The 130,110-nt window shown below is 38.2% G+C and overlaps 3 protein-coding genes and 3 long non-coding RNA genes across 8 annotated transcripts; 5 read left to right on the top strand and 1 right to left on the bottom strand.

The window, feature by feature from the left end:
- Positions 1 to 14,413: 14,413 nt before the first annotated feature.
- LOC138750825 (uncharacterized) lies at positions 14,414 to 16,249 on the bottom strand. The gene is made up of 2 exons (XR_011349534.1): positions 16,073 to 16,249; positions 14,414 to 15,720 (listed from the first exon to the last, which is right to left on the bottom strand). It is a non-coding gene; the product is annotated as an uncharacterized lncRNA (long non-coding RNA).
- Positions 15,079 to 39,486, top strand: LOC138750827 (uncharacterized). Of its 2 annotated transcripts, none has more exons than XR_011349535.1 (3): positions 15,079 to 15,924; positions 34,694 to 34,805; positions 39,147 to 39,486. It is a non-coding gene; the product is annotated as an uncharacterized lncRNA (long non-coding RNA). The 2 variants fall into 2 exon arrangements; XR_011349536.1 differs by lacking the exon at positions 15,079 to 15,924 and adding an exon at positions 26,152 to 26,327.
- Positions 16,188 to 20,963, top strand: LOC138750824 (uncharacterized). The gene is made up of 2 exons (XR_011349533.1): positions 16,188 to 16,345; positions 19,819 to 20,963. It is a non-coding gene; the product is annotated as an uncharacterized lncRNA (long non-coding RNA).
- Positions 39,487 to 52,962: 13,476 nt separating the features above from the next.
- On the top strand, positions 52,963 to 54,176 carry LOC138750833 (probable G-protein coupled receptor 139). Its single transcript, XM_069912954.1, has 2 exons — positions 52,963 to 52,966; positions 53,177 to 54,176. Exons 1-2 carry the CDS (start codon positions 52,963 to 52,965, stop codon positions 54,073 to 54,075), a joined length of 903 nt encoding a protein of 300 aa, XP_069769055.1. The 3' UTR covers positions 54,076 to 54,176.
- A 2,443-nt stretch (positions 54,177 to 56,619) lies between these two features.
- On the top strand, positions 56,620 to 76,422 carry LOC138750831 (probable G-protein coupled receptor 139). Its single transcript, XM_069912953.1, has 4 exons — positions 56,620 to 56,774; positions 58,053 to 58,164; positions 62,431 to 62,488; positions 75,423 to 76,422. Exons 1-4 carry the CDS (start codon positions 56,620 to 56,622, stop codon positions 76,319 to 76,321), a joined length of 1,224 nt encoding a protein of 407 aa, XP_069769054.1. The 3' UTR covers positions 76,322 to 76,422.
- On the top strand, positions 75,519 to 123,698 carry LOC138750823 (probable G-protein coupled receptor 139). 2 transcript variants are annotated; one of them, XM_069912942.1, is made up of 4 exons: positions 75,519 to 75,567; positions 80,313 to 80,424; positions 118,887 to 119,143; positions 122,809 to 123,698. In XM_069912942.1, the coding sequence occupies exons 3-4, from the start codon at positions 119,077 to 119,079 to the stop codon at positions 123,696 to 123,698; spliced, it is 957 nt and encodes a 318-aa protein (XP_069769043.1). In that variant the 5' UTR covers positions 75,519 to 75,567; positions 80,313 to 80,424; positions 118,887 to 119,076. The 2 variants fall into 2 exon arrangements, with proteins under 2 accessions (XP_069769043.1, XP_069769042.1); XM_069912941.1 differs by lacking the exon at positions 75,519 to 75,567 and having other exon boundaries at positions 80,217 to 80,424.
- Positions 123,699 to 130,110: the final 6,412 nt, after the last annotated feature.

The following is a 130,110-nucleotide window of genomic DNA, read 5'->3' as shown; positions in this document are numbered from 1 at the left end:
TATACTATATAAGGATGTATAAAAATTTTGGAAAGATTGATTTATCTCTTCCTGGTTAACAGTCAGTTCTCCATTCTGTTTGCGAATCTCCACAATTTGGCGTCTAGCTGAAATATTCTTCAGATGATTAGCTAACAGTTTACCCGATTTCTCACTATGCACATAAAAATCAGATTTAGATCTAATTAGCTGGTTTTCAATCGAAGATATAAGTAACAAATTATATTCCATCTGCAGTTCAATTCTTTCTAAAGTTCTTCAGTAGGATCAGTCACATATTTCTTATCAATGTCTTTAATCTTCTCAACCAATAGATGAATCTTGTTTTTGATGCATTTCTTCAAAGCTACTGAGTAAGAAATAATTTGACCACGAATATAAGCCTTGAATGTATCCCACAATATTCCATAAGAAATTTCCGTAGTGTAATTTGTTGAAAAGAAAAAGTTAATTTGTTCTTTCATAAATTTTACAAAGTCTAAATCTTGCAATAATGTAACATCAAAACACCAGTGCTTAATAGTAGAAACAGAGTCTTTGAATTTAAGAGAGAGTTGTAATGGAGAGTGATCCGAAATGGCTATAATGTCATACTTACAAGCAGTTACAAGTGGAATAAAACGTGAATCAATAAAAAAGTGATCAATTCTCGAGTATGAATGGTATACATGAGAAAAAAAGGAAAACTCTTTATCTGTCGGGTGAAGAAATCTCCAAATATCAACAGCTCCAGAGTTAGTAAGGAAAGAGTTAATATATGTAGCCGATTTATTCGGTAGGAGCTGTGAAGGTTTCGACCTATCTAGCAGGGGATTCAGACAACAGTTAGAATCCCCACCCATTATTAAATGATATTTATTTAAATTGGGTAAAATAGTAAACAAAGATCTAAAAAACTCAGGGTGATCTACATTCGGGGCATAAACATTAACCATGACAACCTTAATATTGAATAATAACCCAGTAACCAATAAAAATCTGCCATAGGGTCTACAGTGATGTCATGTTGAACAAATGTAATAGAGGGATCAATAAAAATAGATGCACCTCGAGTCTTAGAGCATGAGTTGGCATGAAATTGTGGGCCTTTCCAAGATTTAAAAAAACGCAGATTATCCTCCTTCCTCACATGAGTCTCCTGTAAAAAAATAATCTGTGCTTTCAGTCTCTGGAATACTTTAAAGACCTTCCTCCTTTTAAACATGTTGTTTAGACCATTAGCATTCCAAGAGACAAAATTAATGTTTTGATCCATTACTTAGGTCAACCCTCCAGTATATAAAGGGTTAATCAAAGCAGGGACCCATGCGCCCGGAAGAAGAATTAAGATATAAGGAAGGACCGGAAATGACGACGTGTCAGCCATATCTGTAGTTCTAAAAGAAAAATCAAGAAAAAACAAAAGAAAATGAAACATAAAAACCCCTGAAGGAAAAACAAAACCCACCCCCCATCTGACCAGAGAGTGATCAGAGAGAAAAGAAGAGATAATACTAAACCTACCCCCATGTCTTCAGACGGCAGCTCCTAATATTAAGTTAAGATCCACCACCTAAACTTATAAAAAGGAGAACTCAAGCTAAAATCAAATACTAAATATTGAAAGAAAAATATTTAAAAAGAAATAAAAGAAAAATCGTAATTGTGTAGTACCTACTGATAAAACAAAGTCATAAAGAGTTAAATCATTTTAAAATTAGTTTATGAAGAAAGACAAAGAGAAAATGGCGAATGTAAAAAAAACCATGAAAAGTTTTAATAAACAAAAAATAAAAAATCGCCATTTTCAGTAATTCAGAAATAAAATAGATTAATATAAAATTAAACATACACTTATATATTTAAAAAAAAATTCTCACAGAGGAGAAAGAAAATATATAAAAATGTGTTAAAGATGAACAGGATAATTAGAGCTATAATGATCTATTACTTTTCGAATGGTCAGAAATCAGAATCTGACTATTAACCTGAAAAAGACCGATATCTACCGCATTTTTTATCGGTCACTCGGGCTGAGAGGTCACGCTAGACGGGAAATTAGCCGACAGCTAGTTCCGTGCTGCAGACACGGAGTCGAATATTTGACGAGCTTGGTTCTCCAGAGAAATCCTGAGCCTCGCAGGATACAGCAGCGCAGGTTTCAGTTTCTTCTCAAAACATTCGGACATCAGATCTTTAAACAGTCTTCGAGCGCGTACTACCTCCGGACTAAAATCTTCATAGGCTCTTAGACTAAAGCCACGAACAGTCACATTTCCAAGTCTTCTGGCTGTACGAATCAATCTATCCTTTGTACTCACGTAATGCATACGGACCATCACCACTCTGGGTTTGGAAGCTTCAGCATTTCGGTTCCAGATACGATGTACTCTATCAAGTAACGGTGGATCAGCAGGGAATTCGGATGGGTATGCTTCTTTTAAAAGCTCGACAAAAAACGTCAGGAGATCTCCTTTCTCAATGCCTTCAGGAATTCCAACCAAACGAATATTTTGTCTTCTGGAACGGTTCTCTGAATGAATGCTTTTCAGCTGGAGCACTTCTAGTTGTTTAATTGCTTTGGAAAGTTTCTGTTCGACCTCAGTCAGTCTAATCTCTTTTTGTTGAACTTCAGTTTGAAGAGCTGCAATTAAGGTATGTTGTTTTTTGGTTTCAGCTTCTGAGGCAATTAAAGCTGTACGAAGTTCAGCTAGGTCTTTTTTGCGACAAACATCTTTGAATTCATCATGAAAGAATTTTAAAAAGTCAGCGAAGGTCATCTCACTTAGTTTAATGTCTGGTTGTTTCTTCTCTCGGCCGTTACCTTCTTCTGCCCGGGTTTCAGCTCGTGTAGCTTTTCCTTCAGTCATTTCTTCAAAATTTTCAGACTCAAGTATAATTAGAGCAAAAATAAAGATCTTTCTGACTTCTGTGAAGTTAGTTCAAAGGTGGATACAGGTTAAAAATAGTATATTTTATGGAGCAAAAACCAAAACGTGTTCACTCCATGAGCGCCACCTGGAGACCTGGAAGGAAGTAAATTTTCGATGCAATCTCAAAGAGGTTAATCAGATTGCGAAGAAGTGGATTGGAGCTACTAACCATGTCAAAACACGAACAGAAATGAATTTCAACCTACCGGAGAAGATCTTTATTGAGTTTACTGGTCAACAACCCCCCAAAAAATGCCACCGTGCTCAATCTGTTCCCAACAATAAATTACCCAGATTCCTCCCAACATACATCTCCAGATTTTAAATGTCTTTCTCTCTGCACCGGTTAATTATATGGAATAAAGCTCAGCATTTGGATGAACCCTTCTCCAATAACAATGGCGTGAAGCAAGGCTGCGTTCTCGCATCAACCCTCTTTTCAATCTTCTTCAGCAAGATGCTGAACCAAGCCATGAAAGACCTCAACAATGAAGATGCTGTTTACATCCGGTACGGCACGGATGGCAGACTCTTCAATCTGAGGCGCCTGCAAGCTCACACCAAGACGCAAGAGCAACTTGTCCGTGAACTACTCTTTGCAGACGATGCCGCTTTAGTTGCCCATTCAGAGCCAGATCTTCAGCGCTTGACATGCTGTTTTGCGGAAACTGCCAAAATGTTTGGCCTGGAAGTCAGCCTGAAGAAAATTGAGGTCCTCCATCAGCCAGCTCCCCACCATGACTACCAGCCACCCCACATCTCCATCGGGCACACAAAATTCAAAACGGTCAACCAGTTTACCTATCTCGGCTGCACCATTTCATCAGATGCAATGATCAACAACGAGATAGACAACAGACTCGCCAAGGCAAATAGCGCCTTTGGAAGACTACACAAAAGAGTCTGGAAAAACAACCAACTGAAAAACCTCACAAAGATAAGCGTATACAGAGCCGTTGTCATACCCACACTCCTGTTTGGCTCCGAATCATGGGTCCTCTACCGGCATCACCTACGGCTCCTAGAATGCTTCCACCAACGTTGTCTCCGCTCCATCCTCAACATTCATTGGAGCGACTTCATCCCTAACATCAAAGTACTCGAGATGGCAGAGGCTGACAGCATCGAATCCACGCTGCTGAAGATACAACTGCGCTGGGTAGGTCACGTCTCCAGAATGGAGGATCATCACCTTCCCAAGATCATGTTATATGGCGAGCTCTCCACTGGCCACGTGACAGAGGTGCACCAAAGAAGAGGTACAAGGACTGCCTAAAGAAATCTCTTGGTGCCTGCCACATTGACCACCGCCAGTGGGCTGATATCGCCTCAAACCGTGCATCTTGGCGCCTCACAGTTTGGTGGGCAGCAACCTCCTTTGAAGAAGACCGCAGAGCCCACCTCACTGACAAAAGACAAAGGAGGAAAAACCCAACACCCAACCCCAACCAACCAATTTTCCCCTGCAACCGTGTCTGCCTGTCCCGCATCGGACTTGTCAGCCACAAAAGAGCCTGCAGTTGACGTGGACATTTACCCCCTCCATAAATCTTCGTCCGCGAAGCCAAGCCAAAGAGAATGGAACGTGTTCTAAAATTACGGTAAAATGGACACGGAAACACCCTTGTAGTGCCGGCAGTTATGGTAATCGAGCTGGTATCAATCACATGGATTTATTTTGGAAGTACCCCACAGTGCATAGTCCTGGCTATGAGTAAGATGCGTATGTAACCCGGCAGAGATGCCTGGCAAGGAATTGCTTTTACGCAGGATGCTCGTTTCTGGTCACCAACTCTCCCCACAGTTTCAATCCATAAACATGGCTCGACCTTCCTTTAGGTTTCGGGGGATTTGTAAAGTAACCAGTCGTTTACTGTTTATTTCTGAACTCTATTCAGCGTCAGAAATATAATTTATTTTCCTTTTTTTACAGTAATATCAGTGACTATTAAGATCCTGTCCCGAGGGAACTGCGGTCTGTCCAAAAATGTCACGCTTTACCTCCTTGCAATGGCGGCGGCGTATCTACTGATCGTTATCTTCGATCTGATAATGAGGCAGATACCAATTGCCTACAGGTACTACTTCCGTTTCCTCAAGTCCATCCCTTTGTGTAATATTCACGCCGTCCTTGTTTATACAGTGACAGATTGGTCTGTCTGGTACACCGTCGCATTCACCTTTGATCGGTTTGTAGCCATTTGTTACCAGAAGATGAAAAGGAATTATTGCACCGAGAAAACGGCGACGTTTGTACTTGGAACGGCGAGCGTGCTAAGTTTTTCGAAGAACATTTTCTGGTATTTTATGTTCACAGGTGAATATTTTATTGATAATTCCCCTTGGTTTTGTTTGACAAGAGAAGGTGCTCGGACATCAGAGAACTGGGCAACAGCCACATTTGTTCATCATATCTTCACACCGGCAATCCCATTTGTCCTCATTTTGCTGCTCAATGGGTTAACTGTAAGACATATTCTGGTGACTAGCAGGGTGCGCAGAAGACTTCGAGGTGCCAGCAGTCGGGAGAGTTTTCGAGACCCGGAGATGGAGAGCCGCAGGAAATCCGTCACTTTGCTGTATGCTATCTCGGCGAATTTCATCCTGTTATGGTCGCTGTTCACAGGGTATTTCATATGGGTCCAGTTGTATTATGTTCGCGTTGTGTTTACCGGTCCAGCTATTTTTGTGCAAGACCTAAGTTTCATGCTGCAGCTGTTGAGCTGCTGTACAAACACGGCCCTTTACACCATTACCCAGAAAAAGCTCAGGGAACAACTGAAGGAACTAGTGAAATCTTCCATCTCTCGAGTTGTGAAATGTGCTCAATGACGCGAGGAGCCACGAAATCTTGTTTGTTTTTATTTTATCGTCAGGCGCAATTTAAATAATTAATTTGACAACGAGGTGTGATCAAATAAAATATCACCCCTCAGAGGCAAAGAGAGATTGACGTAATCCCAAAGGAAACCTCGGAGTAAAGTCCCTCGAAGTAATGATCAAAATTAAACAGACTTCAAATGACACAAACTAGTTCATCTACGACGATGACCATGGGACCTGCAATTAAAATAATGCTTCGTACCTCACAAGGAATTCAATCTGTTCTTGCATTCCCGATACATTAAACAAACCGAACCTCATGCAGTAACTGAAAATAGTATAGAGCTCAGAAATACCGTGGCTGTGCCGAGGTAGAAAGGTAGCTAAATTGGTAGAGCTCATAATACATTTATTAGGTTACAAAGTTATGCATTGGTTCTTACCTAAACAAATAAGACGATAATACCGTTTGGTGTACCATTGGAACATCGACTGACGAAGTCGATGAATCTAATTGAACACGTCCAAAGCCAGTGCCAGGCAGAAGTTGTAAACATTATTTTATCATTAGTTCAAATACCCTAAGGCATGCACCCAATATAAAGCAGCAGGTACCAATTCAACGAATCATAATTACGATAAACTTTTAAGTGGAACGTCAAATCAGACCTACAAAATATCTTAAAATAAAAATAACATTAAAATCTTCACAATGAAATTAGACGTTAGAATGAGCGATTAACGTGTAAAAGTACAACTATTTAAATTCATAAAACAATTCCAATCTTTATGGAATACCGACGGGGCATGGAAAATGCAAACCAGCGGAGCAGATCAAGAATTAGCATCAAAATAACTCAGTAACTCCTGCGATTTAGAAACTCAATATAACGTTCCGCTGTAGAGCCACAGAGTAGCTCTTGATAACTCTCTCACACATGAACACACACACAAACACACACACAGACACACACACACACACACACACACACACACGCACACACACACACACACAAATACACACACACGGACGGACACACACACACACACGCGCACACACACAGAGACACTCAGACACACAGACACACACACACACACACAAGGCTGACCGGCCACATCCATGTCTATGTCTCTTGCTTCACAATGGAGTCTGCCAGTCGCTCGCATTGTCCACTGTTCACTCATGTCAACCGCTGTCTCATGTTCTGCCACTCGTGCATCGGGCCTGCTAGTCACACACAACGTTAGCAACAGAGGACGTTGGCTAAACTGTAGGTAGAACTAGGTGCTAGTTTAGTGTAGTCGTGCTCAGCAACATGATGCTCAGAAGATAGAAATTAGCTAAAAGCTGACACACAAAATATGTCAGAACAATGAAGGTCGCAGCAGCATCTGAGAGAACAATAGAGCATTTGTTGATATGCACCTGCACCGATTAGCACCCTGAGACTTCGCAGATGTGAGAAACTAGCTTTAGTATTGATAAGCTGTGGTCTTAGGATTGGTAAAATATAACACAGCAAGCGTACTAACTTAGAGATACTTTGTATATGAGAGGAACTAATTATTGGTTGTTAAAAGATGAGGTCGATTATGATTGGTGTTACATTATTCAGAATGCTACCGATCAGGAAAAAAAAGAATGTATTGGAGCTGCTCGGGGGGACTTTTGTCACTGATTCCTGAATGACAGTTCAGTAGTAGCGGTGAATGAAATTAACCCAATCTGCAGATTAAAGAATGATCCAACCAAGACTGTAGTTGAATTCAGTCATTTCGTGTGAGCACCCTGCGGAATCGGGATCCACACAACCATCTCTCACAAACCTCAGTACCTTTGGGTATTTCACTCAGAAGCTCACGCGTGACCTATAACCGCACCTGGTGCAACTCATGTTCCATTCCACTGGCCAAGTCAGCTGTTCGCATTTTCATCCAAGGACAGACCGAACCAGTCGATGGCACTTAACTTCAAGCAATGTCAGGAAGCTCAAAACAGCGTCCCTCCTCTAAGACTTCGGAAAACGTGTCTCTCTCAGTGAATGAGAAGATCCTGAGAGAATGTCATTTGTTGTACATGGACTCCGAGTGCGGTAAATGTGCTATTGAACATATAAATTCAGTATATTTATAGGCAACAGCTCAATCCTACTGCAGTGCATGTTTGTATGACACAAACATGTTTCAGATACCAACGACTATATTTTTGTATCTGTGAGGTGGATCTCGGGGTTCAAGTCGTCTGAAATGGCAGCAATTCATCTTTGTATATTTCCATCTATGAGTCTTTCCCTCCTTCTCCCTCCCTCTCTTCCTCTTACCATCACGCTCTCTCCTCCTCAATCTCTCTTCCCCATTCCAACACAAAGAGTAAACATGCTCCTTCCACATCTAGGCAAACCTAAATTTGACCGCTGTTGAATATTCGATAGTATGTTTAATCACAAATATGCAATAGATGTAGCCTTTATGATTCACTCTTGGACACCAGAGCATGTAAATTTTCAAACAGCGGGAATGAGGCAGAGATCGAGAATGGAGTCATCATTTTTAAGTTTAAGGAAATCGGAAGAAGATTCCCAAAATGACGAAATTGGAATGACATTCCCAGACTGCGGCAAAGGGAATGAGACTAAAAGTGTGAAAGAACCCATCAAAGCTTTATGCTTGGAGGAATATGAAAACTTCTGGTGAAAGTGGAACGCGAAAGTGGCAGGATATAGGAATGGATATTTCTGTTTCGTCTTATGTCAGTGGTAAAAGGATAAAATATGATCGTAAGCGAGTGAGAGAATTCGAACTAGGATGGAACATTCAACCAGAAGAACACGGTTGAGAGGATGAGAGCAAAAGGAATAGGAATGAGCTTTCAAATGACTGGACGAATGTGAAATTCGGACACTTGGGGAACAGAAATCCGGTTCAAGAAATAAGCGAATTGATGGAGATTCTCAGAATCAGGGAACAGAATCTGGGAATGAAGTGCGAAACATTGAGTGACAAAATGACAATAAGCCATGATTTTAGGAATTGAAATAACGTTTATAATTTGAAAATAGGCTTGATCTCCACAGTCATAAAAAATATGAATAGAGGTGTTAGTGGAGAGATTTTCTCCGAGAAAGGAAATAGATGGTCTTCTCGAAGAATGAACAAAGACGAAATTCCCTCAGGGAACCATATCTGTAAAACGAAGAGAGGGAGTGAAATTATAAGCATGTAAGAGTTGGTGTCAAATGTCGAGAGAGAGGGAATCAAGTTCCAATATGCAGTTCAAATACTGCACATGGGATGGAGATTCTATGAGATCAGTTCAGAAAGAGGAAAGTGTAATATCAGACTCAGAGCGACGTAGGAGGAATGAGATTAAAAAATGAAAACATGCCATTGAATTTAACTCTGTGATGGAACTGCAATTATATTCTCAGAGTGAAAGCAATTAATTTTAATATTGAGAGAATTCAATGGAAATTCCTTGAGTAAAAATGGAAGTGCGATTGAGTATGAGAAAATATGTATGGGATTTTGAATGTGAAAATAGAATGGGAGAGATGATAACAAAGCAACGTTACAAAATAAGTGTAACATTCAGGGTGCTAAAAAGTTTCAAAGAGATTTTCAGACGGAGTTTATCGGAATGAAACTGACGGTAAGATTCAAGTGGGGACGAGGAAGGTTGTTTTCAAGCCATTGCATCATCGAGAATGCTAGTTACAACTACAGAGTCAGACTGTGAGAGAAATGCACTTTAACAAGTGGAGAAGCAGGAAATAGCCAACGTTGCGGAAATATGAGAATAACTGACATTTTCACTTTCTCTCTTTGTTGTTGCTATTTGATGTTCTGAATATTGCCAGAGTTTTATTTATGTTTCAGATTTCTCGGCCTCTGCATCTTTTCTCGTCTGTCAATCACCGTTTGTTGAATTGATTTTAAATTACGTATCATGCATTATTCTTCTTTTACAGGGCTAGTGAGCATCGCCCGACAGCTGGGCCCCAGTCTCTTGGCTCCAAGACAAAAGATTATAGTGATGCTCATGGAAAACCATTAGGCCGGCAAGAGTTCCTTCATGAATTGGTGAGAACGAGCTTTAGTATAGAACAGCAAAACGGACACATCTATTTCCTCTCTTGGTTGGTGGGTAATTCATTTAGCTGTGAGGGTTAACTGTGAGACTCAACTCACTTAATCTAACAGCTACTGGGATTATATATCGTCCATTGGAAGGATTTTATCCATTTCTCACTATTTGTCTGCCTCCACTCTATCTGTTCCCTGGATAATGACTTCCAATCCGTGACATCCGAAATAACCCCTTTCTCTGACAAACTCGGATCGCTCCTTACTGGCGATGATAAAGCCCACGTTTGTATCTCCTCTTATTTTCCTAATTCAGTCTTTGACCACCTACCACAGGAAGAAAAAGGACCGAGTATCTCTGGTCCTCACTTTCTTCTTCTTCATCATCCACATCCGAGATATTATTTGACACTTCCGTCAACTTCGATGTGATACCACTAACAACCATATCGTCCCCTCTCAATTCTTCTTCATTTTCGCCGGGATCTTTCTGTCCTAAACCCTCTGGTTCACTCTTCCATTCTCACTCACATTTCCATCCCATCCACCACAGCTCGCTCTAATTGTAGAAAGTTCTAAACTTGTCGCTGCATTTTCTCGCTCATCAGGAACATAAACTGTCGTCCTAAGTGAGATAAAACTTTACATGGACACTTTCCAGCCTCATCCACTACATGATTTGAACTCGCTGTGGAATCATCTTGATTGGTGAGACCAATCTCAGATTAGCTGGCTGCTTTACTGAACACAATATCTGTGTTTGTAGTTCTTAACCTAAGCTTGCTGTAGACAATCATTTGAACTACCCCAACTCTTCCTACAATGACGCGTTAGTTCGTGTCCTCATCGTTTGTTGAGTGACGCTAAATGTAAATTTCTGGAACAATACATCATATTCTTCATGGACAGTTTAAACTTAATAGCATTAAACATCGATTTTCCTTATGTTAGATACCGCAAACACTTTCCAACATTTCTTTCCCCACTCCTGTACTTATTTACCCCTCTCTATATTTTCTTCCTTCCTAGTCGTGTCTCCCTCTGCCTACCTCTTCATCTTTAGAACCCTCTGCCCTATACACAACAACTATGAGCCCCAGAAATTTTATTCCTCCCTTAGATAATTAATTTTACCCCTTCCCTCTGGTCATGATAAAGGATTTAGACCCCAAAGGCTGACTGACTATTTGTACCCATGGATGCTATAAGACCTGTTGAGCTCCTCCGGCACTTCTTCATTTGCTTAATGTTCCAGCATCTGCAGCTTGCACGTTAATTTCACTTCACAGAAAGCCTTAGTTATGCGAATGGGCAGAGGTACAATGCTTTAAATTATTTAAACGAGAATACGATCATGCAGCAGTGGAATGAGCGTCAGAAAATTATCATGTCAGACATCTTATCTTGTATAGAAAAAGATATTCTTTCCATAACCAAACAAAACTGCATCTCTGAATACCACCTATCTAAAGACAATACATTTCTATTCTTCCAAGTAATCGCTATACATTTCTTGGCCACTGCCAGCGCTAAGTAAATAAAAGAGATCTGGTAATTATCTAATTCTAAATCAATGAAAATGTAAAAAAGATGTCTTTTTATGAGTTAAAGTCGACCCCATTTATGATTATATAAAATTTAAATAAGTTTGAATAAATCATTTTTTTTATTTAAAAATTTTTTTTTTATTATATATTTTTTCTATATATGTTTTCTTTTTTTCTTTTTTCCTTCTCTTTTTTTTCCTTTTTAAAGTTTTCTTTATTATTAGCTGTTTTTTTCGATTAAGTTCTTTTTGGTTTTTTTCATATATATTCTGATATAATAAAAAAATTTTGGATTAATAATTAATTATTTTTTTAAAAATATATATCGATCTTTTTTTAAGATATATATTTTTTATCTTTTTTTATTATACTAATAGTATTAATTCTTCACTCTTTATCGTGGGGGTGGGGAGGGGGTTTTAGGGGTTAAAATAGTTTTTTTTAGTCCTAGTTTTTAGTTGTTAGGGAGATGCCGAGATTGGTATTGTATTAACTATGTTACTTTGTACTTGTATTACTTTATTTTGTATTTTTTCTGTACGTGAATTACTTACTTTCTTCATATGTTAAAATTAATAAATAAAGTTTCGAAAAAAAAAGAAAATTTTCATGTCAGCATGCTTGATAGCAGAATAAAGCAACCCCCCCCCCCCCCTCCGACTCATTCCGCTATTTAATGAAGTCTCAGCTAATTATAGTCAGCAGGATTTGATTCTTTTCAAGTGAACTGGTAACCTATAAACAGTAACCAATCTCTCTTAAGAATGTCAAAACCCCTGTCGAAATTTAAACAGTTTTTCCAGATTTTCATTTTGTTTGTCTCACACATCCTGTGCAATTAAACTTTTCTGAAATTATATATGAAACCATCTAAAGGCATTCATCTCTAAGGTGCCAGTTCCCTTCTTCAAGCTCCAGTTTGTTCCTGTGTGGCTAATGGAGAGGATAAAATAGCTTTGAAACCCACTTGGATATCTATGGTCTGTTCGACATGACAGAAATAGGTATTGACATTTAATAATGGAAAGCTTAAAATATACCATAGGAATTCTCAATCAGGGCAAGTAACAAGGGTGTGTAATGTTATAATTTCATGGATAATGTTACTGAGTGGAGATTTTCTTTTAATAAATGTAAATATTAGAATTTTAAATCGTTAAATGCTTTTAGCAAAATTCAGATTTTATGTTCCCTTTGTTCTGGTCAGTATTGCAGTATCTCGAGTAGCATATTATTATTTTAACAATAACACTGGATGTACAGCAAGCCAGATAAGATCCAGCAGAGTTGTAGTGCCATACAACACTGAACTGGTCCTTGCAGCCTCCCTGTTTGTTTCGGGCAAGAAGAGCATTTACTACCCAAACACATTTCCAGTTTTCGATCTGTGGCATATTGTGCCGGGGTGCTTCAAGTCCTCATTTCAATGTTCGACGGAACACCAATCGATGAGGTAGCGCATTCAAATTTTAAACCACCCCTTCATATTCCAACGCGAGGCATACCTATTCATTTTCGCGACTGATGTCGCTCCATTCGCTGAGTTCCTCCAGCAAACAAATTTTCTTTTGTTTCTGATTCCAGCATACGGAGTACTTGGTGTCAATCTAATTCTCCCATCTCTCCGAAGGATTCTACACGCAAGGCGTAGAGTTCCTCACGAGCTTCTAAATGTATTCCCCAAAAAATTTTGTGCAATAATGTTAGGGCCCCCTACGACTTCTATACCACAAGCAAAACAGTCATATCTTTCCATTTACTTCTCATATACATTGGCAACATCTCAGTGAATCTTTTCCATGCGGTATACAGTCTCGCTGCATGGTCACCAGAACTGTACACTTTAGATCAATTATAGCCTCACTGTTATCTTACTCAATTGTACAATAACCTCCTTGCTCTGATATACTTTACTTGGCTAGTGGGCGCAAATATCTAATCTACTTTCCGAACACCAAATCGACTTGTGCTCATTTCCTTAGGAATAAAATGCTTTGGTTTCTCTCTGTTTGTCAGAGTTCAACTATGAAGATTCAGCGTCATTGTCAAAACGCATCATCTCTCAATTGCAATTGAATTCATTCTGTTATTGCTTTCTACATCCTGCTAACCCAGCAATGGCATTGTGTAAGAGAAAACTACTCGAGGAACAAAAACCCTAGACCATTGTCATTGCATTATAATCACTGTGAATTTTAGATCTAGCTTGCTAGGTTGTCTCATATCTTATGGATTCTGATATATTGGAACATTCTCCCAAGTGAGTCATTCTCAGCAGCCAATTGAAGTCAATTCTGATTTTTCAGATAGGATCCGCCCTCAATAAAGTCTCTTTAATTGCCTCTAAAAGTGCAGAATTTGCTCCGTCCTTCCGATATTTTCAAATCAAGTTTATTGTCATCTGATTGTACAAGTACAAACTTACGGAAGAGAGTTCACTGGTCCTTGGTGCAAAACATGCAGAAACACAGCCAGACATAACATACTTGCATAGAAACAATACATATGCATGACAAGTAATTCAACTGTACAAATACACAAAGAGATATTATTTTATGCATGTGAGAGTCTCGGATGGTTAGTGTGAGCAGTTCCTTTTGTGGTTCAGCCTTCTCACTGGCTGTGGGAGGAAGCTATTCCTCACCCTTGTGCTGCTGCTCTAATACTCCTGTACATCCTTCAAATGGGATCAACTGAAAGATGCTGCTTGCAGGGGAAAAGGGATCCTCAATGATTTTGCGTGTCCACTTCAGACAATAATCACATCGATTGCGGTAGGGGTGGGGATGGGGGGTTGGGTAGGGGGTAGGATGTAGACCCCATTGATCCTCTCTGCCGCTCTTATGGTCCTGTGAACTGTCTTCTGATCCATTTCTCTGCAGCAACCGTACCTCACCGTGATGCAGACTGCCAGGACGCTCTCTATAGAGCTCCTATGGAAGGTTGACATAATGCCTGTAGTTTATTTACTTTTCCTGATAACTTAAATCTATTGCAAAACCGGACCGAAAAGCCCCTTAATTTTTTTTAATAAGAAGAACAATCACAGGCCTTTAATTAATTTATTTTTCTCATGTTCAACAGCGTTTTGTTTAACATCTTCACATTATGAATATCCTCTAGCTCTTTCTGAAATCATGGAGTTTTAAATCTGTTGCCATAGGTTAGTGGTGACTTATCGCTTAGTTCATAACCTATCCATGTATGCCAAACGTCCACAAGGTTTGTTAACTCCCTTCTTACTTTGTATTGCCTGCTTCATACAACGACCTGCGATTTAATTTACCAGTATGTCATGGTGTTTTCCTCGTATCCTCCTGTCCATTTTGTCATAATAGCACAATTCAAACTTCTACCCATTAAATTCCTCATGTGTCTTGCCTGCCATTGGTCTTGCCAACTATATTACTTCTGTCGATAATTGCTGAGTTGTCACGTTGAAAGTGTGGCAATGTTTCAAATACAAGAAAGTCCGGAATTCTAGCAAAAATGCATACATCGAAATACTGGGACAGAAACACATATCTTCATTATACGAAAACATGTTCTGCAGATACTAGAATGTAGAAATAATAAATGTTGCCCTTTTTAACGATATGTCCGGCTTTATTCGTGCACAGCATGAATTTAACTCAGATCACGGACAGCTGCAAGATCTCCAGCGGTCACATCACAATGCTTTCCACTGGCATACTGCCAGCCACAAATGGTCCCAGTATAGCATCATGTTGCAGATCAGATACCTTGACGGTTTACTCTCAAGCGGGTACCTTGATGGTTTATTCCCATAGCAACATGTTGAATTGAACATGTCAGAAACTAAATTCGTACAGAGTCAAAATTGACCGTCGTGTATCACAAACATTTATATCGTTCCAGAAATAACTACTTTATAATCGTTATTATTGTACATCATTGATTAAATATTGCAATTTATTCAACAGTCCTTCTGCAGTTTGACATTGGGATGCGAAAACATTGCTATTTGTCTTCTGTCTTGCACCTTATTAAGGTTTTGAAAAGACGATCTACAACATTGACAGCCTCATTTCCCTCCCTATGTCTACTGGTTCTCACGCATCAACGGCGAAATCATGGATCACCGAAAAGATGACCATTTCTTACACACGTGCAGACTGATAACTGTTCTACGTTTTGTGATACAAACGTTGAGCGGAGAGGAGTTGAATCAACATGTTTGTTTTGGCGCACATAATTAACGACAGCCTCAGTGGATCTGAATATGTCACAAGGGATTCACTTCCTCTATTAATGTGGTATTTATTTTGCAGTTGCCGTTAGTTGAAAGTGAGGGTACCAGCTCCCGCTTTGCCAGTCTCTAGAAGGATTTACATCTGAAAACAGAAGTGCACAAATGTTCACTGATAGGGATATAGGAACCGTGGATCAGAATGATCCTACCACGAGCAAGAATATTTTCTGGGCGTTCGAACTGTTTTTGACATCGCATAAACGCCCATTGCATTGGCGAATATATTATCTGGTCCGAGGAATTCAAGTTATCTATTATCCCATCTTGGCTATGACTGCTCTTCCTGGTAAGCTTTTCTGCGCACGATATTGATCCGAAACAATTCTCATTTTATTCTTTCTAACTTTTGTTGATTCTGCTTTCTTGAATCCCTGTGTATTAACTTGCCAAATTACAGCTAACAGCAATATTGTTTCTAATTTACGATCACATACTAGCAGTGCTTTGTGTTCCTGGTACGTTGATACACCCATTCAGTAATCCATCCTTCCAAAAGTAGAACTTTTATTGTTGCGTCACAAACAACATTCAAGACAGAATGAATTGCATTTCCATTTGTCCCAATAATTTCACGTAGGCAATTAAATTGTCTTCAACAATAAAAAATATATTCGTCCCTACCCGAGAGGGCTTGATACTGGACGACATGTTGGGAAACGTAGCAGGGAAACTACCTGAAATGTCCATCGGAGATCACTTCGTGACCAGTTACGGTAACCCCTTCAGTGTTGAAATTACTGGAAAAGACAGGATTGGCCCAAAGTTGAAAGTTCTAAACTAGTTATCAGGGCATCTGACAAGTGGAAGGCTTTCAAAGGAAGATCGGGGGAGTTTGGTAGATGGAAATGGTCAGCGTGATCATGAAATAATTTAGTATGCAATAAATGTCTGCAAAATATCTTCAGGAAATTATGGAAAGCAAAGGGAACCCATTCAAAAACGAAGAATGGCTATTATTTCAGTTTAGTTTTCACAGGATTCATTTGGTTCCGGGAGCAAATTATTGAAGCAATTAAGAATGGTCTCACTAAACTAAAGCTTGATATTGTAACTATAGATTGTTGCAGCTGTGGTGCGGCACTCTTTATCGCGCTTCAATATAAGAATATACAGCTTATTTTCCCCTTCCGTTGGGAACGTGCAATTTTCACGTGGTGTTCATTCTTATTCTCACAATTATATGCAAAACAAAGAGGAATAATAACAATTAGTGCTGGAAATCTGAAAAACAGGCCGAATGCACTGCAGCAAAAAAAACCAGATCATGGAACAATAGTGGAAAGAGATGCTAAGTTAATGATTAAAGTCCTTTGTCATTTATGACGTTGAAGCATGCGATGCGTCGCAGTCAGCACTGCGTGTACAAGCGTGTATGCTTGCGTGCCGTGACCATGCATTAGGCTTTTGTAATGCAGCATCTTTTGCATTGGTATCTTGTCCCATTCAATGGAACGGTGCAGAGCCATTTCATTGACCGAAATGGTCACCCAAGAAAGGTCTTGCACATCTGGAACATATATGTTCACAGCAAACGGTGTGATAGAATATGATCTTATTTGAAATATTGAAGAATTCATATTCAGATACTTTGCTGAAACTATGGACAATGCTGTGGACATTTGACAATTTAGTGCTAATTGAAATGACGTCATTAAATCTAGAAGGAGGGGCAGCTCTAGTTGTGAAAAAGCTCTTTGCAAGGGTTTTGACCGAGTGCACAGAAAGAAAAGAGAGAGAGAGAGAGAGAGAGAGAGAGATAAATTGAGAGAGAGATAGAGCTGTACATTGTAAGCTAAGAAGCTTATTAGAACTGAAACAGAAGCTCCAAAGTGGTGGATGGCTGGAAGTACTAGCTGTCTGATATTTCTCTTTGAATAAATGAAACAGAAATGCACTCTGTGATAGCCTGAAAGAAAGATGGACATCCCTGATGGGGCAAGTTTCATCAGCAAGGCACTGATGTGCCTAATGGTGGTACCTCAGTTGTGGAAATCCTGGAACAGCAAATCACTCTCTGCAAAATGGCTTTCAGGTACAGACCACTCATTTCTTGAAAGAGAGCTCAATAATTCAAAATCCTCCCTCCTGCACCATCTCATTAACCATATATTATGCTGCATTATCCTCCTATTTCTTACCTAATCGGTACGTTGCACAGGTAACAATACTGGGATCATAATCCTGGAGGTCCTGGCCTTCAACTGCACAGGTAACTCTTTGAACTCACTTAGTAGGAGCTCATCACTCTTCCTATCCACGTCGTTGGACCCTACATGTTCCACGAATTCTGGCTTTCACCCTAACTCTTTAGAAGATCTCCGGGACTCTGGTACTAAGAGGAAAATATCATCCGGTTTCGTGATCTCATCCACATCATCTCATCTCATCATTGTTCCCCTCATGAGTGAACTCTTTGTCACTGCATATGGCCTCGACTCCCTCTCTTTCTTATCCACAGGGTCACACTCTGTTCCAGAGGCCTTAGCTTCGGTGTTTGTACTTGGTATGTGGTCATCTTCAAGCGTATCTAAAACGGTATACGTTTTATTGAGGGTTACGTCCACTGTCTGTTCCCTTACCCTTTCCCTTCTGTCTCCTGGGTGTGACTCCTTCCCTGTAATTTATATTTAGCACCTCATCAGCCGCCCGAACGTTCCGTAGTTCATCCTACTGTTAGAAATTAAAGTACCTTTAAAGAAATTGCTCGAGACAAAAATTGAGAACAAAGAACATTTATTACAACAACAATGCAAAGTTAGGTGCTTCCCCTTACCCTGGGAATACACACACATACTGGGGCTCACCCAACTTTTATACAGTCAATTTCAGTATCAGAGTGCCCTCCCCCTTACATTCTTCTGCCCCCTGGATGGGTTTGGCATAGGTAATCCTTCCTGCCTACGTGCAGTTTCAGTACACTTGGAGGACCAGGGGGTATCCTGTGGGTGTCCCATCATGTCATTGTCCTTATTCACACCTTCCTGATTCTCGGGGCTACAATCTCTTGGTATGCGGAGTTGACTCATTCTATCTAGGGTTGGCTAATTTCATATGTATAAATCTGTTTATGGTTAGCTAATTAGATATGTAGGACTTGGTACTTCTATCCAGGGCTAGGAGACCTTTATCTGATCCAGACTACCTCAACTTCCTACATTCTATTGTACCTTACCACTCCTTATCTTATGGTGTTGGCTCTTGTCACTAAGACTAGAAGATTCTTATGTTAATCGTGCTGACTCTGCTTTCCTGCATCCTAACCCCCAAGCTTATCCTGTTTGTACTGGTTACAGCCATTAACTGATGAATTTTAGTTTCTTCCATGTTCATAATTTTAGATCAATTTTCCCATCTCTCACACTACCCTACCTCTAATATCTTAATACAATTTTTTACGAGCTGCAATTGGAAGCATGTCTTACCTATGACGTGGTCAGGATAAATGCATGTTTGACCGGCTGAGCACCCGTAGTGTGGGCGCCCTGATCCAACACATGAGTAGCGACATTATAGGGAGACAATTATCAAAGGACAAGGAAGTAAATTTTCGATGCAATGTCAAAGAGGTTAATCAGATCGCGAAGAAGTGGATTGGAGCTACTAACCATGTCAAAACACGAACAGAAATGAATTTCAACCTACCGGAGAAGATCTTTATTGAGCTTACTTGTCAACAACCCTCCCAAAAAATGCCACCGTGCTCAATCTGTTCCCAACAATAAATTTGCCAGATTCCTCCCAACATACATCACCAGATTTTAAATGTCTTTCTCTCTGCACCGGTTAATTATATGGAATAAAGCTCAGAATTTGGATGAAGGTTAATGGAACGTGTTCTAAAATTACAGTAAAATAGACACGTAAACACCCTTGTAGTGCCGGCAGTTATGGTAATCGAGCTGGTATCAATCACATGGATTTATTTTGGAAGTACCCCACAGTGCATAGTCCTGGCTATGAGTAAGATGCGTATGTAACCCGGCAGAGATGCATGGCAAGGAATTGCTTTTACGCAGGATGCTCGTTTCTGGTCACCAACTCTCCCCACAGTTACACTCCATAAACATGGCTCGACATTCCTTTAGTTTTCGGGGGATTTGTAAAGCAACCAGTCGTTTACTGTTTATTTCTGAACTTTATTCAGCGTCAGAAATATAATTTATTTTCCTTTTTTTTACAGTAATATCAGTGACTATTAAGATCCTGTCCTGAGGGAACTGCGGTCTGTCCAAATATGTCACGCTTTACCTCCTTGCAATGGCGGCGGCGGATCTACTGATCGTTATCTTCGATCTGATAATGAGGCAGATACCAATTGCCTACACTTCCAAATTCCGTTTCCTCAAGTCCATCCCTTTGTGTAATATTCACGTCGTCCTTCTTTATACAGTGACAGATTGGTCTGTCTGGTACACCGTCGCATTCACCTTTGATCGGTTTGTAGCCATTTGTTACCAGAAGATGAAAAGGAATTATTGCACCGAGAAAACAGCGACGTTTGTGCTTGGAACGGCGAGCGTGCTAAGTTTTTCGAAGAACATTTTCTGGTATTTTATGTTCACAGGTGAATATTTCATTGATAATACCCCTTGGTTTTGTTTGACAAGAGACGGTGTTCTGGGATCAGAGAACTGGGCAACAGCCACATTTGTTCATCATATCTTCACACCGGCAATCCCCTTTGTCCTCATTTTGCTGCTCAATGGGTTAACTGTAAGACATATTCTGGTGACTAGCAGGGTGCGCAGAAGACTTCGAGGTGCCAGCAGTCGGGAGAGTTTTCGAGACCCAGAGATGGAGAGCCGCAGGAAATCCGTCACTTTGCTGTATGCTATCTCGGCGAATTTCATCCTGTTATGGTCGCTGTTCACAGGGTATTTCATATGGGTCCAGTTGTATTATGTGCTCGTTGTGCTTACCGGTCCACCTATTTTTGTGCAAGACCTAGGTTTCATGCTGCAGCTGTTGAGCTGCTGTACAAACACGGCCCTTTACACCATTACCCAGAAAAAGCTCAGGGAACAACTGAAGGAACTTGTGAAATCTTCCATCGCTCGAGTTGTGAAATGTGCTCAATGACGCGAGGAGCCAAGAAATCTTTATCGTCAGGCGCAATTTAAATAATTAATTTGACAACGAGGTGTGATCAAATAAAATATCACCCCTCAGAGGGAAAGAGAGATTGACGTAATCCCAAAGGAAACCTCGGAGTAAAGTCCCTCGAAATAATGACCAAAATTAAACAGACTTCAAATGACACAAACTAGTTCATCTACGACGATGACCATGGGACCTGCAATTAAAATAATGCTTCGTACCTCACAAGGAATTCAATCTGTTCTTGCATTCCCGATACATTAAACAAACCGAACCTCATGCAGTTACTGAAAATAGTATAGAGCTCAGAAATACCGTGGCTGTGCCGACGTAGAAAGGTAGCTAAATTGGTGGAGCTCATAATACATTTGTTAGGCCACAAAGTTATGCATCGGTTCTTACTTAAACAAATACGACGTTCATACCGTTTGGTGTACCATTGGAACATGCACTGACGAAGTCGAGGAATCTAATTGAACACGTCCAAAGCCAGACCCAGGCAGAAGTTGTAAACAATATTTTATCTGAGAGTGAGAAGTCACATTAGTTCAAATATCCTAAGGCATGTACCCAATATAAAGCAGAAGGTTACCAATTCAACGAGTCATAATTACGATACACTTTTAAGTGGAACGTCAAATCAGACCTACAAAATATCTTAAAATAAAAATAACATTAAAATCTTCACAATGAAATTAGATGTTAGAATTAGCAATTAACGTGTAAAAGTACAACTATTTAAATTCATAAAACAATTCCAATCTTTATGGAATACCGACGGGGCATGGAAAATGTAAACCAGCGGAGCAGATGAAGAATTAGCATCAAAATAACTCAGTAACTCCTGCGATTTAGAAACTCAATATAACGTTCCGCTGTAGAGCCACAGAGTAGCTCTTGATAACTCTCTCACACATAAACACACACACACACACACACACACATTCAGAAATGATGCATGACTCACCAACACTATCCTCAATACCTTACACACGAACTCTGTCACTCATAAACACACACACACACACACACACACACGCAGACACACACCCTCTCTCTCTCTCTCTCTCTCACCCTCCCTCTCTTTCTCCCTCCCTCCCTCTCTCTCTCTCTCTCTCTCTCTCATCCTGACACGAGCTATTGTTTTAATTTCACTAATCTCTCCGTCCTACAATGCATTCCTCTTGCATCTTGCCCATGTCTACGTTAAAGGGCCAATAATTTTGAAGCAAGTCCAATTGTTGGAAGGTGAGAAATGTTTAAGAACTGAGAAAGCTATATGTAAAGATATCAGTAAGAATTAGAAAAACAAAAGAAGCTGGTTAAGGATGGGCGGTGGTTAATTTTAACAAATGTACAGACTTAGTTTCTATAACAGATAAAAAATGAATTAAGTTCAACAATAATTTCACTTGCCTATTGAGTGAAATATAGTAAGTGCCCAGAAAACCAGCGTGGATGCAGGGAAAATAATTTAAGTGGAATCAGACCTACTGCAGTGAAGTTTATAAAGGATAAAAATGCAGAATAGCAAAAACAGTAGATGAAAAAGACAGAATTACTGGAGGAACTCAGCGGGTGTCTCAGTGTCCTTCTTACCTTAATGAAGGGCTCTGGCCCGTAAAGTCGGTTTGATATCCTACTGTTTCCCTCAAGCATTTGGAACCTTTCATGTTGTACTCCAAGTAGAAGTAGAAGAGCACCCATATTTTATAATAAATGTGGGAGACTTATATTCATCTGAAAGGAATAACAGTGCACAATCATATTCAAGAGTTTTCGGTCCAGAATTAAGTGGATATTCGGTCTGGGGGTAGTGAAAGTAATAGAAAATGGTTCAAGCAATTGAACGATTTTAACCATCTGAATATGTTAAAATGAATGAAATGAGAATTAAATACAACATAGATGAGTGTTGTATTGTTTTGAGAGACTGAGCAGGAGAGGAAGAGTTTGGATGATATGAACGTTATGCTGGACATAAACATCGTATGAAAAGAGGGCATGTCCAATTGTTTCAATCACAAATTGTCTTGTCACAATCAAACATGTGCTGTATTTGCGATGCAATGCCAATGCATCAGTCTAATATACTTACAATAGCAAATTGCAAATGTCTAACACTGACGGGTCGGGAAACATAACGGAGATAGATGTACAAGTGACTTGGTACAAGCAAAACAACCTCTAGTATGATGTCAATAAAATTAAATAGCTGATGAAAAGCCGTCCATAAGAAGGGGTTGAAGAGACTTCAGTCTGCATTCCAAGATCATCCACTGAATGATAGACATCGGTAAACCCATTGAAGTAAATAATTCCCGTGAACTTTACTGATCCATCAGCTCTACTACTTGAATAGCATGAGGAAATTTGGCATGTCACCTGCCCCATTTACTAATTTCTACAGTTGCACTATTGAAATTATAATGTCAGGGCACATAACTGCATGGAAAGGGAAATACTCTGCCCACGATTGAATGAAACTGCAGAAGGTTGTGAACTAAATTCAGATTGGATTACTAATATTCTACTATAAATTGTCCCAAGAGAGAAGGAGAATTTGGAAGGGTGAGGAAGTGATATTGTTGAGAAAGTGAGGAGAAGTAAATATAGGATTACTGTCAGATTATTGCACGTAATTCGTGGATGACTCTGCTTTGCTATGACTCTATATGAATATGAGTCTTTTGTATTTTGCTTCTAAATGCTTCTCATTATCTGTGCAGATTTTAGTACCTCCATGTTCTCTAAACTTTGATAAGAAAGCACAAAAGCACCGCCGCTTCGTCAGCGGCCTGAAAAAAATTTGGCATGTGCCTTTCATCCCCCAATAACGTCTACATATATACAGTTGTAAGTATCCATCAGGATGCATTACTGTGTGCTCTGGAACCATCACGTTCAACACTGCAAGAAACTCTGAAGTGCTGTGAATACAGCTCAGACTATTGCACAAGAACACTGATCTCCACTGATTTCATCTATATTTAGCTCTGTCTTGGATCAACTGCCAAAATATTAAAAGACAGACCATTGATTCCCTCATCCAGTCCTCCCTTAACAATGACCTCCTTTGCGGCCACGCTGTGATTGCAAGACATGCCACCCTTGCGCTTACACGTCCTCCCCCATGACTATCCCGGGCCACAAACAGCACTTACTGTAAAGTTGAAATTGTCATTTATTCTCTCCGGTATTCCCAATACAGCCTCCTCTTCATCAGGGAGATACGAAGCAGACTGAGAAATTGTTTAACTGAACTGCTTTAGTGCTTCGACAGAAAGGCCTTCCCAGTCGGCAACCATTTCAATTCCACACAAATTGTAACACCGACATGTCAGACCATAGCTTCGTATACTCCCAAATCAAGACCACCTGGACATTGGAGGAACAACACCTCAGAATCCATCTCGGCAATCACCAACCAGGTGGCATCAATAAATATTCTCCAATTTTCGTTAAGCCACCACACCCGTCTTTTTATTTCCGGAGCCCTCTTTTCCTCAAACTCCCCTTCCCCTCCCCTTCATTCTATCAGAGTGATACTCCTTCGGTACTCTGCTATCACTTCTTAGTTTCTTTGTATTCTACCTTCCACCCGAGTCCATTTAAATTTTAGCCTGTGGTCCTCCACATTTGCATGTCCTTCATCCCCGAAATTTTATTCAGGTATATCTACCAATTTTGCAAGGCCAAACTGATGTTTCTTTAAAAAACAATTATATTAGTTATATAAAGTACACTGTAGGCCTGCTGAGTTTCTCCAGAATTTTGTTTTTACTATTCCTGAAGAAGGGCTTAGAATCTAATGCTGATTACCCTTTACTTACAATGGCTGCTGCCTGACCTGTTGAGTTTGATCAGCACTTCTATGTACTGCCCTAGACCCCAGCATCTGTAGATGCTTTTGTTTCACTTCACAACAGACAAATTCACTTTGTCCTTATCCTGTCAGGAAGATTCAAGGGAGTGAGTTCCCACATCACCAGATAGAATAATCTTTATCAGAACGCACATATCTCCATGAATAAAATAAATTTGGATTTGACCTTCTCTAAGTGATGTAATGGAAGATTTAAACTGAGTGTTTTACTTCTGCAGCTGCAAGGCTGAGAACCTGCTTGTTTTTTTTAAAATCAGCAGGCGAAATCTAATTTACACCATGAGGCCCAGGATGCATATTTAGTAGACACACCTAAATTCCACCATGGGACCCAGGATGCAGTTCAATCAGAAGACATTATCTAATTTACACTATGGGGCCCAGGGATGCATATGAATCAGTAGACATTATCCAACTTCCACCATGAGGCGAAGAGATGCAGATTTCTTTTGTTGGTCGCAGACTGTCAGGAGATCTTGAAGATAATTAAATCATTGGTTCAAAGTGATAAGATCTGAAGGAAACAAGTTTTGGGTAATAAAAGCCATGGTCCCACTGCTGAAGTTAGAGACTCTCCAAGAGGTGACAACATCTCTCAGCAAGAAGAAGAATTTCAAGAGTCCAGCTAAAGTTCCGGTCAAGCAACTACAAGTGTGCAGTCATTGCCTTGCTTTGGCAGTTGGGACCAGTCCAGGCATTGATAAGTATAATTGGCAAGGGCTTGCATATTATAGTGTGAATTCAGCTTTAGATTTAGTAATAAAGACTTGTATAAACTGAACTGCTTTCGGTGTGTGAGTGTCTATTTTCTTTTGGTAGCTCGAACACTGTGACCAATCTAAAATGAACAAAGTGAGAGGTACATGTTTACCCAAGACAAGTGATCGCTCTGTAACTTTGTTTTGTATTTGCTGCTGAATGGGTTGACCTGCTCGACTGTTTGAAAAACAAACATTTTCACTCTCACATGGTTCATGTAACAATAAACTTGAACTCATTTTAAGGTAATTTACAGGCATGTTGTTGAACCTGAATTTGATATCTGCTCATCTTCATGCTAATATATCATTCTGTCCTCAGAGGAAGTAAAATCATTGCCACCTCCTGAACAGAAACAGTTGAAAATGGTTTTCAAGTTTATCAAGTTATTTTTGCTTTGTTTCAATATACATTTGTATCCTCGCAGCTAATGCAGATAATGCAATCTCAGTTTTGCGAAGATCAGAGAAATAAAATTCATTTGATATTTGTGCCACTTACTAATTGAATTTGCTCATGGTGTTATGAGCCAAGAGGCCCCCAAACAAAGAAGCAATAGATAGCCATCAAGACAAATGGTTACTTATACAAAAGTTGCTTTTTAATGATCTTGAAACATGAAATTAGAATCAAATTTTAACTAATCACTAACTTATTTAACCTAAATTAAACCCACTTTTAATTCAAAGTGCATGTGTGTGTAAGTTCAGAAAAGTTCTTATACAGTGCACAGAATTTAACATTTATAATGTTCACCAGGTGCTGGTGCTTGAAAGGTTAATGGTTGCTGCTCATGAAGTTTCTGAGAGAGAGCGAGAGACAGAGAGAGAGAGAGAGAGAGAGCGAGAGATAGAGAGAGAGATGTTCCAGGACATCCACAAGTGATGTACTTCCATCAGCCACTCCAGTGTCTTGCTGAAGAAATTTTCCCCTTCAGAGTTCTCCAGGTGAGAACCTCTTTCTTTCAGGTCACCACAGAGTTCCCTTTTGTTTCACTTATTCCAACTGAAACATTAGACAGCCAGTCCTCTCCTCTTGCATGAACCACAAGGACTTTGATCAGGCTGCTTTTTTTTAAACTTTATTTAAAACTTTTGAAAAGGATGTAAAACCATTAAAAAATTATCAATAAATTACCCCCCTTCCCCCTCCCCCTACTCATCCAGGCCCCGCAAGTGCAGCAAAAAAACCCATAAAATATACATAACATTGTAAGATATTTTTAAACCCATGTATTTCCAATAAGGCGACCACATTTTTTAAGAAAAAGAATAACTATCATGTAAATTATATGCTTTTTTTCCATATAAATACAAGATCTTAATTCATTATGCCAATGTGCTATATTAATCTCTCCATTATCTTTCCAAGTAATTGCTGTACATTTCAGTGCCATTGATAACGCTAAATGAACAAAACCTAACTGAAACTTATCCAATCCCAAACCAGTCAAAGATACCATATAACCCAACAAAAAAATCTCTGGGTCTAAAGGTAATTCAATTTTAAATAATTTATCCAAAATTACCCTAATTCTTTCCCAAAATGGCTGTACCCTATCACAAGTCCCAACTGCATGGAAAAAATTTCCAGTATTTAAGCCACAGCTAAAACACAAATCCAGATTACTACATCCATATTTTTTCCGTTTCTCAGGAGTCAAATATAGCTGATACAAAAATTATAATTAACCAAACCATACCTTACATTCGTCAATTTAGTTACCCCTTCATGACACATAACCTCCCAGTCCTCCTGAGGTATAAGTTAAATCACTTTCCAATTTATTCCTAGATTTCTCCAAATTTATTTTATCCACGGTCACTTGTAAAAAGAAAAAAACGATATATACCTGAAATAAAGCCCCTCCTTGGTATAGAGGAAATGAAAGTTTCAGACTTAGTTAACTCTGGTAATTTCATATCCTTTCCATAATTATCCCTTATCAAAGGTCTAAGTTGATAATACACAAATAAATAATTTACTAGTATTCCAAATTTCTCCTTCAATAGATTAAAAAAAAGGAACTGTCCCTCTTCAAAACAATCGTGGATCACTTTTATACCTGGGAATGTCATATTTGTAAATACCTGTTAAACATTGAAAAATAAATAAACAAATTTTGATATAACATAGTTTGAATTGACAATTTACCCTTCGTACCTATAACATCATTTCTATTAACCCATATCTTTATTAAATACCGGCATATCAAATCCCTGCAATAAATGCAAAGTCCAATTATACATAAATTGATGACCATCAAATTCAAAAATACAAGTTAATTTCACCTTAGCCCAACTAGGAAGCTGATTAATATCTATCATTCTACTAACAAACTTTAACTGAGCAGCCTAATAATAAATTTGAAAAGGAGGCAGCTGAAGTCCACCTAATGCATACATCCACATCAACTTTTGTAAAGCTACTCGAGCTAATGTTCCCTTCCATAAAAATTCCTCCCCAACCGATGCAAATCTTGAAAAAAGCCCTTTGGAAGTAAACATGGAATTGACTGAAATAAAGACTGAATACAGGGAAAATATTCATTTTAATACAATTTACTTAACCTATTAATGTTAATGGAAGATCCTTCCATTTAATCAAATCTGTTTTGATCTTTTTCAATAAAGGTACATAATTAAATTTATATAAAGACTGATAATTCACATTCACAATCACTCTTAAATATTTAATTTTATCAGAGCAACTTAATTTTTTAATATGTTTACAAGCTTCATAATTCCCCTCCAAAATTGGCAGTATTTCACTCATGTCCCAATTCACCTTGTACTCAGATTACTCCCCAAATTGAACTAAACATTCTTGTAAATATTTCAAAGATTGTTCTGGATATGTCAAATGAATCAATACATCATCAGCAAATAGATTAATCTTATATTCATCATTTGCAAATCTTATCCCTTTAATGTTATATTTCTGTCGAGTTGCCTGAACTAATGGTTCAATGACCAATGCATACAAGGCTGGTGACATTGGACAACCTTGATGTGTTGATCACATTAATTTAAATGGCAACGAAGTCTGGCCATTCGTCACCACCCTAGCGATTGGAGTTTTACACAATGCTTTAACCCAACCAGTAAAAAGAGGACCGAAATTAAACTTCTCCAGCACCTTAAATAAAAAATTCCATTCAACCCAATCAAATGCTTTTTCTGCATCAAGTGCAACCACCATTGGTTGGGATGCTGTCTTGATGCATTGATAAAGGTTATCAATCTAAGAATATTATCAGATGCACCTCAATTCTTAATAAAACCTGTTTGATCTGTATGCACTAACTGAGGCAAATCTATTTTCCAATACCGAAGCTATTATTTTATAGTTCACATTTAATAAAGAAATTGGTCGATACGAGGCTACATTGAATGAATCTCTATCTTTCATTGGAATGACAGTAATTATCGCACTTGAAAAAGATTCTGGTAATGACTGATCATCAATTATTTGTTGAAGCACATCCATAAATGTAGGAGACAAATCTTCATGAAACACCTTATAAAATTCTACTGAAAATCTATCATCACCTGGCGACTTTCCATTTGGCATCTCCTGTATAGCTTCTTTAATCTCAAAATCTGTAAACGGAGCTTCCAATTATTTTACTTCTTCCTCTCCCAAAACCAGTAAATGTAACTCAGATATAAAGGATTCAATATAATTTATATAATTTCTGGCAAAATGAATAACATTGATCATTGATTTTCTGAGGTTTATAAGTAACTATTGAATTATTTTTTCCATCATTAATAGTTCTCAATACCTGTTCCATTTTAATTGCCAAGCTAATACCTTACGAGCCCTCTCACCTAACACATAATAATGTTGTTTTGATCTTTGAATTAATCGCTCATACTGATTTGTTTGTAAAGTATTATAACATAATTTCAACTTAGCTAATGCATCTTTCTTATCATCTTTAACCTTCTTCCGAAATTCCTTTTCCAGCTCAGCAATTTGCTTCTCCAAAGTTAAACTTTCCACGAAATACAGCTTTTTTTTTTAACTTTCGTAGAATAACTAATAATTTGAACACGTAAATATGCTTTTAAAGCATCCCCATAACAAAATTACTACTTTCTGAATTAATATTTTCAGCCAAAAGTAAAGCAATCTGTTTTTTAACAAAAGTAATAAACTGCGGTTTCTTCAATTACATTACATTAAATCTCCACCAATAAGTTGATTGCATCACCTCCGAAACAACACAAGATATAAACAACATAGAATGATCAGATATAATCCTACTCTTATATTCAGCCTGAACAACTCTAGCCTGTAAATGTGGCAAAATCAAAAACAAATCTATTCTAGAAAATGAATCATGCCTGGATGAATTAAAAGAAAAGCCCTTTTCTGTCAGATTTAGTGTCCTCCAAATTTCAACTAAATTCAAATCTTTCATCAAAGATCCCATTTGTACCGTCATCTTTGATTTTCCTTATACTTTTCAGAGATTTATCCAATAATGGATCCAAAACACAATTAAAATCCCCTCCAATCAAGATATTTTCATTAGCCTGATTTAATGTTAGAAAAGCCTCAGATATAAATCGATCATCATCCACATTAGGTGCATAGACATTCAATAATGACCATATTTCTGCAAAAAATTTACAATTCACCATAAAACCCTACCAGCAATCTCCATAAACGATTCCAACTCAAATGGTATTTTCTTATGAATCAAAATGGCTACACCAGTTTTGTATATATATGGGGTTGGGGTTGTATTTTATTTAGAAGTGTGTTTTTTTTTTAGCAAGGGGAGCAATAGTTTGCAGTAGTGTCAAGTGTGTATATTTTTAAGGTAAAGAAATGTGTAATTTAAATTTTGCAACTCTTAATGTACAGGGATTGAATAATTTGATTAAGCATAAATATGTATTGGCTTAAATTTTAAAAAAAGAAAGTTGATATTGCTTATTTACAAGAAACACATTTTTCATAAAAAGAACATCTAAAATTGAAGAGAAATTGGTTTGGATACGTGGTTGCGTCTTCTTTTAATTCTAAGATCAGGCTGTCTTCCATATGGATTTGCCAGCTTGTCATGTTCTAGCCCAGCTATTTCTGCTGGCTGTAACACTGTCAAATAATCTCTGTCTCTCTGTCTCTCTATCTCTCTGTCTCTCTCTCTCTCTCTCTCTCTCTCTCTCTCTCTCTCTCCCTCTCTCTGAGAGAAAGCCTATTTGACCCTCTCTTCTTGCAAAACTACACAACTCTCTTACAACAATAAGCTCTCTTCCAGACAGCAGCGGCTCTAGCATACTCTTTCATCGGTTGCCTTTGGTAATCAACAATCCATTAATTAAAACTCTTGAACACTTCATATTTCTTGCAAATGGTGTGATTAGCTGATATATCTATCATGGAGCAGAGCTCCAGCATTTCAAACAAGATCTGTTTGGGGGGAATGGCAAGATGACATAGGGAACATTCTGCGGTACTGAAGATTTTTCAGGATGGAAATCAGCCAAAGTTTTTTGACAATCCTAAAGAGGTTATGGACTTTGCTTAGTCTCTACCAATCATGCAGTTTCAGGAACGATGTAGTCCTTTAAGGTCTCCAAAGATAGTAGAGATGTAAGGTGGGATCCAGATTTTTAAAAGAAATGGAAGCAATGGTGACCGAAGTGGTAACGTTGATTTAAAAAAATAAACCTTTTATCTTTTTTTATTGAGAAGAGTTTAAATAGTTTAAATAATGATGATAGTTTAATGAAATGGGAGTTTGGAGAGGGAAGTGGATGGGCACTAGTTTCCAGAAGTCATCAGCTACCTGTGAGTTATCTCACACCCAATATTTTGGGGGAGTTACCGCTCTGGGCGGTTTAAACAGGAGGAGGTAGTCGTGACCTCCGACCTGTTTTTTTTTTCTTTATAATTTTTGGGTTAAGAAGTTAAGGTTTTTTTAAATTATTTTTTAAAAATAAATAATTTTTTAAAATTCTTTTTGTGTTCTGAATGTAATTGAGAGGGAATTAGGAGGATTTTTTTCTCTCCTTTTTTCTCTTTTTTTGGGTTTTTTTTCTCTATTTTCTCTCTTTTTTGAGAGAATGATGTCACAGAAGATAATAAGTCAAAAATTGAGGATATTGAATTAGATGAAGAGGAAGATGAGGGGAAAGGTGACAAGAAGAAAAAGAAGAAAATCAAGTACAAATACATTGAGGGAGAAGAGTTTAATAAAATTAAGTTAATTTCGATAGAGAATTTTGAAGATGTTATAAATGAAGAATATGGAGAATTTGATATGAGTTTGAACTTTTTTGTTCTTTTTTTCTTTTTTTATATAAGGAGAGGGGAAGGGAATAAAAAGTTTATCTGATTGTTTTTCTAAGGGATGTTTTTGTTCTCTCGATGAATTATAAAGGAAACTTGGTATTAATGGAAATTCTGTAGTTATGTATTATTAATTATGATTTTTTTGTATAACAGATATGTGGTTGATATATGATTTAAATATTTGAACTTAGTTTTAAAGTCGATTTCATTTGTTAAATACATGTATTATGTTTGATTTAAATATATGTTTAAGGGTATTATTTTAGTATTGATTTTTTTTGTTGTTAGTAATTTTTGTTGTTGTTAAGTTTTATCCTTTTTTGTTAGTGGGGTTTTTTCTATTTTATTTACAACATTGTTAATTAATTCTTCACTCTTTATTTTGGGGGGGAGGGTTGGACTAATTTTAAATTAGACGATTAAGGTGTTATAATTATTGGGGGGTTAATTTGTGGAGTTTAATGATGTAGTATTCTAATTTTTATTATCTTATTTTTTATTATTTCTTTAAATGTAATTTTTATTTTATTCATGTCATAAAATTTTAAATAAAGTTAAAAAAAAGATCTGTTTTACAGTGTTTATGTGACCTACTCTAACAAACCTTTCCCAATTTAACTTTCAATAACATATCTATATATGTCTCCGCTCCATCCTCAACATCCATTGGAGCGCTTACATCCCTAACGTTGAAGTACTCGAGATGGCAGAAGTCGACAGCATCGAGTCCACGCTGCTGAAGATCCAGCTGCGCTGGATGGGTCACGTCTCCAGAATGGAGGACCATCGCCTTCCCAAGATCGTGTTATATGGCGAGCTCTCCACTGGCCACCGTGACAGAGGTGCACCAAAGAAAAGGTACAAGGACTGCCTAAAGAAATCTCTTGGTGCCTGCCACATTGACCACCGCCAGTGGGCTGATATCGCCTCAAACCGTGCATCTTGGCGCCTCACAGTTTGGCGGGCAGCAACCTCCTTTGAAGAAGACCGCAGAGCCCACCTCACTGACAAAAGGCAAAGGAGGAAAAACCCAACACCCAACCCCAACCAACCAATTTTCCCCTGCAACCGCTGCAATCGTGTCTGCCTGTCCCGCATCGGACTTGTCAGCCACAAACGAGCCTGCAGCTGACGTGGACTTTTTACCCCCTCCATAAATCTTCGTCCGCGAAGCCAAGCCAAAGAGATATTTATATACTCTGTCGCAAAGGAAATGCTGATTCTCTTTCAAAACAGAGCTGATTTATTTCACCTCTTCTTCAATTGCCTCTTCGAACCAGTCCCGCTAGAATTGTGTCAATTTGAAGAGATTATGATTTTTTATAAATTTGCCAAGAGTTCAGTGAACTGGGAGAGAGGAGTAGGGGAAGGAGGGTGGGACGCAGGGAGGGCAACGTGGAAGCTGACGAGGAGGGCAGGGGAGGCTGGAGGGTGAGGGAGAGGTAGGAGAGCAGGGGGATGGGGAGAGAGAGGGGAAGAGAAGGGAAGGGGAGATTACTTGTCACTTACAGGTAAGATCTACCACACAGACAGAAATGATGCATAGCTCACCAACACTATCCTCACTACCTTACACACGAACTCCTCACACATAAACACACACACACACACACACACACACACACAAACAGAAATGATGCATAGCTCACCAACACTATCCTCAATAACTTACACACGAACTCTCTCTCTCTCTCACACACACACATACACACATACATAAACACACACACACACAGACACACACACACAAACACACACACACAAACACACACACACAAACACGCACAAACACACACACACACACACACGCACACACACACATACACACATACACACACGCGCGCGCGCACACACACACAAACAGAAATGATGCATAGCTCACCAACACTATCCTCAATAACTTACACATGAACTCTCTCTCTCTCTCACACACACATACACACACACACATAAACACACACACACAGACACACACACACAAACACACACACGCAAACGCGCACAAACACACACACACACATACACACACGCACAGTAATGACAGTAAGCCATGATTTTAGGAATTGAAATAACGTTTATAATTTGAAAATAGGCTTGATCTCCACCGTCATAGACAATATGAATAGAGTTGTTAGTGGAGAGATTTTCTCGGAGAAAGGAAATAGATGGTCTTGTAGAAGATTGAACAAAGACGAAATTCCCTCAGGGAACCATATCTGTAAAATGAAGGGAGGGAGTGAAGTTATAAGCATGTAGGAGTTGGTGTCAAATGTCAAGAGAGAGGGAATCAAGTTCCAATATGCAGTTCAAATACTGCACATGGGATGGAGATTCTATGAGTTCAGTTCAGAAAGGGGAAAGAGTAATATCAGAGTCAGAGCGACGTAGCAGGAGTGAGATTCAAAAATGAAAACATGCCATTGAATTTAACTCTGTGATGGAACTGCAATTATATTCTCAGAGTGAAAGCAATTAATTTTAATATTGAGAGAATTCAATGGAAATTCCTTGAGTAAAAATGGAAGTGCGATTGAGTATGAGAAAATATGTATGGGATTTTGAATGTGAAAATAGAATGGGAGAGTTGATAACAAAGCAACGTTACAAAATAAGTGTAACATTCAGGGTGCTAAAAAGTTTCAAAGAGATTTTCAGACGGAGTTTATCGGAATGAAACTGACGGTAAGATTCAAGTGGGGACGAGGAAGGTTGTTTTCAAGCCATTGCATCATCGAGAATGCTAGTTACAACTACAGAGTCGGACTGTGAGAGAAATGCACCTTAACAAGTGGAGAAGCAGGAAATAGCCAACGTTGAGGAAATATGAGAATAACTGACATTTTCACTTTCTCTCTTTGTTGTTGCTATTTGATGTTCTGAATATTGCCAGAGTTTTATTTATGTTTCAGATTTCTCGGCCTCTGCATCTTTTCTCGTCTGTCAATCACCGTTTGTTGAATTGATTTTAAATTACGTATCATGCATTATTCTTCTTTTACAGGGCTAGTGAGCATCGCCCGACAGCTGGGCCCCAGTCTCTTGGCTCCAAGACAAAAGATTATAGTGATGCTCATGGAAAACCATTAGGCCGGCAAGAGTTCCTTCATGAATTGGTGAGAACGAGCTTTAGTATAGAACAGCAAAACGGACACATCTATTTCCTCTCTTGGTTGGTGGGTAATTCATTTAGCTGTGAGGGTTAACTGTGAGACTCAACTCACTTAATCTAACAGCTACTGGGATTATATATCGTCCCTTGGAAGGATTTTATCCATTTCTCACTATTTCTCTGCCTCCACTCTATCTGTTCCCTGGATAATGACTTCCAATCCGTGACATCTGAAATAACCCCTTTCTCTGATAAACTTGGATCGCTCCATCCTGGGGATGATAAAGCCCACGTTTGTATCTCCTCTTATTTTCCTAATTCAGTCTTTGACTACCTACCCCAGGAAGAAGAAGGACCGAGTATCTCTGGTCCTCACTTTCTTCTTCTCCATCATCCACATCCGACATATTATTTGACACTTCAGTCAAATTCGATGTGATACCACTAACAACCATATGGTCCCCTCTCAATTCTTCTTCATTTTCGCCGGGATCTTTCTGTCCTAAATCCTCTGGCTCACTCTTCCATTCTCACTCACATTTCCATCCCATCAGCCACAGCTTGCTCTAATTGTAGAAAGTTCAAAACTTGTCGCTGCATCTCCTCGCTCATCAGGAACACAAACGGTCGTCCTAAGTGAGATAAAACTTTACATGGACATCGTCCAGCCTCATCCACTACATGAGATGAACTCGCTGTGGAATCTTCTACATTGGTCAGACCAAAAGCAGATTAGCTGGCTGCTTTACTGAACACAAAATCTGTGTCTGTAGTTCTTAACCTAAGCTTGCTGTAGACAATCATTTGAACGACCCCAACTCTTCCTACAATGACGCGTTGCTTCGTGTCCTTATCGTTTGTTGAATGTAAATTTATGGAACAATACATCATATTCTTCATGGACAGTTTAAACTTAATAGCATTAAACATCGATTTTCCTTATGTTAGATACCGCAAACACTTTCCAACATTTCTTTCCCCACTCCTGTACTTATTTACCCCTCTCTATATTTTCTTCCTTCCTAGTCGTGTCTCCCTCTGCCTACCTCTTCATCTTTAAAACCCTCTGCCCTATGCACATCAACTATGAGCCCCTGAAATTTTATTCCTCCCTTAGATAATTAATTTTACCCCTTCCCTCTGGTCATGATAAAGGATTTAGACCCCAAAGGCTGACTGACTATTTTTACCCTACCCATGGATGCTATCTGACCTGTTGAGCTTCTCCGGCACTTCTTAACTTGCTCAATGTTCCAGCATCTGCAGCTTGTGCGTTAATTTCACTTCACAGAAAGCCTTAGTTGTGCGAATGGGCAGAACTACAACGCTTTAAATTACTTAAACGTGAATACGATCATGCAGCAGTGGAATGAGCGTCAGAAAAGTATCATGTAAGCATGCTTGATAGCAGAATAAATCAACCCCTCAACTCGATTCCACTTTTCAACGAAGTCTCAGCTAATTATAGTCACCAGGTTTTGATTCTTTTCCAGTCAACTTCTAACCTATAAAAAATTAACAATCTCTGTTAAGAATGTCGAAACGCCTGTCAAAATGTAAACCTTTTTTTTCTCCAGATTTTCACTTTGTTTTGCTCACATATCCTGTGCAAATTATAGTTTTCTGAAATGATAAATGAAACCATCTAAAAGCATTCATCTCTAAGGCGCCAGTTCTCTTCTTCAAACTCCAGTTTGTTCCTGTGTAGCTAATGGAGAGGAAAAAAAATAGCTTTGAAAACCATTTGGATATCTGTGGTCTGTTCTACATGATAGAAATAGGTATTGACATTTAATCGTGTAAAGCTTGAAAAAGACCATCGGAATTCTCAATCAGGGGAAGTAACAAGGGTGTGTAATGTTATAATTTCATGGATGTAAATATTAGAATTTTAAATCATTAAATGCTTTTAGAAAATTCAGGTTTTATTCTCCTTTTGTTCTGGTCAGTATTGCAGTATCTCGAGTAGCATATTATTATTTTAACAATAACACTGGACGTACTCAGCAAGCCAGATAGGATCCAGCAGAGTTGTAGTGCCATACAACACTGAACCAGTCCTTGCAGCCTCCCTGTTTGTTTCGGGCAGGAAGAGCATTTACTACCCAAACGCATTTCCAGTATTCGACCTGTGGCATATTGTGCCATCAAGTGCTCATTTCAATGTTCGACGGAACACCAATCGATGAGGTAGCGCATTCAAATTTTAAACTACCCCTTCATATTGAGGCATACCTATTAATTTTCGCGACTGATGTCGCTCCATTCGCTGAGTTCCTCCAGCAAACAAATTTTCTTTTGTTTCTGATTAGAGCATACGGAGTACTTGGTATCAATCTAATTCTCCCATCTCTCCGAAGAATTCTTCACGCAAGGCGTAGAGTTCCTCACGAGCTTCTAAATCTATCCCCCATGTAATTTTGTGCAATAACGTGAGGGCCCCCTCCGACTTCTATACCGCAAGCAAAACAGTCGTATCTTTCCATTTACTTCTCATATACATTGGTAACATCTCGGTGAATCTTTTCCATGCGGTATACAGTCTCGCTGCATGGTGACCAGAACTGTACACTATAGATCAATTATAGCCTGACTGTTATCTTACTCAATTGTACAACGACCTCCTTGCTCTGATATACTTTACTTGGCTAGTGAGCGCAAATATCTAATCTACTTTCCGAACACCAAATCGACTTGTGCTCATTTCCTTAGGAATAAAAATGCTTTGGTTTCTCTCTGTTTGTCAGAGTTCAACTATGAAGATTCAGCGTCATTGTCAAAACGCATCATCTCTCAATTCCGATTGAATTCATTCTGTTATTGCTTTGTACATCCTGCTAACCCGGCAATGGCATTGTGTAAGAGAAAACTACTCGAGGAACAAAAACCCTAGACCATTGTCTTTGCATTATAATCACTGTGAATTTTAGATCTAGCTTGCTAGGTTCTCTCATATCTTATGGATTCTGATATATTGGAACATTCTCCCAAGTGAGTCATTCTCAGCAGCCAATTGAAGTCAATTCTGATTTTTCAGATAGGATCTCCCCTCAATAAAGTCTCTTTAATTGCCTCTAAAAGTGCAGAATTTGCTCCGTCCTTCTGATATTTTCAAATCAAGTTTATTGTCATCTGATTGTACAAGTACAACCCGACGAAAGAGCGTTCACTGGTCCTTGGTGCAAAGCATGCAGAAACACAACCAGACATAACATACTTGCATAGAAACAATACATATTCATGACAAGTAATTCAACTGTACAAATACACAAATAGATATTATTTTATGCATGTGAGAGTCTCGGATGGTTAGTGTGAGCAGTTCCTTTTGTGGTTCAGCCTTCTCACTGGCTGTGGGAGGAAGCTATTCCTCACCCTTGTGCTGCTGCTCTAATACTCCTGTACATCCTTCAAATGGGAGCAACTGAAAGATGCTGCTTGCAGGGGAAAAGGGATCCTCAATGATTTTGCGTGTCCACTTCAGACAATAATCACATCGATTGCAGTAGGGGTGGGGATGGGGGGTTGGGTAGGGGGTAGGATGTAGACCCCATTGATCCTCTCTGCTGCTCTTATGGTCCTGTGAACTGTCTTCTGATCCATTTCTCTGCAGCAACCGTACCTCACCGTGCTGCAGACTGCCAGGACGCTCTCTATAGAGCTCCTATGGAAGGTTGACATAATGCCTGTAGTTTATTTACTTTTCCTGATAACTTAAATCTATTGCAAAACCGGACCGAAAAGCCCCTTAATTTTTTTTAATAAGAAGAACAATCACAGGCCTTTAATTAATTTATTTTTCTCATGTTCAACAGCGCTTTGTTTAACATCTTCACATTATGAATATCCTCTAGCTCTTTCTGAAATCATGGAGTTTTAAATCTGTTGCCACAGTTTAGTGGTGACTTATCGCTTAGTTCATAACCTATCCATGTATGCCAAACGTCCACAAGGTTTGTTAACTCCCTTCTTACTTTGTATTGCCTGCTTCATACAACGACCTGCGATTTAATTTACCAGTATGTCATGGTGTTTTCCTCGTATCCTCCTGTCCATTTTGTCATAATAGCACAATTCATACTTCTACCCATTAAATTCCTCATGTGTCTTGCTTGCCATTGGGCTTGCCAACTATATTACTTCTGTTGATAATTACTGAGTTGTTAATGTGTGGCAATGTTTCAAATACAAGAAAGCCCGGAATTCTAGAAAAAATGCATATTTGGAAATACTGGGACAGAAGCACATTTCTTCATTATACGAAAATATGTTCTGCAGATACTAGAATGTAGAAATAATAAATGTTCCCCTTTTTAACGATATGTCCTGCTTTATTTGTGCACAGCATGAATTTAACTCAGATCACGGACAGCTGCAAGATCTCCAGCGGTCAGACCACAATGCTTTCCACTGGCAGACTGCCAGCTACAAATGTTCTCAGTATAGCATAATGTAACAGATCAGATACCTTGATGGTTTACTCTCAAGCGGGTACCTTGATGGTTTATTCTCATAGCAGCATGTTGAATTGAACATGTCAGAAACTAAATTTGTACAGAGTCAAAATTGACCGTCGGGTATCACAAACATTGACATCGTTCCAGAAACAACTACTTTATAATCGTTGTTATTGTACATCATTGATTAAATATTGCAATTTATTAAACAGTCTTTCTGCAATTTGACATTGGGATGCGAAAACATTGCTATTTGTCTACTGTCTTGCACCTTATTAAGGTTTTGAAAAGACGATCTACAACATTGACAGCCTCATTTCCCTCCCTATGTCTACTGGTTCTCTCGCATCAACGGCGACATGATGGATCACCGAAAAGATGACCATTCCTTACACACGTGCAGACTGATAACTGTTCTACTTTTTGTGATACAAACGTTGAGCGGAAAGGAGTTGAATCAACATGTTTGTTTTGGCGCACATAATTAACGACAGCCTCAGTGGATCTGAATATGTCACAAGAGATTCGCTTCCTCTATTAATGTGGTATTTATTTTGCAGTTGCAGTTAGTTGAAAGTGAGGGTATCAGCTCCCGCTTTGCCAGTCTCTAGAAGGATTTACATCTGCACAAATGTTCACTGATAGGGATATAGGAACCGTGGATCAGAATTATCCTACCACAAGGAAGAATATTTTCTGGGCGTTCGAACTGTTTTTGACACTGGATAAACACCCATTTCAATGGCGAATATATTATCTGGTCCGAGGAATTCAAGTTATCTACTATCCCATCTTGGCTATGACTGCTCTTCCTGGTAAGCTTTTCTGCGCACGATATTGATCCAAAACGATTCTCATTTTATTCTTTCCAACTTTTGTTGATTCTGCTTTCTTGAATCCCTGTGTATTAACTTGCCAAATTACAGCTAACAGCAATATTGTTTCTAATTTACGATCACATACTAGCAGTGCTTTGTGTTCCTGGTACGTGATACAACCATTCATTAATCCATCCTTCCAAAAGTAGAACTTTTATTGTTGCGCCACAAACAACATTCAAGAAGGAATGAATTGCTTGGCAACCTCGCATTTCCATTTGCCTCAATAATTTCACGTCGAATTAGATAAAATAGGGGAAAAGACACCTGAACACATATTATATAACTGGGATGAAAAATTGGTACAACATAGAACTTCTCCAGTATTACATCATCTACTCAATATTTGGAAGAAGATTCATGTAGAAAGAAATAAAACAAATGATCAATTACCAAAACTAATATTGACGCAAAACAAGTTACTCCCTTTTACAATAGATAACCTTTCCTTTAGAGAATGGGAGAAAAAAGGGATTAAAAGAATAGAAAATTGTTTTTCAGGAAATAGATTATTATCCTTTGAACAAATGAAAGATAAATACAATATAACTCAAGATACAGCACTGGCATATTACCAATTGAGATCCTACTTGAAGGAAAAATTAGGCAGCAGTTTGAGTTTGCCAGAGGGAAGTAACTTTGAATATGTGATTACAGATACAATGATAATCAAAAGATTTATAACAAATATGTATATAAAACTGCAAGAAAAGGAGAATGAGGAAACAAATGGTAAAACTAAACAAAAATGGGAACAGGATTTAAATATAAAGATAAAAAAGGAAACATGGGAGAAGTTATGCTCTGGAACGATGAGAAATACAATAAATACGAGGTTACGTATGATACAATATAATTGGATACACAGGCTATACATTACACCTCAAAAGTTAAATAAATGGGACCCAACAGTATCTGATAGATGTTTTCGATGTAAAAAAGAAATGGAAACAACAATTCCTGCAATCTGGACATGTGAAAAAGTAGAAAAATTTTGGGAAGATCTCAATCAGATATTAAATAAAATAACAGAAAACAATATACCAAAGAATCCAGAGATCTTTCTCCTAAGTAACATAAAAAACAAAGAATTTGGAATTGATTTGGAGGATGCACAAAAAAAGATTTGTTAAGATAGCTCTAGCCGTAGCAAAAAAATGTATTATGTCAACCAGGAAATTGGAAGATAATTTGAAAATACAACAATGGTATATAGAAATGAATAAATGTATTCCATTAGAAAAAATAACATATAGTTTAAGAAATAATATTGAAATATTCGAACAAATATGGGAGCCTTATATTAAACACAATAGCGAAAACCTACCGGGGACAATCACTACCTAAGTTAACGGAAGGAAAAGGAAATGAAAAGACTGGACTCAGTGGAATTTTTGGTGTATTTTTATTGAATGACAACATTGTCTGACTGGTTTAATGTATCCTAGATTTTATACCTTAAATGGACGGGAGGGGGGAGGTGGGGAGGGTGGGAGGGGAGGAGGGAGGTGGGGGGGAGAAAATGACATTGTATATGTGTGAAAAGGAAAAAATGTGTATCATGGTTAATGTGATTTATGGGGTGAAAAATAAAAAATTATTAAAAAAATAATAATTTCACGTCGGCAATTAAATTATCTTCAACAATAAAAATATATTCGTCCCTACCCGAGAGGGCCTGATACTGGACGACATGTTGGGGAACGTAGCAGGGAAAGTATCTGAAATGTCCATCGGAGATCAGTTCGTGACCAGTTACGGTAACCCCTTCAGTGTTGAAATTACTGGAAAAGACAGGATTGGCCCAAAGTTGAAAGTTCTAAACTAGTTATCAGGGCATCTGACAAGTGGAAGGCTTTCAAAGGAAGATCGGGGGAGTTTGGTAGATGGAAATGGTCAGCGTGATCCAGTGAGGGGAAACGACATGGCTGATAGGATTGTGAAACAGCCGATAACAAGATCTATGGAGACTCTGGTGAAGGAAAATATATCGATATAGAAGGGATCATGCGATCCGTTAAGGAGAGTAGAAAAATTAAGAATGCACTTAAAATGAGATCAGGAAGGCAAAAAGGGCCACAAGGTGGCTCTGCGATATCGTTTGAATGGGTTGGGGGGGGGGGGGCTATAACATGCTACAAATATATTAACTTGGGAGAGAAATGGGGCGTTTAAACATCACCAATATTATTTAGCTATGGAACCTTAGGAGGTGCGGAAATGTATATAGTCTTTACCGGGTGAAAGCCATGACTATGAGGAAACTCGGGAAAGTAAATCCTGAAGAGAATCCACACAAGAGAAGAGATGCTGCAGATGCTCAATAGCATCAAGATATAGAAATCTCGAGGGCCTTATCAATTGCGTGCAAAGATATTTTGCAAAGCGAAGAAAGAAACAGCAAACATCTAGGCACATGTGTGAGCTGTCAAAGACTGGGAAGGTGTCAACGATATGCATTCAGGCGAACCTGAATACCCCTTATTGGGACAGCGTCAATTTATTGATGCCGAAGATTCCAACATCGGCAAATATGCGTTTCTCGAACATTGTGCTACTGTTCAATTGCACTAAAACTGGCAGATCAGACGCAGATGGACATATGGTGTTTAGATTTTTACGAGGATATTCAGAAGCTATTTGCGTGAAATGAAATAATTTAGTATGCAATAAACGTCTGCAAATATCTTCAGGAAATTATGGAAAACAAAGGGAACCCATTCAAAAGCGAACAATGGCGATTATTTCAGTTTAGTTTTCACAGCGATTCATTTGGCTCCGGGAGTCAAATTATTGAAGCAATTCAGGATAGTCTCACTAAACTAAAGCATGATACTATAACTGGATTGTTCCAGCGGTGGTGCGGCACTCTTTATCGCGCTTCAAGATAAGAATTTACAGCTTATTTTCCCCTTTCGTGGCGCACGGTACAATTTTCACGTGGTGTTCATTCTTATTCTCAGGGAATATGCAAAACAAAGTGGAATAATAACAATTAGTGCGGGAAATCTGAAAAAACAGGCCGAATGCACTGCAGCAAATAAAACCAGATCATAGAACAGTGGATGGAGATGCTAAGTTGATGATTAAAGTCCTTTGTCATTTATGACGTTGAAGCATGCGATGCGTCGCAGTCAGCACTGCGTGTACAAGTGTGTATGCTTGCGTGCCGTGACCATGCATTAGGCTTTTGTAATGCAGCATCTTTTGCATTGGTATCTTGTCCCATTCAATGGAACGGTGCAGAGCCACTTCATTGACCGAAATGGTCACCCAAGAAAGGTCTTGCACATCTGGAACAAAGATGTTCGCTGGCAAAGGGTTTTGACCGAGTGCACAGAAAGGCAAAAGCTTGATCAAGAAAAATAACTCCTATTTTTTGCTGGAGAAGGTCAGGATGATACAGAGAGAGAGAGAGAGGAAGAGAGAGAGAGAGAGAGAGAGAGAGAGAGAGAGAGCGAGCTGTACATTGTAAGCCAAGAAGCTTGTTAGAACTGAAACAGAAGCTCCAGAGTGGTGGATGGCTGGAAGGACTATCTGTCTGATATTTCTCCTTGAATAAATGAAACAGAAATGCACTCTGTGATAGCCTGAAAGAAAGATGGACATCCCTGATGGGACAAGTTTCATCAGCAAGGCACTGATGTGCCTAATGGTGGTATCTCAGTTGTGGAAATCCTGGAACTGCAAATCACTCTCTGCAAATTTTACAAGTACCTTCTGCGTGGTAAACATTTACTTTTCAAACACCAAAGCCTACGGAACTTGATACATGTTAAATTCTGTGCACAGTACAAGAATGGCCTGCAACCAGAGAACTTGGAAGAATGACATTTACATTTACACACACATCACATACACATGCGCATGGAATTAGAAGGGAGTTAAATTGGGTTTAGTTAAGTTAATAGAGTTAAGTAAAAGTTTGATTCTATTTTCATGTTTAAAGATAATTAAAAACAATATTTGGTTAGGTAACTATTTGTCTTGGTGATTTTATATTACTGCTGGGTTTTGGGGTCCTTTTAGGCTCATAACAAGGGACACTTGCATTCATTGCAATGTTCCACGAAAACGGTTCAACGCAATTTAGTTTAATTTACATGTTAAACGCTGAATCTATGATATTTGTACTTACCTAAATTATCCCGGTGTAATTGTCTCCATATATCATAGAAACAGAAAATATCAGCATAGAAATGGGCCCCCAATTTCTTCTAGTCTGTGCCGAACTATTATTTTGCCTGGTCCAACTGACCATATCCTTCCCATCAACCTATCTCTGCAAAAGTGACACATTCACTGCTTCAGCTGGTTGCTGGTTCCTTGCTCCACCACTCACTTCTATGGTTTATATCGTCCTCTACTCCACTATCTGCCCTGGTGCTTTGGTTCCCAACCTCCCTACAAATGTTGTTTGAATACCCAGGAGTTGGTACCACTAGCATGTATTCCCACAAGGATATTTGTCCCACTCCAGATTTGATGCAAAATGGCTTTCAGGTACAGACCACTCATTTCTTGAAAGAGAGCTCAATAATTCAAAATCCTCCCTCCTGCACCATCTCATTAACCATATATTATGCTGCATTATCCTCCTATTTCTTACCTAATCGGTACGTTGCACAGGTAACAATACAGGGATCATAATCCTGGAGGTCCTGGCCTTCAACTGCACAGGTAACTCTTTGAACTCACTTAGTAGGAGCTCATCACTCTTCCTATCCACGCCGTTGGACCCTACATGTTCCACGAATTCTGGCTTTCACCCTAACTCTTTAGAAGATCTCCGGGACTCTGGTACTAAGAGGAAAATATCATCCGGTTTCGTGATCTCATCCACATCATCTCATCTCATCATTGTTCCCCTCATGAGTGAACTCCTTGTCACTGCATATGGCCTCGACTCCCTCTCTTTCTTATCCACAGGGTCACACTCTGTTCCAGAGGCCTTACCTTCGGTGTTTGTACCTGGTATGTGGTCATCTTCAAGCGTATCTAAAACGGTATACGTTTTATTGAGGGTTACGTCCACTGTCTGTTCCCTTATCCTTTCCCTTCTGTCTCCTGGGTGTGACTCCTTCCCTGTAATTTATGTTTAGCAGCTCATCAGCCTCCCAAACGTTCCGTATTTCATCCTACCCAAGCTCTAATACCTTAATACAATTTTTTAACGAGCTACAATTGGAAGCATGTCTTACCTATGACGTGGTCAGGGTAAATGCATTTTTGACCGGCTGAGCACCCGTAGTGTGGGCGCCCTAATCCAACACATGTGTAGCGACATTATTGGGAGACAAGTATCAAAGGACAAGGAAGTAATTTTTTGTCTTTCAATCTTTTTATTATTATTATAATTTATAAACACATACAGTTCAAAGAGATATAAAATATACATAGTAAGTAATGAATTAATACAGAGATATTAAACAATAATATTACAAAATTTTTGATCAGTTTAGGGTGTGAACTATCTCTAAAAAAAAAGATATAATTAATAACAATATATGAAAAAAGAGGAAAAAAGAACCCCAAAAAAGAAGAAAAAACAAATCTGAATTTAAAAAAAACTTAAAAAAACACCTACAGATATAGCTAAACCACGCCGATCACTCCGATCTCATCTTACAGCCCAATTATCATACATAATCATAGAAAGAAAACAGAGCCAGATCAACTCACCACAAATGAAAATATTGAATAAATGGTCGCCAGGTTAACTCAAACTTAGAAGGGGATTCATAGACAGAGTTTCTAATTTTCTCTAAATTTATACATAATATAGTTTGGGTAAACCATTGGAAAACAGTGGGAGGATTTACCTCTTTCCAATTTAATAGTATAGATCTTCTAGCCATTAGTGTAAGAAAAGCAATCATACGATCCCCAGGAAGAGATAAATAAGTCAAATCTATCATAGATAATCCGAAAATTGCAGTAATGGGATGTGGTTGTAAATCAATATTCAAAACAGTAGATATAATGGAAAAAATTCCCTTCCAATAATTCTGTAAAGAGGGACAGGACCAAAACATATGTGTAAGGGAAGCTATTTCCAATTGACATTTATCACATATAGGATCGATAAGAGAATAAAAGCGATGGAGTTTATCTTTAGACATATGAGCTCTATGAACAACTTTAAACTGTATTAGTGAATGTTTTGCACATAGAGAAGAAGAGTTTACTAGTTGCAGAATTTTATTCCAATTTTCATTAGAAATATGAAGGTTGAGTTCTCTTTCCCAATCATTTTTAAACTTTTCAAAAGTCCCAGAATTTATTTTTGTAATTATATTATATAATTTAGATATCACACCTTTTGGAGGGAATTTTGAATATAGTATATCCTCTAAAACAGTCGTAGTCTCCCGATTGGGAAAAGAGGGTAAAGTCGAAACTAAGAAACTCCTAATCTGCAAATATCGAAAGAAATGAGATCGAGGTAAATCATATTTCATGGATAATTGTTCAAATGACATGAAAGAGTTATCCAAGAATAAATCCGAAAAGCATGTTATACCTTTAACTTTCCAGAGTAAATAAGCTTGATCAATTAGAGAGGGATGAAAAAGGAAATTTAGTACAATAGGAGTTTCCAAGATAAAATTACTTAGGCCAAAAAATCTCCGGAATTGAAACCATATACGTAGTGTATGTTTAGCCATTGGATTATCAATTTGTTTATATAATTTATTAAGAGTAAAAGGGAGAGCAGCTCCCAAAATAGAGCTAATTGAAAAATTTTGTATCGGTTTAATTTCTAAATTTACCCAATGGGGATTTAGAGATAATTCTGAATAATTCAACCAATACCTTAAGTAACTAATATTAATTGCCCAGTAATAAATTCTAAAGTTGGGTAATGCCAACCCTCCCTCTAGTTTAGATTTCTGTAAATACTTTTTCCCCAATCTAGGATTCTTGTTTTGCCAGATATACGAGGACAGTTTAGAATCGACCTTATCAAAAAAAGATTTAGGAACAAAAATAGGTATAGCTTGGAATATATATAAAAATTTAGGTAAGATCATCATCTTAATAGCATTAATTCAGCCTATCATGGATAGGGATAATGGTGACCAATTGGTAAGTAAACTGCCGATCAGGTCCAATAGAGGGAAAAAATTAGTCCTAAACAAATCTTTATGTTTTTTAGTAATCTTAATCCCTAAATATATAAAATGGTCTCTAGCTATTTTAAAAGGTAAACTATCATAAATAGGGACCCATCCATTAAAAGGGAATAATTCACTTTTATTTAAATTCAGTTTATATCCCGAAAAATTACTAAATTGGGCTAATAAAGGTAAAACAGCAGGAATAGAATTTTCAGGATTGGAAATATATAACAATAAATCATCTGCATATAGTGATAATTTATGAATATCCCTGCAATGAATAATACCAGTAATATTGGGTGCTTCTCTGATAGCAATTGCCAAAGGTTCTAAAGCTAAGTTAAATAATAAAGGGCTAAGGGGGCACCCTTGCCTGGTGCCCCGAAATAATCGAAAATATGGCGATCTTTGGGTATTAGTAAAAACCGAGGCAACTGGGGAATTATAAAGAAGTTTAATCCAAGATATAAATATCGGACTAAAATTAAATTTTTCAAGAACTGTAAATAAATAAGGCCATTCTACTCTATCAAAGGCCTTCTCAGCATCTAGTGAAATAACACATTCTGAAGACTTATGTGAAGGAGTGTAAATAATATTCATCAATCTTCTAATATTAAAGGAGGAATAACGATTTTTAATGAATCCAGTCTGGTCTTCAGAGATAATATATGGTAATATTTTCTCTAGCCTTGTCGCTAGAATTTTAGAGAAGATCTTAGAATCAACATTCAACAAAGAAATAGGTCTATAAGAAGAACATTCGGTCGGGTCTTTATTTTTTTTCAAGATTAGAGAAATCGTAGCTCTGTAAAATGATTGTGGTAGTTTACCCAATGTGATAGATTCATCAAACATCTTAATCAGCCAGGGAGAGAGAGTAGAAGAAAAAGCTTTATAAAATTCCACAGAATATCCATCGGGACCTGGTGCTTTCCCCGAGTTCAGTGAGAAAATAGTATTATTGATCTCCGAATCTGTAATGGGTTTACTTAATTCTAAGTTATCTTGAGGTAATACTTTTGGGAATTTCAAATGTTCTAAAAAATTAAACATATTACTAAGGTCTTGAGGGGATTCTATACTATATAAGGATGTATAAAAATTTTGGAAAGATTGATTTATCTCTTCCTGGTTAACAGTCAGTTCTCCATTCTGTTTGCGAATCTCCACAATTTGGCGTCTAGCTGAAATATTCTTCAGATGATTAGCTAACAGTTTACCCGATTTCTCACTATGCACATAAAAATCAGATTTAGATCTAATTAGCTGGTTTTCAATCGAAGATATAAGTAACAAATTATATTCCATCTGCAGTTCAATTCTTTCTAAAGTTCTTCAGTAGGATCAGTCACATATTTCTTATCAATGTCTTTAATCTTCTCAACCAATAGATGAATCTTGTTTTTGATGCATTTCTTCAAAGCTACTGAGTAAGAAATAATTTGACCACGAATATAAGCCTTGAATGTATCCCACAATATTCCATAAGAAATTTCCGTAGTGTAATTTGTTGAAAAGAAAAAGTTAATTTGTTCTTTCATAAATTTTACAAAGTCTAAATCTTGCAATAATGTAACATCAAAACACCAGTGCTTAATAGTAGAAACAGAGTCTTTGAATTTAAGAGAGAGTTGTAATGGAGAGTGATCCGAAATGGCTATAATGTCATACTTACAAGCAGTTACAAGTGGAATAAAACGTGAATCAATAAAAAAGTGATCAATTCTCGAGTATGAATGGTATACATGAGAAAAAAAGGAAAACTCTTTATCTGTCGGGTGAAGAAATCTCCAAATATCAACAGCTCCAGAGTTAGTAAGGAAAGAGTTAATATATGTAGCCGATTTATTTGGTAGGAGCTGTGAAGGTTTCGACCTATCTAGCAGGGGATTCAGACAACAGTTAGAATCCCCACCCATTATTAAATGATATTTATTTAAATTGGGTAAAATAGTAAACAAAGATCTAAAAAACTCAGGGTGATCTACATTCGGGGCATAAACATTAACCATGACAACCTTAATATTGAATAATAACCCAGTAACCAATAAAAATCTGCCATTAGGGTCTACAGTGATGTCATGTTGAACAAATGTAATAGAGGGATCAATAAAAATAGATGCACCTCGAGTCTTAGAGCATGAGTTGGCATGAAATTGTGGGCCTTTCCAAGATTTAAAAAAACGCAGATTATCCTCCTTCCTCACATGAGTCTCCTGTAAAAAAATAATCTGTGCTTTCAGTCTCTGGAATACTTTAAAGACCTTCCTCCTTTTAAACATGTTGTTTAGACCATTAGCATTCCAAGAGACAAAATTAATGTTTTGATCCATTACTTAGGTCAACCCTCCAGTATATAAAGGGTTAATCAAAGCAGGGACCCATGCGCCCGGAAGAAGAATTAAGATATAAGGAAGGACCGGAAATGATGACGTGTCAGCCATATCTGTAGTTCTATAAGAAAAATCAAGAAAAAACAAAAGAAAATGAAACATAAAAACCCCTGAAGGAAAAACAAAACCCACCCCCCATCTGACCAGAGAGTGATCAGAGAGAAAAGAAGAGATAATACTAAACCTACCCCCATGTCTTCAGACGGCAGCTCCTAATATTAAGTTAAGATCCACCACCTAAACTTATAAAAAGGAGAACTCAAGCTAAAATCAAATACTAAATATTGAAAGAAAAATATTTAAAAAGAAATAAAAGAAAAATCGTAATTGTGTAGTACCTACTGATAAAACAAAGTCATAAAGAGTTAAATCATTTTAAAATTAGTTTAGAAAATGGCGAATGTAAAAAAAACCATGAAAAGTTTTAATAAACAAAAAATAAAAAATCGCCATTTTCAGTAATTCAGAAATAAAATAGATTAATATAAAATTAAACATACACTTATATATTTAAAAAAAAATTCTCACAGAGGAGAAAGAAAATATATAAAAATGTGTTAAAGATGAACAGGATAATTAGAGCTATAATGATCTATTACTTTTCGAATGGTCAGAAATCAGAATCTGACTATTAACCTGAAAAAGACCGATATCTACCGCATTTTTTATCGGTCACTCGGGCTGAGAGGTCACGCTAGACGGGAAATTAGCCGACAGCTAGTTCCGTGCTGCAGACACGGAGTCGAATATTTGACGAGCTTGGTTCTCCAGAGAAATCCTGAGCCTCGCAGGATACAGCAGCGCAGGTTTCAGTTTCTTCTCAAAACATTCGGACATCAGATCTTTAAACAGTCTTCGAGCGCGTACTACCTCCGGACTAAAATCTTCATAGGCTCTTAGACTAAAGCCACGAACAGTCACATTTCCAAGTCTTCTGGCTGTACGAATCAATCTATCCATTGTACTCACGTAATGCATACGGACCATCACCACTCTGGGTTTGGAAGCTTCAGCATTTCGGTTCCAGATACGATGTACTCTATCAAGTAACGGTGGATCAGCAGGGAATTCGGATGGGTATGCTTCTTTTAAAAGCTCGACAAAAAACGTCAGGAGATCTCCTTTCTCAATGCCTTCAGGAATTCCAACCAAACGAATATTTTGTCTTCTGGAACGGTTCTCTGAATGAATGCTTTTCAGCTGGAGCACTTCTAGTTGTTTAATTGCTTTGGAAAGTTTCTGTTCGACCTCAGTCAGTCTAATCTCTTTTTGTTGAACTTCAGTTTGAAGAGCTGCAATTAAGGTATGTTGTTTTTTGGTTTCAGCTTCTGAGGCAATTAAAGCTGTACGAAGTTCAGCTAGGTCTTTTTTGCGACAAACATCTTTGAATTCATCATGAAAGAATTTTAAAAAGTCAGCGAAGGTCATCTCACTTAGTTTAATGTCTGGTTGTTTCTTCTCTCGGCCGTTACCTTCTTCTGCCCGGGTTTCAGCTCGTGTAGCTTTTCCTTCAGTCATTTCTTCAAAATTTTCAGACTCAAGTATAATTAGAGCAATAATAAAGATCTTTCTGACTTCTGTGAAGTTAGTTCAAAGGTGGATACAGGTTAAAAATAGTATATTTTATGGAGCAAAAACCAAAATGTGTTCACTCCATGAGCGCCACCTGGAGACCTGGAAGGAAGTAAATTTTCGATGCAATCTCAAAGAGGTTAATCAGATTGCGAAGAAGTGGATTGGAGCTACTAACCATGTCAAAACACGAACAGAAATGAATTTCAACCTACCGGAGAAGATCTTTATTGAGTTTACTGGTCAACAACCCCCCCAAAAATGCCACCGTGCTCAATCTGTTCCCAACAATAAATTACCCAGATTCCTCCCAACATACATCTCCAGATTTTAAATGTCTTTCTCTCTGCACCGGTTAATTATATGGAATAAAGCTCAGCATTTGGATGAACCCTTCTCCAATAACAATGGCGTGAAGCAAGGCTGCGTTCTCGCATCAACCCTCTTTTCAATCTTCTTCAGCAAGATGCTGAACCAAGCCATGAAAGACCTCAACAATGAAGATGCTGTTTACATCCGGTACGGCACGGATGGCAGACTCTTCAATCTGAGGCGCCTGCAAGCTCACACCAAGACGCAAGAGCAACTTGTCCGTGAACTACTCTTTGCAGACGATGCCGCTTTAGTTGCCCATTCAGAGCCAGATCTTCAGCGCTTGACATGCTGTTTTGCGGAAACTGCCAAAATGTTTGGCCTGGAAGTCAGCCTGAAGAAAATTGAGGTCCTCCATCAGCCAGCTCCCCACCATGACTACCAGCCCCCCCACATCTCCATCGGGCACACAAAATTCAAAACGGTCAACCAGTTTACCTATCTTGGCTGCACCATTTCATCAGATGCAATGATCGACAACGAGATAGACAACAGACTCGCCAAGGCAAATAGCGCCTTTGGAAGACTACACAAAAGAGTCTGGAAAAACAACCAACTGAAAAACCTCACAAAGATAAGCGTATACAGAGCCGTTGTCATACCCACACTCCTGTTTGGCTCCGAATCATGGGTCCTCTACCGGCATCACCTACGGCTCCTAGAATGCTTCCACCAACGTTGTCTCCACTCCATCCTCAACATTCATTGGAGCGACTTCATCCCTAACATCAAAGTACTCGAGATGGCAGAGGCTGACAGCATCGAATCCACGCTGCTGAAGATACAACTGCGCTGGGTAGGTCACGTCTCCAGAATGGAGGATCATCACCTTCCCAAGATCATGTTATATGGCGAGCTCTCCACTGGCCACGTGACAGAGGTGCACCAAAGAAGAGGTACAAGGACTGCCTAAAGAAATCTCTTGGTGCCTGCCACATTGACCACCGCCAGTGGGCTGATATCGCCTCAAACCGTGCATCTTGGCGCCTCACAGTTTGGCGGGCAGCAACCTCCTTTGAAGAAGACCGCAGAGCCCACCTCACTGACAAAAGACAAAGGAGGAAAAACCCAACACCCAACCCCAACCAACCAATTTTCCCCTGCAACCGCTGCAACCGTGTCTGCCTGTCCCGCATCGGACTTGTCAGCCACAAAAGAGCCTGCAGTTGACGTGGACATTTACCCCCTCCATAAATCTTCGTCCGCGAAGCCAAGCCAAAGAGAATGGAACGTGTTCTAAAATTACGGTAAAATGGACACGTAAACACCCTTGTAGTGCCGGCAGTTATGGTAATCGAGCTGGTATCAATCACATGGATTTATTTTGGAAGTACCCCACAGTGCATAGTCCTGGCTATGAGTAAGATGCGTATGTAACCCGGCAGAGATGCATGGCAAGGAATTGCTTTTACGCAGGATGCTCGTTTCTGGTCACCAACTCTCCCCACAGTTTCAATCCATAAACATGGCTCGACCTTCCTTTAGGTTTCGGGGGATTTGTAAAGTAACCAGTCGTTTACTGTTTATTTCTGAACTCTATTCAGCGTCAGAAATATAATTTATTTTCCTTTTTTTACAGTAATATCAGTGACTATTAAGATCCTGTCCCGAGGGAACTGCGGTCTGTCCAAAAATGTCACGCTTTACCTCCTTGCAATGGCGGCGGCGGATCTACTGATCGTTATTTTCGATCTGATAATGAGGCAGATACCAATTGCCTACAGGTACTACTTCCGTTTCCTCAAGTCCATCCCTTTGTGTAATATTCACGCCGTCCTTGTTTATACAGTGACAGATTGGTCTGTCTGGTACACCGTCGCATTCACCTTTGATCGGTTTGTAGCCATTTGTTACCAGAAGATGAAAAGGAATTATTGCACCGAGAAAACGGCGACGTTTGTACTTGGAACGGTGAGCGTGCTAAGTTTTTCGAAGAACATTTTCTGGTATTTTATGTTCACAGGTGAATATTTCGTTGATAATACCCCTTGGTTTTGTTTGACAAGAGAACGTGTTCTGACATCAGAGAACTGGGCAACAGCCACATTCGTTCATCATATCTTCACACCGGCAATCCCATTTGTCCTCATTTTGCTGCTCAATGGGTTAACTGTAAGACATATTCTGGTGACTAGCAGGGTGCGCAGAAGACTTCGAGGTGCCAGCAGTCGGGAGAGTTTTCGAGACCCAGAGATGGAGAGCCGCAGGAAATCCGTCACTTTGCTGTATGCTATCTCGGCGAATTTCATCCTGTTATGGTCGCTGTTCACAGGGTATTTCATATGGGTCCAGTTGTATTATGTTCGCGTTGTGTTTGTCAGTCCAGCTATTTTTGTGCAAGACCTAGGTTTCATGCTGCAGCTGTTGAGCTGCTGTACAAACACGGCCCTTTACACCATTACCCAGAAAAAGCTCAGGGAACAACTGAAGGAACTAGTGAAATCTTCCATCTCTCGAGTTGTGAAATGTGCTCAATGACGCGAGGAGCCAAGAAATCTTTATCGTCAGGCGCAATTTAAATAATTAATTTGACAACGAGGTGTGATCAAATAAAATATCACCCCTCAGAGGCAAAGAGAGATTGATGTAATCCTAAAGGAAACCTCGGAGTAAAGTCCCTCGAAGTAATGATCAAAATTAAACAGACTTCAAATGACACAAACTAGTTCATCTACGACGATGACCATGGGACCTGCAATTAAAATAATGCTTCGTACCTCACAAGGAATTCAATCTGTTCTTGCATTCCCGATACATTAAACAAACCGAACCTCATGCAGTAACTGAAAATAGTATAGAGCTCAGAAATACCGTGGCTGTGCCGAGGTAGAAAGGTAGCTAAATTGGTAGAGCTCATAATACATTTATTAGGTTACAAAGTTATGCATTGGTTCTTACCTAAACAAATACGACGATAATACCGTTTGGTGTACCATTGGAACATCGACTGACGAAGTCGAGGAATCTAATTGAACACGTCCAAAGCCAGTGCCAGGCAGAAGTTGTAAACAATATTTTATCATTAGTTCAAATACCCTAAGGCATGCACCCAATATAAAGCAGCAGGTACCAATTCAACGAATCATAATTACGATAAACTTTTAAGTGGAACGTCAAATCAGACCTACAAAATATCTTAAAATAAAAATAACATTAAAATCTTCACAATGAAATTAGACGTTAGAATGAGCGATTAACGTGTAAAAGTACAACTATTTAAATTCATAAAACAATTCCAATCTTTATGGAATACCGACGGGGCATGGAAAATGCAAACCAGCGGAGCAGATCAAGAATTAGCATCAAAATAACTCAGTAACTCCTGCGATTTAGAAACTCAATATAACGTTCCGCTGTAGAGCCACAGAGTAGCTCTTGATAACTCTCTCACACATGAACACACACACACACACACACACACACACACACACACACACACACACACTTAAACACACACATACACATCCACACACGGGCACACACACACACACACACAGACACACACAGACGCAGACACACACACACACACACACACACACACACACACACACACACACACACACACACACACACACACACACACACACAAGGCTGGCCGGCCAGATCGATGTCAATGTCTCTTGCTTTACAATGGAGTCTGCCGGTCGCTCACACTGTCCACTGTTCACTCACGTCAACCGCTGTGTCATGTTCTGCCACTCGTGCATCGGGCCTGCTAGTCACACACAACGTTAGCAACAGAGGACGTTGGCTAAACTGTTGGTAGAACTAGGTGCTAGTTTAGTGTAGTCGTGCTCAGCAACATGATGCTCAGAAGATAGAAATTAGCTAAAAGCTGACACACAAAATATGTCAGAACAATGAAGGTCGCAGCAGCATCTGAGAGAACAATAGAGCATTTGTTGATATGCACCTGCACCGATTAGCACCCTGAGACTTCGCAGATGTGAGAAACTAGCTTTAGTATTGATAAGCTGTGGTCTTAGGATTGGTAAAATATTATACAGCAAGCGTACTAACTTAGAGATACTTTGTATATGAGAGGAACTAATTATTGGTTGTTAAAAGATGAGGTCGATTATGATTGGTGTTACATTATTCAGAATGCTCCCGATCAGGAAAAAAAAGAATGTATTGGAGCTGCTCGGGGGGACTTTTGTCACTGATTCCTGAATGACAGTTCAGTAGTAGCGGTGAATGAAATTAACCCAATCTGCAGATTAAAGAATGATCCAACCAAGACTGTAGTTGAATTCAGTCATTTCGTGTGAGCACCCTGCGGAATCGGGATCCACACAACCATCTCCCACAAACCTCAATACCTTTGGGTATTTCACTCAGAAGCTCACGCGTGACCTATAACCGCACCTGGTGCAACTCATGTTCCATTCCACTGGCCAAGTCAGCTGTTCGCATTTTCATCCAAGGACAGACCGAACCAGTCGATGGCACTTAACTTCAAGCAATGTCAGGAAGCTCAAAACAGCGTCCCTCCTCTAAGACTTCGGAAAACGTGTCTCTCTCAGTGAATGAGAAGATCCTGAGAGAATGTCATTTGTTGTACATGGACTCCGAGTGCGGTAAATGTGCTATTGAACATATAAATTCAGTATATTTATAGGCAACAGCTCAATCCTACTGCAGTGCATGTTTGTATGACACAAACATGTTTCAGATACCAACGACTATATTTTTGTATCTGTGAGGTGGATCTCGGGGTTCAAGTCGTCTGAAATGGCAGCAATTCATCTTTGTATATTTCCATCTATGAGTCTTTCCCTCCTTCTCCCTCCCTCTCTTCCTCTTACCATCACGCTCTCTCCTCCTCAATCTCTCTTCCCCATTCCAACACAAAGAGTAAACATGCTCCTTCCACATCTAGGCAAACCTAAATTTGACCGCTGTTGAATATTCGATAGTATGTTTAATCACAAATATGCAATAGATGTAGCCTTTATGATTCACTCTTGGACACCAGAGCATGTAAATTTTCAAACAGCGGGAATGAGGCAGAGATCGAGAATGGAGTCATCATTTTTAAGTTTAAGGAAATCGGAAGAAGATTCCCAAAATGACGAAATTGGAATGACATTCCCAGACTGCGGCAAAGGGAATGAGACTAAAAGTGTGAAAGAACCCATCAAAGCTTTATGCTTGGAGGAATATGAAAACTTCTGGTGAAAGTGGAACGCGAAAGTGGCAGGATATAGGAATGGATATTTCTGTTTCGTCTTATGTCAGTGGTAAAAGGATAAAATATGATCGTAAGCGAGTGAGAGAATTCGAACGAGGATGGAACATTCAACCAGAAGAACACGGTTGAGAGGATGAGTGCAAAAGGAATAGGAATGAGCTTTCAAATGACTGGACGAATGTGAAATTCGGACACTTGGGGAACAGAAATCCGGTTCAAGAAATAAGCGAATTGATGGAGATTCTCAGAATCAGGGAACAGAATCTGGGAATGAAGTGCGAAACATTGAGTGACAAAATGACAATAAGCCATGATTTTAGGAATTGAAATAACGTTTATAATTTGAAAATAGGCTTGATCTCCACAGTCATAAAAAATATGAATAGAGGTGTTAGTGGAGAGATTTTCTCCGAGAAAGGAAATAGATGGTCTTCTCGAAGAATGAACAAAGACGAAATTCCCTCAGGGAACCATATCTGTAAAACGAAGAGAGGGAGTGAAATTATAAGCATGTAAGAGTTGGTGTCAAATGTCGAGAGAGAGGGAATCAAGTTCCAATATGCAGTTCAAATACTGCACATGGGATGGAGATTCTATGAGATCAGTTCAGAAAGAGGAAAGTGTAATATCAGACTCAGAGCGACGTAGCAGGAATGAGATTAAAAAATGAAAACATGCCATTGAATTTATCTCTGTGATGGAACTGCAATTATATTCTCAGAGTGAAAGCAATTAATTTTAATATTGAGAGAATTCAATGGAAATTCCTTGAGTAAAAATGGAAGTGCGATTGAGTATGAGAAAATATGTATGGGATTTTGAATGTGAAAATAGAATGGGAGAGATGATAACAAAGCAACGTTACAAAATAAGTGTAACATTCAGGGTGCTAAAAAGTTTCAAAGAGATTTTCAGACGGAGTTTATCGGAATGAAACTGACGGTAAGATTCAAGTGGGGACGAGGAAGGTTGTTTTCAAGCCATTGCATCATCGAGAATGCTAGTTACAACTACAGAGTCGGACTGTGAGAGAAATGCACTTTAACAAGTGGAGAAGCAGGAAATAGCCAACGTTGCGGAAATATGAGAATAACTGACATTTTCACTTTCTCTCTTTGTTGTTGCTATTTGATGTTCTGAATATTGCCAGAGTTTTATTTATGTTTCAGATTTCTCGGCCTCTGCATCTTTTCTCGTCTGTCAATCACCGTTTGTTGAATTGATTTTAAATTACGTATCATGCATTATTCTTCTTTTACAGGGCTAGTGAGCATCGCCCGACAGCTGGGCCCCAGTCTCTTGGCTCCAAGACAAAAGATTATAGTGATGCTCATGGAAAACCATTAGGCCGGCAAGAGTTCCTTCATGAATTGGTGAGAACGAGCTTTAGTATAGAACAGCAAAACGGACACATCTATTTCCTCTCTTGGTTGGTGGGTAATTCATTTAGCTGTGAGGGTTAACTGTGAGACTCAACTCACTTAATCTAACAGCTACTGGGATTATATATCGTCCATTGGAAGGATTTTTTCCATTTCTCACTATTTGTCTGTCTCCACTCTATCTGTTCCCTGGATAATGACTTCCAATCCGTGACATCCGAAATAACCCCTTTCTCTGATAAACTCGGATCGCTCCTTACTGGCGATGATAAAGCCCACGTTTGTATCTCCTCTTATTTTCCTAATTCAGTCTTTGACCACCTACCACAGGAAGAAAAAGGACCGAGTATCTCTGGTCCTCACTTTCTTCTTCTTCATCATCCACATCCGAGATATTATTTGACACTTCCGTCAACTTCGATGTGATACCACTAACAACCATATCGTCCCCTCTCAATTCTTCTTCATTTTCGCCGGGATCTTTCTGTCCTAAACCCTCTGGTTCACTCTTCCATTCTCACTCACATTTCCATCCCATCCACCACAGCTCGCTCTAATTGTAGAAAGTTCTAAACTTGTCGCTGCATTTTCTCGCTCATCAGGAACATAAACTGTCGTCCTAAGTGAGATAAAACTTTACATGGACATTTTCCAGCCTCATCCACTACATGATTTGAACTCGCTGTGGAATCATCTTGATTGGTGAGACCAATCTCAGATTAGCTGGCTGCTTTACTGAACACAATATCTGTGTTTGTAGTTCTTAACCTAAGCTTGCTGTAGACAATCATTTGAACTACCCCAACTCTTCCTACAATGACGCGTTAGTTCGTGTCCTCATCGTTTGTTGAGTGACGCTAAATGTAAATTTCTGGAACAATACATCATATTCTTCATGGACAGTTTAAACTTAATAGCATTAAACATCGATTTTCCTTATGTTAGATACCGCAAACACTTTCCAACATTTCTTTCCCCACTCCTGTACTTATTTACCCCTCTCTATATTTTCTTCCTTCCTAGTCGTGTCTCCCTCTGCCTACCTCTTCATCTTTAGAACCCTCTGCCCTATACACAACAACTATGAGCCCCAGAAATTTTATTCCTCCCTTAGATAATTAATTTTACCCCTTCCCTCTGGTCATGATAAAGGATTTAGACCCCAAAGGCTGACTGACTATTTGTACCCATGGATGCTATAAGACCTGTTGAGCTCCTCCGGCACTTCTTCATTTGCTTAATGTTCCAGCATCTGCAGCTTGCACGTTAATTTCACTTCACAGAAAGCCTTAGTTATGCGAATGGGCAGAGGTACAATGCTTTAAATTATTTAAACGAGAATACGATCATGCAGCAGTGGAATGAGCGTCAGAAAATTATCATGTCAGACATCTTATCTTGTATAGAAAAAGATATTCTTTCCATAACCAAACAAAACTGCATCTCTGAATACCACCTATCTAAAGACAATACATTTCTATTCTTCCAAGTAATCGCTATACATTTCTTGGCCACTGCCAGCGCTAAGTAAATAAAAGAGATCTGGTAATTATCTAATTCTAAATCAATGAAAATGTAAAAAAGATGTCTTTTTATGAGTTAAAGTCGACCCCATTTATGATTATATAAAATTTAAATAAGTATCTCTTTATTTGCATCTCAGCATCCCTGAATAGAAACATCTTGTATGAAAATAATGCCTAGTTAAATTAAAAACATGTCACCACATAGAGAAAAAAATGTGCCATAATAGCGGTGCGGTCTCCAATTTACTGTGCAATGCGACATTCGTGGAACAGCTGCATTTGGAACTACTGATTTCTTACAACATCACTTAATGTCTAGTTTCCATACTTTAGTTTCTGGTCCATTCGAAGGGACCTTATAAGTATACATTCATTAAATTATCTCTGGATTTGTCTGTTAGTCTCACTCCATTCTACCAATTAAGGATCTTCTTATCATCTCCCAGGCTGGTAATAAGAAAAGAATGCAGCCCCCCTTTTCTCTTCCAGTCACCAAGTTAAAACTTACATTTTTAACATATTCTTACAATCTACTTTCTCATTCACTTATTTTTATCATTTCGTGACAACTTATAACTGAATGATCAGATGAAAAACAACTTCACATAAGCAGCAGAGAAGTATTATTGAAAGAAGAATAATTGATAGAGTGATAAATTCCTTTCCAAGCCATTGTACTCAAAGTGTTCCAAATTATTATAGGATCAGTGTAATAATACTGGACAATGAAGATTTTATTCACTAAACACCTTTGGGTTTATGTTTTGAATTTTTGGCAGCTGGTCATGAAAATCACCTTATTACTGTCCTATCACATACACTTTTCTAGATATGGCATATTTTTGTGATTTCCTGTCATATTTTAAATCTACTTGTATATTGCCCATAAAACAAGCTGTTTTGGTCAGTCCAAGCATGACCGAGTATGCACTCAATGCAAGTGCGATGCAAATAATTTTGCATAGGTTTGGGCATGCTTAGTCAGGATAGATGCAGACAGGCTATAAACACAGCTCACATATACAGATGCTGTGCATTACATTGATTATAGATTGAACGCATGTTAATGCACTTGTTCTTCAGCCAATAGTATAGTGAGTACAGTTATGTCTTCTGGAAGATCGAATACACTATAAATATCTCATTAATGTCCTTAAAGATTTGGTTAGTTATTGTATAAGACATTGGTAGAGCCAAATTTAGAGTGCTGTGTGCAATTCTTATAACTACAGGAGAGATATCAATAAAATTGAAAGAGTGCAGGGAAGGTTTACTAGGATGTTGCCAGCACTTCAGGAAGGGAGTTACAGGGAATGTCTCTGGAGTGTTGAAGAATGAGGGGAGAGTTGATGGATATAATACAAAATTATGAGATAGAGTAAATATAAGTAAGATTTTTAGACACTAAACAGAGGGCATGGGTTAAGGGTGAAAAGGGAAATGTTCTGGAAGAAAAATAGTTTGGCATAAACCAGAAGGGCATAATTGGAGTCACGTGATGGAGTAGTGGCCAGTCATGAAAACCAGCCCTCTCCAGGAAAATAGAAAAAAAGTTAGGAAAAAGCAAAGCTTAATAGAAATAGAGTACAAGAAATAGAAGATAAAGATACAGAGAAGAGAAACAAGAAGAAAGTAAGAACAGCTGGAAAAAAAGAAGAAAAAAGTCACCAGAGAAGAAGGAAGAATGCCTTACCTGCAGGAAGGAACAGGACACTGTGGTGATGAGGAGCGCCCAACCCTTGAGGTCAGTCCCTGCCCTACAGAATTGCGAACCCCGATCGGTGGACTGGAAAAATGGCTCTCTGAGCCAAACAAAAGTGCGCAACTGCACAATCTAAGGTAAAGGAAACCACCGACAGGAGGGGGGCTCTGCCAAGGAGAGGGCAACCAAGGCATGACCAGCTGAGGGACACCCAACACCAGGAAGATGAGGAAAGCAGCAGGAGAGGGAGTGTAGTACCAGGTGAGGAAGAAAGTTGATGGGGTGAACGGCAAGAAGAGCAGCAGCAGAAGGCTCGACAGATGAGCAGCCCAGAAGGGGAGGACCAACAGCAAGAGGCCAAGCAAGAAGAGACCCTTATTAAGGTTTTGAAAAGACGATCTACAACATTGACAGCCTCATTTCCCTCCCTATGTCTACTGGTTCTCTCGCATCAACGGCGACATGATGGATCACCGAAAAGATGACCATTCCTTACACACGTGCAGACTGATAACTGTTCTACTTTTTGTGATACAAACGTTGAGCGGAAAGGAGTTGAATCAACATGTTTGTTTTGGCGCACATAATTAACGACAGCCTCAGTGGATCTGAATATGTCACAAGAGATTCGCTTCCTCTATTAATGTGGTATTTATTTTGCAGTTGCAGTTAGTTGAAAGTGAGGGTATCAGCTCCCGCTTTGCCAGTCTCTAGAAGGATTTACATCTGCACAAATGTTCACTGATAGGGATATAGGAACCGTGGATCAGAATTATCCTACCACAAGGAAGAATATTTTCTGGGCGTTCGAACTGTTTTTGACACTGGATAAACACCCATTTCAATGGCGAATATATTATCTGGTCCGAGGAATTCAAGTTATCTACTATCCCATCTTGGCTATGACTGCTCTTCCTGGTAAGCTTTTCTGCGCACGATATTGATCCAAAACGATTCTCATTTTATTCTTTCCAACTTTTGTTGATTCTGCTTTCTTGAATCCCTGTGTATTAACTTGCCAAATTACAGCTAACAGCAATATTGTTTCTAATTTACGATCACATACTAGCAGTGCTTTGTGTTCCTGGTACGTGATACAACCATTCATTAATCCATCCTTCCAAAAGTAGAACTTTTATTGTTGCGCCACAAACAACATTCAAGAAGGAATGAATTGCTTGGCAACCTCGCATTTCCATTTGCCTCAATAATTTCACGTCGAATTAGATAAAATAGGGGAAAAGACACCTGAACACATATTATATAACTGGGATGAAAAATTGGTACAACATAGAACTTCTCCAGTATTACATCATCTACTCAATATTTGGAAGAAGATTCATGTAGAAAGAAATAAAACAAATGATCAATTACCAAAACTAATATTGACGCAAAACAAGTTACTCCCTTTTACAATAGATAACCTTTCCTTTAGAGAATGGGAGAAAAAAGGGATTAAAAGAATAGAAAATTGTTTTTCAGGAAATAGATTATTATCCTTTGAACAAATGAAAGATAAATACAATATAACTCAAGATACAGCACTGGCATATTACCAATTGAGATCCTACTTGAAGGAAAAATTAGGCAGCAGTTTGAGTTTGCCAGAGGGAAGTAACTTTGAATATGTGATTACAGATACAATGATAATCAAAAGATTTATAACAAATATGTATATAAAACTGCAAGAAAAGGAGAATGAGGAAACAAATGGTAAAACTAAACAAAAATGGGAACAGGATTTAAATATAAAGATAAAAAAGGAAACATGGGAGAAGTTATGCTCTGGAACGATGAGAAATACAATAAATACGAGGTTACGTATGATACAATATAATTGGATACACAGGCTATACATTACACCTCAAAAGTTAAATAAATGGGACCCAACAGTATCTGATAGATGTTTTCGATGTAAAAAAGAAATGGAAACAACAATTCCTGCAATCTGGACATGTGAAAAAGTAGAAAAATTTTGGGAAGATCTCAATCAGATATTAAATAAAATAACAGAAAACAATATACCAAAGAATCCAGAGATCTTTCTCCTAAGTAACATAAAAAACAAAGAATTTGGAATTGATTTGGAGGATGCACAAAAAAAGATTTGTTAAGATAGCTCTAGCCGTAGCAAAAAAATGTATTATGTCAACCAGGAAATTGGAAGATAATTTGAAAATACAACAATGGTATATAGAAATGAATAAATGTATTCCATTAGAAAAAATAACATATAGTTTAAGAAATAATATTGAAATATTCGAACAAATATGGGAGCCTTATATTAAACACAATAGCGAAAACCTACCGGGGACAATCACTACCTAAGTTAACGGAAGGAAAAGGAAATGAAAAGACTGGACTCAGTGGAATTTTTGGTGTATTTTTATTGAATGACAACATTGTCTGACTGGTTTAATGTATCCTAGATTTTATACCTTAAATGGACGGGAGGGGGGAGGTGGGGAGGGTGGGAGGGGAGGAGGGAGGTGGGGGGGAGAAAATGACATTGTATATGTGTGAAAAGGAAAAAATGTGTATCATGGTTAATGTGATTTATGGGGTGAAAAATAAAAAATTATTAAAAAAATAATAATTTCACGTCGGCAATTAAATTATCTTCAACAATAAAAATATATTCGTCCCTACCCGAGAGGGCCTGATACTGGACGACATGTTGGGGAACGTAGCAGGGAAAGTATCTGAAATGTCCATCGGAGATCAGTTCGTGACCAGTTACGGTAACCCCTTCAGTGTTGAAATTACTGGAAAAGACAGGATTGGCCCAAAGTTGAAAGTTCTAAACTAGTTATCAGGGCATCTGACAAGTGGAAGGCTTTCAAAGGAAGATCGGGGGAGTTTGGTAGATGGAAATGGTCAGCGTGATCCAGTGAGGGGAAACGACATGGCTGATAGGATTGTGAAACAGCCGATAACAAGATCTATGGAGACTCTGGTGAAGGAAAATATATCGATATAGAAGGGATCATGCGATCCGTTAAGGAGAGTAGAAAAATTAAGAATGCACTTAAAATGAGATCAGGAAGGCAAAAAGGGCCACAAGGTGGCTCTGCGATATCGTTTGAATGGGTTGGGGGGGGGGGGGCTATAACATGCTACAAATATATTAACTTGGGAGAGAAATGGGGCGTTTAAACATCACCAATATTATTTAGCTATGGAACCTTAGGAGGTGCGGAAATGTATATAGTCTTTACCGGGTGAAAGCCATGACTATGAGGAAACTCGGGAAAGTAAATCCTGAAGAGAATCCACACAAGAGAAGAGATGCTGCAGATGCTCAATAGCATCAAGATATAGAAATCTCGAGGGCCTTATCAATTGCGTGCAAAGATATTTTGCAAAGCGAAGAAAGAAACAGCAAACATCTAGGCACATGTGTGAGCTGTCAAAGACTGGGAAGGTGTCAACGATATGCATTCAGGCGAACCTGAATACCCCTTATTGGGACAGCGTCAATTTATTGATGCCGAAGATTCCAACATCGGCAAATATGCGTTTCTCGAACATTGTGCTACTGTTCAATTGCACTAAAACTGGCAGATCAGACGCAGATGGACATATGGTGTTTAGATTTTTACGAGGATATTCAGAAGCTATTTGCGTGAAATGAAATAATTTAGTATGCAATAAACGTCTGCAAATATCTTCAGGAAATTATGGAAAACAAAGGGAACCCATTCAAAAGCGAACAATGGCGATTATTTCAGTTTAGTTTTCACAGCGATTCATTTGGCTCCGGGAGTCAAATTATTGAAGCAATTCAGGATAGTCTCACTAAACTAAAGCATGATACTATAACTGGATTGTTCCAGCGGTGGTGCGGCACTCTTTATCGCGCTTCAAGATAAGAATTTACAGCTTATTTTCCCCTTTCGTGGCGCACGGTACAATTTTCACGTGGTGTTCATTCTTATTCTCAGGGAATATGCAAAACAAAGTGGAATAATAACAATTAGTGCGGGAAATCTGAAAAAACAGGCCGAATGCACTGCAGCAAATAAAACCAGATCATAGAACAGTGGATGGAGATGCTAAGTTGATGATTAAAGTCCTTTGTCATTTATGACGTTGAAGCATGCGATGCGTCGCAGTCAGCACTGCGTGTACAAGTGTGTATGCTTGCGTGCCGTGACCATGCATTAGGCTTTTGTAATGCAGCATCTTTTGCATTGGTATCTTGTCCCATTCAATGGAACGGTGCAGAGCCACTTCATTGACCGAAATGGTCACCCAAGAAAGGTCTTGCACATCTGGAACAAAGATGTTCGCTGGCAAAGGGTTTTGACCGAGTGCACAGAAAGGCAAAAGCTTGATCAAGAAAAATAACTCCTATTTTTTGCTGGAGAAGGTCAGGATGATACAGAGAGAGAGAGAGAGGAAGAGAGAGAGAGAGAGAGAGAGAGAGAGAGAGAGAGCGAGCTGTACATTGTAAGCCAAGAAGCTTGTTAGAACTGAAACAGAAGCTCCAGAGTGGTGGATGGCTGGAAGGACTATCTGTCTGATATTTCTCCTTGAATAAATGAAACAGAAATGCACTCTGTGATAGCCTGAAAGAAAGATGGACATCCCTGATGGGACAAGTTTCATCAGCAAGGCACTGATGTGCCTAATGGTGGTATCTCAGTTGTGGAAATCCTGGAACTGCAAATCACTCTCTGCAAATTTTACAAGTACCTTCTGCGTGGTAAACATTTACTTTTCAAACACCAAAGCCTACGGAACTTGATACATGTTAAATTCTGTGCACAGTACAAGAATGGCCTGCAACCAGAGAACTTGGAAGAATGACATTTACATTTACACACACATCACATACACATGCGCATGGAATTAGAAGGGAGTTAAATTGGGTTTAGTTAAGTTAATAGAGTTAAGTAAAAGTTTGATTCTATTTTCATGTTTAAAGATAATTAAAAACAATATTTGGTTAGGTAACTATTTGTCTTGGTGATTGTATATTACTGCTGGGTTTTGGGGTCCTTTTAGGCTCATAACAAGGGACACTTGCATTCATTGCAATGTTCCACGAAAACGGTTCAACGCAATTTAGTTTAATTTACATGTTAAACGCTGAATCTATGATATTTGTACTTACCTAAATTATCCCGGTGTAATTGTCTCCATATATCATAGAAACAGAAAATATCAGCATAGAAATGGGCCCCCAATTTCTTCTAGTCTGTGCCGAACTATTATTTTGCCTGGTCCAACTGACCATATCCTTCCCATCAACCTATCTCTGCAAAAGTGACACATTCACTGCTTCAGCTGGTTGCTGGTTCCTTGCTCCACCACTCACTTCTATGGTTTATATCGTCCTCTACTCCACTATCTGCCCTGGTGCTTTGGTTCCCAACCTCCCTACAAATGTTGTTTGAATACCCAGGAGTTGGTACCACTAGCATGTATTCCCACAAGGATATTTGTCCCACTCCAGATTTGATGCAAAATGGCTTTCAGGTACAGACCACTCATTTCTTGAAAGAGAGCTCAATAATTCAAAATCCTCCCTCCTGCACCATCTCATTAACCATATATTATGCTGCATTATCCTCCTATTTCTTACCTAATCGGTACGTTGCACAGGTAACAATACAGGGATCATAATCCTGGAGGTCCTGGCCTTCAACTGCACAGGTAACTCTTTGAACTCACTTAGTAGGAGCTCATCACTCTTCCTATCCACGCCGTTGGACCCTACATGTTCCACGAATTCTGGCTTTCACCCTAACTCTTTAGAAGATCTCCGGGACTCTGGTACTAAGAGGAAAATATCATCCGGTTTCGTGATCTCATCCACATCATCTCATCTCATCATTGTTCCCCTCATGAGTGAACTCCTTGTCACTGCATATGGCCTCGACTCCCTCTCTTTCTTATCCACAGGGTCACACTCTGTTCCAGAGGCCTTACCTTCGGTGTTTGTACCTGGTATGTGGTCATCTTCAAGCGTATCTAAAACGGTATACGTTTTATTGAGGGTTACGTCCACTGTCTGTTCCCTTATCCTTTCCCTTCTGTCTCCTGGGTGTGACTCCTTCCCTGTAATTTATGTTTAGCAGCTCATCAGCCTCCCAAACGTTCCGTATTTCATCCTACCCAAGCTCTAATACCTTAATACAATTTTTTAACGAGCTACAATTGGAAGCATGTCTTACCTATGACGTGGTCAGGGTAAATGCATTTTTGACCGGCTGAGCACCCGTAGTGTGGGCGCCCTAATCCAACACATGTGTAGCGACATTATTGGGAGACAAGTATCAAAGGACAAGGAAGTAATTTTTTGTCTTTCAATCTTTTTATTATTATTATAATTTATAAACACATACAGTTCAAAGAGATATAAAATATACATAGTAAGTAATGAATTAATACAGAGATATTAAACAATAATATTACAAAATTTTTGATCAGTTTAGGGTGTGAACTATCTCTAAAAAAAAAGATATAATTAATAACAATATATGAAAAAAGAGGAAAAAAGAACCCCAAAAAAGAAGAAAAAACAAATCTGAATTTAAAAAAAACTTAAAAAAACACCTACAGATATAGCTAAACCACGCCGATCACTCCGATCTCATCTTACAGCCCAATTATCATACATAATCATAGAAAGAAAACAGAGCCAGATCAACTCACCACAAATGAAAATATTGAATAAATGGTCGCCAGGTTAACTCAAACTTAGAAGGGGATTCATAGACAGAGTTTCTAATTTTCTCTAAATTTATACATAATATAGTTTGGGTAAACCATTGGAAAACAGTGGGAGGATTTACCTCTTTCCAATTTAATAGTATAGATCTTCTAGCCATTAGTGTAAGAAAAGCAATCATACGATCCCCAGGAAGAGATAAATAAGTCAAATCTATCATAGATAATCCGAAAATTGCAGTAATGGGATGTGGTTGTAAATCAATATTCAAAACAGTAGATATAATGGAAAAAATTCCCTTCCAATAATTCTGTAAAGAGGGACAGGACCAAAACATATGTGTAAGGGAAGCTATTTCCAATTGACATTTATCACATATAGGATCGATAAGAGAATAAAAGCGATGGAGTTTATCTTTAGACATATGAGCTCTATGAACAACTTTAAACTGTATTAGTGAATGTTTTGCACATAGAGAAGAAGAGTTTACTAGTTGCAGAATTTTATTCCAATTTTCATTAGAAATATGAAGGTTGAGTTCTCTTTCCCAATCATTTTTAAACTTTTCAAAAGTCCCAGAATTTATTTTTGTAATTATATTATATAATTTAGATATCACACCTTTTGGAGGGAATTTTGAATATAGTATATCCTCTAAAACAGTCGTAGTCTCCCGATTGGGAAAAGAGGGTAAAGTCGAAACTAAGAAACTCCTAATCTGCAAATATCGAAAGAAATGAGATCGAGGTAAATCATATTTCATGGATAATTGTTCAAATGACATGAAAGAGTTATCCAAGAATAAATCCGAAAAGCATGTTATACCTTTAACTTTCCAGAGTAAATAAGCTTGATCAATTAGAGAGGGATGAAAAAGGAAATTTAGTACAATAGGAGTTTCCAAGATAAAATTACTTAGGCCAAAAAATCTCCGGAATTGAAACCATATACGTAGTGTATGTTTAGCCATTGGATTATCAATTTGTTTATATAATTTATTAAGAGTAAAAGGGAGAGCAGCTCCCAAAATAGAGCTAATTGAAAAATTTTGTATCGGTTTAATTTCTAAATTTACCCAATGGGGATTTAGAGATAATTCTGAATAATTCAACCAATACCTTAAGTAACTAATATTAATTGCCCAGTAATAAATTCTAAAGTTGGGTAATGCCAACCCTCCCTCTAGTTTAGATTTCTGTAAATACTTTTTCCCCAATCTAGGATTCTTGTTTTGCCAGATATACGAGGACAGTTTAGAATCGACCTTATCAAAAAAAGATTTAGGAACAAAAATAGGTATAGCTTGGAATATATATAAAAATTTAGGTAAGATCATCATCTTAATAGCATTAATTCAGCCTATCATGGATAGGGATAATGGTGACCAATTGGTAAGTAAACTGCCGATCAGGTCCAATAGAGGGAAAAAATTAGTCCTAAACAAATCTTTATGTTTTTTAGTAATCTTAATCCCTAAATATATAAAATGGTCTCTAGCTATTTTAAAAGGTAAACTATCATAAATAGGGACCCATCCATTAAAAGGGAATAATTCACTTTTATTTAAATTCAGTTTATATCCCGAAAAATTACTAAATTGGGCTAATAAAGGTAAAACAGCAGGAATAGAATTTTCAGGATTGGAAATATATAACAATAAATCATCTGCATATAGTGATAATTTATGAATATCCCTGCAATGAATAATACCAGTAATATTGGGTGCTTCTCTGATAGCAATTGCCAAAGGTTCTAAAGCTAAGTTAAATAATAAAGGGCTAAGGGGGCACCCTTGCCTGGTGCCCCGAAATAATCGAAAATATGGCGATCTTTGGGTATTAGTAAAAACCGAGGCAACTGGGGAATTATAAAGAAGTTTAATCCAAGATATAAATATCGGACTAAAATTAAATTTTTCAAGAACTGTAAATAAATAAGGCCATTCTACTCTATCAAAGGCCTTCTCAGCATCTAGTGAAATAACACATTCTGAAGACTTATGTGAAGGAGTGTAAATAATATTCATCAATCTTCTAATATTAAAGGAGGAATAACGATTTTTAATGAATCCAGTCTGGTCTTCAGAGATAATATATGGTAATATTTTCTCTAGCCTTGTCGCTAGAATTTTAGAGAAGATCTTAGAATCAACATTCAACAAAGAAATAGGTCTATAAGAAGAACATTCGGTCGGGTCTTTATTTTTTTTCAAGATTAGAGAAATCGTAGCTCTGTAAAATGATTGTGGTAGTTTACCCAATGTGATAGATTCATCAAACATCTTAATCAGCCAGGGAGAGAGAGTAGAAGAAAAAGCTTTATAAAATTCCACAGAATATCCATCGGGACCTGGTGCTTTCCCCGAGTTCAGTGAGAAAATAGTATTATTGATCTCCGAATCTGTAATGGGTTTACTTAATTCTAAGTTATCTTGAGGTAATACTTTTGGGAATTTCAAATGTTCTAAAAAATTAAACATATTACTAAGGTCTTGAGGGGATTCTATACTATATAAGGATGTATAAAAATTTTGGAAAGATTGATTTATCTCTTCCTGGTTAACAGTCAGTTCTCCATTCTGTTTGCGAATCTCCACAATTTGGCGTCTAGCTGAAATATTCTTCAGATGATTAGCTAACAGTTTACCCGATTTCTCACTATGCACATAAAAATCAGATTTAGATCTAATTAGCTGGTTTTCAATCGAAGATATAAGTAACAAATTATATTCCATCTGCAGTTCAATTCTTTCTAAAGTTCTTCAGTAGGATCAGTCACATATTTCTTATCAATGTCTTTAATCTTCTCAACCAATAGATGAATCTTGTTTTTGATGCATTTCTTCAAAGCTACTGAGTAAGAAATAATTTGACCACGAATATAAGCCTTGAATGTATCCCACAATATTCCATAAGAAATTTCCGTAGTGTAATTTGTTGAAAAGAAAAAGTTAATTTGTTCTTTCATAAATTTTACAAAGTCTAAATCTTGCAATAATGTAACATCAAAACACCAGTGCTTAATAGTAGAAACAGAGTCTTTGAATTTAAGAGAGAGTTGTAATGGAGAGTGATCCGAAATGGCTATAATGTCATACTTACAAGCAGTTACAAGTGGAATAAAACGTGAATCAATAAAAAAGTGATCAATTCTCGAGTATGAATGGTATACATGAGAAAAAAAGGAAAACTCTTTATCTGTCGGGTGAAGAAATCTCCAAATATCAACAGCTCCAGAGTTAGTAAGGAAAGAGTTAATATATGTAGCCGATTTATTTGGTAGGAGCTGTGAAGGTTTCGACCTATCTAGCAGGGGATTCAGACAACAGTTAGAATCCCCACCCATTATTAAATGATATTTATTTAAATTGGGTAAAATAGTAAACAAAGATCTAAAAAACTCAGGGTGATCTACATTCGGGGCATAAACATTAACCATGACAACCTTAATATTGAATAATAACCCAGTAACCAATAAAAATCTGCCATTAGGGTCTACAGTGATGTCATGTTGAACAAATGTAATAGAGGGATCAATAAAAATAGATGCACCTCGAGTCTTAGAGCATGAGTTGGCATGAAATTGTGGGCCTTTCCAAGATTTAAAAAAACGCAGATTATCCTCCTTCCTCACATGAGTCTCCTGTAAAAAAATAATCTGTGCTTTCAGTCTCTGGAATACTTTAAAGACCTTCCTCCTTTTAAACATGTTGTTTAGACCATTAGCATTCCAAGAGACAAAATTAATGTTTTGATCCATTACTTAGGTCAACCCTCCAGTATATAAAGGGTTAATCAAAGCAGGGACCCATGCGCCCGGAAGAAGAATTAAGATATAAGGAAGGACCGGAAATGATGACGTGTCAGCCATATCTGTAGTTCTATAAGAAAAATCAAGAAAAAACAAAAGAAAATGAAACATAAAAACCCCTGAAGGAAAAACAAAACCCACCCCCCATCTGACCAGAGAGTGATCAGAGAGAAAAGAAGAGATAATACTAAACCTACCCCCATGTCTTCAGACGGCAGCTCCTAATATTAAGTTAAGATCCACCACCTAAACTTATAAAAAGGAGAACTCAAGCTAAAATCAAATACTAAATATTGAAAGAAAAATATTTAAAAAGAAATAAAAGAAAAATCGTAATTGTGTAGTACCTACTGATAAAACAAAGTCATAAAGAGTTAAATCATTTTAAAATTAGTTTAGAAAATGGCGAATGTAAAAAAAACCATGAAAAGTTTTAATAAACAAAAAATAAAAAATCGCCATTTTCAGTAATTCAGAAATAAAATAGATTAATATAAAATTAAACATACACTTATATATTTAAAAAAAAATTCTCACAGAGGAGAAAGAAAATATATAAAAATGTGTTAAAGATGAACAGGATAATTAGAGCTATAATGATCTATTACTTTTCGAATGGTCAGAAATCAGAATCTGACTATTAACCTGAAAAAGACCGATATCTACCGCATTTTTTATCGGTCACTCGGGCTGAGAGGTCACGCTAGACGGGAAATTAGCCGACAGCTAGTTCCGTGCTGCAGACACGGAGTCGAATATTTGACGAGCTTGGTTCTCCAGAGAAATCCTGAGCCTCGCAGGATACAGCAGCGCAGGTTTCAGTTTCTTCTCAAAACATTCGGACATCAGATCTTTAAACAGTCTTCGAGCGCGTACTACCTCCGGACTAAAATCTTCATAGGCTCTTAGACTAAAGCCACGAACAGTCACATTTCCAAGTCTTCTGGCTGTACGAATCAATCTATCCATTGTACTCACGTAATGCATACGGACCATCACCACTCTGGGTTTGGAAGCTTCAGCATTTCGGTTCCAGATACGATGTACTCTATCAAGTAACGGTGGATCAGCAGGGAATTCGGATGGGTATGCTTCTTTTAAAAGCTCGACAAAAAACGTCAGGAGATCTCCTTTCTCAATGCCTTCAGGAATTCCAACCAAACGAATATTTTGTCTTCTGGAACGGTTCTCTGAATGAATGCTTTTCAGCTGGAGCACTTCTAGTTGTTTAATTGCTTTGGAAAGTTTCTGTTCGACCTCAGTCAGTCTAATCTCTTTTTGTTGAACTTCAGTTTGAAGAGCTGCAATTAAGGTATGTTGTTTTTTGGTTTCAGCTTCTGAGGCAATTAAAGCTGTACGAAGTTCAGCTAGGTCTTTTTTGCGACAAACATCTTTGAATTCATCATGAAAGAATTTTAAAAAGTCAGCGAAGGTCATCTCACTTAGTTTAATGTCTGGTTGTTTCTTCTCTCGGCCGTTACCTTCTTCTGCCCGGGTTTCAGCTCGTGTAGCTTTTCCTTCAGTCATTTCTTCAAAATTTTCAGACTCAAGTATAATTAGAGCAATAATAAAGATCTTTCTGACTTCTGTGAAGTTAGTTCAAAGGTGGATACAGGTTAAAAATAGTATATTTTATGGAGCAAAAACCAAAATGTGTTCACTCCATGAGCGCCACCTGGAGACCTGGAAGGAAGTAAATTTTCGATGCAATCTCAAAGAGGTTAATCAGATTGCGAAGAAGTGGATTGGAGCTACTAACCATGTCAAAACACGAACAGAAATGAATTTCAACCTACCGGAGAAGATCTTTATTGAGTTTACTGGTCAACAACCCCCCCAAAAATGCCACCGTGCTCAATCTGTTCCCAACAATAAATTACCCAGATTCCTCCCAACATACATCTCCAGATTTTAAATGTCTTTCTCTCTGCACCGGTTAATTATATGGAATAAAGCTCAGCATTTGGATGAACCCTTCTCCAATAACAATGGCGTGAAGCAAGGCTGCGTTCTCGCATCAACCCTCTTTTCAATCTTCTTCAGCAAGATGCTGAACCAAGCCATGAAAGACCTCAACAATGAAGATGCTGTTTACATCCGGTACGGCACGGATGGCAGACTCTTCAATCTGAGGCGCCTGCAAGCTCACACCAAGACGCAAGAGCAACTTGTCCGTGAACTACTCTTTGCAGACGATGCCGCTTTAGTTGCCCATTCAGAGCCAGATCTTCAGCGCTTGACATGCTGTTTTGCGGAAACTGCCAAAATGTTTGGCCTGGAAGTCAGCCTGAAGAAAATTGAGGTCCTCCATCAGCCAGCTCCCCACCATGACTACCAGCCCCCCCACATCTCCATCGGGCACACAAAATTCAAAACGGTCAACCAGTTTACCTATCTTGGCTGCACCATTTCATCAGATGCAATGATCGACAACGAGATAGACAACAGACTCGCCAAGGCAAATAGCGCCTTTGGAAGACTACACAAAAGAGTCTGGAAAAACAACCAACTGAAAAACCTCACAAAGATAAGCGTATACAGAGCCGTTGTCATACCCACACTCCTGTTTGGCTCCGAATCATGGGTCCTCTACCGGCATCACCTACGGCTCCTAGAATGCTTCCACCAACGTTGTCTCCGCTCCATCCTCAACATTCATTGGAGCGACTTCATCCCTAACATCAAAGTACTCGAGATGGCAGAGGCTGACAGCATCGAATCCACGCTGCTGAAGATACAACTGCGCTGGGTAGGTCACGTCTCCAGAATGGAGGATCATCACCTTCCCAAGATCATGTTATATGGCGAGCTCTCCACTGGCCACGTGACAGAGGTGCACCAAAGAAGAGGTACAAGGACTGCCTAAAGAAATCTCTTGGTGCCTGCCACATTGACCACCGCCAGTGGGCTGATATCGCCTCAAACCGTGCATCTTGGCGCCTCACAGTTTGGCGGGCAGCAACCTCCTTTGAAGAAGACCGCAGAGCCCACCTCACTGACAAAAGACAAAGGAGGAAAAACCCAACACCCAACCCCAACCAACCAATTTTCCCCTGCAACCGCTGCAACCGTGTCTGCCTGTCCCGCATCGGACTTGTCAGCCACAAAAGAGCCTGCAGTTGACGTGGACATTTACCCCCTCCATAAATCTTCGTCCGCGAAGCCAAGCCAAAGAGAATGGAACGTGTTCTAAAATTACGGTAAAATGGACACGTAAACACCCTTGTAGTGCCGGCAGTTATGGTAATCGAGCTGGTATCAATCACATGGATTTATTTTGGAAGTACCCCACAGTGCATAGTCCTGGCTATGAGTAAGATGCGTATGTAACCCGGCAGAGATGCATGGCAAGGAATTGCTTTTACGCAGGATGCTCGTTTCTGGTCACCAACTCTCCCCACAGTTTCAATCCATAAACATGGCTCGACCTTCCTTTAGGTTTCGGGGGATTTGTAAAGTAACCAGTCGTTTACTGTTTATTTCTGAACTCTATTCAGCGTCAGAAATATAATTTATTTTCCTTTTTTTACAGTAATATCAGTGACTATTAAGATCCTGTCCCGAGGGAACTGCGGTCTGTCCAAAAATGTCACGCTTTACCTCCTTGCAATGGCGGCGGCGGATCTACTGATCGTTATTTTCGATCTGATAATGAGGCAGATACCAATTGCCTACAGGTACTACTTCCGTTTCCTCAAGTCCATCCCTTTGTGTAATATTCACGCCGTCCTTGTTTATACAGTGACAGATTGGTCTGTCTGGTACACCGTCGCATTCACCTTTGATCGGTTTGTAGCCATTTGTTACCAGAAGATGAAAAGGAATTATTGCACCGAGAAAACGGCGACGTTTGTACTTGGAACGGTGAGCGTGCTAAGTTTTTCGAAGAACATTTTCTGGTATTTTATGTTCACAGGTGAATATTTCGTTGATAATACCCCTTGGTTTTGTTTGACAAGAGAACGTGTTCTGACATCAGAGAACTGGGCAACAGCCACATTCGTTCATCATATCTTCACACCGGCAATCCCATTTGTCCTCATTTTGCTGCTCAATGGGTTAACTGTAAGACATATTCTGGTGACTAGCAGGGTGCGCAGAAGACTTCGAGGTGCCAGCAGTCGGGAGAGTTTTCGAGACCCAGAGATGGAGAGCCGCAGGAAATCCGTCACTTTGCTGTATGCTATCTCGGCGAATTTCATCCTGTTATGGTCGCTGTTCACAGGGTATTTCATATGGGTCCAGTTGTATTATGTTCGCGTTGTGTTTGTCAGTCCAGCTATTTTTGTGCAAGACCTAGGTTTCATGCTGCAGCTGTTGAGCTGCTGTACAAACACGGCCCTTTACACCATTACCCAGAAAAAGCTCAGGGAACAACTGAAGGAACTAGTGAAATCTTCCATCTCTCGAGTTGTGAAATGTGCTCAATGACGCGAGGAGCCAAGAAATCTTTATCGTCAGGCGCAATTTAAATAATTAATTTGACAACGAGGTGTGATCAAATAAAATATCACCCCTCAGAGGCAAAGAGAGATTGATGTAATCCTAAAGGAAACCTCGGAGTAAAGTCCCTCGAAGTAATGATCAAAATTAAACAGACTTCAAATGACACAAACTAGTTCATCTACGACGATGACCATGGGACCTGCAATTAAAATAATGCTTCGTACCTCACAAGGAATTCAATCTGTTCTTGCATTCCCGATACATTAAACAAACCGAACCTCATGCAGTAACTGAAAATAGTATAGAGCTCAGAAATACCGTGGCTGTGCCGAGGTAGAAAGGTAGCTAAATTGGTAGAGCTCATAATACATTTATTAGGTTACAAAGTTATGCATTGGTTCTTACCTAAACAAATACGACGATAATACCGTTTGGTGTACCATTGGAACATCGACTGACGAAGTCGAGGAATCTAATTGAACACGTCCAAAGCCAGTGCCAGGCAGAAGTTGTAAACAATATTTTATCATTAGTTCAAATACCCTAAGGCATGCACCCAATATAAAGCAGCAGGTACCAATTCAACGAATCATAATTACGATAAACTTTTAAGTGGAACGTCAAATCAGACCTACAAAATATCTTAAAATAAAAATAACATTAAAATCTTCACAATGAAATTAGACGTTAGAATGAGCGATTAACGTGTAAAAGTACAACTATTTAAATTCATAAAACAATTCCAATCTTTATGGAATACCGACGGGGCATGGAAAATGCAAACCAGCGGAGCAGATCAAGAATTAGCATCAAAATAACTCAGTAACTCCTGCGATTTAGAAACTCAATATAACGTTCCGCTGTAGAGCCACAGAGTAGCTCTTGATAACTCTCTCACACATGAACACACACACACACACACACACACACACACACACACACACACACACACACACTTAAACACACACATACACATCCACACACGGGCACACACACACACACACACAGACACACACAGACGCAGACACACACACACACACACACACACACACACACACACACACACACACACACACACACACACACACACACACACACACACACACACAAGGCTGGCCGGCCAGATCGATGTCAATGTCTCTTGCTTTACAATGGAGTCTGCCGGTCGCTCACACTGTCCACTGTTCACTCACGTCAACCGCTGTGTCATGTTCTGCCACTCGTGCATCGGGCCTGCTAGTCACACACAACGTTAGCAACAGAGGACGTTGGCTAAACTGTTGGTAGAACTAGGTGCTAGTTTAGTGTAGTCGTGCTCAGCAACATGATGCTCAGAAGATAGAAATTAGCTAAAAGCTGACACACAAAATATGTCAGAACAATGAAGGTCGCAGCAGCATCTGAGAGAACAATAGAGCATTTGTTGATATGCACCTGCACCGATTAGCACCCTGAGACTTCGCAGATGTGAGAAACTAGCTTTAGTATTGATAAGCTGTGGTCTTAGGATTGGTAAAATATTATACAGCAAGCGTACTAACTTAGAGATACTTTGTATATGAGAGGAACTAATTATTGGTTGTTAAAAGATGAGGTCGATTATGATTGGTGTTACATTATTCAGAATGCTCCCGATCAGGAAAAAAAAGAATGTATTGGAGCTGCTCGGGGGGACTTTTGTCACTGATTCCTGAATGACAGTTCAGTAGTAGCGGTGAATGAAATTAACCCAATCTGCAGATTAAAGAATGATCCAACCAAGACTGTAGTTGAATTCAGTCATTTCGTGTGAGCACCCTGCGGAATCGGGATCCACACAACCATCTCCCACAAACCTCAATACCTTTGGGTATTTCACTCAGAAGCTCACGCGTGACCTATAACCGCACCTGGTGCAACTCATGTTCCATTCCACTGGCCAAGTCAGCTGTTCGCATTTTCATCCAAGGACAGACCGAACCAGTCGATGGCACTTAACTTCAAGCAATGTCAGGAAGCTCAAAACAGCGTCCCTCCTCTAAGACTTCGGAAAACGTGTCTCTCTCAGTGAATGAGAAGATCCTGAGAGAATGTCATTTGTTGTACATGGACTCCGAGTGCGGTAAATGTGCTATTGAACATATAAATTCAGTATATTTATAGGCAACAGCTCAATCCTACTGCAGTGCATGTTTGTATGACACAAACATGTTTCAGATACCAACGACTATATTTTTGTATCTGTGAGGTGGATCTCGGGGTTCAAGTCGTCTGAAATGGCAGCAATTCATCTTTGTATATTTCCATCTATGAGTCTTTCCCTCCTTCTCCCTCCCTCTCTTCCTCTTACCATCACGCTCTCTCCTCCTCAATCTCTCTTCCCCATTCCAACACAAAGAGTAAACATGCTCCTTCCACATCTAGGCAAACCTAAATTTGACCGCTGTTGAATATTCGATAGTATGTTTAATCACAAATATGCAATAGATGTAGCCTTTATGATTCACTCTTGGACACCAGAGCATGTAAATTTTCAAACAGCGGGAATGAGGCAGAGATCGAGAATGGAGTCATCATTTTTAAGTTTAAGGAAATCGGAAGAAGATTCCCAAAATGACGAAATTGGAATGACATTCCCAGACTGCGGCAAAGGGAATGAGACTAAAAGTGTGAAAGAACCCATCAAAGCTTTATGCTTGGAGGAATATGAAAACTTCTGGTGAAAGTGGAACGCGAAAGTGGCAGGATATAGGAATGGATATTTCTGTTTCGTCTTATGTCAGTGGTAAAAGGATAAAATATGATCGTAAGCGAGTGAGAGAATTCGAACGAGGATGGAACATTCAACCAGAAGAACACGGTTGAGAGGATGAGTGCAAAAGGAATAGGAATGAGCTTTCAAATGACTGGACGAATGTGAAATTCGGACACTTGGGGAACAGAAATCCGGTTCAAGAAATAAGCGAATTGATGGAGATTCTCAGAATCAGGGAACAGAATCTGGGAATGAAGTGCGAAACATTGAGTGACAAAATGACAATAAGCCATGATTTTAGGAATTGAAATAACGTTTATAATTTGAAAATAGGCTTGATCTCCACAGTCATAAAAAATATGAATAGAGGTGTTAGTGGAGAGATTTTCTCCGAGAAAGGAAATAGATGGTCTTCTCGAAGAATGAACAAAGACGAAATTCCCTCAGGGAACCATATCTGTAAAACGAAGAGAGGGAGTGAAATTATAAGCATGTAAGAGTTGGTGTCAAATGTCGAGAGAGAGGGAATCAAGTTCCAATATGCAGTTCAAATACTGCACATGGGATGGAGATTCTATGAGATCAGTTCAGAAAGAGGAAAGTGTAATATCAGACTCAGAGCGACGTAGCAGGAATGAGATTAAAAAATGAAAACATGCCATTGAATTTATCTCTGTGATGGAACTGCAATTATATTCTCAGAGTGAAAGCAATTAATTTTAATATTGAGAGAATTCAATGGAAATTCCTTGAGTAAAAATGGAAGTGCGATTGAGTATGAGAAAATATGTATGGGATTTTGAATGTGAAAATAGAATGGGAGAGATGATAACAAAGCAACGTTACAAAATAAGTGTAACATTCAGGGTGCTAAAAAGTTTCAAAGAGATTTTCAGACGGAGTTTATCGGAATGAAACTGACGGTAAGATTCAAGTGGGGACGAGGAAGGTTGTTTTCAAGCCATTGCATCATCGAGAATGCTAGTTACAACTACAGAGTCGGACTGTGAGAGAAATGCACTTTAACAAGTGGAGAAGCAGGAAATAGCCAACGTTGCGGAAATATGAGAATAACTGACATTTTCACTTTCTCTCTTTGTTGTTGCTATTTGATGTTCTGAATATTGCCAGAGTTTTATTTATGTTTCAGATTTCTCGGCCTCTGCATCTTTTCTCGTCTGTCAATCACCGTTTGTTGAATTGATTTTAAATTACGTATCATGCATTATTCTTCTTTTACAGGGCTAGTGAGCATCGCCCGACAGCTGGGCCCCAGTCTCTTGGCTCCAAGACAAAAGATTATAGTGATGCTCATGGAAAACCATTAGGCCGGCAAGAGTTCCTTCATGAATTGGTGAGAACGAGCTTTAGTATAGAACAGCAAAACGGACACATCTATTTCCTCTCTTGGTTGGTGGGTAATTCATTTAGCTGTGAGGGTTAACTGTGAGACTCAACTCACTTAATCTAACAGCTACTGGGATTATATATCGTCCATTGGAAGGATTTTTTCCATTTCTCACTATTTGTCTGTCTCCACTCTATCTGTTCCCTGGATAATGACTTCCAATCCGTGACATCCGAAATAACCCCTTTCTCTGATAAACTCGGATCGCTCCTTACTGGCGATGATAAAGCCCACGTTTGTATCTCCTCTTATTTTCCTAATTCAGTCTTTGACCACCTACCACAGGAAGAAAAAGGACCGAGTATCTCTGGTCCTCACTTTCTTCTTCTTCATCATCCACATCCGAGATATTATTTGACACTTCCGTCAACTTCGATGTGATACCACTAACAACCATATCGTCCCCTCTCAATTCTTCTTCATTTTCGCCGGGATCTTTCTGTCCTAAACCCTCTGGTTCACTCTTCCATTCTCACTCACATTTCCATCCCATCCACCACAGCTCGCTCTAATTGTAGAAAGTTCTAAACTTGTCGCTGCATTTTCTCGCTCATCAGGAACATAAACTGTCGTCCTAAGTGAGATAAAACTTTACATGGACATTTTCCAGCCTCATCCACTACATGATTTGAACTCGCTGTGGAATCATCTTGATTGGTGAGACCAATCTCAGATTAGCTGGCTGCTTTACTGAACACAATATCTGTGTTTGTAGTTCTTAACCTAAGCTTGCTGTAGACAATCATTTGAACTACCCCAACTCTTCCTACAATGACGCGTTAGTTCGTGTCCTCATCGTTTGTTGAGTGACGCTAAATGTAAATTTCTGGAACAATACATCATATTCTTCATGGACAGTTTAAACTTAATAGCATTAAACATCGATTTTCCTTATGTTAGATACCGCAAACACTTTCCAACATTTCTTTCCCCACTCCTGTACTTATTTACCCCTCTCTATATTTTCTTCCTTCCTAGTCGTGTCTCCCTCTGCCTACCTCTTCATCTTTAGAACCCTCTGCCCTATACACAACAACTATGAGCCCCAGAAATTTTATTCCTCCCTTAGATAATTAATTTTACCCCTTCCCTCTGGTCATGATAAAGGATTTAGACCCCAAAGGCTGACTGACTATTTGTACCCATGGATGCTATAAGACCTGTTGAGCTCCTCCGGCACTTCTTCATTTGCTTAATGTTCCAGCATCTGCAGCTTGCACGTTAATTTCACTTCACAGAAAGCCTTAGTTATGCGAATGGGCAGAGGTACAATGCTTTAAATTATTTAAACGAGAATACGATCATGCAGCAGTGGAATGAGCGTCAGAAAATTATCATGTCAGACATCTTATCTTGTATAGAAAAAGATATTCTTTCCATAACCAAACAAAACTGCATCTCTGAATACCACCTATCTAAAGACAATACATTTCTATTCTTCCAAGTAATCGCTATACATTTCTTGGCCACTGCCAGCGCTAAGTAAATAAAAGAGATCTGGTAATTATCTAATTCTAAATCAATGAAAATGTAAAAAAGATGTCTTTTTATGAGTTAAAGTCGACCCCATTTATGATTATATAAAATTTAAATAAGTATCTCTTTATTTGCATCTCAGCATCCCTGAATAGAAACATCTTGTATGAAAATAATGCCTAGTTAAATTAAAAACATGTCACCACATAGAGAAAAAAATGTGCCATAATAGCGGTGCGGTCTCCAATTTACTGTGCAATGCGACATTCGTGGAACAGCTGCATTTGGAACTACTGATTTCTTACAACATCACTTAATGTCTAGTTTCCATACTTTAGTTTCTGGTCCATTCGAAGGGACCTTATAAGTATACATTCATTAAATTATCTCTGGATTTGTCTGTTAGTCTCACTCCATTCTACCAATTAAGGATCTTCTTATCATCTCCCAGGCTGGTAATAAGAAAAGAATGCAGCCCCCCTTTTCTCTTCCAGTCACCAAGTTAAAACTTACATTTTTAACATATTCTTACAATCTACTTTCTCATTCACTTATTTTTATCATTTCGTGACAACTTATAACTGAATGATCAGATGAAAAACAACTTCACATAAGCAGCAGAGAAGTATTATTGAAAGAAGAATAATTGATAGAGTGATAAATTCCTTTCCAAGCCATTGTACTCAAAGTGTTCCAAATTATTATAGGATCAGTGTAATAATACTGGACAATGAAGATTTTATTCACTAAACACCTTTGGGTTTATGTTTTGAATTTTTGGCAGCTGGTCATGAAAATCACCTTATTACTGTCCTATCACATACACTTTTCTAGATATGGCATATTTTTGTGATTTCCTGTCATATTTTAAATCTACTTGTATATTGCCCATAAAACAAGCTGTTTTGGTCAGTCCAAGCATGACCGAGTATGCACTCAATGCAAGTGCGATGCAAATAATTTTGCATAGGTTTGGGCATGCTTAGTCAGGATAGATGCAGACAGGCTATAAACACAGCTCACATATACAGATGCTGTGCATTACATTGATTATAGATTGAACGCATGTTAATGCACTTGTTCTTCAGCCAATAGTATAGTGAGTACAGTTATGTCTTCTGGAAGATCGAATACACTATAAATATCTCATTAATGTCCTTAAAGATTTGGTTAGTTATTGTATAAGACATTGGTAGAGCCAAATTTAGAGTGCTGTGTGCAATTCTTATAACTACAGGAGAGATATCAATAAAATTGAAAGAGTGCAGGGAAGGTTTACTAGGATGTTGCCAGCACTTCAGGAAGGGAGTTACAGGGAATGTCTCTGGAGTGTTGAAGAATGAGGGGAGAGTTGATGGATATAATACAAAATTATGAGATAGAGTAAATATAAGTAAGATTTTTAGACACTAAACAGAGGGCATGGGTTAAGGGTGAAAAGGGAAATGTTCTGGAAGAAAAATAGTTTGGCATAAACCAGAAGGGCATAATTGGAGTCACGTGATGGAGTAGTGGCCAGTCATGAAAACCAGCCCTCTCCAGGAAAATAGAAAAAAAGTTAGGAAAAAGCAAAGCTTAATAGAAATAGAGTACAAGAAATAGAAGATAAAGATACAGAGAAGAGAAACAAGAAGAAAGTAAGAACAGCTGGAAAAAAAGAAGAAAAAAGTCACCAGAGAAGAAGGAAGAATGCCTTACCTGCAGGAAGGAACAGGACACTGTGGTGATGAGGAGCGCCCAACCCTTGAGGTCAGTCCCTGCCCTACAGAATTGCGAACCCCGATCGGTGGACTGGAAAAATGGCTCTCTGAGCCAAACAAAAGTGCGCAACTGCACAATCTAAGGTAAAGGAAACCACCGACAGGAGGGGGGCTCTGCCAAGGAGAGGGCAACCAAGGCATGACCAGCTGAGGGACACCCAACACCAGGAAGATGAGGAAAGCAGCAGGAGAGGGAGTGTAGTACCAGGTGAGGAAGAAAGTTGATGGGGTGAACGGCAAGAAGAGCAGCAGCAGAAGGCTCGACAGATGAGCAGCCCAGAAGGGGAGGACCAACAGCAAGAGGCCAAGCAAGAAGAGACCCAACAAAGTGAGACAAGCAACTCATCCGAAAAACCAGAAGAGACACAGATACAAAGAAGAGAAGAAGAAGAAGACACAAACATAGGTACAGACACAGAAGAAGAGGAAGAAGAAGACCAAGATTTTCCACAGAGAAATAGAAAGTAAAACAGATGGACAGAATATAGATAATTTTTTTTGAAGAACAAATGAGATCATTAAAAGAATGGTTGTCATTAGAATTTAGTGCAATTAAAATAAAAATGAAAAGAACAGAAGAAAAAATGCAAAGATTAGAGCTAGTCATGACAGAAATAGGGAAAAGATTAGAAAATGTGGAAGAATGAGAAACGGCTGTAGAAATAGAAGTAAATGACAAGAGGAAAATTAGAAGAAAGTGATAAAAAAAATTAAAGAGACAAAAGAGTTGTTAGCTCAGAAAATTGATAAGTTGGAAAATTATAGTAGACGAAACAACATAAAAATAGTGGGCCTAAAGGAAGATGAAGAGGGCACAGATATGAAGGAATTTATAAAAGAATGGATCCCGAAGGTCCTGGGAATGAAAGAAATGCAGGAAGGAATGTAAATAGAAAGGGCACACACAGCACTAGCTCCAAAATCACAGACACATCAAAAACCAAGATCGATTTTAGTAAAATTTTTGAGATATACAACAAGAAAATATACTGGAGCAGGGAAGGAATAAAATTAGAGAAGATAATAAACCATTGGAATACAAGGGTCAAAAAATATTTTTTATACCCAGACAAAAGTTTTGAACTCTTAAAGAAGAGGAAGGAGTTTAATACAGCAAAATCGATCCAATGGAAAAAAGGATATAAATTCACGTTAAGTCATCCAGCTGTGCATAAAATATTTATAACCGGGGAGCAAAACAGACTGTTCTCAGATCCGGAGGAAGCACAATAATTTGCAGAATGCTGTAGGACAAAAGGAGAGATGACGAGATGTAATAAGTATGAAGAACGGTGATAAAGTGTATATAAAGATGTAAAAACAAAGTATATGTAAAGAACTAAAGAAGGGAAAGAGAAGGGAAGGAAGGAAGTAAGGGAAAAAAGGGAGAACTTTGTTATATGTGTAAAAAAAGTGTTTTCTGGGGGGTTGCGGGGAGAGAATAACGGTCACTGCAAAATCAGTTGACGCTTGCAAGCAGGATCGCTTGTGGGAGTTGTGGTTGCCCGGCAAGGGATAAGGGGCAACTCAGAGAGTAGGGGGGGGTATTTGGGGTTAAGGTAATATTGGATGTGGGAGTTGTTGGAGTATTTTATGTTTTAAATGTGTTGTCATACAAGGAGTTTAAAAAGGGAAAACTGAGAGATGAAAATGAGGAAAAGGGGGATGGTGGTGGTGGTGAGGATGCAGAAATGAGGTGTAAACAGGATATGAGATGCTCTCGTTGAACTATATAACTATAAACATTAATGGAATACATAACCAAATTAAATGAAAAAGGCTATTAAATTTACTGAAAAAAGAAAAAAATAGATATAGCATTATTGGAGGAAATGCATCTAACTGAAATGTAACATAACAAATTAAAGAGAGACTGGGTAGGACACGTAGTGGCAGCATCATATAATTCAAAAGCTAGAGGTGTAGCTATATTAATTAATAAAAATGTACCAATCAAAATAGAGGAGGAAATAATAGATCCAGCAGGGAGGTATGTAATGATAAAGTGTCAGATATATTCATAATTTTGGAATTTGCTCAGTATATATGCACCTAATAAGGAGGATCAAAAGTTTATGCAGGATTTTTTTTTGAAGTTTGTAGATACACGAGAAAATATATTGACAGGAGGGTATTTTAACCTTAATTTGGATCCAATGTTTGATAAAACTGGACAAAAGACAAGTAAAAAGAATAAAGTGGCCAAATTTATGGTTAAATCAATGCAGGAAATGAAACTTATGGATATATGGAGGAGGCAGCACCCACGAGAAAAGGAATACTCATATTAGTCAAGTAGGCATAAAACATACTCAAGGATTGATACATTTTTATTGTCAGCCCATATTCAAGGGAGAGTTAGGAAAACTGAATATAAAGCTAGATTACTATATGATCATTCACCCCTGTTATTAGCAATAGAACTGGAGGACATCCCACCAAGAACATATAGATGGAGGTTAAACTCCATGCTACTTAAAAGGCAGGAATTTAGAGAGTTTATTGAAAGCTAAATTAAAACATATTTTGAAATAAATACGGAATCAGTGAAAAACAAATTTATATTATGCGATGCAATGAAAGCCTTTATTGGAGGGCAGATAATAAGTTATGTAACTAAAATGAAAAAGGACTACAATCGGGAAATAGAGCAGTTGGAAAGGGAGATAGTACAGAAATGGAACTGGTAAAAAGGGATGATATAATGAAAAGGAGAAAATTGGCAGACAAAAACAATAAAAAATGAAACATTACAAATGTACAAGGTGGAGAAGAACATAATGAAAATAAAGCAAAAGTATTACGAACTTGGAGAAAAAAAAAAACACTTAAAATATTTGCCTGTAAAAGAACTGTATTGGCATCAAGGAAAAGGGACAAACAAATTAAATACAACACAATAGAGATTAAAGAGCTTTAAGGAGTTTTCTGAACAATTATACCAAACTGAGAACAAGGGGAAAGATGATAAAATAGGAGATTTTAGCTAAAATTGAACTGCTGAAATTGCAAGAAGGGAACAAAACAAACTGATAAAACCATTTGAAATAGAGGAAATACAGGATATATTAAAAAAGGTGCTGAACAATAAAATGTCTGAAGAGGATGGATTCCCAATTGAATTCTATAAAACATTGAAGAGTTATTAATTCCTCCTCTCCTGGAAGTAATGAACCAGATAGAAGGAAACACAAAACTCGCCAGATTCATGTAAGACACCAATAATTACAGTAATACCAAAGATGGGAAAGGATCCACTAACACCAGCATCATATAGAACAATATCTCTACTTAATTCTGATTATAAGATAATAGCAAAAATTATTAGCATACCGATTGGTCGATTGTGTACCAAAAAGTGTACAACAAGATCAAACTGGATTTATTAAGAAAGACGAACAGTGGGATAATGTCTGTAAACTTATTAATCTAATTCATCCTGTTCAAGGAAATAAGAAGCCAACAGTTGCTGTTGCTTTAGATGCAGGAAAGCCTTTGACAGAGTAGAGATGGAATTATTTATTTAAAATATTACAGAGGTTCAATCTACTAGGAAAATATATTAATTGGATAAAAGGATTATATAATGGACCATTGGCGAATGGTAACAGTAAATGGATATGTCTCAAACTAATTTAAATTAAGTAGGTCAACTAGACAGGGATGTCCATTATCCCCTCATTGTTTGCTTTAGCAATAGAACCATTGGCAGAACTGATAAGAACAGAAAATAAAGGATAAATATATAAGATGATATATGTAACAGAAAAAATAATAAAGTCAGTATCAAGAACCAGAAATTAATCAAGAACCAGAAATATCAATAAAAGAATTACATAAGAAATTGAAGGAGTATGGAGAAATATTGGGGTACAAAGTCAATGCAAATAAAAGTGAAGTGATGCCAATGAGTAATGCGGATTATACAGAATTTTAAAAAGAATCACCATTTAAATGGCAAACACAAGCAATCCGAAACATAGGTATTAGGTTAGATAATAACTTAAGCCACCTGTGCAAACTAAATTATCTGCCACTAATAAAGAAATTGCAGGAAGACTTAGAACATTGGAAAGAATTACCGCTAACATTGATAGGGATTACATTAAAATTAATGTCTTCCCAAGAATACAATACTTATTTCATTCATTATTTCCTTTAACAGAGAAATTTATTAATGAACTAAAGAGAATAATAAGGAAATTCTTGTGGAAAGTGGGAAACCAAGGATAGCATTAGATAAATGAACGGAGTGGTTTGCAGTTACCAAACTTTAAAAATTATTATAGAGCCACACAATTAAGGTATTTATCAGATTTTTACCAGAAAAGGGAAAAACCAGACTGGGTTAAGATAGAACTAGATAAAATAGGGGAGAAGGTACCGGAACATATATTTAATAAGTGTGATGAAAAGCTGGTACAATATAAAAGCTCACCAGTACTGCATCATTTACTCAATATATGGAAGAAGATCCACTTAGAAAGGAAAAAAAAAACGAATTACCAAATACCAAAATTACTATTGATGGAAAATCAACGAATCCTTTTGACAATAGATAATCTTTCCTTTAGAGAATGGGAGAGAAAAGGAATCAAAAGAATAGAAAATTGTTTTTTGGGAAATAATTTATTAACATTTGAACAGTTGAAGTACAAATATGGAATAATTCACGGTACAATGTTTGCATATCATCAACTGAAAGCTTGGCGGGAGTCACGTAATGGAGTAGTAGCCGGTCAGGGAACTCCAGCCCTCTCTGGAAAAGTTTAAAAAAATACACAAAACACAAAGGTACAAGAATAAAAATTAAAACAAAGTGAAAATAAAGGTGGGAAGAAAATGGCAGCGAAGAAAGAAAAGTCGAAAGCAACGGGAAGAAGAGAAGAAGAAAAAATGTCGGAAGAAGAAGGTGAAGGCCTTACCTGTTCGAGCAGGCCCGCCGTGGAGAGAGAAGCCCACTCCCTAAGGTCAGTGGAAGTCCCGAGCTCGGGACTATAAAAATGGCTCGCGAAGCCAAGTAAAAGTGCGCAACCGCGCATGAAAAAAAAACACTGATGGGAGGGGGGACCAGCTGAGGAGTCGATCTCCACAGCTGAGGATAACAGCTGCAACACAACAACAGGAAGAGAACATAGAAAATAAAGAGAACAGGAAAGAAGAGAGAAAAAAGAAAACAAGGAAACAACAGATGGCCAACCCAGAGGAAGAAGAAGAAGAACATAGAGAAATGGAAGAAGAAGGGAAAGGCAAGACAATGGATATATATTTTTTTAAAGAATATATGGAATCAGTAAAAGAATGGCAATTACAAGAATTTAGTGAAATAAAAAGAAGAATTAAAAGTGCAGAAGAAAAAATGAATAGAATAGAGATGGTCATGTCAGATATAGCAAAAAGATGGAAGGTGGAAGAACAAGAAACAGCCGTAGAAATGGAAGTAGAGGACTTAAAAAAGAAATTAGAAGAATCTAATAAAAAAGTTAGAGACACAAGAGCTGTTAGCTCAGAAGATAGATATAATGGAAAATTATAATAGAAGAAATAATATAAAGATAGTGGGACTTAAGGAAGATGAAGAAGGCAAGAATATGAGAGAATTTATAAAAGATTGGATCCCAAGGGTCCTAGGAAGACCAGAATTACAGGAAGAAATGGAAATAGAAAGGGCACATAGAACATTAGCCCCTAAACCACAGCCACAACAAAAACCAAGATCCATTTTAGTAAAATTCCTCAGATATACAACAAGAGGAAAACATATCGGAGAAAGCAATGAAGAAAATAAGAGAAGACAAAAAGCCACTGGAATACAAAGGTCAAAAAAAATTTTTCTATCCAGACATAAGTTTTGAACTCCTGAAGAAGAGAAAGGAGTGTAATACAGCAAAAGCGATCCTATGGAAAAAAGGATATAAATTTATGCTAAAGTACCCAGCGGTACTTAAAATAGTTATTCCAGGGCAGCAAAACAGACTATTCTCGGTTCCGGAGGAAGCACGAAGTTTTACAGAACAACTACAAAACAGGCAGAGAGATGAAGACATGTAACGAGAGTAAAAATGACCACGAACTATATGTATGTGTGTATATGGGTATATATATATATATATGTGTGTGTGTATGTATATATGTGTGTACATGAGTGTATCCATATTTAAAGGAAAATATATAGAGTATAGCTAAGAATTAATAAGGGAATGAAAGGGAAGAGAGGAAGTAAGGACGGAATTAAGAGAGTGACTTTTGTTATATATGTAAATTGAAATCTTTTCTAGGGGGGATGGGTGGGGAAGAGTTACGGTCACTGCGAAATCAGGTGATGCTTGCGAGTGAATTCGCAAATCCAAATGGAGAGGGGAGATGTGGTTGCCCAACAAGGGATAAAGGGCAACTCAGGAAGGGGAAGGGATAGTGGGGTTAAAGAAATTTTAGATAGGAAAATAAGGGAAATGTTTGATGTTTTAGAAATGTTGTCTTATAAAGTGTTCAAAACGAGAAAGCAGAAATGGTTAAGAAGGAAAGGTGATGATGAGGAAACGGAAAGGAAAGAGAAACAAAGTATGAAATGGCTACGATGAACTATATGACTTTAAATATTAATGGAATACATAAGCAAATCAAAAGGAAGAAACTGCTAAATTTACTGAAAAATGAAAAAATTGATATAGCATTCGTGCAAGAAACACATTTAACTGAAATGGAGCACAAGAAATTAAAGAGAGATTGAATAGGACATGTAACAGCAGCGTCATATAATTCAAAAGCTAGAGGAGTAGCTATATTAATCAGTAAAAATGTACCAATTAAAATAGAAGAGGAAATAATAGATCCAGCAGGGAGATATGTAATTATAAAATGTCAGATATATTCGGAGTTTTGGAATTTACTCAATGTATATTCACCTAACGAAGAAGATCAAAAATTTATGCAAGATCTTTTTTTGAAGATAGCAGACACGCAAGGGAACATACTAATAGGAGGGGATTTCAATCTTAATTTGGATTCAAACATGGATAAAACTGGGAAAAAAATTAACAGAAAGAACAAAGTAACCAAATTTATAATTAAATCGATGCAACAAATGCAACTTTTGGATATATGGAGGAAACAACACCCAAAGGAAAATGAATATTCATATTATTCGGGTAGACATAAAACATACTCAAGAATAGACCTATTCCTGTTATCAGCTCGTATGCAAGACAGAGTAAGAAAAACAGAATAGAAAGCTAGAATATTATTGGACCATTCACCCCTGATATTGACAATAGAGTTAGAGGACATCCCTCCAAGAATTTATAGATGGAGATTAAACTCCATGCTACTTAATAGGCAGGATTTTAGAGAATTAATTGAAAGACAAATTAAAATGTACTTTGAAATAAATACGGAATCAGTGAAAGATAAGTTTATACTATGGGACGCAATGAAAGCGTTCATCAGAGGGCAAATAATAAGTTATGTAACCAAGATGAAGAAGGACTACAATAAGGAAACAGAGCAGTTGGAAAGGGAAATAGTAAATATAGAAAAAGAATTATCAATGAAGGAAGACACAACTAAAAGAAGAGAATTGGCAGATAAAAAAATAAAATATGAAACACTACAAACATTTAAGGTGGAGAAGAACATAATGAAGACAAAACAGAAATATTATGAACTAGGAGAAAAAACACAAAATTCTAGCATGGCAGCTTAAGACAGAACAAACTAAGAGAATGGTATTGGCATCAAGGAAAAAAGACAAACAAATCACATATAATCGAACGGAGATTAATGAAAACTTCAGAGAATTCTACGAACAATTATACCAAACTGAAAACGAAGGGAAAGAAGACAACATAGATGAATTTTTAACTAAAATTGAACAACCAAAATTGCAAATAGAGGAACAAAATAAATTAACAGAACCATTTGAAATAGTAGAAACACAAGAGATAATAAAAAAAAACTACCAAATAATAAAACACCAGGAGAGGATGGATTCCCAATAGAATTCTATAAAACATTTAAAGATTTATTAATTCCTCCCCTCCTGGAAGTAATCAACCAGATTGATAAAACACAAAGCTTACCAGATTCATGCAAAACAGCAATAATTACAGTAATACCAAAGACAGGGAAAGATCCACTCGCACCAACATCATATAGACCAATGTCTTTACTTAACACAGATTATAAAATAATAGTTAAACTATTAGCAAACAGATTAGCCGACTATGTACCTAAAATAGTAAATCTAGACCAAACTGGATTTATTAAAAAAAGACGAACAACAGACAATATTTGTAAATTTATTAACTTAATTCATGCAGTAGAAGGGAATAAAGCTCAAACAGTAGCAGTTGCTTTAGATGCAGAGAAGGCCTTTGACAGAGTAGAATGGAATTATTTATTCAAAGTATTACAAAAATTCAGTTTACCAGAGAAATATATTAATTGGATTAAAGCATTATATAAGGGGCCTTTGGCGAAAGTGACAGTAAATGGATATATATCAAAGCAATTTAACTTAAGCAGATCAACAAGGCAGGGATGCCCACTATCACCTTTATTGTTCGCGTTAGTTATAGAACCACTAGCAGAATTGATAAGAACAGAAAATAAAATAAAAGGGATAAAAATAAAATACAAGGAATATAAAATCAGTTTATTTGCAGATGACGTTATAGTATACTTAACAGAACCAGAATTATCAATAAAAGAATTACATAAGAAATTGAAGGAATATGGAGAAGTGTCGGGTTACAAGATTAACGCAAATAAAAGTGAAGCAATGCCAATGAATAATGCGGATTTCTCAAAATTTAAGAAAGAATCACCATTCAGATGGCAAATGCAAGCAATACGATACCTAGGTATACAAATAAATAAAAACCTCGGCCATCTATATAAACTCAATTATTATCCACTAATGAAAAAATTACAGGACGACTTAGAGCATTGGAAAGACTTACCACTAACACTAATAGGAAGGATAAACTGTATTAAAATGAACATTTTCCCAAGGATACAATACCTATTTCAGGCATTGCCAATACACTTGACGGAGAAATTCTTCAAGGACTTAAAGAAAATAATAAGGACATTTTTATGGAAAGGGGGTAAACCGAGGATAGCACTAGATAAATTAACAGAATGGTATAAACAAGGAGGCTTACAACAGCCAAACTTTAAAAATTATTATAGAGCCGCACAATTAAGATACCTATCAGATTTTTATCAAACAAGGGAAAAGCCAGATTGGACTCGATTAGAACTAGATAAAATAGGGGAGAAGATACCTGAACACATATTATATAAATGGGATGAAAAATTGGTACAACGTAGGAATTCTCCACTATTACATCATCTGCTCAATATTTGGAAGAAGACTCATGTAGAAAGGAATAAAACAAATTACCAATTACCAAAATTAATAATGATGCAAAATCAGTTAATCCCTTTTACAATAGATAACCTTTCCTTTAGAGAATGGGAGAAAAAATGGATCAAAAGATTAGAAAATTGTTTTTCAGGAAATAAATTACTATCCTTTGAACAAATGAAGGATAAATATAATATAACTCAAGATGCAGTGTTGGCATACTACCAACTGAAATCCTACTTTAAAGACAAATTGGGAAGCAGTCTGAGGTTACCAGAGGGAAGTAATTTTGAATATGTGATTACAGATACAATGATAATCAAAAAATTTATAACAAATATGTATATTAAACTGCAAGAAAAGGAGAATGAGGAAACAAATGGTAAAACTAAACAAAAATGGGAACAAGATTTAAACATAAAGATAAAGATAAAGAAGGAAACATGGGAGAAGTTATGGTCTGGAACTATGAGAAATACAATAAACATGAGGTTACGTATGATACAATATAACTGGATACCTCACAAGATCATTACACCTCAAAAGTTAAATAAATGGGACCCAACAGTATCTGACAGATGTTTTTGATGTAAAAAAGAAATGGGAACAACAATTCATGCAATCTGGATGTGTGAGAAAATGAAAAAAATTTTGGGAAGATCTAAACCAGATATTAAATAAAATTACAGAAAGCAATATACCAAAAAACCCAGAGATCTTCCTCCTAAGAAACATAAAAAACCAAGAATTTGGACTTGTTTTGGATGGTGCACATAAAAGATTTGTTAGGATAGCCCTAGCCGTAGCAAAAAAATGTATTATGTCAGCCTGGAAATTAGAAGATAACTTGAGAATACAACAATGGTATATAGAAATGAATAAATGTATTCCATTAGAAAAAATAACATATAATTTAACAAATAATATTACAATATTTGAACAAATATGGGAGCCATACATGAAACACAATAGACAAAACCTACTGGGGTCATCTACTACCTAAAATGACAGAAGGAGAAGGAAATGAAAAGAATTGACTCAGTGGAATTTCTTGTTTATTTTTATTGAGTGACAATATTGTTTGACTGGTTTAATGTATCTTAGATTCTGTACTTTAAATGAATGTGGGGGGGGGAAGGTAGGGAGGGTGGGATGGGAAGAAGGAGGGGGGGAGAAAACGACACTATATATTTGAAAAGGAAAATGTATGTATCTTGATCAATGTGGTTTATAGTGTGAAAAATAAAAAATTTAAAAAAAAACTGAAAGCTTATTTAAAGGATAAATCGGGAAACAGACTGAGATTCCCAGAAGGAAGCAGCTTTGAATATGTGATTACAGGCACAATGATAATTAAAAGATTTATAATGAACATGTACATTAAGCTGCAAGATAAGGAAAATGATGAAATAAGCTATAAACCCAAACAAAAGTGGAAAAAGGATTTAAACAAAAAGATAAAAAATGAAACATGGGAAAAGTTATGTTCTGAAACTATGAAGAATATAATAAACACAAGTTAATGCATGATACAGTATAATTGGTTACACAGGTTATATATGTTTTAGCTGTAAGAAGGAAAGTGAATACATTTTGAGAAGATCTAAATCAGATATTAAATAAAATCACAAAAAATAACATACCAAAAATCCAAAGATCTTTCTTCTAAGTAATATAAGAAGTAAGGAATTAAGCTTCAAATTGGATAAAGCGCAAGAATGATTTATTATGATAGCCTTAGCAGTCGCAAAAAGATATATAATGCCAACTTGGAAAATGGAAGAGAGCCTGAGAATACAGCAATGGTACATCGAAATTAATAAATGTATTTCATTGGAAAAAATAACATATAATTTAAAAAATAAAATGACATTATTTGAACAAATTTGGGAACCATACATGGAATATAACAGAGAGGGCTTCCCTTGGACCTTCACCCCCTAAAACGATAAGAAGACAAAACGAATTGATCCAGTGTGTAAAAAGTAGATGACACATTTTCTTGTTTATTTTAACACTTTTAACACTTCTCATTTTGTTTATATTCCTTTCTTCTTTCTTTTTTTCTTCCATTCTAACTCTTAACTGTTCTTTCTTTTCTTGAGACTGTAGGGGGTGGGAGGAGGGGAGGGAGGTGATGGGGTAATATCATCATGTATTTGATATTGAATATATTATTAAATCTTTGAAATATATTTGAAAGCATGTATGGTTGCAATTTTTAAATAACATTAAAAACATAAGAATCCGGGGAGGAGTCACGTGATGGAGTAGTGGCCGGACAGTGAACTCCAGCCCTCTCCAGAAAAGTCGGGAAAAACAAAGGAAAACACAAAGGCACAGAAATAAAAGTTAAAGAAAAGTGAGTATAAAGGTGGAAAGAAGATGGCGACAAAAAAAGAAAAATCGAAAGCAACGGTAAGAAGAGAGGAAGAGAAGACAACGGAGGAAGAAGGTGAAGGCCTTACCTGTTCGAAGAGGCCCGCTGTGGAGAGAGAAACCCGCTCCCTCAGGTCGGTAGATAATGGACTACAAAAATGGCTCGATGAGCCGAGTAAAAGTGCGCAACCACGCATGCGCGACTCCTCGCGCATGCGCGATGCGCATGAAAAAAAACACACCGACGGGAGGGGCGACCAACTGGGGAGTCGATCTCCACAGCCGGCAACGACAGCTGCAGAACACCTGCAACAAGAAGAGACCACAGAAGACAATGGAAACAAGAAAGAAGAGAAGAAAAGGGCAACAAAGAAACAACAGATGGCCAGCCCAGAGGAAGAAGAAGAGGAAGAGGAAGAGTACAGTGAAATAGAAGAAGAAAAGAAAGGCAAGATAAAGGAGGTACTTTCTCTTATTAAAGGATACATGGAGTCATTTAAAGAATGGCAAACACAGGAATTTAATGATTTAAGAAAAAGAATAAACAACACAGAAGAGAAAATAAATAAAATTAATATGACCTTAACAGAAATGGGAAATAAAATGGACAAGATGGAAGAGCGGGCAGTAGCAGCAGAAATGGAGGTAGAAGACTTAAAAAAGAAATTGGAGGAATCTAATAAAAAAGCGATAGAGACACAAGAACTGTTAGCTCAAAAAATAGATATAATGGAAAATTATAACAGAAGAAATAACATAAAGATAGTGGGCCTTAAGGAAGATGAAGAAGGCAAGAATATGAGGGAATTTATAAAAGACTGGATCCCTAAGACCCTAGGATGTCCAGAACTACAGCATGAAATGGAAATAGAAAGGGCACATAGAGCATTGGCCTCTAAACCACAACCACAACAAAAACCAAGATCTATTGTAGTAAAATTCCTAAGATATACTACAAGAGAAAAGGTACTGGAGAAGACAATGGAAAAAGTAAGAGAGGGCAACAAACCACTGGAGTATAAAGGGCAAAAAATCTTCATTTATCCAGATATAAGTTTTGAACTCCTAAAGAAGAGAATGGAGTTCAATACAGCAAAGGCGATTTTATGGAAGAAAGGGTATAAATTTATACTAAAGCATCCAGCGGTATTGAAAATATTTATTCCAGGACAACAAAACAGACTATTCTCGGACCCAGAAGAAGCACGAAAATTTGCAGAACAATTACAAAAGTAGACTGAGGGATGAAGACGGGTAATGAGAGTAAAAATGATCACGATTGATATGTATGTGGGTAAAGAGGTATAAGAATGAATAGATAAAATGTGCATACGTGAAGGTATCTGTACTTAGAGGAAAATATAGATAGTATAGACAAGAATGAATAAGGGAAGGTAATGGAATAGAGAGAATAAGGAGGGAATTAAAAGAGTGACCTTTGTTACATATGAAAAGTGAAATCTTTTCTGGGGAGGGCTGGGTGGGGAGAAATAGTGGTCACTGCAAAATCAGTTGACGCTTGCGAGTGAATTCGCAAACCCAAATGGAGAGGGGAGATGTGGTTGTCCGACAAGGGATAAAGGACAACTCAGGAGGGGAAGGGGAGATTGGGGATAAAGAAGATATGAATAGGAGAATAAGGAAAATGTTGGATGTGGTAGGAATGTTGTCTTATAAAGAGTTGAAAATAAGAAAACAGAAATGGAAAAGGAGGAAAGGTAATGATGGAAAAACGGAAGGAGAAGATAAACAAAGTATAAAATGGCTACGCTGAACTATATGACTTTAAATATTAATGGAATACATAACCAAATTAAAAGGAAGAAACTACTAAATTTACTGAAAAAGGAAAAAATTGATATAGCATTTGTCCAAGAAACACACTTAACTGAATTGGAGCACAAGAAATTAAAGAGAGATTGGGTAGGACATGTAACAGCAGCATCATATAATTCAAAAGCAAGAGGAGTGGCTATATTAATTAGTAAAAATGTGCCATTTAAAATAGAAGAGGAAATAATAGATCCAGCAGGGAGATAGGTTATGATAAAATGTCAGATATATTTGGAGTTTTGGAATTTACTTAATGTATATTCACCTAACGAAGAAGATCAAAAGTTTATGCAAGATATATTTTTGAAGGTAGCTAATACGCAAGGGAACATACTAATAGGAGGGGATTTCAACCTGAATTTGGATCCAAATATGGATAAAACGGGGAAAAAAATTAACAGGAAGAACAAAGTAACCAAATTTATAATTAAATCAATGCAAGAAATGAAACTTTTGGATATATGGAGGAAACAAAACCCAAAAGAAAAGGAATACTCATACTACTCGGCTAGACATAAAACATACTCAAGAATAGACCTATTTTTGTTATCAGCTAGTATGCAAGATAGAGTAAGAAAAACAGAATATAAAGCGAGAATACTATCGGACCATTCACCCTTAATATTGACAGTAAAGCTAGAGGACATCCCTCCAAGAATGTATAGATGGAGATTAAACCCCATGCTACTTAAAAGACAGGATTTTAGAGAATTTATTGAAAAACAATTAAAAATGTATTTTGAAGTAAATACGGAATCAGTGGAAGATAAGTTTATACTATGGGACGCAATGAAAGCATTCATTAGAGGGCAAATAATAAGCTATGTAACCAAGATGAAGAAGGACTATAATCAGGAAACAGAGCAGTTGGAAAGGGAAATAGTAAACATAGAAAAAAAATTAGCAATGAAGGAAGATACAACTAAAAGAAGAGAATTGGCGGATAAAAAAATAAAATATGAAACATTACAAACATATAAGGTAGAGAAGAATATAATTAAGACAAAACAGAAATATTATGAACTAGGGGAAAAAACGCACAAAATCCTAGCATGGCAGCTTAAGACAGAACAAGCTAAGAAAATGGTATTGGCATCAAGGAAAAAAGACAAACAAATTACATATAATCCAAAAGAAATTAAGGAAAACTTTAGAGAATTCTATGAACAATTATACCGAACTGAAAACAAAGGGAAAGAAGGGAAAATAGAGGAATTTTTGACTAAAATTGAACTACCAAAACTACAAATAGAGGAACAAAATAAATTAAGAGAACCATTTGGAACAGTAGAAATACAAGAGATAATAAAAAAATTACCAAATAATAAGACACCAGGAGAGGATGGATTTCCAATAGAATTCTACAAAACATTTAAAGACTTATTAATACCGCCCCTCCTGGATGTAATCAACCAGATTGATGAAACACAAAGCTTACCTGATTCATGTAAAACAGCAATAATTACAGTAATACTAAAACAAGGGAAAGATCCACTCTTACCAGCATCATATAGACCAATATCTTTGCTAAACACAGACTATAAGATAATAGCTAAACTATTAGCAAACAGATTAGCAGAACAGGTACCGAAAATTGTAAATTTAGACCAAACTGGATTTATCAAAAAAAGACGCACAACAGACAATATTTGTAAATTTATTAACTTAATTCATGCAGTAGAAGGAAATAAAGCACCTGCAGTAGCAGTTGCTTTAGACGCAGAGAAGGCCTTCGACAGAGTAGAATGGAATTATTTGTTCAAAGTATTGCAAAAATTCAGTTTACCGGAGAAGTATATTAATTGGATTAAAGCATTATATAAGGGACCGTTAGCGAAAGTGACAGTAAATGGACATGTATCAAAGCAATTTAACTTAAGCAGGTCAACGCGGCAGGGATGCCCACTATCACCTTTATTGTTTGCGCTAGCTATAGAACCACTAGCAGAATTGATAAGAATAGATAATAATATAAAAGGAATAAAAATAAAAGACAGGGAATATAAAATCAGTCTATTTGCGGATGATGTTATAGTGTACTTAACAGAACCAGAACTATCAAGAAAAGAATTATATAAGAAATTGAAGGAATATGGAGAAGTGTCGGGTTACAAGATAAACGTAAATAAAAGAGAAGCAATGCCTATGAATAATGCGGATTTCTCAAAATTTAAGAAGGAATCTCCATTCAGATGGCAAATGCAGGCAATAAGATACCTAGGTGTACAAATAAACAAAAATCTAGGCCAATTATATAAACTCAATTATAATCCACTAATGAAAAAATTACAGGACGATTTAGAGCATTGGAAAGATCTACCACTAACACTGATAGGAAGGATAAACTGTTTTAAAATGAACATTTTTCCAAGGATATTATACTTATTTCAGGCATTGCCAATACAACTGACAGAAAAATTCTTGAAAGAGTTAAAGAAAATAATAAGGAAATTTTTATGGAGAGGGGGGAAACCGAGGATAGCACTAGATAAATTGACAGAATGGTATAAACAAGGAGGCTTACAATTGCCAAACTTTAAAAATTATTATAGAGCTGCACAATTAAGATACCTATCAGATTTTTATCAAACAAGGGAAAAACCAGACTGGACGAGATTAGAATTAGATAAAATAGGGGAAAAGATACCTGAACACATATTATATAAATGGGACGAAAAATTGGTACAACATAGAACTTCTCCAGTATTACATCATCTCCTCAATATTTGGAAGAAGATCCATGTAGAAAGAAATAAAACAAATTATCAATTACCAAAACTAATATTGACGCAAAATAAGCTACTCCCTTTTACAATAGACAACCTTTCCTTTAGAGAATGGGGAAAAAAAGGGATTAAAAGAATAGAAAATTGTTTTTCAGGAAGTAGATTCTTATCCTTTGAACAAATGAGAGATAAGTACAATATAACTGGAGATCTTCTTCTTTGGCTTGGCTTCGCGGACGAAGATTTATGGAGGGGGTAAAAAGTCCACGTCAGCTGCAGGCTCGTTTGTGGCTGACAAGTCCGATGCGGGTCAGGCAGACACGATTGCAGCGGTTGCAAGGGAAAATTGGTTGGTTGGGGTTGGGTGTTGGGTTTTTCCTCCTTTGCCTTTTGTCAGTGAGGTGGGCTCTGCGGTCTTCTTCAAAGGAGGTTGCTGCCCGCCAAACTGTGAGGTGCCAAGATGCACGGTTTGAGGCGTTATCAGCCCACTGGCGGTGGTCAATGTGGCAGGCACCAAGAGATTTCTTTAGGCAGTCCTTGTACCTTTTCTTTGGTGCACCTCTGTCACGGTGGCCAGTGGAGAGCTCGCCATATAACACGATCTTGGGAAGGCGATGGTCCTCCATTCTGGAGACGTGACCCATCCAGCGCAGCTGGATCTTCAGCAGCGTGGACTCGATGCTGTCGACCTCTGCCATCTCGAGTACTTCGACGTTAGGGGTGTAAGCGCTCCAATGGATGTTGAGGATGGAGCGGAGACAACGCTGGTGGAAGCGTTCTAGGAGCCGTAGGTGGTGCCGGTAGAGGACCCATGATTCGGAGCCGAACAGGAGTGTGGGTATGACAACGGCTCTGTATACGCTTATCTTTGTGAGGTTTTTCAGTTGGTTGTTTTTCCAGACTCTTTTGTGTAGTCTTCCAAAGGTGCTATTTGCCTTGGCGAGTCTGTTGTCTATCTCATTGTCGATCCTTGCATCTGATGAAATGGTGCAGCCGAGGATGGAGATACAGCGCTGGCATATTACCAACTGAGATCCTACTTGAAGGATAAATTAGGAAGCAATCTGAGTTTACCAGAGGGAAGTAACCTTGAATATGTGATTACAGATACAATGTTAATCAAAAGATTTATAACAAATATGTATATTAAACTGCAAGAAAAGGAGAATGAGGAAACAAATGGTAAAACTAAACAAAAATGGGAACAAGATTTAAATATAAAGATAAAAAAGGAAACATGGGAGAAATTATGTTCTGGAACGATGAGAAATACAATAAATACGAGGCTACGTATGATACAATATAATTGGTTACACAGACTATACATTACACCGCAAAAGTTAAATAAATGGGACCCAACAGTATCTGATAGATGTTTTCGATGTAAAAAAGAAATGGGAACAACAATTCATGCAATCTGGACATGTGAGAGAGTAGAAAAATTTTGGGATGATCTCAATCAGATATTAAATAAAATAACAGAAAACAATATACCAAAGAATCCAGAGATCTTTCTCCTAAGTAACATAAAAAACAAAGAATTTGGATTTGATTTGGAGGATGCACAAAAAAAATTTGTTAAGATAGCCCTAGCCGTAGCAAAAAAATGTATTATGTCAACCTGGAAATTGGAAGATAATTTGAAAATACAACAATGGTATATAGAAATGAATAAATGTATTCCATTAGAAAAAATAACATATAGTTTAAGAAATAATATTGAAATATTCGAACAAGTATGGGAGCCTTACATTAAATACAATAGCGAAAACCTACCGGGGACAAACATTACCTAAGTTGATGGAAGGAGAAGGAAAGAAAAGAATGGACTCTGTAGAATTTCTGGTGTATTTTTGTTGAATGACAACATTGTCTGACTGAATTAATGCAACCTAGATTGTATACCTAAAATGGATGAGAGGGGGGTGGGGTGGGGGGGTGGCTTGGGAGGAGGGGGGGGGGGGAGAAAAAGTCACTGTAAATGTGTGGAAAAGAAAAAGTGTATATCATGGCTATTGTGATTTATGGTGTGAAAAATAAAAAATTTAAAAAAAACAAAAAAACATAAGAATCCTCCCCCTCCACTTCTGCACCAGATCCCCAGCCCTGCATTCCCATGTTTAATCCTATTATTGTCCTCAATATCAGGGGAACTTGGAGTTATGCAGAAATTAAAACTCTTTTGAGGTACTGCTTTTTAATCTTCCACCTAACTCCCTATATTGAGTCCAGGGCCTCGTTCCTTCTTCTAACTTTATTATTGTTACTAACATTTCAATGAACTCATCTGTTCACCATCTTCATTGAGGTTATTCTGCATCACACAGGTATGTATATTTTTGTCTCTGACACCCTGGAGGTGACATATTCTATCTGATCCCCCAAACGATCATGTTTCATTCTACTAGCATTCACCTTGTCTCTGCTACCCCTTGAGCGATTGTGTCACCTACCTGGCTGCTTCTGTCTCCTGGTAAGTTATCCCGTAGCAGTATCGAGAACAATATACATGTTACTGAAAAGAGTAATCACAGTGGAATCCTGTCCTGGCCAAACTTGAACTGGCTAAATAAAAAAGGCAGAAATTTATTCAGCATACTGGACAATGTTTTTTCCATACACTGTAACACTCAGGGATACAAGACTTTGCAGATGCTGGAATCTGAAGCAATAAACAAACTCCTGATGGAACACAGGACCAGCACCATCTGTGGAGAAAATGAACTGATGACTTTTCAGTTCGAGACCCTGCATTTGGACATAGTAACAATTGGAATTTAGCCTCCAGATAAGCACAATATTTGAAATGCATCATATTCATTCACAATAATTGTTCTGTGGGTGAAAAATTGGCATTCCCCTTAAAGAAGTATTTGTGATCTAATTTGAACAAATTGAAATTGGAAACACCTGCTGTGGTGCTGCGTAATTACTCTATTGCCCTCATAAGCTGGCAGCCAGGATGAAATTGTTTAGCATCTGGAAATTGGTAATCTCCAATAATTATTAGAGATATAAGACCTTAGTTTATGCACTTTATTTTCCATAGCACATACACCGATGTAATTAATCAAAAATACCTTAGAAGTCTGCACGGTTCACGAATTATAGACAATAAATGCTTACCATTCTAACAAAACCCAGATGCGACATGTGGCCAAAAGTAATTTAATCAAAATTGTAGAGTATTTTTACTAATTTGAATGAATTCCCTCATGTAACTGATGTCATCACCATTGGGATTTACTTTGGTCTGGTAATCAACTAATTAAAATGCACTTTCATTGTTCAAACACTGCACATTTAAAGGATGATACAACCTCACAATTTTTGTGGAAACCTCTCAACATGTAACTTTTTTTGTATATTTTATTTATAATTCAGAATAAGGGATGCAAACAAAAAATAAAGTACAAATATACATGTTTTATCCCATATAATCGCCCCCTCCCCACCCCCCACTAGCTACCCCAATAAAAAGAAAGAAAGAGTTCAACACTTATAACAATCAACCAGTCACCATGTTTGGTGCAACCCCACCCAAGGGAGAAGAAATAGAAAACGACTACATATTTAAACTCAAATATTTCATATATAGTCTCTACACTTTAACAGAAAGTGAATAATTATTATGTTAAGTATTTGTTATCTTTTCCAGTGGAATACAAGACCTCATTTCCATATGCCACCTTTGAATGCTTAAATCAGTCTCATTTTTCCAGGTTATAGCCAAATATTTTATCGCCACAGCTAATGCTAATGTTAAAAATGGAATTTGAAACTTATCTAATTTTAATTCCAAACTCAATTTCTTAATCTAACCCAATAAAAATACCACAGGATTAAGTGAAAGTTTAAATTTAAATAAACCTTCTAAAATTCCATAATTCTACTCCAAAAAGGTTTCACTGTCTCACACAACCAAACTGAATGTAAAAAAGAACCAACTTGTTTACCACATCGAAAACACAAATCAGAAGAAAAAAACTCACATTTCTTTAACTTCTAGGAGTTAAATAAAGCTGATGTATAAAATTATAATAAACTAGTCTATATCTTACATTCACTAATTTAGTCATACTATATTCACATATAGTCATCCATTCATCCTGAGAAATTGAAACAGATAAATCTTTTTTCCCACTTAATCCTTGCTTTATAAACATCCGGCTTATGCATCTGATACTGCAATAAGGCATATTTCTCTGATATAAATCCCTTTTTGTCTCCTTCAATAAGTAAACTTTCAAATCTAGATCTCCTAGATAACCTTAATATATAACCAAATTTATCTAACAGCAAAGCTCGAACCTGATAATAAGTAAATAACATATTCAAAGAACTTCCATATTTTTCCTTCATTCTTTGAAATGAAATATAATACCCAGCTTCATAACAATCCTGCACCAATTTAATACCTCTCTGTTCCCAAAGTTTCAAGGGTTGATTATTCATTGAAAAGGAAAAAAATGTTTATTCTGATACAAAGAAGTTTTGGCCAAAACTTTGCCTTCAGTCCCTATAATTTCATTTTTCTTATACCATAACTCCATGAAATGCTTCGAGACTGGTAAATGATAACTCTGCAGAAGCTGAGAATTCCATTTATAAATAAAATAATTCCTTCTTTGTTCATTAATCTGAGCCATTTCAATTTCAGCCAAAGATTTGTCCACTTCAGATATTCTATTAATAAATTTTAATTGTGCCTATTAAATTTAATGTTGAAAATGAGGATGTTGCAATCCTCCTAAAACATATTTCCAAGTCAGTTTTTGTAACGACACCCTCACCATTTTACCCTTCCACAGAAAAGTCCTCACTAAGGCATTCAAATCTTTAAGAAAATTTTAAGGAATTCTGCACAGAATCGATTGAAAAAGATATTGTATTTGGGGAAGGATATTCAGTTTTACACAATTCACTCACCCCATCAAAGTTATTGGCAAATAATGCCAAATAATTCAAATCATATAAATGATTATAATTATCATCTACAATTATTCAAGTATTTAATTTTATCAGGATCACCTAAATTTTGCAATCTGCTTATAAGATGAATAATCTGCAGCTGCTAAAGGCATTATTTCACTTTTATCCCAATTAACCTTATAACCTGACAATGTACCATATTGTTCCAATCTCGCATGAAGACACCCCAACCATTGCATAGGGTTCATTAGATATATCAAAACATCATCTGCAAATAAATTTATTTTATACTCTCTCAATGTATAACTTGAAGGAACTGGAATTTTTTCATCTCAGATTTTAAACGAGTCAGGCTGTGTGCATCACAAAAGAACACTCTACATCATTAGAACATTTTGGAAACATTTTACAGTGGCAGTAAAATATATTACATACCACTTCCATTATTGGAATTTCCAGTAAGCATATTTCAGAATATTTGCAAATCTCCATGTTAGCTTGTTCTGAGACATTTTGCGTTGAATTGTTTTGCAGTCAGGTGACTGATATTCCAATTGTTGATTACTGATCATATATTGAATTTCCCATTTTCTTAATTTAACAAATTTACTGTTGTCAGTGCAGGGAATTCTCAAAAACAGGAATGATCTTTTGAGCATGGTGGCCAGGTTTAACATGACATTTTAGAATTGGTCAAGATGTTTTCACAGCTAACAATTTGAGAGAAGCAATTTTTCATCCATTGCCCTTTATGAATAAACAGGTGGATCATTATGTTTTCTGCCCTCAATTGTGAGCATTTGTTCTTCAATTAAACATATTATTATCCACCTTCTTCCCATTGAATTTCAACAGCAGAAGGAACTATTGCATATTTGTCAATGCATACAGAAAGGGACATTGCTTAGTTGAACAAATAACCAATGGTTCCTGTTATAAATTGGCTGAACTTTATCATTATAGCCATTTACTGCAGAGGGTCTCTAACTTTCCATTGCTTACCTACAAAACAGGTCACTTATTCATTTTGTAATTTCATGAACCATTTATTTCATCATTCAAGAAACTGAGGTGTTTCAAAGTCTCAAGAGGTTGTGAATATTCAGTGCTTCCATTTCCCTTCTTTACATTGTTGAGATAAATGATCCCTGCTGAACACATCATCGTGCTTTATCAATGAGATGATCTATGTTATAGCCAAATTCTTTGATTTCAAACACAGTCATGTTTCTAGTTTTTTAAAATTTATAACTTTTTATTTTTCATACTGTGAATTCTAACAATCAAAATAATATACAAATGTTTCTCATTAAATATACACAGTGGCATTTTCTCTCTTTTTTCCTCCCTACCTTAACTCCCCTCTTCCCACCCCCTCCAAAACCAATAAATATTCAACATATAAAATACAATAAAACCATGAAACAATGTCATCACACAATGAAAAATAAACAAGAAAAGCGTGTCATCTACTTTTACACACTGGATCAAGTCATTTTATCTTCTTATCATTTTAGGGAGTGAAGGTCCAAGGGAAGCCCTCTCTGTTATATTCCATGTATGGTTCCCAAATAATGTGACTTTAATTTTTAAATTATATGTTATTTTTTTCCAATGGAATACATTTATTAATTTTGATGTACCATTGCTGTATTCTCAGGCTCTCTTTCATTTTCCAAGTTGGCATTATATATCTTTTTGCGACTGCTAAGGCTATCATAATAATCCATTCTTGCACTTTATCCAATTTGAAGCTTAATTCCTTACTTCTTATATTACTTAGAAGAAAGATCTCTGGATTTTTTGGTATGTTATCTTTTGCGATTTTATTTATTATCTGATTTAGATCTTCCCAAAACATTTTCACTTTCTCACATGCCCAAATTGAATGTACTGCTGTTCCCATTTCCTTCTTACAGCGAAAACATCTATCTGATAATGCTGGATCCCATTCTTTTAACTTTTGAGGTGTGATATATAACCTGTGTAATCAATTATACAGTATTATGCGTAACCTTGTGTTTATTGTATTCTTCATAGTTCCAGAACATTACTTTTCCCATGTTTCATTTTTTACCTTTATGTTTAAATCCTTTTTCCACTTTTGTTTGGGTTTATAGATTATTTCATCATTTTCCTTATCTTGCAGCTTAATGTACATGTTCATTATAAATCTTTTAATTATCATTGTGTCTGTAATCACATATTCAAAGCTGCTTCCTTTTGGTAATCTCAGTCTGTTTCCCAATTAATCCTTTAAACAAGCTTTCAGTTGATGATATGCAAACATTGTACCATGAATTATTCCATATTTGTACTTCAACTGTTCAAATGTTAATAAATTATTTCCCAAAAAACAATTTTCTATTCTTTTGATTCCTTTTCTCTCCCATTCTCTAAAGGAAAGGTTATCTATTGTAAAAGGGATTAGTGGATTTTCCATCAATAGTAATTTTGGTATTTGGTAATTCATTTTTTTCCTATTTAAGTGGATCTTCTTCCATATATTGAGTAAATGATGCAGTACTGGTGAGCTTTTATATTGTACCAGCTTTTCATCCCACTTATTAAGTATATGTTCCGGTCCTTCTCCCCTATTTTATCTAGTTCTATCTTAATCCAGTCTGGCTTTTCCCTTGTCCGGTAAAAATCTGATAAATACCTTAATTGTGCGGCTCTATAATAATTTTTGGTAACTGCAAACCACCTTGGTTATACCTCTCTGTTAATTTATCTAACACTACCCTTGGTTTCCCTCCTTTTCACAAGAATTTCCTTATTATTCCCTTTAGTTCATTGAAGAATTTCACTGTTAAGGGAATCGGTAACGATTGAAATAAGTATTGTATCCTTGGGAAGACATTAATTTTAATGCAATTTATCCTTCCTATCAATGTTAGCAGTAATTCTTTTCAATATTCTAAGTCTTCCTGCAATTTCTTTAAGAGTGGCTGATTATTTAATTTGTACAGATGGCTTAAGTTATTATCTAACCTAATACCTAGGTATCAGATTGCTTGTGTTTGCCATTTAAATGGTGATTCTTTTTAAAATTCTGTATAATCCGCATTACTCATTGGCATCACTTCACTTTTATTTGTGTTGATCTTGTACCCCGATATTTCTCCATACTCCTTCAATTTTTTACATAATTCTTTTATTGATATTTTTGGTTCTGTTAAGTATACTATGATATCAGCTGTAAATAAACTGATTTTATACTCCTCCTTTATTTTTATCCCAATTATTTTATTTTCTGTTCTTATCAGTTCTGCCAATGGTTCTATTGCTAAAGTGAACAGTGAGGTGGATAATGGACATCCCTATCTAGTTGACCTACTTTTCAATTGGTTTGATACATATCCATTTATTGTTACCTTTGCCAATGGTCCATTATATAATGCTTTAATCCAATTAATATATTTGTCTGGTAGATTGAACCTCTGTAATACTTTAAATAAATAAATCCATTCTACCCTGTCAAAAGCTTTTTCTGCATCTAATGCAACAGTCACTGTTGGCTTCTTATTTCCTTGAACTGCATGAATTAGATTAATAAGTTTACAGACATTATCTGCTGTTTGTCTTTTCTTAATAAATCCAGTTTGATCTTGAACTCTTTTTGGTACACAATTGACCAATCTGTATGCTAATAAGTTTGCTATTATCTTATAATCTGAATTAAGTAGAGATATTGTTCTATATGATGCTGGTGTTAGTGGATCCTTTCCCATCTTTGGTATTACTGTAATTATTGATGTCTTACATGAATCTGGTGAGTTTTGTGTTTCTTCTATTTGGTTCATTACTTCCAGGAGAAGAGGAATTAATAACTCTTTAAATGTTTTATAGAATTCTATGTGAATCCATCCTCTTCAGGCATTTTATTGTTCGACAGCTTTTTTAATATATCCTGTATTTCCTCTATTTCAAATGGTTTTATCAGTTTGTTTTGTTCCCCTTCTTGCAATTTCGGCAGTTCAATTTTAGCTAAAGTTCTTCTATTTTATCATCTTTCCCCTCATTCTCAGTTTGGTATAATTGTTCATAAAATTCCTTAAAGTTCTCATTAATCTCTATTGGATCATAAGTAATTTGTTTGTCCTTTTTCCTTGATGCCATCTATATGTTCTTTGTGGGATGTCCTCCAGTTCTATTGCTAATAACAGGGGTGAATGATCACATAGTAATCTAGCTTTATATTCAGTTTTCCTAACTCTCCCTTGAATATGGGCTGACAACAAAAACATATCAATCCTTGAGTATGTTTTATGCCTACTTGAATAATATGAGTATTCCTTCTCTCTTGGGTGCTGCCTTCTCCATATATCCATAAGTTTCATTTCCTGCATTGATTTAACCATAAAAGTGGCCACTTTATTCTTTTTGATTGTCTTCTGTTCAGTTATATACAACATTGGATCCAAATTAAGGTTAAAATCCCCTCTTATCAATATATTTCCTTGTGTATCTACAATCTTCAAAAGAATATCTTGCATAAACTTTTGATCCTCTTCATTAGGTGCATATATATTGAGCAAATTCCAAAATTCTGAATATATCTGACACTTTATCATTACATACCTCCCTGCTGGATCTATTATTTCCTCCTCTATTTTGATTGGTACATTTTTATTGATTAATATAGCTACACCTCTTGCTTTTGAATTATATGATGCTGTCACTCCCTGCCCTACCCAGTCTCTCTTTAATTTGTTATGTTACATTTCAGTTAGATGCGTTTCCTCCACAAATGCTATATCTATTTTTTCTTTTTTCAGTAAATTTAATAGCCTCTTCCATTTAATTTGATTATGTATTCCATTAATGTTTATAGTCATATAGTTCAACATGGTGATCTTATATCCTGTTTACACCTCATTTCCGCTTCCTCACCACCACCATCCCGCTTTTCCTTATTTTCATCTCTCAGTTTTCCCTTTTTAAACTCATTGTATGACAACACATTTAAAACATAAAATACTCAAACAACTCCCACATCCAATATTACCTTAACCCCAAATACCCCACCCCTACTCTCTGAGTTGCCCCTTATGCCTTGCCGGGCAACCACAACTCCCCTTTTCATTTGGATTGCGAACCTGCTCACAAGCGGCAACTGATTTTATAGTGACAGTTATTCTCTCCCCCCAACTCCCCAGAAAACACTTTTTTTACACATATAACAATGTTCTCCCATTTTCCCCCTTACTTCCTTTTTTCCCTTCTCTTTTCCTTCTTTAGTTCTTTACATAAACATTATTTTTACATCTTTATATTATCACCATTCTTTATTCTCTCCTTCTTTCCTGCAAGCGTTCTGCAAATTCTTGTGCCTCCTCCGGATCCAAGAATAGTCTGTTTTCCTCCCCAGGGATAAATAGTTTAAGTACAGCTGGATGTCTTATCATGAATTTATAACCTTTTTTCCATAAAATTGTTTTTGCTGTATTAAACTCCTTCCTCCTCTTTAAGAGTTCAAAACTTATGTCTGGGTAAAAGAATAAACTACAATGGTTTATTGTCTTCTCTCATTTTATTCCTTGCCTGTTCCAGTATATTTTCTCTTGTATATTTCAAAAATTTTACTAAAATGGATCTTGGTTTTAGATGTGTCTGTGGTTTCAGAGCTCGTGGTCTGTGTGCCCTTTCTATTTCCCATTCCCTCCTGCATTTCTGTCATTCCCAGGACCTTTGGGATACATTCTTTTATAAATTCCTTCATATCTGTGCCTTCTTCATCTTCCTTTAGGCCCACTATTTTGATGTTGTTTTGCCATCTATTATTTTCCAACATATCAATTTTCTGAGCTAACAACTCTTGTGTCTCTTTAAGTTTTTTTATTCACTTTCTTCCAATTTCCCTCTTAAGTCGTTTACTTCCATTTCTACAACCGGTTTTCATTCTTCCACATTTTCTACTCTTTTCCCTATTTCTGTCATGACTAGCTCTAACCTTTTCATTTTTTCTGTTCTTTTCATTTTTAAAAAAAATTGCACTAAATTCTAATGACAACCATTCTTTTAGTGCTCTCATTTGTTCTTGAAAAAAGCTTCATCTATATTCTGTCCATCTGTTTTTCCTTCTATTTCTCTGTGAAGATCTTGATCTTCTTCTTCCTCTTCTTCTGTGCCTGTACCTGTGTTTGTGTCTTCTTCTTCTCTTCTTTGTATCTGTATCTTTTCTGACTTTCCTGATGAGTTGCTTGTCTCACTTTGTTGAGCCTCTTCTTGCTTGGCCTCTTGCTGTTGGTCCTCTTCTGAGATGCTCATCTGTTGAGCCTCCTGCTGCTGTTCTTCTTTCCTTTCACTCTCTCTCCTGCTGCTTTCATCTTCTTCCAGCTGAGAGCCCTGGTGTCGGGCATCCCTCAGCTGGTTGTGCTGTGGTTGCCTGCTCCTCGACTGAGCCCCCCTCCCGTCAGTGTTTTCCTTCTCCTTTGTTTGGCTCAGAGTGGCATTTTTGCAGTCCATCAGTCAGGGAGTCGCAACTCTGCGGGGCCGTAACCAACCTCAGAGATCAGGCGCTCTTCTCCATCATGGCTCCCTGTTTCTTCGTGCAGGTAAGGCCTTCTCCTTTATTTTCTGGCGTCTTTTCTTTTTTTTTCCATTGTTTTAACTTTTTCCTTCTTGGGTGCCATTTTCTTTCTTTTCTCTACAACTTTATCTTTTATTTCTTATATTTTATATTTATTGAACTTTGTATTTTCTTCACTTTTTTTCTTTTTTCTGGAGAGGGCTGGTATTACCCTACCAGTCACTACTCCATCATGTGACTCCTCGGTCATGTTTCTAGTTCAAGCTCCGTTTGTCTCCTCTTTAATTTTAAGGTCTTCAGTTGACAACAATTACATTGTGAAAGCTGATTTCAGAACTTGCATGGCAACAAAAAGCATACACCAATTAATAAAAAGAACTGAAATCGTTGGAAGTACTCAAATGTTCAGCCAGGAACTGTGGAGAGAACACATTTAGTGTTTAACATTAATGTTTTATTAGTATATTGACTCGTTAACTATTGTTTGTGATTATCACATTTGTTCATAACCTTGTTAATGGGTTCAAGCCTGAAATGTTGGTTATGTATCTTCATCTTTGCTACATTAAGTGCAATGTTTGACCTGCATTGTATTTTTTACATCAATCACAGTGTCTGCAGACCTTTGTATTTTACTCCAACCACACATGAAGCTACTTAACAAGATAAGAGTCCACGGTACAACAGGAAGCATACTAGCATGATTAGGGCATTGGCTGATTGGCAGGAAGCAGAATTGAAATAAAAGGATCATATTCAGATTGGCTGCCAGTTGCTAGCGGTGTTCCACAGGGATTGGCGTTGGGGCTGCTTCTTTTTATCTTGTATATTAATGATCTGAATTATGGAATGAAAGGCTTTGTGGCCACATTTTCAGATGATACAAAGGTAGGCAGAGGAATAGATAGTGTGGAGGAAATGCAGAGGTGGCAGAAGGACTTACAAAGATCAGGAGTATGGGAGAGAAGTGACAAATGAAATATTTATGTTAGAAAGTGTGTGGTCATGCAGGTTGGTAGTAAAGATAAATGGGCAGACTATATTTTTAATGGGAAGAAAATTGAAAATAACCAGATGCAAAGGGACCAGGGAGTTCTCTTGGAGGATAGCCTGAAGGTAAACTTGTATGTTGAGAAGGCGGCAAAGAAGGCAAATGCAATGCTGGCTTACATTTAAAGAGCAATAGAATATAAGAGCAGGGAAGTGATCTTGAGACTTTATAAGACAGTGATGAGACCTCAGTTGTGCAGTTTTGGGCTCCTCATTTACAAAAAGATGTGCTGAGGTTGGAGAGGATCCAAAGGAGGTTCACTGGGATGATTCGGAAAATGAAAGGATTATGTGGAGCACTTGACTGCTCTTGGCCTGATTCATTGGAATTTAGGAGAATGAGAGGGGATTTCATTGAAACATTTTGAATGTTGAAAGGAATGGAATGCAGAAAGGCTGTTTCCTATGGTGGGAGAGTCTAGGACAAAAGGGAAAAACAAGGATTGAAGGGCCTCCACTTAAAACAGAAATGCTTAGGACCTTCGGCCAGAGGGAATTTGCAGAGAATTTGTTGGCACAAGCGGTTCTGGAGACCACATCATTGGGTGCAAGACTGAGATTGACAGGCCATCAAAGGTTATTGGGAGATGTCAGGGCGCCGAGTGGGAAAATGGATCAGCTCGTGATTGAATGGCAGGGGAGAATGGATGGGCTGAATAGTTGATTTATGCTCCTCAGTCTTGTGGTCATAAGGCCTTCTTTTCTCACAAATTTTCATCATTCACTACATTGATTTTCCTTTAATTTTTCTATATGGGCATTGTGCGTCTTAGACAAGAAGTGTTTCCTTCTTGAAATGACCACATGCTCTGCTTGTGTTTAGAAGTCAGCATCATTGAGAAGCTTGGCTTCAACAGAATCTGTTGCAAGCATTGAAAACGCATCAGGGTGTGGTGTCTGTAAAATCATGAGGTGAAAGAACCACCTAAAATCTTGAATGCGGAGGTCCAGGCATTTCTCATAGCTGGTGATGCTGTCTCCAGGACTGGAGACAAAATGGCACTATCAGCAAGGGCTAAACTCTCCAGTGCAACCCAGAAGGCAAAGCATGGGTAAGCACAGAAGATCCAAAGACAGCTGTGTGACCCCGGTAAGATGAAATACATGTGGCAAGGGATCAATACCTTAACAGATCACAAAACAACCTTGCAAGTTAAAGACACACCTCCTTCTGAACAGATGGAATATCTTCTATGCATGGTTCAAGGAGAAGAACAGGCTGACGCCAAAAATGCTCTGTGTCCCATTATGAATGGAGTCCTTGTAAGGCCGCAACTGAACTGAAGATAACCCATGCAAGGCAGTGGGACCAGATAACTGTGCAGATCAGCCTTACGGATATCTTCAACGTGTCACTGGAGGTCCGTCGTCCCCACCGGTTTCAAGACTGCCACCAAAAACCCATTATCAAAGATGGTGACAGTAATAGGCCTCAATAACTACTGCCCCGTCGAATTGACCTCCATCATTATAAAAGTTTCGATGGCCTGGTGATGGAATGCATCAAAGTGCCCCTCCCAGAGTCGCTGGACCCATTTCAACTCCTCAGCACCTCCTCTGAAACATTTTTAAAACTGGCTTCCACTGTTTCAATGCAAGCACCGTCAAACCATTCAAGTCCTCGAAAATACGTTGTAATCGTACTATAATACTTATCCTCATAGTTCCAATACATCAGTACATTGCAATGATCTACATTTCCACAGATATTCTTGAAGAGAGAGAGAGAGAGAGAGAGAGAGAGAGAGAGGAGGGGGAGAGAGAGAGAGAGAGAGAGAGGAGGGGGAGGGAGAGAGAGAGAGAGAGAGAGAGAGAGAGAGAGAGAGAGAGAGAGCCAGGATGACACCTTGAAAGCAGCAGAGTGGGTTGCTCACGTTTCGAAATAAAAACTGAAAAACAAACTCTTACCGCACTGAAAGGAATTAGCGATTTTACGATCTCGCATTGAAATCGACGAAACAGCCCCACGACAAGCAAGTAATAACAATTCTGAAACTGACGCGCTTTAAATCCGTTTTAATTCATTAATATTCATACCCCCTGCTGTCTCCACACTCCCCCCGCGAATCTGAGGGACGAAAACGTGGTCGCCCGGGAGTACACCGCCACCCCAGTATTTTTTTCGAAAATGATCTCTGGTGAATAAAATTGAAGATCAAAGGATAATAAGACTGTGCGAGAAGTAGTTAAGAACTGCTAGGTACTCTTGATTCACAGAGACATGGCTTATCTCAACTCTAAAGATTCGGTCCATTATGCATGGCTCGGACGGTGTGCGGAGTTAAAGGGCGAGGCGGCGGTGTCAGCATCATGGGTTACTCTCTCTGGTCTTCCGGCCTAGCGATCCGATCCAATTTCTGCTACGCTTATCTGGAACGTCTAGCCCTGAAATTCTAAACCTTCAATCTCCCGAGGGAATTCACGCCAGCTTTCCTGATTGCAGAACCACATTTCCCCTCTCCATACGTCAAAACTGACCCTTGATCCTGAAGACTATACAGTCACCACTGAGGACGTCTATGGGCTAGTTAAAGGAGGCCCTTCCATGCTACCTCCTGCATCAACATGGGATGAACACTCCAGAGCATCGGTCCATTCCGCGTCAGTAGACACTCAGACCAACTGGTTAGTCTTCCCGTTACAATATTCAGCAAAAAACTGAAAAACGATGATCAAGCAGAGAAGACTACGCATAGCTACACTGGGGAAGCAGAAGTCGGATTGGAGGCTGTCTGGAATCAGTAGTCTGGGCCACGTTGAACGACTCGGTGGCGAATCTGCTTGAATATGCCACAGCTGTTACCAAATTCATTGAAAAATGCGTTGCTCCAATGAAGTTATCCGTGGGCCTAGAGATCCACAACTTCCCGAAGTCAAGATCCGTGCGTTCGCGTCATGCAATTTGGAGACATTCAGGAAGACCGGGTATAATTCTGGGGGAATTACCGAAGCAAAATTACAATTCCGTACGGTGCTGGAGGCACGGATGGAGGTGAAGCAGTTGTGCCAGGTTTGCATTGTATAACAACCCGAGACGGTGAAACCAAGTACCGTTAAAACCCGCGAAAGATCCCTTCCCGTCAAGCTCAACGCCTGGACACTTGCGTGGAAAAGGAAAGCATGGTGCACCCTCATTAGACCATAGCGACTTTGTTCTCCGCTGACGCAAAAATATTTTCAAGAGGGAGAATCCTGGGACATCATTTGGCCTTCAATGTGTACCTAACCTTCATGACCAAACATTTCCAGTCTTGAACTGCTCCCCCCTTGTTTCAAAAGAGCATTCGTCATGCCAGTACTCAAGAAGAATAAGGTTCCCTTCATCATCGACCACTGATTATCTGATTACCGTGATGAAATGCTTTAAGAAATTTTGATATAGAGAATCGACTCCTGCCTCAGGAGGACCCGGGAAAAACACAGAGGAATTCAGCAGGTCTTAGCAGTGCCCATGGGCCGTAAAAGTGTATTACCGTCGTTTCGGGCCTGAGTTCCTCCAGCATTTCTGTGTTTCTGCAGACCTTAGTGTTTCACTCGATTCACAAGGACTCGGACCCACTTCAATTCGCCTACCGTCTCAAAAAGTCCGCAGCGGATGACATCTCTTTTGCACTCCATTTTGCTTTCGATTATCTATACCACATAAACATCTAGATCAGAATGAAGTTCATTGACTACAGTTCGGCATTCAACACCATCACACCAACTAAACGAACAGTAAATTCAGGGTTCTGCAGGGTTGAGGATCTCTGCAGCCTAAACGTAAAAGAGGACTGGCAGCATGACTCCTTCTCGCTGAACAGTGACAGGGCGGAACAAGACTGCTTAAACCACTGAACTGGTCCCGCTGCAGCCACAAATGCATATCGAAGTTTTCTTCCAATGCCACTCATAAATTCGCTGACAACCGGAATTGTTGGCCGGATAACGGGAAACAATGAGTCACAAGACAGAATGGAGTTCACGAATCTGATTATCCGGTGCCAGGGCAACAATCCTATTCTCAAATTCAGCAAGCCCAAGTAGTTTATTGTGAACATTTGGAAAGGAGGCCTGTCTTCATCAGGGAGACAGCAGTGAAGAAAGCTTGCTGATCCAACGAGCTATGCATCGACATTTCGGAAGATATCACATGGTATCACACGGAGAGAAGTCTGCATAAGGCTCACCAACGCCTCTACTTTCTAAGAAGTCCGGGGAGATTTGGCGTGTCTAATATTCTGTCAAACCTCTACAGCCATATTGAAATATATAAGATGTTGCCAGGACTTGAAGAGCTGAGTTGTACAGGAATAGTGAACAGTTTGGACGTCCGAGAATGGGGGAAGTTTGATAGAGGTATACACATTTTTGAGGGGTATAGAAAGGGTCAATTCAAACACTTATTTCCCACTGAGGTTGGGTGAGACGCGTTAAAGGTGAAACGTGAAAAGTTTGAGGGGAACTTCACGCAGACGACGGTGAGAATGGATGGAATTTGCATGGAGGACTATCACCCGTGTGCAGGTTGCTGGGAGTAGGTGTAATAAATCTTTTGGCACAGACTAGATGGGCAGTTTCTGCGCTGCAGTGGCCTATGGTTCCATGGTACTGAGGAAGTATATCGATGTTTACATCACATCTTGATTTGGAAACTAAATCTACCCACTTTTCTCACCGATTGCCTATCAATTGAAGACATCTCTGTGAAGCGCGGCTTCAAAAAGCCATCAATGTCATCATGTCATAAACGATCTCACCTCTGCGCCACCTTCACGTAAAAGGTATAGGTACCTGAATTCCGGTACCTATAGGTTCAAGAAAAGTTTTAAACCACAACTTCCAGGCTCTTGAACCTTCAAGTGCTACCTTAATCATAACCAATCTGTGATAGTCAATGTCATTTTTTGGACGTAAATGGAAAATTTTGTTTCTCTTTTTTAAAAATAATTAGTAGCCTTTTTACTCTCATCTAATTTATATTTATACTTACTTTCATCATATATTGAAGTACCTCTGTGGCTGAGCATTCCAAATTCATATCCAAATATTAAGAGATTCCTGTCAAATTTTGTATATAAAAATTCTTCTCGATTCTTTTGAACACATTCCAAATTCGTGAAGAATGAATTGTGTTAACCGCTGTACACTCCCTTTTCACCTGGAAATACCCTATCAATTAAAGACTCTCGTGGTGACAGACAAGTTATTCAAAGTAGTTTCAATAGTTATTCTTAATCCGTTGAGTTTATTTTATCAGATCCAAACGTTACCGGCGAGAGCCTGTAATGGTGTCAAATACTGTTTTATTGATCAGCGCGCTACATTCCTGAAATATTGGGTTATGTTATGGTGGCCTTTTGATTTGTTTATTGGAGGAGCGCCTAATATAAGTGTGCTGTTCATTCATTAAAAAAAGTAATGCAAGAATCTTGTTATATTCCAAAACCTAGAATTCGTGCATTCGAACAAGGTTTTGCAGCTGGATTAGTTTCAGCGAGAGACATGGGAGATGTTTTCTATTTTCAATTGAAATTGAAAAGGTTTGTTATCTTCGATAATTAAATCGATTTGGTAGCCAGTGTTAAAATTGAGGCAGGGAACATTTTTGTGTTGCATTTTAATTTATGCATTCCCTCGGTTTTGGGAAATTTTGTGAACGAGAGAGACTGTATTAGTTTGTTCTCAAATTTAGGAATTCCCTTTTAATTATTCTCTCGAGGGGCTGCATTATTCCTGACGACATTATCAGATAACGCGATGGTACTGGGTCGCAAGTTTGGTTCAATTGATTGTTTTGCATTTGCAACAAGTATACAGATAACTGGCGATTACTGGTGATATTGAAATGGTTTTCTTTGTAGGCGTGACATCAGAGATTTCTTCCAGTCACCCAGCATGAATGAGACCAGGTTCGTGGTAAAGTTCCTAATCCTGCACTAATTCAAATTTATTCTCTTAATTTTCTCGCATTCTCACCCCCTGCAAATTCTAGAGGCAGTGAGTAAACCAGGAACCACTCAGATAAGATAATTAAATTAATTATCTACCGTAAACAGAGGAAAGAGATGCGTTTGTCCATTTTAAGATTCACCGAGACCACAGCTGTGCATTGGTTTGAATGTCCAATTTTACAATGTATGGCCAACAATACTTACATTAATTTCATTATGAACTGTTATTGACACAACCCATATTTATGCGTATCGTTTCTGAATTGCCTCAATGAGAAAGGAGTAGACCTTTTTCCACTATATTGTCGCTCAGCTCTAACTTAGAATTTTATTTCCACAAAGACAAGACAAAAATCTACACATTTCATTGACGAATATTCCAAAATGTTGTGAATTCTTTTTACAAATTTCCAGTTCAATTTAGGTATAACGGTGTGCCAGCAAGATGTCGCAATATGTTTATTCAACATTTTACAAATAAATCGAGCGATGCTCCAAATCCCAGTGGAGAACATCCTCTGCAGAAATATTAACTTCAAGGATTGCATCAAGAGCGAGCTTCACGAAGAGTCATTGCCCATAGTCCGAAACAAAGCGTTCAAATATGTTCGAAACAATCAACAGTGTCAAGAAAATATACTTTATGATCCTTGCCATCATTGGTGTTCCTGGTAAGTGACAATAAAATGCTCGATCCCAGAATAATCACATAGAATAGATGAGCAATCATTTGCAATCGTTTATTCTCTGCAGGCAGATAGAGATAGATAGAGACAGACAGAGACAGATAACAAGTTATAGGCGAATTCAAGTCACATCAACGTTTGAAAGGCTATGTGGGATATTTTACGAAAGAACTGGTAAACAGGACAGTTAGAATTGATGGTGTGACTTCGGAGAACCAAAACTATTTTATCGAAAGAAAAATTTGTTTGTTAAACCAGGGAGTAGGTATTTCGACATTGTATTCATAATTATAAATAAGAGGGCGGTAGCAGTTAACTGGATGGTGCGTTTTGTACATTTTCGGAAGGCTTTCTGAAAGGTATTTATAACCATTTTTAATCGCGGGCAACATGCTATCGTCGATTAAGATAATTATATTTTAAATAATTCTTTTCTCGTTTGATACAACCATTAATGCGGTTTCGTTGTGAGTGTTGCAGAAACCCATTTCCTCATAATCTCTCTCGTTAATATTTACGACTGACAAAAGTGCCACCTACATCATGGTTTCTGACTATGCAGAGTTGCCTCACAGTCTGTTTTTCGGGGAGAATGCTCAGAGGCTTCTAAGCAGATGGGCAGATGAATGAATGCCGGAATAAGACAAGTAGAATATAAAGTGGAAAACGAAGAAAGTTGTTTGATAGAAAAGCAAATACAATGGCGGACTAATTTGATCGGCGCAGAAGTTACTATTCATGGGTTCAAGTTATTCCCGTGATGCATTACTGATAAAAATATTGTGTGATCTGTCGGACTCTGGCTTTACCTTACTCTTAATTTAGTCTATGTGTAGTCTGAGTCCAGCGTGTTCTTTGAATGAAGTGATAGGAGAAGGTATTCGGTTCAACAGTCAGTTTATTACACAGCACAAGAATAAAACTTAACAGAGCTCTGGGTCAGTCATTAGTTCATAGGTCACCTGCACAGTGAGCTATTCCCCAAGACTGACCCCTATTGTCCAGTTGGCTCAGTTTATATAGATCAACCCAGAACAAAAGTTGTCTTCCTTTGCTAGATTTTTTTGCATAAGGGTTATCACAAGTCATCTCCTGTTTTGCAGATATCTGGGGTGTAGCACTCCCATCTTAATCCTCCAGGCCAGACTATCCTGTTGTTTTGATCAGAAATTAATTCATCCCCAGATATTTCTAATCACCATTCTGTTCCTGTCTGGCCAATTTCTGCTGTTCTCTTTAACACCTCCTCATGCCTTAATCTTCCTCCTAGACTGGTTTTCCATTCACTTAGTTTCTTGCAGGCCATTCTTTGTTCTGGTCTGCCCTGTGTCTCCTGTGCTACCCACCACCTCCTCAGTTTGAGCATTCCTCCTAAATCGTTTTATGCATTTCCTCTCCCTGTATTTGGGAGCAGACAATTTTGCTCAGCCAACTTTGCTCCATGCTGTGATTGCCACTTAATCACATTCCTCTTTTTCCCTGAACCATGCAGTAAACATAAAATTATTAATTAATCATTTCTTTCATAATGTTTTAACCCCTAGATTCCAACAGATCACAGTAAGCGACTGGAATGACAACATGCACGTTTGTCTTTATTGACGAGATTTGGGACCAAGAGTACTGAAAATATATTGGTGGCCTAAGGTGACGCCAAGTGAAATATTGCAATCGGGTTTAAGGACTGATACATATTGTATCGAAGTTTCAACACATTGATTGTTCGACTTTTGAGATATTATTAATCAAGGTTGCTCTTTGATTTATTGAGATTGAAGGAAGTATATTCATTGAAACCTTTAATTCTGCCCGGATTTGAAAAGTCAGACGTAGAAGATATTTTTTTTTCCCTTGAATTGAGGTGTCCAGGAACGTGACAGCGAAGATGAAACATTACCTTAGAGAAGGAATCGTTGGAATTATTGACCGAAGGGTTATAGTGCTGTTTGGCTGTTGAATTAATTCAAAGCAGAAACCAATGGATTTTATTGGACATCAGAGGAATGGATATGAGCCGAGTAACAGAACAATTTTCATGCAACATTGCTTTGTAATGTCAGAGAAGGCAGGAGACGACTGGCTCCTTGCTGCAAATTCTCGTTACTTATTAGCCCATTTTCGATTGTTGTCGAGTTCCTACATATTCCTACTCTTTCTTTGGCTTGGCTTCGCGGACGAAGATTTATGGAGGGGGTAAAAAGTCCACGTCAGCTGCAGGCTCGTTTGTGGCTGACAAGTCCGATGCGGGACAGGCAGACACGATTGCAGCGGTTGCAGGGGAAAATTGGTTGGTTGGGGTTGGGTGTTGGGTTTTTCCTCCTTTGCCTTTTGTCAGTGAGGTGGGCTCTACTAGGTGTTTGCGAATGGATGTAATTTCTTTGCAATAATCAGCGAATACTTGGAGCAATGGCTTCCAGTGCAGGCAATTTGATGAAGCACTGGAATAAACCCAGAGAAATGACGCTGCAAAATGAACCGGAAGCGTTGAAAATATTGACCACCAACATTGAAAAGTATTGTGATAGGCAAGATGTCAGCTGTTTGAATTTTACTTCATGTTGCAATTTCACCCTGACTTTTTGCTCTCTATTAAAAAAAAATCAAAAGCTGGATCTTTCATTTGTTTTGCATTTTTTTGGCTTTCCACTACTCTTCAATTACATTTTGATGAAACCTTTATTTCATTGCCTGATTCATGTGAATATTTCTCAAAAACGTTTAAATTTAATCCAAGCTACTGTCGAGGAGAAATAACTACGAGGACGGAGCTTCAGCGTCAACTTCAGGAGACTTTATTAGAATGAAATATCTCGGAGAACAGTCCCTGTAACAGCCAGGGCTCAGCTCTGAACTACACAGTCGCACAGCTCGAATTTATACAAACAAGTTAGTTTGTAAAGTCATCAGAATGGGTTCCAATGATATGAAGGAGTTGATCACATCCCGGGAAGTGAAGGGTGTTCAAAGAACATAGTGTGGTTAAAGTATTTATTAGAAAACAAAGTTATCTAAAGATATTCTTTAGCAGACTTAAATGTTATCGGGAGTTATTCTTTAGCAGACTTGCGCATTGTTAAGGTCAATTCAGCTGTTGACCATTTTTTTTCCACAGCTACAAATTACCCCAATATCCAGTACCATTCTTCCACCGTCTTAATCACGAGTGCTGTAGTTCTCAGTCTCTGCTTGTAAGCCGGAAGTAAAAGTACCGCCAGGTGATCAGATTTGGCGAAGTGCGGGCGTCGGATGGCTAAGCAGGAGTTCTTCATGGTGGTCTTGTAACTCATTCAGCTCGATAACCCGTTAACGATCCACACAACAGTAACAGTGTTTTTTTTAAATCTAGTGCCAGGATAGTTTTTGCTTTTCTGTACCAGGATCGATGCCACAACTTCAAAATACGATGTCTGCGAAACCACTTTTAGACCCCCAAAAAGTTAATATTTCCCTGCCTTGTTGGAGCACGAGCAGAACCTACAAATTTCCATCCAATTTCTCGGTTGAATGTTATTTTCCCCCTTTCCTTTAATCCCCTGTTTGAATTCTGTTGGAATAGCCACCATTGACAAGCCTTTGGAGAGTTACCCTAATTAGCATGCAGTGTTAGATATGGAAACTAACAAAGACTTTTCCTTTTCTATATTTTGCAGTGAATTTAGTGGCGATTGTGATCTTGTCCCGGAGTAAATGTGGGCTCTCCACTTGTACCACATGCTACCTGGTAGCGATGGCAGTGGCGGACCTGCTGACCATTATTACTGCTGTCATTTTGTGGAGGATCGTTGATTATTACTTTATAAGGAACTTCTTGGACATCACGCCTGTCTGCAGTGCTCTATACGCCCTGAGTTGTGCAGCCACAGACTGCTCTGTCTGGTTCACTGTCACTTTCACCTTCGACCGATTTGTCGCCATTTGTTGTCAGAAACTGAAAGCAAACTATTGCACTGGAAAAACAGCGATTATAATTCTAGGAACAATCACAATTCTGATATGCGTAAAAAATGTGCCATTTTACTTTACGCTAGAGCCCTGGGTGACAATCGACAATGTGCCGCGGGGTTGCAAGGATAAAAAAAATATTTTCCTTGAACCAGGATGGATGGGGTTTGAGTGGTTCGATGCGATTCTTTGTCCATTGCTCCCATTTGGTTTAATTTTATTGCTCAACGCACTGACAGTGAGATACATTTTAGCAGTGAGTCGAGTCCGTAAGGGGCTGAGAAACCAGAATCGCCGTGACCCAGAAACGGAAAGTAGACGAAGATCAGTGATCTTGCTCTTTACCTTGTCCGGCAGCTTCATACTGTTATGGATGGTATATGTGACAGATTTCTTGTACTATATCATAGCAGGAATAGATCCAATTAATTATACTCCATCCAAATATGTATCGGAAGAAGTCGGATTTATACTGCTCAACTTAAGTTGTTGCACAAACACATTCATTTATGCGATAACCCAGTCAAAGTTCAGAGAACAGTTCAAGACTGCGGTGAAATACCCTGTAAATTCAATCATTCGACTAATGAATAAATAAACCAGTTGAATGAATCTCCAGTCTTTGATCGACTTCGTTTGTTACTGTTTCAAATTTCTCCTTTATATTGCTGTCACTGGGTTGAGGGGAAAGACTTCACTTTGATTATATTGAAGTAGAAGTCTCTAGTCTAAAGCATGGAATCGCTGCCACAACCCTGAACAGAGGTTCCACATTAAAGAAGTTGGATCTAATGTTGTGCGAATATTCTTTAGCACCTCAGAATAACGACGAATCTCCAATAATCAATTCAGACACACAAAAACTTCAAGCAAAAAAGAATCTCACTCAGAGAAATCACTTTTTATTCATAAAGAATTCTCGAACCAAAAAGTGACTTGAAAATAACACAGAGACGCACATCTAAACACAAAATTAGACACCACCGCAGGATTCTGAAACTGAGGAAGTAACAGTTTCGAATTTATCATCTGACTCTACATTTACAACCTGACGAAACAGCGCTTCTCCTGATTATGGTGCACACGTATTCACACACAATACACAGTGCACAATAATATCTCTCTCTCTCTCTCTCTCTTTCTCTTTCTCTCTCTCTCTCAGAGCTCAGACACACAGGCACACACATTTCCCAGCCTGGCAGTCCAGATGATGTTGATTCTTGTCGGTAGTGTATGCTGAATGGAAAGGGTCCTCAATAATTCTTTAATTCCTATTGATAACATTTACGCACCCAGTAAATGTCGTCAATAGAGGAGAGGGTGACCTCAGTGATACTCTCGGCTGTTTTGATGGTCCTCTGTACTGACTTGCGGTCCAATGCTTTACGGCTACCAAACCAGGCAACGAGGCAACACCGAGTTGTGCTTCTGTAAACTGTCCACATGGAGGCCAGTAGTTTTGCTCTCTTCTATTCTTTTTGGGCGTGGAGGCTCTGCTGTGCCTTCCTAACTAATGAGGAGATGTTATAGGTCTGGGATAGGCCGTCTTTTCTATTCCCACAAGGAACTTTATGCTTTCTATTCTCTCCACGACGGAACCGTTGTAGAATAATTGAGAATATTCGACCTTCAACTTTCTGAAGTCTACAATTATCTCTTTTGTTTTGCTCACGTTGTTGTTCAGGTTGTTCTCATACCCTTTCACGAGCGGCTTAACCTTCTCTCTCAAAGCCGATCATTCATTTTTTCCATGAGGCCAACTACTGTTACATCATCCGGAAACTTGACGATTCTGTGACAACTGAATCTGGCAGTTCCAGCGGGAGTCAACAGCGTGAACAGTAGCGGCCTGACCACACAGCTCTGAGGTGCGCCTGTGCTCAGCGTGATGCAGCTTCAGGTTTTGAAACCAACTCGGATTGACTTTGGTAACGCGGTCCAGAATCCAATTTGCAGAGTTGGAGTTTAGAATAGTTTAACCACCAGCCTTTGCGGGCTGGAATCAATGAAAAACAGCCTGGCATGGGGGGCATTGTTCTCTAGATGAGCCAGGTTGGAGAGGAAGGTCAATTGTTATTATCCGTGGACAGGTTTGGAGGGTAGGCAAACTGGAACAGGTTCAATGTCTTGTGTTCCATTACCGGTCGCTTAAAGCATTTCATGAACGATCAGGTTTGTGACATTCAGCGGTAGTAGTTTAGTTCAGTTACCGTCGTTTTCTAGGGCTACCTTAAATCCTGCTTAAACTGTGGACTGCTGCAGTGAGATATTGAAGATGTTCTTCAGCCAAACCACGCAGAATGCTCCCAATCACAGAGGTCTCCCATTCAAGGCACTTAACCATATAACCATTTACGGACACTTCTTTCTATTTATTAAATACTAGCAGGATACTGGGCCTTGTCTGGGAAATGAAACACTTATACCTGTTTCCTACTGCCTGCTCTTTGTTTGTCCGGAGGCCCGAGCACTGAGACGGGTGCATCACTGTTCTTCTGTTTCCTGCTGCCTGCTCCTTGCATGTCTGGAAATGTCAACAACAATGAAGACTGATGTTCCTCTACTACCTCTTGTTTTCTCCTTTGTCTAACTCTATGGGCATGTTAAGACCTTCTGCCAATGTTACTCCACCTTTTTGGGCCCATATTTAACTGGGTTTGGCCACTCGTTTTTATTCTGAATGTACTTTGATGAACAGCACTGTAACTAATTGAGGTGGCTCTGACGCAAGTTCAATTTTATTTAATTTTTGAACTTCATATGAACTTAAAGGTTAAATTCAATATGGTCATGAAATTCAGCATCAAATGTTACCACAATTATAGTAAACAGTAACATCATATTAAATGTTATTTTCAACTCCACACCAAATGAAGGAAACGTTGGCACCCACGTTTAAGGACAGACAACATTCATGCATTGCCACATGTGTTACAAGTAACATTCACATCAGAAGTATAAAGCAACATCTTCGACTTAAAAGAGAGAATGCAACCACTGACCTTCACACTTAAAAGTGCCCAACACACCCAAACATCAGTATCACTGGGAGTTCCCTTTGTGAGGAGAATTCAATTAACCAGAGAAGTGTATTGCCTAGGTCAAAATATAATCCAAATTACATTTAACTATTGGCCAATGAAAACTTGTTCATACTTTTCAGATTTATTGTCAGGGTACATATATGACATCACATACAACCCTGAGATTCCTTTTTCCTGCGGGTGTGGCAGAATTATCATTAATTGGTAGTACAAAAAAAAACCTGTGCACAGCGTAAACCTGTAAACAAACAAATCACTGTAAACAGATAACAAATGTAAATTGACTGTGCAATACAGAGAGAACAAAAAGAAAATCAATAAAGTGCACAATTAAGGGTCCTTAAATGAGTCTCTGTTTGAGTTTGTCGTTGAGGAGTCTGGTGGTGGAGGGGTAGCAGCTGTTCCTGAACCTGGTGGTGTGAGTTTTGTGGCATCAATACCTCTTTCCTGATAGAAGCAGTGAGAATGTTGATCCTTGATTAATTCTAATCCATTCAGCCAAAAGAGTCCAAAAGGTTGATAATGTATTTAAGAATCTTTTTTCTCATTACTAATTAAAGACTGAGTCTCATATCGTGCTCTGAAGATTGCAGTTCCTCAACTGGTCAGTGCTTATATATGAATTCTATTTTTACAGGACATAAATCTATCTGTCTATCTCTCTATATATACAGTATTTCTCTCTCTCTACAGTGTATATCTACACACACACACACACACACACACACACACACACACACACACACACACACACACACACACACACACACACACACACACACACACACACACACACACACACACACACACACACACACACACACAAGGCTGCAATTCCATCTACTGCAATTTATTCATTAGATTCAAAATTCTACCCTGAGAGATTTGGCCGAAATAGGGTAATATTGATGACGTTCTTGGTTTAATTTTATTTTGCCACAATCTTTTGGTGCATTACCAAATCTATGCAGCTTTATTTCATGTTTACTTTGCCAATAACATTTCTTTCGCAATATAACTTTTCAAATGCCGCAGTGCTGTCATTTAAATTCTCCGGTGTTCTTTTAAAAGTGGTCATATTGTCTGTACTCAAATAACACCCAATCGGCGGGCAAGATAGCAATTATTAACATCGTAAGTACTAACCAGAACAAGAATAGGTAATAAAATGAGAGAACAGAAATCAGAATTAAACCTGCATTTGATTAACATTGACTGACAGCAAACAAATGATTACTTCTAGTCCAAAAAAGTGCCCTTCACATTAATAAATAAAAAGGAAGAAAATTGCATACAAGCTTTCAAATCCTCGGGGTGGGGGAAATAAACTCATGTATCAGATACCGTATTAGTTTTAATAATGGGACCGTGCTTTTTTGCCCCTAATGAATACGATGCCCAAAAGAATGATTCGTGTCTCATCTGCCCAATAGCACTCCAGGAAAGTTTACAATACATTGTATTTCATGACTTATACAGCGGATAGGGGGTCAAAGAAAATAATACCAATTAATTAAACAGACTAGTGCCAATCTCTATCGCGACATCTGTTATGCAAAGTGAATTAATTTCCACAAGCGATCACTTTCACTCATTCCATTCTTCTTCTTTGGCTTGACTTCGCGGACGAAGATTTATGGAGGGGGTAAAAGTCCACGTCAGCTGCAGGCTCATTTGTGGCTGACAAGTCCGATGCGGGACAGGCAGACACGGTTGCAGCAGCTGCAGGGGAAAAATGGTTGGTTGGGGTTGGGTGTTGGGTTTTTCCTCCTTTGCCTTTTGTCAGTGAGGTGGGCTCTGCGGTCTTCTTCAAAGGAGGTTGCTGCCCGCCTAACTGTGAGGCGCCAAGATGCACGGTTTGAGGCGATATCAGCCCACTGGCGGTGGTCAATGTGGCAGGCACCAAGAGATTTCTTTAGGCAGTCCTTGTACCTTTTCTTTGGTGCACCTCTGTCACGGTGGCCAGTGGAGAGCTCGCCATATAACACGATCTTGGGAAGGCGATGGTCCTCCATTCTGGAGACGTGACCCACCCAGCGCAGCTGGATCTTCAGCAGCGTGGACTCGATGCTGTCGACCTCTGCCATCTCGAGTACTTTGACGTTAGGGATGAAAGCGCTCCAATGGATGTTAAGGATGGAGCGGAGACAACGCTGGTGGAAGCGTTCTAGGAGCCGTAGGTGATGCCTGTAGAGGACCCATGATTCGGAGCCGAACAGGAGTGTGGGTATGACAACGGCTCTGTATACGCTTATCTTTGTGAGGTTTTTCAGTTGGTTGCTTTTCCAGACTCTTTTGTGTAGTCTTCCAAAGGCGCTATTTGCCTTGGCGAGTCTGTTGTCTATCTCATTGTCGATCCTTGCATCTGATGATATGGTGCAGCCGAGATAGGTAAACTGGTTGACCGTTTTGAGTTTTGTGTGCCCGATGGAGATGTGGGGTGGGGGGGGGCTGGTAGTCATGGTGGGGAGCTGGCTGATGGAGGACCTCAGTTTTCTTCAGGCTGACTTCCAGGCCAAACACTTTGGCAGTTTCCGCAAAGCAGGACGTCAAGCGCTGAAGAGCTGGCTCTGAATGGGCAACTAAAGTGGCATCGTCTGCAAAGAGTAGTTCACGGACAAGTTTCTCTTGTGTCTTGGTGTGAGCTTGAAGGCGCCTCAGATTGAAGAGACTGCCATCCGTGCGGTACCGGATGTAAACAGCGTCTTCATTGTTGGGGTCTTTCATGGCTTGGTTCAGCATCATGCTGAAGAAGATTGAAAAGAGGGTTGGTGCGAGAACACAGCCTTGCTTCACGCCATTGTTTATGGAGAAGTGTTCAGAGAGCTCATTGCTGTATCTGACCCGACCTTGTTGGTTTTCGTGCAGTTGGATAATCATGTTGAGGAACTTTGGGGGACATCCGATGCGCTCTAGTATTTGCCAAAGCCCTTTCCTGCTCACGGTGTCACTCATTCCATTAGTGAACATGAAATGCAACAGATGCAGGTACCAATTGTTCTACTCGTCCGTAGAAACGAAATCGTGACAAAACAATGTTCAACTGTTTTGAAGTTATCGGAGGGAGCGGCGGGAGGATGGTTTAAATCGAAAAAAAAGAGAATTTGTTTGATATTTGCATAAGATAATTGTGATTCATACGAAAGTTGCAGCTGAGACGGATTTTTTAAACCATATCATTCAGTTGTTCTCTGAAGTAGTTTTGCGTGATTCTATGAATAAGTGTGTTTGACCTGGAAGTCAAGGACTTCAGCATGACTCCAAGTGCCGTCGCAGTGTAAGCGGGACATAACAGATCACCTCTATCGTTATTAATATTTGCCAGCCCTGTCACTGTCACCCACAACAGGAGAAAACTGCCTGACGGAGAGAAGAGCAAAAATCACCGATTCCCTTCCGTTGTTCATACCTGAATCGTTTTGGTTCTCCTTTCTCTGTTCCCCGCAGTTGACCTCCACGTTCTGCTGGCAGTTAATATACACCAGAATTTTGCTTTGATTAATTAATTTTGACCTGATTGTTGTTTTTCTATCATTGCTCTCTCTCTCTCTGCCTCGTTGATTTTGTGAGAAGTGGCGAAATAACTTCAGGTTCAGCAGAGAGCTGCCGATTTTGGAACCTTGACTGAATGAAATGGCCCCTCCAGTTTCTCTGATTCCATATGCACCAGATTTAGAAGCTGCCGCAGTTATCCATGCGAAACCAAGATCGTCAGTTCAGCAGGACCTTAATTTTAAAACAATATTTGGGTTGGCATTGGGGCCGGGAGAGAGAGAGCACTGATAGAAAAACACCGCGGATTTCCGGGAGTGAAAGTGAATGTGCCTTGTAATTAGCCTGAAAGGATATCTAATGGCCTTCTTCAGCTCTTTTCTGTATTTTGTTTGGCTCAATGTATATAGAGCAGTATTTGTGCAACAGCTAAAGAGCTGGAGCATGAAGCCCATTTCTCTCAGGTAAAATGGT

The sequence above is a fragment of the Narcine bancroftii genome, unplaced genomic scaffold (genome assembly GCF_036971445.1).
Source record: "Narcine bancroftii isolate sNarBan1 unplaced genomic scaffold, sNarBan1.hap1 Scaffold_275, whole genome shotgun sequence".
NCBI lineage: Eukaryota > Metazoa > Chordata > Chondrichthyes > Torpediniformes > Narcinidae > Narcine > Narcine bancroftii.
The sequence above is the reverse complement of the archived record's forward strand: the minus strand, read 5'-3'. Positions and strand labels throughout refer to the sequence as shown.

Bases quoted from the DNA above. Each gene is read 5' to 3' on its own strand.
- LOC138750831 (XM_069912953.1), top strand. From the start codon at position 56,620: ATGGAGTCATCATTTTTAAGTTTAAGGAAATCGGAAGAAGATTCCCAA. The intron at 58,165-62,430 runs GTGAGAACGAGC...GCCAAATTACAG, and splicing joins AAGAGTTCCTTCATGAATTG to CTAACAGCAATATTGTTTCT. The intron at 62,489-75,422 runs GTACGTGATACA...CTTTTTTTACAG, and splicing joins AGCAGTGCTTTGTGTTCCTG to TAATATCAGTGACTATTAAG.
- LOC138750823 (XM_069912942.1), top strand. From the start codon at position 119,077: ATGTTCGAAACAATCAACAGTGTCAAGAAAATATACTTTATGATCCTT. The intron at 119,144-122,808 runs GTAAGTGACAAT...TATATTTTGCAG, and splicing joins TGCCATCATTGGTGTTCCTG to TGAATTTAGTGGCGATTGTG.